This window comes from Manis javanica, chromosome 5 (genome assembly GCF_040802235.1).
Source record: "Manis javanica isolate MJ-LG chromosome 5, MJ_LKY, whole genome shotgun sequence".
Classification (NCBI taxonomy): domain Eukaryota; kingdom Metazoa; phylum Chordata; class Mammalia; order Pholidota; family Manidae; genus Manis; species Manis javanica.
Window position 1 is genome coordinate 156,164,240 of NC_133160.1, and position 144,179 is coordinate 156,308,418.

Consider the following 144,179-nt stretch of genomic DNA (forward strand, 5'->3'; position numbering starts at 1 on the left):
CGATAATATGGGTGAATGTAATAACCACATTGTTTTTCATGTGAAACCTTCATGAGAAAGTATATCAATGATACCTTAATAATAAAATAGAAAAAAAGAAAAAAGTAAACATATATAACAAAAATTTAGATTACGGTACCTTTTAAGTAGTGGAATATAGTGTGATTGAGAAACATGTGTAGAGGATGCTTGAACCAAAGATATAAGTGAGCTGAGATTTGGCAAATTGAATACATAGCCTATTTAGTTGAACATCAGGTATGCTTCTCATACCACAAGCGGGCACATCAAGGAAATCTTGAGCAGCATCTCAAACTTAACTCCATTTTTCTAGTCCTTCTAGGCCACCTTGCCTTGGGAAGTGTGTCTCCATGGAACCAGGGGAAACTGCAGTTGATGAGCCAGGGACATTTCTTTCATCCTCATTTGCTACTGTGGCCCAAGCTAAGTGATGTGGAAAATTATGCTGAGTGTGGCTCTGTGAGCTCAGTGTCTATAAAACTGTGATGTGTGAGTATAGTTTTCCATTAGCATACAAGTCAGAGAGCCAGACTAGCCCAGGCCTTTTATTTCATTTGGGAAAAAGGTGAGATACAGCTACGTAGTAACCATTTTGCTGGATCATACAGCTCCTCTATTCTGCTCTAACGATCCCAGTATGGATTACTAAGAAGAGCCAGGAGGAATCTCTTCTGTGTTCACAGATAACTCTTGCAGAAACTACAGATTAACATGTTCACGGGGCAGTGCTGACATTTTTATTGATTGTATTCACTCCCAACACACACTAATGATGAACCATCAGGGGTACACAGTGGCAGTCCCACTGTGTGCTACCAGCTTTCAGTGTACTCTGCCACATACCACAGGGCATGGTCCTTCCATATCAGGCATCACTGTCTTTTCTATTGTGCCTCATCTTTCACATCCCTTTGCTCATGCATCACGGTTTGGAAGGGTCAGCACAGTGTTGTGTTTTGCTCATCCAGGTGATCACCATTTAGATAGCCTTCCAGTGGGTGACAAGGATTCAATGGTTAACTCAATTAGATAGTCCTCGTTCTTATGGTCTTTCAGTAGGGGCATACCAGCATTCGAGGAGAGGGCCTTGATTCATCTGTAAGGGGGAAAAGGTAGGGTGGAGGTGGACTGTGCAAAGCTGTGCTCTGAAAGCATTGGGAAGTCATTAAAGTATTATGGGGAATATATGGTCACATTTACTTGTGTAAAAGGTCTGTCTGGTGGCAGTAAGGAAGAAATATAAACATATAGGAGGTAGTTGTATGGCTCATATAAGGCAAAGAGAAGTGCATCAATCTGAGCATTTCAGAGGGAAACAAAATCAGAAAGACTGGTGATAGATGGCATTTGGGTAATAAAGGATTGCAACGTGTTTGGGGTAACCCCCAGGTTTCCCACTTCCTCTGACAAAGGAAAGGAGAAGCATTTGGGTTGTCACAGCTCTTACAGGGTCCCAGAGCAGTGCTCTCGAGCCATAAATACAAAGTTTTTTAAAAAGAAACTACTATTGTTGATTTCTTCCTAAATGTTAACATAGCCTTACATTTCTTAACATGCAATATTTTCTCTAAATGATTCTCTGAGCTAGGTACTTATCATCCTTCTAACCTAACAAGAAAAAGTGAAGACTGAACAGTATGTTGATGTGTCCAAGGCTATTTAGCTGGGACAGGGCACTGCTGGGGTGGGTGGCTTGACAGCCTAATTCCCGAGGCCTCATTCTTAAAAGTGCTAAACTGAACTAGTGTGACTGTTTTCTTGGTCTGTATTTGTTATCTGTTTACAAAATGCAGATATACATTCATGACAGGGCTGTGTCTGTGTGTGTGTTTCCTTTGTGCCTGGAGTTGTGAGGTACATACATGTCACATGTGTATTATTATGCACATATGTTTAAATACATGTGTGTGTGTTCTTGTGTACAGATGCATATTTGTGTGAGACACTAAGGGACCTCTATGAGGTACATACGTTACGTGTTAGTGTGTGTGTGTATGTTGGTGTACATGTTATATCAGTGTGTATATATGTGTATATGTTTATGTTAGTGTGTATATATGTTTGTATATATGTTATGTATGTGTGTGTATGTATGCACCTGCTAGGCTAAGAGATAAATCATTTTACTCTGACAAGGAAGCTTTGTTTCCCAAGTAGATTTGTTGCCCTGATCCTTTTTTCATTAACATGGTCTTTTTCCATCTGGAATAAAGTGGAAATTATTTTAAAGGAGATAATTTCTCAGGTCTCTAGCATGACACTAAGTTATTTTTGTTATACTTGTCTTGGATATTTATATGTTTAAAGATTTTATAAATGAAAGCAAAAATAAGTTTATAAACTAAATGTAAACAGAAAAAAATATCTAAAAGTAACAGTATTAATGTAGTATGATGATAATCTCTTCATGAAACTAATTTCCAATATATGAATATGGCATGGACACGCTATGGCACAGTTTTGTCTTTTCTTTTAAAGCAGCATTTATAAAATCCCCCCACTGTTTCCATTCTTCACAATATCTTGATCTCTTTTCTTATTTGATGAGGCTTGATATAATTTGGCCTATGCTTTGTGTCAAAGCAACACTTATATATTAAATCATTTTCTCCCTTTTTCTTTTTGTTAGCACACAATAATTAAAATAGTATTATATAAAATCTAATACTGGAACTAAAAATTATTTTATTAACTATATATAAGTTGTGTTCCTAAAACATATTATACTTATTTATATTATCAAGGTGAAATATAAAACCTGAAAAAATATGCTCTTAGACTTTTGAAGCCCTGTTTGAGAAATACTGTCACAGGATTTTGTGACCCCATAGAGGTCCCTTAGTGTCTCACACAAGTAAGCTTCTCTTTGACAGTCCCACCACTCTGCAAATATACTCAGATCCTTGAGAATCTCAGGAATACAGCTTGGCCTTACCCTACCTATTGCCCCCACCCCCACTACTACTAATTTATAGATGCCCAAATTATTCCTTCTTTATACAGGTGTAGCAGCTATGATCACTGTCTGTATAATCTTCCATTGAATGGGAAAAATGTTCGTTCATGCATTACTTCCACAAGCATATGCACTTTAGGCCTTTGCTTGGCCCTGGGAACACAAAGGTGGGTGGAATAAAGTTTCTGTTTCAAGGAGCTTAGACCATCACCTGGTGTAAGAGGTACCGACACCAAATACAGTCTCATGGTCCAGGGAGAGTTTCCTGGAAGACATAATCTGTGAGCTAAATTCTGAAAGAAAAGCAGAAATCAGAGAAACAGGGTTGGGTTAGCATTAAAACTTATAAAAGCTATAGTAATAGAGGCACAGCATTTTTCATTAGGTACATTCAAATTAAAACCATGAGATAGAGGGGAATTTCCAGGAGCAGAAGCTGCATGTGAGAAGGGAACTCAGAGTAGCTGAGCCCATCTGGGGAAGGGGGTAAGGAGGAGGGGATGGAAAGGCCATGTCATGAAGTGCCTGGCTCACCAAGTTGAGAAGTTTGAACTTTTGTCCTGAAATCCATGGAAAGAAAGCCTCTGCTGAGTATCAATCATATCAGCAGCATATATAATAGTACTTTGAAAGTTCAAGAAGAAAAGTTATGAAAGATAAATGGAGGTGGGGGTGCAGCATGGACAGGATTAGGAAGGCCAATTAGAAGGATAAAATAGAAATATGACAGTAGCCTCAACTACGTAGAGGTAACGAAGGCTAGAATTTATGAGACTGAAGATTTGCCACAGGATGAAGTTTTGTTTAACTTGCTGAAGGGGTTGAAATGTCTTTTTTTTTTTTTAAGTCGAAGATGAGGCCCTCTTTTCTAGCTTGGGCATCCGTGTGCGATGGAGAGTGATGAACATTCAGTGATTAATATATGCCAGATAGTAGAATGAGAATTTTACACTTATCATCTCATTTCATTTTCACACTCCTTTAAGGCTGATGCTGTTCCTCCCCTTTTTTTTTTTTTAGGTTAAAGATCCTGATGACTCAAAGTGTTTTCACAACCGCCAGTTTTGAATCTCATTCACTGAGCTAGAAAACACAAGAGGAGCAGTGGTCGTTTGGGTAATGGAAGATGAGTTTGATTTGGACAAGTTGATTTTGAATCATACATTAAGAAAGACAGAGAGCTCCACCTCCAGGGAGCACCATTCACATAGGCTATGACTAGTGCCCCCTGGAGGTGTGCTGTGTCACATGCCTGCAAGTGCGTACATTTAGTATGCAGCTGTGTATGTACATCTGAAGTTCAGCATAAAGCACTAGGGTGTAGACTTAACATTTGGAACATCGGGTTATAGTCTCTGGAAGACAAAACACACTCAATAAATATTTATTGGATGGATGTCAAAGAGCATGAGTGAGATCATTCCAGAAGCATGTATAGAGAAGAGGGTTATATTACATAAAAATTTCAGGGCTGGGAAATAGAAGAAATGCCATGAAGGAGATTGTGAAGAATTAGCTAGAGCAGTAGAATGAACTCCAGGAAGGTTGTGTTTCAGAAATTGAAGTGGGGAAGTTTCTATATGGAGAATATGGTCACTAGGATCAAATGCTGTTAGAAGAAAAAAGAAAAAAGGGAAGATGAAGCTGAAGCCTGGAAAGTGGACATAGGATTCAGAGGCAAGTCCTGAAAACAGTTTGATGCATGAAAAGGAGCCTCGACTAAGGAGCAGCTGGAAGCCTACATGTTAGGGACTTGTTAAAATTTAGCATTTTTTTCACTTGTTTCAGATCATAAGTGATTCTAGGGAGACTTAACTACCTGGAAACTTTCTGTCAAGTCAGGCCCTTGGGGGTTCCATCACTGTAGAAATTTGTCTAAGACAACCTCACTTTTTGAGAAAAAAATTGAACTAAGTTTATAATGATACAGTTTCAGACTCTACCATAGTCACATATTTGAAAAATGAGTAAATAAATAAAGAGATGTGAAAATCCCAGGAATTCCACTAGTCTGATGTCATTATCTTCAAAAGAAATTTCAGCTCAAAGAGTTCCATCCCAAGTATTGCACCTAGCCTGGTGCCGTTTTCTCTACACCATACTCTTTACTGGGTTCAAATATTTGTTGTATTTAAACATTGTTCAAGGCAACTTCTGTCTTTCTGGAAATAATCTGAGAATATATAATGTTTTAGTAACTGATAAACATATTCAGAAGCCCAAAATAAAGGGAAGACCAACATTTTTGAAAATCACCACCTAGACAGACTTCAGGGATCACAGTAACAACTCTAGCCCAGTTTTTGCAAAATGTCTTGCTCAGATATACTTTCCCTTCCCCAGCCAGTTGTCAGCAAGAACTGGAGCCTTAAAGGTCTTCTGCTCACATAATAAATGAATGAATCAAAGTTCATTTTTATAATCAAAGAAATTTTAAATTGATAAAAAGATACAAAATTGTTGGATGGTTGTACTCGTAACTTATATGGCAAATTATCACCTTATTCATCTTCCCATTTGAGACAGATAGATAGCTGGAGATCTAAGAACTTTGCCCGAACACTCAGACCCAGATATGACCAAGGCCTCAACCCTGAAGCTGAAGTTTGGCCTCCAGACTGAATGACCTACACCTTGGCCCCAGGATTTCCATCAGACTCAGTCTAAAGAATCCAGCAACTCAAGGCAGCTAATACTAACTTTCCCAAATTAGTCTTGGAAAGCCTAGTAACTAGCTTCTTGCCTACATTTTGCTAAGAGTGATATTTGGCAGCTGTGTAGGATTTCTACATTTTTATCACCTTTTCCTCCCATTACCCAATTTCTCAACAACTCAATGACATGAATAAAAGAGACATTATTTTTCTCTGTGATAGATGAGGAAACAAGATGAGGGAGATTAAGAGATATGTTCAAAGTTACACAGTTAATATGTGGCAGAGCCAAGTTTATAACCCATCTCTGCTCTTTTTAAAGTGGATCAGGCAGCTACACATTGCAGGGAAGCATAGCTAAGACAGCAGAATTCGTCCTGATGATTTTCAGAGGTCTAGAGAATTAAGACAGAGATCTTTTTTCACTTATGGGGAAGACAGAAGGTGGATGCTGATTCTCTGTAACTCAAATCATTGAGAGGTGAAGTCTGTTTTTCCTTTCTGTGAATGTGGGATGCCCTTAGTAGCTGGCTTGAATGAGAGAATGTGGTAAAAGTGAACATTCTAGACATTTGACTGGGTCATAAGAACCCATGCATCTTCTATCTATGCCTCTTGGAATGTGCACCCCAGGAGAAGCCAGTTGCCATGTGAGAAGTCCTGTGAGTATCATCCTTCAGGAGAGCCCAAGCTAGCTACACGGAGAGGCTGCATGGAGAGAAAGGGATAAAGAGCCAGCCCCACTTCTATCAGCCACTCCAACCTAGGCACCTGACTTCTGGATTAAAATGACTTCTTGGGTATGCTAGCCCCAGGAGACAAAATATGGGGAAGAATAAAATAATTCACCTGATAAAAAAAGAATTCCCTAACATATGCTCACCCTGCCCCCCACTGATCTGTCCCAGCTAAATCCAGCCACTTGATCCATGCCTGTTAACTCTCAGTCTTCAGGAAGCATGAGTAAGACATTCTTGTTCTAAACTGTCTGAATTGTAAGCATAATAAAATGGATGTTTTATACAATGGAATTTTGAGTTTCTTTTTTTAATGAACAACAGATAAGGAGAACATTTAGGTAAAGCTTTGATATGCTTCATGATTGAGTCCCCTTCAAAATCAGAATTGTTAGTCATGGAACAACAGAGTAAAATCCAGTTATCCTAAACTCTTCGGGAATGGAATGATGGTACTTCGCAAGATATAAGAGATCAATCTTTTAGATACTAATGATATTGTGTTTTAACTCTTTAATATGAATAGTTATACATACAATCAGTTATACATTAAAAATATATATATTGAACACATACTATGAGCCAGACTCTACACTAAACATTTGGTAAGAGTCTTGTACTGAAAAGACACAGCCTTTTTTCTCCACAAATTTACAGATTAGTGGGGGAGGCTGAGATATCAAGTAATTTACCTGAAGTTACAAAGAAGGTAAATTTATAGAGCCAGGTTTCCAACATAGGTGGGTCTGACTCCCAAGTTCATGGGAATAGATTTTGCAAGATGGAACGGCTGAGGCCAGTGGGCCAGTCTCATGCTTTTGCCTTTATCCCTTCTTTTATCATCATTTTAAGTATTATCTCTCTGAAAAATAGTTGCACTGAAAAATTTAATATTTATTTCTGTGTACCATCTTCTAAATAAGACAAGCTGAGCTACATTGTAGGAATGAATTTTGCATGTGTTTCTTCATGGTCATAGCTGGGAGTTAATCAGATGACCCAAGTGAAGCACACTTTGCAATCATTTAAGATGGCATCAGTAATAATAATGGTTCCTTAAACTTTTATGGTACCTTCATTTGAGCATTGCAAAAGGATTTACAAACATTTATTAAGCCTTACAGGATTTCAATGAAGTCATGAAACAGTTTAATTACTGTAATATATTCAGATTTTAAATAAAGAAAAAGCAACTTCAGAATCACATTTTGAAGCACTCCCTTTTGCTTGTGGTGGCATTGGACCCAGGAGTTTGGGAATGACTTTTGTGTTCCTTCATTTGTTTCCCAGGTTTTTAAGAAATTGTGATACCATAGCATGTCCCTTTCCCATATTAGAAGACATAGGAAATGACGTTTTACATCTCATGGGAATTAATTGATTAACCAACATACATTTCACACTCAGTAAGTACCAGACACTGTCCTATCTACTCAAGAGAGCAGAGAATATAATACCTATCCTCAAAGAGCTCTCAACTCAGTGGGAAGATATACAAATAAAACACAAAGACTGGAGCAAGTGATAGAACTATGCAAGATGTATTATTCACATGTGAAAGTGTATCTAAATCTGAAAGATAATTGTTAATACCAAATAGATCTTATGACATTCCACCCTTCCAAGACTTCATATATGTTAACTGCCTAATACGTAGCCACTATTATTTTCCTATCTTTATAGACAAGGAAACTGAGTCTCAGAGAGCATGAATACCTTGACCAAATTTACTAGGATGTGTACTAGAAAGTTCAATGACATTAAATATTGCTAAAGTGGGAGTTCAGGATAAAATGAACTGAAAGGAAAGGAGGTATATTTTATATAGAGAAATACTGACAGAGTGAGAAAGAAAGGTAGACAGTTACTGGTATAAACCTCTGAATATGACCATACCAGAAGCTGAAGTGATGTGGAAGAAGATATTTTTGGTGAGGGACATAGAAGATATGGGAATCCAGCATGTGGGTTGAATCTGCTCTGTTCATGCTGAATTCCAAAAATGATGACCAGAGCGGTAGTAAGGAGAAATGTCCATCTATAAATGCGAAGGAACCACTGAATAATCAAAGGCAACGCCAAAAAGCCAAAGAAGATGATGTCTGATAATATGAACTTCAAAGAAGTTAGGATCTTTGAAGGAAGAAAAGGGTTTAAAAGAAGTAATGGGGAGTTAGTTAAAACAGGTATCATTTAAGAGTCATAAATTATGTAGAATAGAGAGAAGTCTAGCCTGTGATTGAGGGATGAGGAGAAGCAGAGTTTTCAAAGAACATCTATATTTCAATTAGAGACAAAAAATGAAGGGAGCAGGCGTAGAAAAGTTGAGGATGTAAGTAGGGGATTTTTTTGATGGTGGATTGCCATTGCCCAGGGACAGTGTGACAGGGCTTGGGAGGGCATGGAGATGACTTGGTTTTAGGGATGGAGGGAATGTCTCAAAGGATGAGAATGAGATTCCGGGTGAGGGACTCTGGAGTTCCTCAGGCAGGATGAAGAGTGATTCATGATGAGATTCCAGGATTATCAGCACCTGAAGACTTCAGAGCTGCTGAATTTGACTCGGAGAGCTTGAGCAGAGACCTCTACAGTTCCCATCCACCTCCAGTGTACTTGTGGCAGGCAGGACACGCCAAGTGGGAAGAATTGTTTGGCTCACTGTCTATATTTTCACACTGAGTTGTCATCATAAAAAAATAGCTCCACCTCTTGTTCCTCCTCTATATATTTAACCTTTTCCCCATAGAATGACAAGAGTCATTGAGCTACAATTCTCTTTCAAGTAAGACAATCCATCCAATGACTGAAATACTTTGGAGTCATTCTCCTTTCCTCCCTGTTGCCCTAAAACATTGGGAGGCATCAGTCCCAGCAAGTATATGTACTTTGAAGGCACTATCCCTCAACTAGGCTGACCCAATATCTCTACAAATCATGGTATATGAGAAGATGAGCCTCGGACAGAAGAGCTATAGAAACCTATTTGTTTGCAAATCCCATCAGAGTCCTGCAATCTGGTTTTTCCCTCAATAATGAAGCTCACAATTTGATGCCCATCTTTCTGTGTCTATTGGTTCCAAATCTTGGTAAGAAATAGGCCTTCTATGTTTTGATTCTATCAAATCTCACAGCCATAATAGAAGATGTGGGCCCATGTCAAAGAACAGGAGTGTCATGATCATCTAGAATGTGTAATTTAGGGCAGCTGTTTATACTGTCCAGAGTAAGGGCTAAGAAATATATTCAAGTTAACTAGCATGTACTTGACACAGAATAGGTGTTTAATATATGTAAGCCTTTTCTCTCTTTAAAAAAGAGAGGCCTTTGAGTTGATTGTTGATGATAACCAGTTCTGTAAGTGATGTGTAGGTATTAAGAATACCAAAGACTTCTGAATCATCATGTGAATTTAGCAGCCCAAGTTTGGTAGAATTGTGACTTCCAGAAACATACCAAAGATTATCATGGAGTCATCTTTCATGGCAGTAGAAATGGGACTGGAGCTTCTGTGCCAATATCTAGCTAGCATTGCCTTATCCTAACCAGTTTATATGGGATGGTCAGTTTGTCTCTACTCAGAAAGGAATTTGCAGGACATTTGAAGAATACATTTCCAAATAAAAGCAATGAGTCAGCAGGATGATGTATTCCTTTCTTGGGAGGTCGCTGATAAGCTTTGGCACCCGACTCAGCTTGGAATCTCCTGTTGTTAAATCTTTCCACTCCCAAGTCATGATGTATGAAAAAATATAACTGACCCACTTAGACGAGCAAATATGAAAACAGGGAGAAAACTCTTGACATAGTCAATCATTAGATCAAGTCATTCCTGACAACAGCTTCATTTTTGCCTTGGCTGAAATTTGATAATGAGTCAATAAATCTCTTTCTTAACTAAATTCATTCAAATTGGGCACCTTCTGGTTTGCAATGGCATGTTCTTAGGAATATGAGAAGTTTCTATTTCTTCTTTTCCTTTCCTTCTCCATTTGGTTTATCATTTCTTTATAAATTTTTAATAAGGGACAGGTATTCTTTCATAAACAGGAATATTAGAAATATATGGTATAATTGAAAAGAAGGTAGAAGAAAAGGAAGTTCTGACACCAGCAAATCCTGAAAATCAATTTGGCTAGGGAATACTAAATGCAAGAAATGTGTCAGGGACCAAAATGATTTTCTGGTCTGCTAGAGAAGATCTACAGATGTGCTGGAGGCTCAGCATTAGCTTGTTGTCTTTATTTGTATAGATTGAACAGTCTGGATATAAAAAAAATTAAAATTTGACTTGGATTATCTAATAATGTTTATTATAATCTATGCTTGAAAATTTACACAGAAGAGAAATTTGTAGGATTATGGAGAAGTTCAAAAGAGTATGTTTAGAATAGGATGAGAACCAGAACCACTTCAGGGATATAGAGAACATTGGCTAATAATTTCACAATGACAGACAGGATGAATCAGCTCTCACTTTTTTTGGTAATTATTGTACTTTACACTTCCTTACAGAATAGTGGCTTGAATACAACCAGACTGCTAACCAATACAGTTTTTCAGGACTTCAAAGGTGAGTGTCCCAAGAGAACCAGGTATAGCCTGCTTCCTTTGTGACCTAGACTCAAAGTCATGTAGCATCATTTTTACCAGTCAGAAGCTCATGGGAGGTGGGAAACTGAGAAACTCCACCTCTTAAAGAGAAGAGCGTCAAAATCACATTGAAAGAAGAGCATGTGTGTTGGGAGATATTGTTGGAAAATACAATCTGCCACTTTGGGAAAATACAATCTGCCACAAATATGGACCCAAAACAGACTAAACTCGGGATGAGAAGCCTGGTGATGCCTGGAAGTCATCATATTGCTTCCCTCCTCTGTTACCTGCCCCTCTACCCCATGTTGAGGGCCTGGAGCAGGCAGGATAAATCCTAGTACAACTCACTGCCTGGTATTCTTAATACACATTTCACAGAACAAGGGTGAAGTTCAAAATGAAGTAAAATCAATTCCAACAAATTAATTACTTTTTCATAATAGTTATATGAATATGAAGAATATTATTTTCACAGGGCTAGCTTGAACACCTCAATCATAAAAGAAGTCAGTTCTTTTTTTAGGAAATGTTAAAAGACTTTCGTGTTTTTGGCAGAGAATTTTTCATAATTCAAAGGATATTTATGTGCAGCCAATGTGCCAAGCATTATTCTTGGTGATGAGGATGTAGCAGACAAAACAAACAAAAATCCCTGCTGCCATGGAGGTTACCTGAATACAGTATTCACTTGGGAAAAGGGCACTGTCTATGTATCTAATGCATATATATTTAATATCTTCCACCACTATTGGATAAGCACCCCCAGGGTAGAAACTGTGTCATTCTCCCCACTGCATTCCCAGCCTAACAGAGTGCCTGGAGAAGATTAAGAATTCAATAAATATTTATTGAGTTAATGTACAGATGTGAAAGAATTCAGGCCAAATGCTGAAAAGAAAGGGCTTTTCCTGAGTAAGGAGTCAGCATGCCATCCTCTTAAAGGACTGACTCAAGACTAGCTTGAGGAGAGAGCTGAACTCTATCCTTAGCAATAAAGGTTGCACAGAAAATGGGGCAGGAGCAGGTACTGGCTCTCTGTTACATTCTCAGTAAGAGAATAAGAAATCTGTAAGATTTCTTAAGCTTTGTAATTCCCTGGTGTTTGTTATTCTTGCTTTTCTCTGTTTTCCTGTGACAATTAATAGTAATTTTTTTTTTTTTAGATGTCATGTATACTTGTCTTTGGGGACTGGAAGGAAGGAGGAAGCCAGAGAGATGATTACTCTCTGCAAGGAAGCTTGAGGGGAGAGGATCCTCAAGGGATAGAGCTGGTGTTGGCAACCCTGGAGGACAGGGAGTAGGTGGAGTCCCTGGGGCCTGCTCTGAGGAAAGACGGGAGCAGCAAGCCTGAGCTGCACAGGGTCCTGAAACTCAAGAGAGCAAGGGCCTTGCGGTTACTTGTCCAATCCTTGCCCAATCTTTCCTTGTCTAGAATTTAAAACAAATGAATGCTGTTCTAATGCTTCAATTTTTATGTTCTCTGTGTCAGTTAAACATGCCATCCACATGAGGAATCTTTCTGAGGCTCTTCCCTGCTTTTCTCATGCTTCATTTATAATCCCTCACTTGGGCCTATCATTTCTGCCTGCAAATGTGTTTCAAATCAGTCCCCTTATTTCCATCCTTGCTGATTCTGTCTGTGCTAAGACCTGGATCATGATAGCTGCCCACATCTGGTCTCTCATAGGAGAGCCCTTTACCCCATTTCACAACACCAACTTTTTCTTAAAAGCAAATGTGTTTATTTCCTTCTCTATTTAACTCTCGGTTATGATGGCCTACCACCCCTAAGAAAAAGCCCCAAACCATAGCAAATGCGGCCTCTGCTCTTCATCTAACTTTTAGTCTTATTTTCTGTGCCCAAACATATCCTACATTCCAGGCATATGGGTTTGCTCACTGGAGTCCACATGTGCCATGTTATTCCAATTGACTGATTCATCTATTTTGCATATAATGTTCACTTATCTAGATTTTACTTCCTTATCTCTACAATAGGGAGATTCCTCACCAACTTTCAAGACCTAGATGAAGTATCATTTCCACTCAGTCAAGTCTTTTTTGTTTTTTACCCCCCTTAGGGCACTAAAGGCATCCATAGTCTATGTACATGTTCTTGTTCTAGGTGAGTTTCCTCACCAGATGGTGACTTCCTTGACACGGGGGGTTTGTGTTAATCAACACAGTATCACAAGCACCTAGAATAGTGCACATTGTAAAACTGGTAAATAACACATATGAGGTAAATGAATGTGAGAAGGTATGGATAGTTATGGCTCTCAGAGGCCAAAAATGTGGCAGTACAAGTCCAGGTAGATATGGCGGTGGCTTCCCTGTTACATCACTGAGTGTACTTGAAAAATTGCCTTTTTATTACCAGGAGTATAAAGAAATTAAGTCAGGAAACTCAAATATAGCCAGTCAGTCTCTGGACAGATAGAAAACCTTAATTCTTTGAAGGATATGAAATTATGTTCTTGGATGAAGGAAAAACACCACCTTTGAACAAAGAAGGTTCATAAATAGTATGCACAGCTGCATCTGAAGGGATGTCTACGGTGTTCACTACTTTTGTGGCAAATATTGTCTACTTTCAGACGTCCTGTGTGTGGCTAGCTAATCTCTTCTACAAGTAATGATTTTAGCCAGGTATTAGATTCCAAAGAGACAAGTAATTCTTTTTTGCGTATTAGTACATAAAGAGAATTTGTAGGGATCCTTAAAGAGCCAGTATCTTTGTCTGCTCAGGTTACTATAACAAAATACCACATCCTAGGTATTAGACAACAAAGAATTATTTCATATAGTTCAGTGCTGAGAAGTCCAAGATCAAGGTGTCTCTAGATTCAGTGTTTGGGAAAAGCGGGCTTCCTGGATTGCAGACAGTTGCCTTCTTTTGGTGATGGCTTATGGAGAGAGACAGAGATCCAAAGACAGAATGAGAAAGGGACACAGAGGGAAAGGGAAAGGGAGAGGGAAAATGACAAAGAGGGAGATAGTTCCTGTGTCTTCCTCTTCTTATAAGGTCACAAATCCCATTATGAGGGCACTACCCTCATAACCTCATCTAAACTTAGGCCCCTCTCCAAATATGACCAAATTTGGGTTAGAGCTCTAACAGTTAGAATTCTGGAAAAAAACAAACATTCTGGAAATCTGGAACATTCCAGAATTCTGGGGGAAAAAAAACATTCTGCAATTCTAGAATAAACACTCAGTCCATAAAAGCTGCAGGTTTTCTTTTAAGGGTCATGTGGAGAAGATGAGAAAAGGTCTTGGACCCATACAAGGTACAGCATCATGACTTTCACACTTAAGTCTGGGGTTTGTGAAAGGGATACTCCCTCAGATAAAGAGGGAATTAGAAAAAAAGATGCCATTTGAAGGGAAAGCAAAAGGAACCTGTCACTCCCAGTCTTTAGTTTTAGGTAAGATAAAATTTAAAAAGCTGTCTCAAAGTTCTTAACTACACATTAGTCATCATGTAAGTTGATAATTAGGATCTACAGTAGCTAAAAATCCTGAATCAAGAAATTATGTAAATATTTCTGGGCTAACGTCCCTCAAAGGTCTACCAGAAACAAATGCCAGTTTTCTCTCCAGGAATGTATTCTCAGCCAAGATGTTATAGAATTCTATAGATAAAACTCCAAAGGGATATAAACTTAGAGAAAAATTAAAAATAAACTCATGAAGAAATAAAGCATATGGTTTCTGGTCCAAAATATAAAGAGCTAGGAAGTCATCACTCTCTTTTCACAGGAAAAAAGCTGAACAAACTGAAAAGCACCAGTACGCTTTAGAGCCAGCAGAGAATTGAGGTCATAGGGCAAATCGAGGACCCCAAAACTGGAGAGAGAAGTAGATACCAAAAATTGCATTACGTTTTGCTCGCCTGGAGCAGAAACCCAAAGCAGAAGATTGCCACTGGAGCTACTCTCTCCTCACAAGGCCAAGTTAAAGGTGATGGCTGAATTACCAGAGGCCAGGTGTGAACTAGCTTGAGAGTTAAAAGCTCCAGGGCCGTGGCCTTTTGGGGAAACCCACACTTTTGTGAATTTTACCTCCAGAGACCCTACAAGGTTTCAGAGTGGATATTAGGGAAAACTCCCCTTATACTTCTGGCAGGGTATTTTGAAACACTCCCAAAGCATTCTCTTTTCCTCAACTAAGGGTTGTCCTCAATCCTCCAAAGAAACTATCTGACCATGACCTAACCAACTTGGGTTTTACCAGAGCCTAATTGACCCGGAGAAGGGGAGAGAGTGCTTAACTCTGGCCACATCTAACTTTTTTGTCTCACCTAAGAGAGAGGGAAAAACAGTTAAAAAGTACTTTTGAGGGTCACAGCCAAGGATCACAGACTCACTAAAAGGCACAGATCTAGTAATAGGATTATAGAATGAAGGCTTGCTCTCCTCCCACACCTTACCATCAGTCAAGCTTCTGTATAATAACAGTGGATTTCAACTAAAGCATTAGATCCTCTCAAGAAAGAGCCTCTAGACAACCCCATGACGTCAGAGGAGATAGAGGAAATTTTAGATTCTGATACTTAGAGCTACAGCCTAACTCCTAGACAAATAAACGTAAGACCTCTCAGTGAAGGCCTATTTTCTTAGCTCCTCTTATGTGATCCTTTCTGGCTTTCGACAAAAATAACAAGGCATGATAGACAGCCAAAACGCAGTTTTTAAAAAAACAAAGTGAGCATCAAAATCAAACTAGATATGACAAATATTTTGGAATTACCAGACCAGAAATTTAAGCTATCTTTTATTAGAATGCTAAGGACTATAATGGATACATGCACAGCATGTAAGAACAGATAGTAATACAGAGAGAAATAGAAACTCTGAGAAAGCATCCATAGGAAATGCTGGAAATCAAGAATACTGTAACAGAAATGAAGAATGTTTTTGATGGGCCCATCAATGGACTGGACATGGCTGAGAAAATAATCAGTGAGTTTACAGATTTGTCTATGGTAACTCCTAAAACTAATGCAAAAAAGGAAAAAATAATTTTTTAAAATGGAGCAGGATATCTAAGAACTGTGGGACTATTACAGGAAGTGGAACATTTGTGTATTGGAATACTAGGAGAAGAAAGAAAGATCAGAAGAAATGTTTGAATAATAACTAAGAATTTTCCCAAATCGACAGATACCAAATCATAAGATCCAAGAAGCTCAGAGAATACCATGTAGGATATATACCAAAAAAAAAAATTACAATTAAAAAAAATCTACACCTAGGCATATCATATTCAAACTGAAGCAATAAAAGACAAAGAGAAAAATCTTGAAAGGAGCAACAGAAAAAAGGAAATGAGGCAAAAGGAAGGTCAAGACAAAAATGCTATAGATTCAGATAAGCAAAGACTTCATTCAGAACTGGGAATTACAGCATAATAAATGCTGACCATTTAAAAAATATTTAAAAATACACAACATTAAATACATTTAAGAATATTCATTATACATATATTTTTAGTTATATGTATTATGTATTTAAAGAGAAAACAGAATCAAACTGATTAAGCAGATTTTGAAAAATAATCTGATATAATTCTATAAATAAGAAGAAAGGAACAGAAAAAAATTAAAACTCTTGTAATAGGGTTCTTCAGAGATATGTAGAAACAGTAGGATAGGATACATATGTGTATGTAAGAGAAGAGAATTTATTTGAAGATGTCAACTCACATAATTAGGGAGTCCAAAATCTGTGGAATAAGCCAGCAGGCTGGAGACAAGGGAAAAGCTGATGTGGCAATCCAAGTCCTAACACCACCTGCTAGCAGAATGCCTTCCTACTCAGGAAAGTCAGCCTTTTTCTATTCAGGTCTTTGACTGATTGGATAAGGCCCACCTCCATTATAGAGGTGTGTATGTCTTAGTCAAAGCCCATAGATTTCATTGTGAATCTCATCTAAAACACCCTCACAGAAGTATCCAGAATAGTGTTTGACCAAGTATCTGGGCACCAGGGATCAGCCAAAATTGACCATAAAATGGACCATCACACAGGGAACTTAGTATAGCTTCTATTCTAAGGTGGAAGTAAGGAGGGCCACATCTAAATTCAGGCCTTAAGAATTTTTTTGTGTTTCCATTGGCCCCCGATATTCCTGCCATAATTATTTATAAAATATGTCAGGAATGAGAACCACATGGAGCATAGTCATACCAACTGAATTTACCCAGTCAAGCTAACCCTGGATCTCCCAACCCCCAGTGAATCTACATGTCATCTGGGATCAGCAGAGTTTTGAGTTGACTTCAGCCCACGTTGTCCCATCCCTATATAATCCATGGACTTGTGAGTGACAATAAGTGAACACTGGTTTAAAGTAATTGAGTTTTGGATTGTTTTTTTGTAGTAATAGTTAACAAATATAAAGAGTTAAACATAAGTGAAAAGAGAATTAATGAATTAAAGAATGATTTGGAGTAAAACGCTTGAAATGTAGGGCAGATGAAGAGCAAAAATATAAAAGGAGGGTCCAAACTATGAATGATGGTAGAGATGGTCTAAAATGAGAATTTGAATTTGCAAGTGAGAATCAATAGAACAGATATATACATTTTGGTCTTTGTTGATACAAGAATGGTAATGAATAGAAACTGCTCATAATATATATAAGAATATATATTATGAAACTACATAAATTTTTGGAATGTATAAAACTAAGAGTATATATATTTAAAGGTATAAACAGGTTTTTAAAACTCTAAAGACAAACATTTGTATACAGTAATTCAGAGAAGACTATCGTTTACTCCTTTAATGTGGAGAAAAGATCTTTGATATGAATCTGCTATTGTTTTGTTAATTTTCCATTTTAGGAGTGCTTGATACATTATTCTATGTATCTGAGCAACAGTTTAAAGCAACTTGCCTTGACCAGTTCCACCTGTTGACAGTTAAAGATGTTAAGGACCAGAGAGGTAAGTGCCAAGTAGCTTACTGTTAACAGAGATGAGTCCAGGTCACCTGGCTTTCCATGCTACTTCCAACCTAGCCTAGGAAGTCATGTAAAGTGGGGTGTAGTAAAAATATGGCTGGGGATCTTGAACCCATTCATGATATAGCCATAGGGTAGGATAGGGAGAAGGAGCCATGGCAGTAACAGGTGTGATTAAGAATGTGAGTGTGGGAGAGATTCAGTATCCTCCCCACAGGCCATACAACAAAGCACCCCGCTGGGGCATCTTTACTTGACAAAATCTCAGCCATTAGGAAGCGGCACAGTGGACGCTACCAGGATCTCAATCCAAACACGGGGATATTATTGGAATTCTCTGTAATGTCTTTAAGTAACATAGGGGAATGCTTTTAATGAGACATTTTGGAAATTTGGAATGTTGCCATTTGCTTTTGCTCATCATGCTCAATGGCTGAGAATTTTTAAATAGTATTTTTTTTTCTTTGTCAGCCTTGTAGGCTCAACAGTAGAAATATGTTTCTAGTTTCCTTGATACATATTCACACTAGAAGAAATGTGATGCCAGTAAAAGCTAGCCAGCATTCAATACTGAGAATTATCTTATATAGTGTAATATTAATGTTGGGACTTAATAGACATAAAACGTTAAGATTTAGGAAAAGAGAGTGAGTATTTGAAGAAGATATATAGAAGAGGTAAGATTAATTAAGTGTGAGGTGTTCTCACACCCTTTGGGATGATGGGAAAGATTTTAAAGGTTTGTTTTTTTTTCCAAAGTTAGAAAAGGATGATATTAAATCTTGGCGAGTATAAAGATAAAGGTGACAGATGATTATTTTTATATATTGGTACCTAAATGTGGTTCTATGACCAGCTTTATCAGAATATCCTATTTCTTTTTACTGAAATATCATTGATACACAATCTTATATTGGTTTCAAATGTACAGCACAATCGTTCAGCAGTTACTCATATTATTAAATCCCCACCCCACTCTAGTGCAGTTACTATCTATCAAGAATATCCTATTTTTAAATAAATACAGGTTCATGAAAATTTTCCAAGGAGTATCATTTATTTGGGCTGAAGATGGGGCTCAGAGATTTACATTAATAATTTTTAAAAAAGGACTTCCCAGATGGTTTTGATGGGAAGTTAATACTGAAAATTACTCTTATTGGTAATTTTAAAATCATGAAAATATTTAATCACTAGGAATGGAGTTGGGTGTGGTACCTTAATATCTTGGTAGAGAAATGGGATTGCTCTGCCTGCAGGAGATGGTAAAAGAGACCTTACACCCCTTAGGCTCCCTGAATCAGGACTGGGAGAGTGAGAACTGGTAATTTATGTACACTGCGCTTTGTGTCTACCTCCTCTCTGACCATACTCTTGACGCTAGCATGGATACAAAGCCCCCAGGGTGCTGGTCAATGCTCTCAAGTTTGGATGAAAGCAAAAACCACAATTAGTGAAGCCAACGGGTATTTTTCAGTGATTCTAATGATAGATCATATTTCTGAAGACTTGAAAGATTTATAATACTCACAGTACACCTAGTGCATTACAGATGAGAGGACTTCGTGTGCTCAGAAGTGAGAGGGAAGATGTGCTGCATTGAATTTTATTGATTTTCCTCTTCGCTTGTATAGTTTTATGATGTTCCATTTTCTCTTTCTCTTGGTTTGGAAATTGTGGCCTCAGTTATTTATTTTCTCCCTTCGTTTTACATTTAAAATGTGTAAGTAACACTGCATCAATTTTCATGCCCACAGGTGAAAGGCTGGGTGAATTGTCTGGCCAAGAAAAGATGGTCCTAGTGATAGAGGAGTTAATCATTTTCCTTCTTAAGAATGTTCCTCTTAAGTTCTCTTCCATTTTCGTTTTCTCACATTTTTGGAATGCATTTATAATTTGCTTTTTCATCTCATCACTTCCTCATTTTAGCACTGAGATCTCACTTTCAGAGATTACATATTGATAGCTCTGAATTTTTTCCATTTGAATTCTAGAGAAGTACCCTTGGTTGTGAACAATTTCCTCATAAAACTTCATGATATAATTCATCCAGCAATAAGACTAAACATCTGAATTATAACAGAAATAAGGCTTTTGTTTATTGAAGCTTAGTAGTTGAGGAGGATCAACTTTGCTAACAAATTTGTTTTTTTCTCTTGTCTTCATTCAGTTCACCCTGTGGTTTAACTGGAATATTATTCCTTTTGTTTTATAAAGTAACTTTCTCTCAATAATCTCAAAGTGTTGTGTATGCCAGCCAATTATATATTGAAGTTATTTTAGGGCTCATGGCACATGGCACAGAGTTCAACCTCTAATTTTGCTAGTTCTCAATATCTAGTGAATTAATATGCTAGATTAGAGCATGGGAGCATATGGGTCACTGCTGGCTCCAAGGCTAGAATCAAAGTGATCATCTCTATCCTTGTTAAAAAAATTATTTGAACACACATAAAAAAGGCTTAAATAAGTGGTTCTCCTTATCAACTGTTAACCAAATGAGCTCCTGTCAAAGGTATTTATTATTATGTTGGTATTCCCAAATTTCAGACATTCTACTAACATCATCACAGATTTTCTCCTATCACATACTACTTATATGTCATCATTAAGTTGAACCGCATAATATTGCCGTTTCTATACATCAAAAAAGGTGTGCAGAGAACTTCATATAATTTAACCCAAGAATATTTTCTATTAATTCAGTTTTTAACTGACATATTGTTTTTAAAATTAAAAAAAAATCACTGCCACAGAAGGAAAACTTTTTCCCCTTGTGATAATTAGAATATAACATTACAAAAATGCAATAAGGACAAAACAATAGAAAAGGGCAATGCTGTTAAATTGGAGCTAGATACTGCAGCCTGCCAAATGCTCAGAGCTGGAAGTCTGCATGTTGTTAAGGATAGGGATTAGCAAGTAAAAAGGTGTCTCAAAAAAAAAAAACTCTTAACAAAAATTAAGCTATGATTTTCTTTTAAGATAATGAGTTTTGAAAGAAACTCTTAAAAGAGAATACACGTTTGGTCTGTGGTTCAATATTATTTAATTCCATACACTGGAATCACATTCCTACAATTTCGGAAAATACAATTTATGTCATTTATTTTGCCCAGTTTTCCCTTTTGCATTCAGAGATCACTTCTAGGAATGCAAGAAATGGCACAGTTATTCATGTGCCAAAGTCTAGGGCTGAATTAATTTCATAAATTATGTCAAGTGAAGATTATATCTTGCAGAGAGTCCACAATTTTCTTGACATCATTTATCATAGCATATGGTTTAATTTAAAAAAATTTTTTCATTTATATTCTGTTTCTCTTTTCTAGTGTCTGTGAATTCAGAATCTTCTTTCCTTCTTGGGTTAGTGCTAAAATAACCAAATAAATTAGGCAGGAGTAAATATCTGAACCAATGACTACAAGAAAAGATATGATAAAAAGTGATAATTACAAAGGAAACATTTAGTCTAATCCATTATCATTTCTACAGTCTTCACCTTCTGAATGATTGAACTGGTATGTAACACATTGAGGTGAATGCACCTGTTGCTCACTTAACCCCTCAGTTGGATTACTGATTTCTGAAAATGGGATATTTTGGTGCTTAGAGGTATGTTTTGGTGTGCTGGTGAGTATGGGGAACCACAAGATTAAATGGAAGCAACTTTCTAGTCACTGATTTCACTATATGAAGAGTATTTAAAACTTTGTAGATAGTATTTGCTAGGAGCACAAAATCACATTAATTTGAAAAGAAAAAGAAAAAAAATACTTCACACAAAAGTTTATATACATTTTCCTTCCACAAAGGAGGAAAAACTGTTTGTTCAGGATCAACTCCCCTGATGATAGCAATAGATAAAACTGGACAAATTACATATGTTAAAAAAAAATGACCTGAAAGTGCAACAAGCTTATCAAGGCAGTGAGAATCTTCAGGACCAAGATTTTGAAAATAAAGGAAGTCCAGAGAGGTAAATCCAGAATTTGGAGCATATTTCTCTTTGACTTATCACCAATTCTGAGAGCTAAAATGATGGCTGAAGGCTGAGAAGCATGCCTACATCCTAGTGGTAACATGAAACAGAGTAAAATAGGCAGCAAGACTGAAGCCAGATTTCCTGCCACTTCAATTATTAATTGAGTTAAGGTGATTTTCCCTTAATATAGCAGCTAGACAGAAGAAAGCATAAATTTTACTGGGAAGAATGTAAAGTCATTCAAAATAGTATTTTTACTATAACTTTTTAATGTGTTATCTGATAATCTGATATATAAAAAGACAATAATTCACTGAGAACTGAAGAGAATAAATGAGAAATGGAAATAGACCCATGGGAGATGCGCAAATTCAAGTTATTAGACACAGACTTTAAAATATCTATGATTATGAGGTTTAAGTAAATATACAAGACAGAGAACTATGGCAGGAAAAATAAAAGTATAATTACGAATAAAGTAAAAATTATAGAAATGAAGTGAGAGTAATTGAAATTAAGAATTCTGGATGCTTTGAAAAGATTAAAGACACCTGAAGAGAAAATCTGTGAACTTGAATACAAGTCAGAAGAAAATATACAAACTGAAGTGTGGAGACAAATGGATGGAAAATAGAAAAAAGATGCTAAAGACAAGTGTGATACTATGAAAAGTTCTAATATACATGTAATTGGGATATCAGAAGAAAAGGAAAACTGAAGTAGAAGCAATACTTAAAGACTAAGAACCTTGAAAAGATACGATCCACAGATGGAAGAATTACAAACCTCAAACAGGATGAATGCAAAAAGTCAAAACCACAACAACACACAGTGAGGCATATCATGGTGAAATTGTTGAAGACCAAAGGCAAAACTTTAAAAGAAGCCAGAGAAAAATGAATATAATAGTAGACCTATAAATTCAAAATTCAGGAATTTTGCTTAAAAATTGAGATATTTCAAGCAAAATCCAAAATAATTGACTGCCATTATCACCCAATAAAGGAAATGCTAAAGTCAGACAGATGAAAATTTCCCAATAATAAATAAAAGTGAGTAAAATGCTCTAAAACTTGATAAATTCAAATATATGTATACTATGTTAAATGACAGTAATTATTGCTGGCTCACACAGATAGAATTAAAACATATGACAACATTAGCCCATAAATCAGGAGGGGGAGAAAATATAATTAAAATATTTTAAAGCATTTGTATTGTCTTGGAAGTGGTAAAAGTACTAATTTATATTAGACTGTATTAAGACAATCTATAATTTGGCTATTAAGACAGTCTATAATAAGACAGTCATGTTAAAATCTCTAGGGGAACCACAAAAATAGTAGCAAAATTATGTATAAATGTGTGTGTATGTATAAAATACATTTGAAAAAAACATTTGATATCTATTAGTAAACTAAAAATTCTGGGAAGAAAAGCCATGTGATGATCATGGTAAATAAAGACGGTTAATGTTTATTTAGCACTGAGCATTTCCTTGGCATAAACAAGCATTATCTCATTTATTCTTTAAAAAAAAATGTAGTAGGAGCATTATTACCTACATTTTTCAGATGAGAAATACAATGTTTAGATTAGTGAAACGATTTGCTTAGACTAATGCTGCCTGGGAGTGGGGAGATGGGTGCCAGAATACAAGATGCATGACTGTAGATTCCACACTCAAGCATCTGCTTTTACTATATGTCTAAAAATTGGCTTCAAAAATTAAAAATTCACTTCTGATTTTTAAAAATAAAAAAACCCATTTAAAATTAAATATAGAAATATTAAGCAAGATATAGTCTATCCTAAACTAAAACAAACGTTATGTTTAAAGGTGAGCCAAGAGAGTAGTCACATCTCAAAGTCAATGTAGGGGGATTTTATGATCCCACCCCTACACCTACACCGCGACATCGACCATTCTTCTAAGAGGTGCTTTTTAATATAATAAGCTCAAACAGAAAATTTGTTATATATACTGAACATTTAAGCAAAATAATCATTATTTGTAGACATGATTGTGTATCTTTAAGACAAAAGGAAATCAAATAATTATTTGAATTAATAAGTTTACATCTATAATATGAACAATTAGAAAATATTAAAAGAACAAGTGCTTTTCTAGATACTAATATTGCAACGTAGAAAATATTCTGAGGACAAAATATCCTATTCAAATAGTGAAAGAAAGCATAAGTCTCTAGAGATTAAAGTAGAGATATATGGTACCCTTCTGAGATTATTATAAAATTAATGAAGATCATAAAGTAGATGATTAAATGAATACATAATTCTCAATTAACTTACATACTTAGTGTCAATCAGAAGCTTAGTAGTATTACTTTTTTGAGAAAACTATATATAAATTTCATCTGGAAGAGAAAATATTCACAACTAGTGAAAACAAAGTTTAAAAATGGAGGAATAAGAAAAGGTTTTCTTTACCAGATATTAAAATAGATGCTAAAGCTGGGATAATTATTTTCCAATTGCAGGGGTTAGCAGTGTGTTACTATGAAATTCTAATACATTAGAAATGTCAGAAAAAAAACAAACACATTTACTAAGTATGATAAATCTGATAACAGCAATGAATGATGCCGAATAACTGCCTGATTCTTTGGAATAAATTTTATCCCTAACACACACCTTACATTAAAAAAAAAAATCCTAGTAGCATGAAAGATATAAAGTATACAAACAAACAGTGCTTTTTCTATTTAAAGACTTTGAAATGTTGTCATATCAAGTGGGGCAGTAAAGACAGAAATAATTAAACTTAAAATAAGATGCATACAATACTCATTCAAGTTGACTACAGAAATTAAACTTTTTGGAAGCAATATTTGAATTGAAGTCAAAATAGAATGGTAAATTTTCATTTTTCAAATCTTTATCCATTAAACACAGTTAACTATTTATAATATACTAATATATTGTGAAAAAAATATAGCCATACTAAAACACTAAATATCCTTTCAAAAGGACCTATAGTGACTCAGGACTAACTTTGTGGATGTGCCGACCTCAGAGTACGGGAGAAAGCAGAAATGACAATTAGACTTCCCTTTGTGTTGGAGAGTATCTCAAGTCCCACTGCTTGAAATTGGTGGCTTGGAGTTTAGCTCCTCTAATAAAGAACTGAAACTAAAAAATTAGTGGGACTTACTAATCTAGCTACCACTTACATAAGCACCATGTCTGGAGCAGAGACAGGCAGCACAGAAACCAAGATCCTTTCAATCTTTCTGATGTCCCAGTGACTCAACCCGTTATATCTCTCATTATCATTGGAGAGCATCTCAGAGTGATGGATATATGACACCTCATTTTTGCATGGCGCTGCTGCAACACCAGTATATGCACCTGTGGAACTACTATAAAGAGAAGGTTAAGCAAAGACAGAAGAAGAATTTTTAAAAGAGTCTCACATAAGTTTGGAAATTTAAATTTGGAAGTTCTGGGAGAATTTTGTTTGAAGCAGAGAAAAACATCAAGAATTAAAACCACTCTCAAAAGGAAAATAAAGAGCAACCTTAAAATGCCTTAAAAATAACTGGGGTAAGCTCTTCAGAGAAATAAAATAAAAATATCACTAAAGAAAAAATATTATATAACCAAGCTGCCATAAATGAATTGTGAATAGATATGTGAAAAAATATTAAAATGGAAATATGGTCACTGAAATTTTTTAATCTCAAAACATGGCATCCATTCTGGTTTGACACTGTTAAAGAGAAATTCAATCAAATGAAATGTGATTGAAATGAAATTCATTTAAAATTCAAATCAGAAAGGTAAAGAAATGAAAATGTGAATGAGTAGTTTAAAAAATGAGGAAAAAGCAATGAAATTTACTTGTAATAAAAATAAAAGTAACTTATGCAAATTACTACATTCAGATATTACTATAGGTTATTTTTATCAGAATTTAAGTAAAAGATAATCCTCTTTTTAAATAAAATATTTCAGAGAGTAGGCAAAAGGGATAACTTTGTATAAGTTAGTATAACTCATAGATACCAAAACTAGGCAAGGAGAGTAAATGGAAATATAGAGAGAGAACAATCACATTCATGAATATAGTTTCAGGAATCCTACATACATTGTTAATCAATCATATACAGAAGTGTACACAACCCATTAAACACTTATATATAGAGATGCAAGCTAATGAAGTGTATCTCTAAAAGAATATAACAAATATACTTATTGATCATAGTCAGGAATTAAACAAAAGTTGGGAATAAGACAAAAATGTCTTTTCTGATCACTAATAAATTGTATAATGGTTGAAATGAAAAGACAGTATATATACACATATATATGTGTGTATATATATGTATATTTATGTAGATATATGATTGCAAGATATGATTCAATTAAGGTATGACTGCAAACATTAAAAATCTAGGAAAATCTTCAAACTATCATAATTGTTTTTAATTATTTTTATTGCTTTCTTGGATTTTTAGGCATAAAACATTATTTACAAATTGTGATACCTTTACTTCTTATTTTGCAACTTCTATACCTCTAAATTTTTTTCTTGTGTTAGAGTTGGCTAAAACTTCAAGATTAATGCTATGTAGCAGCAGTGTAAGGGGACACCCATATCTGCAATCACTTCTAGCATTTCTTCACTCAGCATGTTACTGTATTTGGATTGAAGTTGGTAAATTTTTATTGTATTATGGTATTCCTCTCATTACCGTATCCAATCACCTTTCCTTAGTCTTAGTCTCAGTTTTTCAGGCAATGTTTGAAATGTTTTGCCATCTACTTTTTTGTATTAATTGGGCTCATCAAAAAGCCAACACATCACAGCTCACTTCCTCGTCTAGTATTTAAAAAATGAAAAATCAGAAAATAATGGGAGATTGATACAAATATATTATCTTAACTATTGATAAAAGCTAGTTGTGAGAGCCCAAGGGACCTGTACACTGAGGTCCAGAAATCCAAGGCTCACCCCCCCCACGTGGCCAGGGGAGACTTACCAAAGAGTCACCTGTGAGGGCACAAGCCCAAGAAAAAAAATAGCAGAGCTAAGCCAAACACTCTGCTTGTACTTCTTAAATACATAAAGGGAGCAAGGAATTTCTCTCCCAGGAAGTGTGAGCAAGGGTTGAAAGAGGCCACGGACAGTTAGGGAAAACCTTCCCTATTCGTTTTTGTATTGCTGCTGTAACAAATTACCGCACAGGAGCTTAAACAGCATAAATCTATTACTGTACATATCTGGAAGTTAAACGTCCATTTCAGAATAGCATGGGATTAAATCAAGGTGTCAGCAGGGCTGCAGTCCTCCTAGCAGCCCGAGGGGAGAGTCTGTTTTCTTGACTTTCTCATTTAGAAGATCCTGGCATTTCTTGACTGTGGCCCCCTCTTAGCAATCACCTCCCTCCAACCTGGCTTCCATTAGCTCATCTATTTCTCTGACTGACACTGGCTTTCCTGCCTCCCTCTTTCACTGTAAGGACTCCTGTGATTATATTGGACTCACCCAAATAATCCAGGATAATCTTCCCATTTCACAATTCTTCACTAAATGACCAGTCCTTTTTGCCATGTAAGGTAATGTACTCACATGCTCTGAGGACTAACAGGAGGACCTCTTTGGGGATGAGGGGGTCAGTATTCTACTTACCACAACTCATTTTATGGAAACCAGGAGTGGGAGAGTGGACAAGATGGGCTCTTCCCTAAAATTCCCCAGCGTTTTCTTCTGTTTGCCCACTGTGTTTAGCCTTCCAGCCTATGGCCATTTAAAGGTGTGGCCATCTACTCCACAGGAGTCTGGCCTTTACCAAGATTATTCTGCTCTCGTGCCCGTGAAGTCGCTCCTTCAGAAACAACCAGAACTCTTTGGAGTTTTATCCTTGGAACAGCTGTGAATAAGTTCAAACTATCTTCATAAAAGTATGAAATGGCTCAGAATTTTATGTCATCCAAGCAATTCAAGGTCAATCTTTAACCAGAGTTGAAAATTTACTTCCTACTCTTATCTGAATTTTCAGCCACATTGTTCAACAGAGCATATCATAAATTTATCAATCAAATTAGTTGACAATAAGATACCCCAGAAAGAAATTATACAAGGAGAGTACAATAGAACAACTCCAAAGCCAGAATTGCCTAAATTTGAATTTAAACCCCACCCCATCAATAGATTTATGAAAGGATATAAAGCTACAAATAGAGCAATCTTTTGAAGTTAAAGACCAAAAATAATTAAGCCAAAAATCAAATTCTCTTTCTCTGTGTGTCCAAAGTTCAGAGAATTTTGTTTCCCGCAGTTTCATATTCTGCATGGTCTGAGAGATATTTCCAATGGCTGGTGGCATTGAGGTTTTAGCAGCAGCTGTAACCTGGATTGTCTTTCAAAAAGATCTGTGTACTTTCTCCAGAGTCTCAGAAGAAGTGTTAACTTATTTCCAAGCCTCTGATATTTCTAACCTTTAAAGATTACAGAGAATTAATAGGACACATGAGATTTCCACAGCTCTGGCCTCACAGCCATCATGTTGGAGAACGAGCCAATGCCTTTCCTCAAGGGCAGTTAGCCTGGGCAAAATCACATTGCAGAACCCAAATCTCTGTTGCCAGAGACTGTAGTAGACTTGGTGGCATTGGGGTAAATCAATGCTGGTTAGTTGTCTTTTTTTCTCTGTAAACTTGTACACTCAGATTGGAGACATAGCTAAACAAAATATTAATTTTGGCACAGCCAATTTATCCTATCTCTGATGGGGGTAGACCTAAAGTGTACATAATGAATCTTCTCCCAGAGAATGTCATTTTCCTCTTTTATTTCTCTTTCCAATTTTTTTTTCGAAATTTCAGCAATTCACAATATTGATGGCCTCAGTCTCTGGGACTTGTCTAAAGTGTCTTTCTTCTTCATCCAGCCTATTCAAAACCTCTCAATTTCCATTTTATATTTTCATTGCCCTGCAAGGGTCTTTCCAGTGATGATTGGACCACTCTCTCTGAGAGCAGACAGTTTTCATCTTGTTTCCATCAATTCTTGTTAAAGAATTATTAAGTGTAGAACACCTGCCTCTTCAAGAAGGTTTCTCTTAAAGTATTAACCAGTTCAGAGCCAATATAAGATCCTTCGGTGGAGTCTGACTTAGGTCTGTGGACAGGCACATCTCCCTCTTTGGTTCTTCTTTCTTGCTGACTCCAGAGAGCATTGTCTAAGAATTTCTCCTTCACCATTTAATCTTTTTGCTGTTGATAACCCATATAACTCTATGGCTTCAACCATTACCTTTTTGCAAATTTATCTTTCTTTGCTCAGACCACCCATTTATGCACCAATAGTGTAATTTCAGTTTTAGTGAACATAGTCTCTGGCTTCTTACCATCATCTTAAATTCAACACGTCCAAAGTGAAATTAATCTTTGCTCCCTTTCCTACCAACAAGTTGGTGTCCAAATTGTTTCCTCAGCTTTTTCAAATGATGCCGCTATACTTCTGTCACTCAGACTTGGAATTTCAGCATCAGTTTTGACTATTATTGATCTATGCAAAGCTTATCCATCCTCTTAAGCCTGTTTTAGCTTATACATATTTCATGAAGAGTTTTCTTCCAATTAATGTGTGTGCACACATATTCATATGCATATATACACACATATATATATATACATATGTGCAAATACATATACATTGCATTATATATGTACCTCCACACACACAGAAGAGAGAAGTTAATCATGAGTGAACTCTCTTAACTTTCATTCCCTTTCCATATCCTAGTTTGTCCAAGTTCTCATCAACCATTACATCCTTTTCTCCTTTATAGATCAATTGTCCCTCATCCATTGCCAAAGCTCATAGTTATGCCTGGGCTCTTGCGCCTGTATTCTCTTACCTTTTTTTAGGTGTTTAGTCCATTGGGTATCTCCTCTATTTCACATATTGTATTTTCTATTTAATCTATAAATATATTTAGTCTGAAACTTGATCCTGCATTTTATGTTGGGTAATGATATCACCATTGACCAAATTCTTCAAACCACAAGCAAAGAAATTATCCTTGATGGCCTTCAGTTTTACAACTATATCCAAAGAGTTGTGAAGCCCTACCATCTATAGAATTCTCCAACTTATTTCTCTACTGTCACTGCCATAGTTTATCTCTTTTTGCTCATATAGATTATTTCAGGTTACCCAGCTGGTAGTCCTGACCTCAAATACTCCCCTGTACTTCAATTAATTCCTCACACTACTGACAGATTTGTTATTCCAAAATAAAACTATGATCATGTTGCATCACTTCCTTGCTTAAAATATTTCAGTGGCTCCCTAGCCTACTGGCTGAAGTCCAAATTCTGTAAGGTGACACGCAGGGACTTGGAAGACCTGATGCTAACTTCACCTCGTGCCACTTCCTCCCATACTCCAACTAGATAAGCTCTTTTTCAATATACCATGATGTTTCCCTCTCCCCCAGTTGTATACATATTGTTACCCCAGCACATATGTGTTGCTTCAATCTGATTCGCCTTTTCTCTCTTCTCAGGCAAACACTTCAAAATCAAAAAACAGTTTTACTTTCTTTGGCATCCTAAGAAATTTTAGGCATTTCTTCTTTTGGGTTCTTATTTTTTTCAAAGGGCTCTTGTTTATTTTATTGGAACATAATTATTGTACTATTTTAGTAGTAAGTGGCTTTCCTTTGCTCTTACTTCTTTGTGCTTCCCACATTTAGAATAAAATTCAAATGTCTTTTAATGGTCTGTAAGCCACGATCTCACCTTTGGCTTCTTCCCTGACCTCATTTCCTTCCGCTTTCTCGCCAGCTGACTTTGCTCCAGCAACACTGGCCTCCTTTCTATTTCCATGCACATCCCCATATTTGGTCTTTTGTGCTTTCTGTGTCTTCTGCTTCTTGATCTTCTCCCCAGATATTTGTATGGCTGGTGCTCTCATTCCACACAGGTTTCCACTGAAGCATTGCTTCCCTCTGAAGGTTATTTTTCCTGAGTGTGAAATTTAGGATGACCTGTGCCTGATAGCCCGGGCATCTTGAATTACATTCACCATAATAATACACTCCCACCCTTTGACTTGTCCGTAAGGGTATATGTACAGCTCGTTCATGTTGTAAACATTCTGGCCCTGGTAAAGTATGGCTGATATTGGTGTTTTCTTTTGAAAATAATACTACAGTCAAATTTTTGTTTGAAGGTCATGATTAAGGATTAACTTAAACTTGAAAAGCCTTTTGGAATACTTGGCTTCTGTTAATAAGGATGACGTGTTTATCTGGGCTTATTGCATAAGTGAACATACCTTAAGGCTATTCAGAACCTATGCACACTATTTTTTAAACAAATCCCACAATGTGCATAGCTTTCTATGCTACATAATTTATAATATGATAGTCATAACTAAGTTGAGTTTTGCATTAAATGGTGGATTAATACTGTTGTACTCTATAAATTTTATCCAAAAATGAGGTTTAGCATCAGGAGTAGCTTATAGTTTGGATTAACAACTATCTGCCTTGAATTTAAGAACACCAGACAAACCTTATTCTCAAACTGAATGTTGGCTTGTCCTGACCAGCATACCAAGTGTGTAACCAGGGATTATCCCAACATCTGTTTAAAACAGACAGATGTTGTCATTTCAACCCTTCACCCATGTGCTCCTTCATAGTTAAAAAGAATGATTCTCAGGTACTGAGCTCATAAAAACAAGCAAAAGTGGATGTCTGCAGAATGTTTTGAATAGGAGATTTCAAGACCAGAAGAGGAAAGAAGAAAACAGAATGGGGATGTAGCATGTGTGGCAGTGGAGTAGGGAGGGTGGTGGTGAAAGAAAGTATTGTAGAAGTCGTAAGCTACATAAAAAGCCTTTTGTATAGTTTGTCTTATGTGGAATTTTATAACCATATAAACTCCAGTGTGCCTGTTTCATTGCAAGCAGGAGGATGCTATATAAAAAAAAGAGCTAGGGAACCAGCATGCAACTCATAAAAGACATGCAGTTTGAATTTATGCATGCATCCATCAAGGGGTAGTGTGCACCAAGAGGCAGACCAAGATATTTAATAGGAATAGAAGGTGGTGCTTCCTTCTCTGTCGCAAAGGCTTTTCAGTCTTAGGCAAGCAGCTGACACACATAGGCGTCTCCAAGGAGACTGACTTTTCAGGACAATAAAGAATAGCAGTTGATGTTATGATTCAACAAACGGACAAAGCAGGCAGCTGTAGTCTCACCATGGACAAGCAAAGTACGGTCTGTATATAAGGGAAAATCTTTTTATGCAGGTGACACTTAGTCTTTTCCCACATCTTGCCTCTTTGTCTGTGCCTTGAGAGTAACAGGTGGCCAAAGTTTTATGCCAAGTTCATTCTTGACCAGAGCTGTATCTGGTGAGTTTTGTGATTCAGGGTCCTTGGAAGAAGTAAAGGGGATAGCTATCAACTGGTCACTGACATTAAAAATAAACATCAGCATGTGAATCACCGGGCTTTCCCTTGGAGGTTGGCTTTGACCCAAAACCACTTCTATCTACTGATAACAGATTGTGATATTTGTGCTCCAGTTCCATTGATCAAGGCTGCCAGCAAGGTTCATCTTACTTAGATTTTATCCATGTGACAAAGAGAGGGGCAGATGGACTTGACACTGTGATTTGTTGAGGTCCTTGACCCTGCCTAGGTATGGTGCCTTCTAGCAGTTCAATATTTTGTGCTCTTAGGTTAATAACCAGGTCCTAATCCTGCAGCTATATTAAGGGAAACGTCCTTAATGCAGCTTCTGTCAAGCCAACCTCACAGCTGAATGCTCTTAAACTGGAGACCAGAAAGGACATACCAAACCATTTATTCACACAGTCCTCCTTTTTTCAGAAAGACTGCTATAAACACACTTCCTAAAGACAGACTAATTACACAGATTAAGATTGTGGTTTGGTGATTTTCAGGGAAATCTAAAAGCTACAGAAAATCCAAATGTCTTTGTAAGTCTTTAGAATGCACACTTACACCAGCATAAATGAGGGCTTCTCTCCCATTAGGGAACTGGAGTCTGTTACATTATCCCCATTGACTTTCCTAATGGCCCTGGCTCAGCACCATATGCAACAGATGCAAAGGGTCACTGGTGAAGGGCAAAATATTTTGTGAAGATAATAGAGCTGTGATATCTACATTGCCAGGTTTTCCCACTCCGCACTTTGAGTGCTATCACCTTGTTTTCATAGAGTGATTTTCTTTTTATTTGCTGGAGTTTATTTTGTTGAATATGGCAGAAAGACAAAAAAGAAAGGGGAAAAGAAAGACAAGGTCTTTGTTTTTTCTCCAAGTATTAACCAAGCACTAGCCAGAGCCTGCTTCACATGGGCTTTGTCATCCTAAAGCCTTGTGTTTGTTTTACCTGTTCCTGAACCTGAGTGATTCGCTTAGCTAATCAATCTTCAATAATACGTAACTGGCAGGAAAAAAAAAACAGGCACTAAAAAATAGAAATGGCTGCAGCTGTTTTCTGCATTATAGGAGAACAGCTGAAGTCATCTCTGGAGTAGATGTGCTTCTGTTTAAGAAAACTTACTGGTGGGAGAGGAGCAAGAAGAATTTTGCTTTTGTGCTCTGCTGGTTTGGAGATGGGGGAGCGGGATAGCAGTATATTCTAAAACTAGGAGCAAATAGAAATACAGACACATATTATATACACACACTCACACGCACACATAGATATTAGGAAATTACGACCATCTGGATTCTGAGAGAAAGATGTGTGAGAAATTTCTTCGAGTGGAGATGGCTTAAAAATTCTGAGAGTCATGTATGTATCAATCTTAGGTTGTTTCCCATTATGGTATGATACTCCCTTTCAAGTACCTCTGTATAGTTCCTCAAATCTTCAGTTAAAATATGTTTTATTTTATACTACCTTGAATGAGTGGTTCTTCCAGGAGTGAAGTGGTTGGGGCTGTGTCTACACATGGGGCTAGGTAGTACCTGGAGAGTTCAGGAAATACAGAAGTAAATGCAAATTGAAAAAGCAAAAATATGCAAAGAAATCCAGAAGCAAGGAAAAGGTGAGAATGCCAGACTTAGGAGGTGTGCCGTGGAATGTCAGCACTCCCACCTCTGCAAACCTCAGGAAATGAAGATGGGGGTAGGCTTCCTCACAGCTGAGATGGGTCACTTTTATTTTTAGATACAAAAAGGAAGTATAGCCATAGCAGGTTGCTATCCTTCCATAAATAGAACTAGTCAAAGTATCTTTTGCTGCCCCATATCTGAACCCCATGATTTAAGCCAGTGTCTGCTGTCCTTTTTCTACTCTCTCCAAATGCTATCTATAACCATTCCATTTTCTGAATTTCTGCGAAGCCATTTTCCCCTAACAGAAAAGTCCCTGGATTCTGTCCTTTGCTTATTTACATTCTACCCATTCTTTAAGCTGACTTAAAATTCCACCATTTTTGTGAAGTTAAACCTAACTCATGGAGCCTAGAAATGTCCCTTTTCTGAAATCCTATAGCTCTTCTCTCAGAAAAGGCATGAGACAGCAACGGCATAGTAACTTATATTCTGTTTCTTCTATCTTAATTTTGTTTTCCCCAAGCAATAATAGATATTCCTAGGGTAAAGGAAAGGTGTCAGTTATTTCTTCTAAATTTCTCAACTCCATCTAGCCTATTTCTGGATACCTACTAACTTCTCAATTATCATTTGGTTAATGGGCAAGGAGTTGACTCAGTCTTTAAAATAAGCATTTATTATTCACTAGTGGGAAGCATTACTGATGCCTTAGTGAATCCAGTCAAACATTGTATCCCTAGCTGATGATGCTTATGTGGGCAACTATACAGTAAATTAAATTCTCAGAATGAAAAATTGTAAGATCTTCTGATTTCTACCTTTCTTTATGTGATATTCAATCCATTGTAATATTTTCACCTGTTTCTACTTATAAATGGCATGTTGTTTCTAATATAAGATCATTAAGAGAAGCCAAAATCAAATAAAACCGAACAAGTTCCTTTAGTCAAACAGTGATTCAACTTGGGAGAACTTAAAGAACCATTTAATAATTATTTAAATGTTCAGAATACAATTAGCTTAATGAGAGACTAATACTTCAAACCTCAGATCAACTTGAGTACTGCAAGTTAAGACATTAATGCACAACCACAGACACAAATAAAGTGCATACTTTAAACAATTCTATTTGCTACGTGAGTCAAGGGTTCCAGAAGGCTCACCAATTTCATTTTGCATGCCCATTTTCATTGTTGGTTCCCTTTTAATGTTTTTCACTCATTGTGTTTTTTTTCTCTTGTACTCTTTTTCTTTGTTCCAAGCTTTTTCCTTTCTAGATATTGTTTTGCATCTGATGTTCTTGATGGCTTCTTACAACTCTCTGTCATTTATGATCTGTGTTGGGCTATGATCAGCAAAAAAAACCCTCCATCCATGAGCACATTAGGAAGCAAAATGAAGGTGTTGTTCATATGAGGGTGAGAGTCTGGGGTCAGAGCATCAATAAGAAGAAAACTGCATATTATTGAATTATCCTTGAAATGACCTCTGGTAGGTGATAGATAGGAGATCTTCTCTAAATCAAGAAAGTTAGTTTTTCTCCCACATTGGAATCATTCACTCTTTATTCAGTGGAACCACAGACAATGTAGTTGGCTTCCTTATACAGGCCATGTTGATCCCAAAACGAGATTCTTAAATGCTTTGGCTCTGAGAGATACATGGAAACCAAGACAACAGAAGGCAAATCCTCAGCTCCCAATTTGAACTATTTGCCTATTGAATGGCTATATAGGTTGCATATTCAGAATCCATTAAACGAATATTTTTCTTCTTCTCTTATTTCTTTTCCTCTTTTTTCCTCCTTTTCTCACATCCAAATACATATGTTGAAATACCTTTGAGCTGAATTTGTGTGTGATGTGACTCTACCCTTGTATCAGGATGAAAGTTCCCACAGCCCTGGAAACAAAGTCGCATTTCTGTAGTGCTCTTGGTCATTCACTTGAGAATAATTAAGGCCATACACAAAGCTTGTGGACATCAAATGTTGCAACCTACAGGATCTGACAGACGGGTTCTTGGCATTAACTCTGACTATCTCTTCTGTTCAAAACATGCTAATAGATCTGGTTAAGCAGAAAAATTGGGGTAAATATTTGGCACCATTGAAATATCTTTATCTTGCACTGACATTACATGAGGAGCCTTCTGGCCTGTTGTTCCCCCTCAGTCAAGATGCAAGAACTAAGAGGACAGTGAACCTCATCATGACACTGTAGATGGAAATCATGTGGTTTCATCTCACCTTGTAGCTCTCTGTAAAAACTTTGTTTTTCATAACAGCTTTATTGAAATACAATTAATGTACTATATAATTCATCCATTTAAAGTGTAAAATGCAAAGATTTTTCATATATTCACAGAATTATGCAGCCATGACAGAAATCAAATTTAGAACATTCTCATCACCCCAGAAAGAAACCCCATGCCGTTTAGCTATCATATCCCAGATCTCCCAGCCCTATTCCTCCCTAGCCTTAGGTGACCACTGCTGTACTCTCTATGTCTACAGATTTGTCTATTCTGGATATTTATACAAATGGACTGTGAGTGAGGGGTCAAGGGACACAGTATTGAGAGTCTGGCAGGGCTTACCTAAGACAGAAGAAAACACTATGTCTATCTGTGTATTTCAAATCAGTTTAGATGACTCCGTGGATTGGTTTTCAGGGGTAAAAATCATGTCTCAGCATTCAATTGTGTTATACATCATGGGCATCAATGCAGCCTATCTGGAGCAGGCACTGAAAATAAACCAGGAAGCTCCTAAAATATACCCTTTGGTAGTAGATCAACATCAGGTGTGTATCAATATCATCTCAATGACAGTATTAAATTTACTGACACATCAAAGTATACCAGACAGTTCTTTTCACTTGTCACCTATTTGGCAGATTTGGGGAAAATTTTGTGATCCTTATTTAATTCATTTTTTTCAAGTGATGGCTTTACTAAGTTCATTGAAAAAAAAAGATTACTCAATGGAGATAAGGTTTTCCCCAAATGTAAAAATGAAACTTGTGAGTAAAATGTTGCCTTGCCAATCATTTTCCTAATTGTATCTCAAAGAAATTTCATCTATTTTAAAATTGAAAATGATAAATAACTTTAACTGATTTACCTTAAGTTTTATTTGTTAATTCATACATAGGTTAGCAGGATATAGGTTTAGTCGCAGTGGTAGCAGTGTAAGATGTAATTACTGGCCTGAGGAGCAAACAATACATACACTTTATACCTTTAAGCATATCTCAATTTGTACTTGTAGTAATTGGAAACTCTCAAAACCCATGTCCATAGAAGAGATAAGAAAGAGGTGCTCCTTTTAAGTAATCGTTTAATCATGACGATGGCGCCATTTGCCAAGTGCCTCTTATAGGGAAGATGATAAAATATTATCACATTGATCTTCACAACATCCCTGTGAGGTTAAGGGAGTTACCCTGCACTTTTTACCAAAGCTCTGTGTATCAGGAAAGCAGTTCCAACTTACTCAGCCTGCTGGTGGCAAATCCAATTATCATAATTGGTTTGAATTTCTTTCCATACTTTCTGCTCCCTCTTGAGCTTGGAGTTAACTCTTCAATCTCTCAAATCTGAAACAATAAAACACTCCCCATGTCAGGCATGGTGCTAATTTAGACCAGGCATCTAAGTCAGAGCGAAATGAACTGCTCTTTGGTAAAGCGTTGGTACCGGTCCAAATAGGCTGGTTACTATCACCCACATGCAAGACTGGAAAAACTTGCCAACTAGGAAGATTCTGGCATTGATACACTTTTCTATTGTCACATCTCTAGGGAAATGTAGTGTTCTTTGTTGTTGTTTTTTCACTAAAATTATTAAAGAATCCTGATTTGGCCACTCTTTGTAATGGGTCTTTACATGACCTTTAGATGCATTTCCCCCCTTCTTTGGATGTGTTTTCTTAATACAACTTTTATTTTCCAGTGGTTTTCTAGAAAGAGACTGTGTCACAGGGATATGAAGCATTTAGACTCTGAAACACGAGGCAGTAAGTGATTAGTGATTAGCCACTATGGGGATGTTACAGAGTACTGAAAAAAAATCATGCAAAATTCATCTTACTCTTAAAGAACCTTCCAACCAGCTGAGGAGGCATGCATATTCATGAAATGAACAACACTGAAACACTGTATAGCTAATGGAAAATGACTAGTACAGAAAGTAAGGACAACCCTAAATCTTGTGAAATTTCCAATTAAGAAACCTAGTTAACATGAAGTTTTCTCCACAATATAAGAAGCAATTAGTGTCAGGAAGATATTTATAAAATTTTCAGGCATCATAACATTAAATACACAGTCACTGGACTCAGACAGCCTGAATTCAAATCTGCCACTGATCTGCCTTTGTCAGTTGTGTGATTTTTAGAAAAGCACTTAAACTCTCTGTGTATCACTTCCTCATATGTAAACTGGGGGTCTGTTTTTCGTAGCTTAGACTATTTATGTGGTATGAGAGCTACTCATATTTGCTATGCTGTCCTAAGGTTAAATATGCTAAGAGTTGATTCAGACAGTTGCTGTCAGTTAAACAGTTAGCAGGTGCCATTAGATATTCATAGTCTTTGACTAAATAATTCTACTCATATGTACTTATTATAAACAGGACAACAGGGGGTAGGGTCGATGCACATTAGTTCAGATTACTGGATGAAGTCCACAGCATGTTTTTAAAATCTAATCCCAATGAAAACTGTGATGCCGACCTTCTGCAGCCCACAGAGATAAAATTAATTTGCTGATAAATAAGGAGTGAAGTTAGCTTTCAACTCACACCTGTGTGACACAACACCAGTCATGCCATAGTAGAAACACATTTCTAGCTACACAAATAAGTATATGATATGTAATCTATTACAGTAAAAATATATGGAAATAATTTAAATAGCCAATATCAAAGAACTAGATTAAAGATGCTAAACAGTAAAATGAAGTTATTAAAATTATAATTTATTATAATTATGTATCTATAAAGAACATAATAAAATAATATGTAATTAGTAAAATTACATAGAATATGTAAATATGGATGGTATATGCTAACACAAAATTAATGGCATGCATTATATATAATTTAAATTTAGACTATATTGCTTTTTTACATGAAACTTCTGAAGACAGAAATTTAAAGATAATTTATTAATATATGCATTATTGAAGGTCATTAATTTCTTTATAAAATTAGCTTAAAAATATATAAAATTACTACTCCTTGCTAGTCACTGGGGTTATTTTCATGTATAAAATGAAAAGATAAAGTCATTTCCCAGAAAAAGCTTGCAGTCAACTGAATTCAGTAAAGGCATTTATACTTTCAAAATATATTTTCCATTTAGAAAAATAATCTGGATATGTATAAACTTATTTCCTTCCTCCAAATAGAAATCTAACTGATTCAAATATATAAGTACAAAATGAGATAAATTTTAAAAATAGGGGAACATTTGTCATATAAATGTGGAGTATATAATACATTTTAAGATAAATAATCCTAACACCATAAAAGAAATTACTGACAGATTCAACTATATGAAAATATTTTTTTTGTGGCAAAACTTCCCGTAAATTTTTGAATTACCATTAAAAAAAATTTAATAAACAGGACCAGAGAATAACATCTGTTATATACAGGTCCTATTGGTTTATTAATAAGATTGGACAAATTTTAAGGGATTGTCAGAGAATTAGAAAACAGGGCCAATGCATTACAGCAGAGAAACATAGAGGTGTATATATACATATAGTTTTTTAATTAGCTCTATTTAGAATATCAGAAGGAAAATGGAGAAAATGGGGCAAAGCCTCTTCTAATCAAAGAGACAATGCTGAAAATTTTCTTGAATTGGGGGCGGTGGGAAAGTTGGGGTTCTTATGGCCAGAATCTTCACAGAACTTAAACCACCTGATGATGTAACTGTCCTATTGCTAGGCTACTGCTTCCACACCTTTAGGCAATAAGCTATTATTGCACTATATAGAGATCTCGGCCCAGTTCTCTGGGTGGAGGCAGAGATGCTAGTGTTTGACTTAACACTGGGAGAACAAGCCAGGCAATAAAACCTTTCACCTTAAAGAACATATACTGTAATTTTCTTTGGTCACATTGAATCCATAGCAAACTTGCCTGGGGCTGAAACCCATTGGCAAGACAAATGGCATAGTCAGCAGGATTCATTGTTGACCAAGGAAAAAGACAGGGTGCCCTTATGGGAGGGGTGCTTCAGCAGGCTGCCCCTGTGAATAGGGAGACAGTGGATTATCCCCCAGTGGGTATGTGGCCTGAGATGGCTTGCCTCCTAGAGGACTGGGCCCCACCCCAGAACTGGAGGCAAGTGGAGGTGATAACTAAGGCAGTATGGATAGCCATTGGTATAGTAAGTAGGTCTTTTGAGAGACAGAGTATCCATGAGGCAGCAGGGACTGTGGGTTGGCTGCTTCTCACAGTATTAAAAAAGTCTACAGAAGAGAAGGACATGCTCCTGAAAAATACCCAAGAAATGGTGCCATGAGAATGTGAGCTGCAAACTTCTGTGGATTCACGGAAGAAGGAAATGGCATTAATGTGAGAGGAGGCAGCATGAGAATGCTGGCAGCAAGGTGCTGTTGAAGAGGTAAAAGATTCTTTACAGAAAAAGACGGCAGTGCTGCCAAGTGCTCTGAAGGAGGAAAAGGCCATCAAGGAAAAAGACAAACTTCTGAGGGAAGCACAGGTGAAGGTGGCATGAGAATGCCACCTGCGAAGCACTGAGATGAAGGTAAGAGAGCTGAAGATTGAGCTGGCATTGCTGTGAGGCATGGTAGAAAAGTAAAGGTTGTAGCAGAAGAGACACTCAGGGGAGGAGAGAGAAAAGTGCCATCAACTCTGGAAATGGAGGTGCTGGGGAAGGATGAAGGGATGGTGCTCAAGGCACTGACCCCTCCTGTATTGAAAGCATGCCCAGTGGTTGTAAAGAAAATAAAGACCCAGCAGCTGAAAGTTCCCCAAGGAGAGGAGAAGCTCCCTCCCCAGATGGTGGAGCACTCTACGATACACCCCTATACTCAGGCTGAGCTGGTGGATTTAGGCTCCTAGTTTAGGCAGAAGCCCTCAGAGTCAATATCAGCTTGGCTCCCGTATCTGTGGGAGTTGGGTGGATGGAATTGTTCTGCCAGGATCAGAGATGGGAAAGCTGGCTTCCCTGACAGTGCAGCCCACCTTGAGGCAGCGATTACAAAATACATATCAGACCCCAGGGAGTCACTCCATCCTCGATTGGCTTATGGCTACACTTCATGCTATGGGGCCCAATAAGGGTGACCTACCATCCTCTCCTGTTAGATGACAGGTGTATTCTGAGCTCTAAGAAGTGTTATGAGAGCTGGCACAAGAAATGCCATCTATAGTCCAGAGAATTATGGCCAAGAGGAAGATATTTTCACTACTGGGATGAGAAATATTGTGCTTCAAACAGCTTCCACAACTCTCTTTGGGTCTTGAGTGGCCATTCTTTGCCCTCACTTAGGGCAGCCTGTAAGTGAGGTGACATGTACAGCAGCAGACTTAGGAGAGGCTGAAGCAATGAGAACCCAGAAAGAAATAAGATCTGCTACTCACAAGAATAATTTAAAGGGACCCATGAAGATTATGAGGACCCAGATGTGGTTTGATTTAATACAGGCAGGAGCAGATGGAAAGAAATTAGATGAAAATAGGATCTTACTGGAGCTATGGCAAAAACTGAAACCAGAGCAGCAGTTCCAGCCATTAAGACAAAAGAGGCAGAGGACAGAGACAGAGCCAAAGTCTGGGCTGTTTGTTTTCAAGAATTCCTGCTGAAGAGAGAGCCAACCTCACTTGAGCACACACAGGAAGATGACTGAAGGGGAAGGTCAAGGTATCTTCCCTGAGGGACCGGGGGGGGAGTGGAGCCACATGTTGAAATAGCTATCCATTGGTTTCCAGTGAACATACAACATGTCCTGGCTCTAGTGGACACAGGGGCTGAATGTTCACTGATTCATGGTAACCCTGAGTAGCTCCCCGGGACCCCACTATCATAGATGGATATAGGGTAAGGCTATCAGAGTTAAACAAGCCCAAATCCCTTTGGGAATAGGGTGTCTATGCCCAGAAAAGTATACTGTATATATATCTCCTATCCCTGAGTATATTTTGGGATTGAGATCTTGCAGGGTCTATGGTTGCAGTCCATTGCAGGTGAGTTCAGACTGAGGGTACATGTGTGTGGTGAAGGCAGTTCTGAGGGGACATGCTAGGCACCTGCTCATGGCTTTACCTGTACCCTGGCAGGTGACTAATACCAAACAATACAAACTGCCTGGAGGGCATAAAGAGATTGGAGAAACTATCCAGGAGCTGGAAAAGGTGGGTATTATAAAGCCCACCCATAGTCCTTTCAACTCCCCAGTGTGGCCAATAAAAAAGCCAGATGGCTCCTGGTGTATGACTGTGGATTACAGAGAATTGAATAAAGTCATACCCCCTATGCATGCTGCTGTCCCCTCTATTGCAGTCTTGATGGATACCTTCAGCCATGAACTAGGAACATATCATTATGTGGCAGATCTTGCTAATGCCTTCTTTTCCATTGACATTGAGCAGGAAAGTCAGGAACAGTTTGCCTTCATGTGGGAAGGACGGCAATGGACTTTCACCATCCTTCCGCAGGGATACCTCAACAGACCCATCATCTGCCACAGATTTGCAGCCCGGGACTTGACGTGAGAGGAAGTGCCAATGGTGTGGCTGTACCATTATATTGATGATGTCATGCTCACGTATGATTCTCTTTCAGATCTAGAAGGTACAACACCTAGACTGCTGCAACATCTACAGGAGAAAGGATGGGCTGTGAATAGTACCAAGGTTCAAGGACCTGGTTTGTCTGTCAAATTCTTGGGAGTCGTCTGGTCAGGTAAGATCAAAGTGATACCAGAAGTAGTTACAAATAAAGTTCAGGCCTTTCCTACCCCTACAACTGTAGCATTGCTACAGGAATTTTTGGGTCTTCTATGTACTGGAGAGTGTTTATCCCACACTTGGCACAAATTCTGAAGCCCTTATACTGGTTGGTATGAAAGGGTGTCAGGTGGGACTGGTATGAGACATGTGCATCTGCCTTTAGTACAGCAAAATGGGCAGTCAAGGCTGTGCAGACTTTGAGTGTGATAGACCCATTAAAACCTTGTGAGCTGGATGTTCATGTGATTGAAGACAGTTATGACTGGGGCTCTGGCAGAGGCTTGAACAAACTCACCAACCTATTGGATTCTGGTCACAACTCTGGAAAAGAGCAGAGGTACAATACACTTTGGTAGAAAAACAACTGGCTGCTGTGTATCATGCCTTGCTGACTCCAGAACCAATCACTGGAATGGCCCTGATAAAGGTAATAACCACCTATCCCATCTTGGGGTGGGTATGAGGCTGGAACCAAAAGCCAAGGAATGGTGTGGCACAAGCACTTACACTGGCCAAGTGGGGTGCTTACCTACAGTAGCATAGTGCCCTCTCTAGTAGCCCCTTGAGTGAAGAGCTCCAATGCTATTTGGGGCCAGTAACATATACTAGTGAAAAGCAGGAAGAACTTGCTTTTGAACCATTAGTATCAGAAAGTCCCTATTGGGAAGGAAGAGCCCCTATACCCAAAGATGCATGGTACACAGATGGCTCCAACAGTGGGCAGCCCCCAAAATGGAGGACCATAGCTTTTCATCCTAAGACTGAGACAATATGGATGGAAGATGGTTGGGGGAAGAGCAGCCAATGGGCAGAGTTGCAGGCTGTGTGGCATGTGGTCAGCCAGGAGCCCTCCCCTATAGTTGTCTTCACTGACAGCTGGGCTGTCTATCAGGGCTTGACCCTGCGGCTACCAACCTGGTACCATGCCAACTGGCTGGTTAGTCACTGACGCCTTTGGGGATAAGAATTGTGGGAAGACTTATGGGCCTGTAGTCAGACTAAAATAATTACAGTATACCATGTGACAGGTCATTTGCCACTGGCATCCCAGGAAATGATGAAACAGATAAATTGGCGCTGATATGTTTGTTAGAAGGAAAGCCTGCCTCTGATGTAGCCCAATGGTTACATCAGCGTTTGTTGCATGCAGGGCAAAAGATAATGTGGGCTGTAGCCCCTTGGTGGGGCTTGCCTTTGACCTTTGAAGAAGTTAGTAGAGCCTGGCAGGAGTGTGTGTGCTCCAAAAGGTCTTACACCAAGTCCCACAGAAACATGGGACAATAGCTAAGGGGCCTATACCCTTCTTTAGGTGACAGACAGACTACATTGGGCCTCTGCCTGTGTCAGAAGGATATTGGTATGCCATGACTTGTGTGAACATGGATACTGGACCTCTGGTTGCTTTTCCTACCCATTGTACAGACCAGCAGATGACCAAAAGAGGCCTGGAGCGTCTCTTTGCTGCCTATGACTGACCACAGGTAATTGAGAGTGATTAGGGCACCCATTTTACTGGACATACACTGCAATAATGGGTGCGACAACTGGTAATCAAATGGAAGTTTCATGTGCCATACAATCATACTGCAGCAGGCATGACAGAGAGGCACAATGGCTTGTTAAAATCCAGACTAGAAAGTCAGATACTAATAGTTTGCAGGAGTGGTCAGTCTGTTTATGGACCATGCTACGGCATTTGAATGAGAGACCTTGAAAGGGAGCCCTGAGCCCCATAGACATGTTAACACATATGGCTCCCTCCCTTTATACAACTGCAAGTACAAACCAAGGGAGAATCACTGAAGCCAAGGTTCGGCCACCAGAATAACATCTTGCTGCCAGCACCAAACTGTACTAAACCCCAGAGACTCCATTGAGTGGACGCGGCCTTGAACCTTTCGACACATGGATCAACGATGGCTGGCTCTCCTGGTACCTTGGGGACAAGGCCTGGAAGCTGGCCTCCTGTGTAGTCCTGGAATAATAGCAGAGTGGCCCCCCAAAGATCACAGTAGTATATCCTGAATGGCCAGAAGGTAGGAGCATCTTACCAGGTAGTTTTGTTTTATCATTATGGCCAGTGCATGTACCTCCAGTAGCACTATATATAGACCCTTCAGTAACCCCCATGGGGAAAGGAGTAAAAGTATGGTATACTAGACCTGGGAGGGACCCCGTTCCTGCCACTGTCCTATCACAGGACCACTCTCTTGCATGTGTCCTACCTGATGGACAGGATTTGCCTACGCTGGTGTCATTAAAACATGTGTCTTATCACCCCTAAGGTCTTTGTGGATTGGGAACTTTCTCTGGCTTGAGGATTATTATAATTTTGTTGCAAAATCTTGTTGTACCTTAATTTTTGTTATTATCTCTAAGTTGTTATTATCGTCTGTTGCTGTTATGGAATCTGGTTACAGTGCCCCACCTTTCTCGCACAGGGACCATTGCAGAAGATTGAGAGCATGTAGATTGTAAGGCAAGAATCCTGGAGGGGTGGAGTGTGGGGAAGTTGGGGTTCCTGTGGCCTGGATCCTCACAGACCTTAAACCACTTGATGATGTAATTGGCCTGTTGCTAGGCTACCACTTCCACACCTTTAGGCCATAAGCTATTATTGCACTACATAGAGAGCTCGGCCCAGTGCTCTGTGCGGAGGCAGAGATGCTACTGCTGCACCTACGGCTGGGAGAACAAGCCGGATAATAAACCTTTTCATCCCAAAGAACATTTGCTGTCATTTTCTTTGGTCACATTGACTCCATAGTGAAGTTGCCCAGGGCTGAAACCCATTGGCAAGACAGGGCCACACAGCAATGTTCAGTTTCAGGGGGAAAAACTCTCAGTCAAGATAAGTAAAACGTAATCCATGCACTGAGAGATTTTTTTCAAACTGCAGTAGACCAAAGACAAACTGAAGGTCTTTAAAACATCCTGAAAAAACACAAATCACCAAAAAGGAACAGATAATTAAGCAGTCACCTAATTTTTCAGGGTCTATTATGTAAGTCAGAACATAGTGAAATGGTGACTTTAGATTTCTGGGATAGGAAATACTAACAGTTACTCTAGTTTCAATCCTCCATACAATTCTATCTTTAGGAAGTGGTGGTCAAAGAAAAGATATTTCCAGAAACACACAAAAAAGATATTTCCAGAATGGATTACTGTTTAGGAATAAAAGACATACATCTGGGAAGAAAGAAAATCGTTTTAGAAGGAAATTCAGATATTCAAGAGGATCACAAAAACAAAAAACCAAATATGTAAGTAAATTAAGCAAATGCTGGTTGTTAAAAAGAATAAGAATACTGTCCCATGAGTGTGGTTTAAAAAGTGAATCCAAATGATATGAAAATCCTAGCTAAAAACATGTCAGCTGACAAGCAGTGATTACAGTTGACACATTCTGAGTTGTTTTAAATTATTTGTGTCATTAAAATTTCCAAAAGCTGATCAAAAATAAGTATATAAAGTATATAACCTTAAAGGGGAAAAAAAATCTTGGGGGGATATCCCACCAAAAATTAATCAATAAAAAAAAACTGGGTAGAAAATAAATTTAAAAATGAATCAGAACAATTTAAAATACAAAAGAATCTCACAGAAAAAGAATCTCCCAGATATAGGAAAATGAAGTGTATGGGTTATCATAATCAAGGTTTGTAGACCCATGGGTCAATAAAAGTCAAAGATTTTCTTACTAGATTACAAGAAGTTTTCTGATAACTGTTAAACACAGTAAAAAGTTCATAAGGATGCAATATAATTATAAGTGATAGAAAAATTATAAACCCAAATCTAATCATAGACTGTAGAGATATATTAATATAAGGTAAAATAATTTTAAGTCAAGAAGCTTTGGTAGACAAGTAGAATCAAAATATAACAATTTTCACTAAATGAAAAATATATAACAATTCTAAATTTACAATTCCTAGAAATGCAGTTTAAAACAAAGAAATATTTACCAAAAATCCTCAAACATTTTGGGTAAAAAGCAAGGTCTGAGAAATTTTTAAAAATTTGATTCATTTGAAACATAATCTTTGATCAAATACATTTAAGCTAGAAATAAAAACCAAAGACATTTCTCAACACTTATCTATTGTTAGAAATTCAAAAAGATATTTTTAAAAATATGCTTTTGAAAAAATCAAAGAGAAATCATAACAGACATTTAAAAATACTTAAAATGATACCTGAAAATACTTTGTACCAAACTTTGTGAAAGCAGCTAAATTCCACAGTAATTAGAGGGCAATAAATAGTTGTAAATACTTAAAAAAAGAAGAAAACTTGAAAATTAACACATTAAACATATATCCTAGTTTAGGAAAAGAGGAAGAGTAAACTCAAAGAAAGAATAATAAAACAAATAATAAAAATTACAGCAGAAATGATGAAATAGGAAAAAAGCATTATTATAAAACCATAAAGATAGTTTATTTGAAAAGGTTAATATACATAAATATATATATAATGACAACCTAATTCAAGATTCAGTTGAGACTGAAAAGATAATGAAACAATATCAACTAAAAAAATGGAGAAATGCACAATTAAAACGGCTGCAGAAAAAACAAGGAACTTGAGTCATCCTATTAAAGAATGAAGTAAATAGTTAAAATATGTTCTCATAAAGAAAACAAGTCCAAATATTTTTCTAAGTGAATTATGTCCAAAATTCAAGAAGTAAATACTTCCAATATCATATAAGAACTGAAGATAATATACACAAGGTATTTCAGAAAATAAAATAATAAGAAAAACATCCAACTCATTTTATGAGCTTAGTGTAATATCTAGAGAAAGCATTTGAAAAGAAAATTACAGGCCTATTTATGAATATAAATGGAAAAACACTACACAACATATTAGCAATCCCAAATCTGGCAATATGTAAGGAAGATTCTACATAATAAATAATCCACTTGCAAGGATGCAAATTGATTCAACACTAGAAAATTTACAATGTAATTATCTACATTAGCAGATATAGGAAAATCAAAATCATTTCAATAAAAGCTTAAGTAAGTCTGTGATAGAATTCAACAATTTATATATGAATATATAAAAAAATTTTCTAACAAACTAGGAATAAAAATAAACCTTAATGTGATAAAGCATATCAAAGATATTCAAACAAATTTTTGGAATAAATAAAATTTAGCAGTGTTTCCTGATACAATTCAATTTTTTGTATATACAGTACCATTTTCCAGAAATACTATTGATACACAGATATAATATCAATACAAAAACTCAATTAAATACATAAAATTTGATTTTATTTTTATGTATAAGTACCTTTTTCAATAAAAACAAATACATACACTGAAAGGTATCTAGGAGGAAAAGAATGTTTAAGAATTTAAAGGAAAAAATTACAAAAGTTTACAGAAAAAATGGGACAAATTAAACATAAAAGTAGTGGACATAAATACCGTGTTTGTGAATTAAAACGGTCAGTATCTTAGAAGTAACTTCCCAAAGTGATCCAGAGATTAATAGATAATTAAAAAACTTATCTAATAGAATTATTGACAAGCTGAGTTTACAATGTAAGTGGCAATGGGCCAAAAACAGCAAAGGACATTTCCTCACAGATTTAGCACCTGTTTCAGACACCCTGAACTAGTGAGCTGCTTGAGAGCAAGAACTATGTCTTTTCTTCTTCAAATCCTTTAACTGTGAGTACAGACTAGGTTTCAAGTGTGCTCAATAAAAGATCAATTAATGATTCATTATCATTGGAAATGTTAGGATCGACATTTGGGGCCTATGTATTCACTGTGAGGCATAATGGCCAGAACAAGAAAGGAACATTTTAAATTACTCTATTTGATTATCTTACATACAGTAAATTGAGGCTTGAAATATTTAATTGGCATGTCCATGTCACTACATCCACAGAATTAAGTGGAAAATCCATCTTTGCATCTTTCTTCTCCAGGTCTTCTCATTCAACCATCTCCTCTCGTAGATTTGCCACTTCTTCTATGTGGAATTGGATGGAATCCAGTTGAAGAGTTTAATACTGATCTGTTGTCCAATCCATTCCCTGACTTAGGTGTTTTCCTTAGTGAACAGGGCTGAGGACATTTTCATTAATTTACTATGTCCCTTCAATTAGGGGACCCAATTAATAACTGAAATGGGTTTTTAATTGGGTTATATCCTCTAGGGTATCATATTAATAGCATAAATAAACTAACAGGTTTGCATTAAATTAGGATTCATCTATATGCATATTTGTTGACTCCCAATACATTATCTATTCTTAACCTCAAAAATTGAATGCAGCTTTTTAAACAAAGGCGTTCTGATGCACTAGCTTTTTGTTGTTATTGTTCCACTTTGAGGCAAGGTCATAGTATTTTCCAGTTGAGATAAAAATGTTGTTATTTCTGGTTTTGTCACTGGATTCCTGCTTCTCCTAGTTCTAGAGTCTGGTAATGTTGGAATCACCTTTGAATTGTCTCTCTTCTCCAGCTTTCTGTCTTATTACAGTCTTATGTACTATCACAGATAGGCAGATCGTCAGCAATCATTTGTTTTCAGCCAATGAAATTAAAAACCAGAAATGCTATAGAGGCTGCTCAAGTCCACACTACAGGTAATGAGGACAGTGATCTCTACTTAGACATCTTTACATTTTTCTCTCAAATGTCATTTATTTTGGGTCTTCATTCCCCTGTGGGATGTTACCACATAAGGCCACATTTGGATTGGTCTTCCCTTCTCTTGAGAACAACCAAATGATTTATCTTACTGAGAAAAAAATCAAATTTCCTTCTGTTTTTCCCAGCACTTAGCAAAATATCCAGGACATAGTGTCTCTGATACAAGTTATTTGGAGTAAACTGCCCAAAGGTGCCTAGCATTTTCTCCTGTCAATAGCATTAACTCCATGCACCCTCAGAAGAGGATTCTAGTATAAACCACTCTGAACACTTGATCTAAACATACTTATTTGACCTTGTTGCTGATGTTTCCCTTACCCAAGTCCTCTTCTGTATGTAGCTACCTTCTTTTCCATTGAATCCCCCTGGCTTACCATTTCTTCCTTGCTTGCTCTAGTCCTGGTTTTCCAACTCAGTGGTTTTAAAATGTAGTCCTCAGACTATGATTTGGGAACCTGCTTCAAGTGCTAACTTTCTCCCTTCTGCCCACTGTCTCTGGGTGTGGATCTAGCAGTCTGTTTTGACAGATGCTCCAGGTGACCCTTATGCAAACTGAAGCTTGAGGACCACTGCTCTGCCTTCTTGGATGAAGGAAGGATTCATAACCAAATCTCACATATTTTTGAAGGTTCCGTTTTTCCTAAATGAAATGAAATGAAACACAATTTGACACCCACGCCTACATCAAACTCTTCCTTTAACAGAACCAGATTTTGTATATTTGGGGTGTATGCCTTATTTTTCTCGACTGAAAGCTGAGAGCAAGCATTCTGGCCCTTATTCCTAATTCTTCCACATAATGTCCATACTCATTAGCACATCAGTACATGCTTTTTGAGTCACTAGAGGCAGTAATAATAATGCTGACAATAATAATTGTCATAGTGGATATTTGTTCTGTTTGTAGTCCTATGGCATCTTTTCCACATTCTTTCTAATTTTAGAAGTGTCTTGTATTATAGAATATATTTTCCCAAAATAAAAGGCCAAACACACCTAGTTTCTCTTACGGTTAGTGAACAGCTTTACCAATCAGAGACCTTAAAGACCTAATGATACAGAAAGAAAGGGATGGAAAATTCCTTTTCTTTCTAATAGTGGTGGTGGTAGCAATGGCCATCTGTTGAATTACTAACGAAGAGGCATTGGTGTTAGAGTCACTCAGAATAAATTCAAGTTCCTCAGAAAGGGCAAGTTTGAAGAGGGCAGCTGCCAGCTGTTTCCTTGCTTTATTCATCAGATCAGTTCCTCCAAGGTTAGCATTTTCTCTGGATTGCCAGGATGCCCAATGATTCTGTGGGCTACTGAGTATCTTCTCAATAGATTTGTTTTCTTAATAAGCCAGAGCCAGCTTTTTTTGCTTGCACCAGAGCACCCCTACTGATGCAATATTGATAATCATTGCTGCATTTGATTGAGTGGTTGATACATCTACTAAGCAGCCTCAGGGTCCCAAATATAACATAATTGACTAGTCTGAAAAGACAAAATTGAAAAGACAGAATTGCAAAGTAAATCATATCTCTTCATCTTCTATCAGGCCTCCATATACAAATACGAGTACCTGACATTATCTGACACTTCCATTGTGCAGAGGAACCACATGAGCTAACAACTAACACATTCTTTTGTGTTGCAAACTACAGCATCATTTCTCATTGGGGCAGCGGGCATTGCCACCCACCACATGTACTTGGGTGTGGTAAAGGTCATTCATTTGTCAGCTCACATTTCTAATCTTTAAGGTCAAGGTTCTCTGCTCTTGGCACATCTTCGATGGGTAAAAAGAAACATTCACATACCAAGATTCAGACAGCATGACTGGAAAATCATCTATCTGACCCAGAGGGACTATCTCCCTGGAAAATTACTGAATTATACCTAACTCAATAAAATCTTTCTTTTGATTGTCTACCATGAATCTCATTTAATGTTCCCAAGTCTCTGAGGAGGGCATGGAGAGCATCCTCACTTTATATATGAGACTCAGAAAGGTGAAACCAAGGTCCTGATTACACAGGCCAGTGTTAGCAGAACTAAGATATAATTTCATGTTGATGTAATTCAACAGCCTTTATTCTTCCTGCTGGAAATGCTGTCTTGCAATGAAGACTTCCTCTCGGAGTTTTCTGAATACTCCTCTTTTCCTCCTCCTCAGATCCTATTGAATATATTCTCCTTTAAGTCTTATGTATACTTCAGTTACAATACACAGAATAGTCTACCACTCATTTGTGTACAGGCATATCTCTCTATCTGAACTAGAAGCTCCTGAGAGCACAGATTATGCTTTATTCATCTTTGTTTTCCATGTTCCTAGCAAAGTGCATGGATCATAGTAGTTGCTCAATAAATATTTATTACATGAATGGATGGATGAGCAAAAGCAGAGGAATAAAATCCAACTTCCTATAAGAAACCATGAAATATTCACTTAGCGTTTCCCCAAATCACACAACCCAAAGGGAGAAGAGTGCTCTGGCACTTCCCTTAAACCAGGTTGAACACACTATGGTCCACTTCAGAAAAAATAGCTATGCTCTCCAAGATCGTTACTCATAAACCCCAACTATTGAAAACATTCCAACACAGCTGGCACGCCTGACAACTACCTGGATCCCTCCACGGTACCTCACACATGGCCATTTGATTACTGACAAGGGGGCCATGGAGCCACACAAATAAAGCTTTGTGTGGAGGCTGAAGTGGTAATAGCTTCTCCATTGCCATTGAGGAGTTCTCCCTCATCTGGGGCAGAACTTCTTGACAGTGAACCATGACTGACAGTCCTGATCAGGAGTAAAGGCACTTTTCAGAGCCTGCGAGTTACTCATTTGCCTTAGATGGTGTCTGGGCTCTGGGGTCTGGCACAGAACCAGCGATGTATGCTGTGGCTATTCAGTGGATTGAAAGCTGTTGCCATTCCACTTATTTTCTCACTGCATTCCACTTGATGGAATCTCATTTGTAATTTGAGGGCAAGAAAAATGTTGTCTTTTCTTTCTACTTACTTATGTGTTGTTTCCTTTAAAGGAGGAAAGAATTGTCAGCTCACATTTCTCTGTGTGGAGGAGAAAGTACATTAGCTTTGGATTCTGAGAGACTAGGGTCTAATGTTGGCTTTCTGTCTGATTCATTGTTGACCTTTGGAAAGTTACTTCTGGTCCCTGAGACTCCAATTCCCCTTCTGCAAGATAAGTATTATAGTATCTCCCTCTTTGTTAGTAAAGATTAAATGAGATAATATGCATGAAGTGTCTGCTGCTTTATAGGAACTCACTCCACTTTGGGTTTTATGCTTTATTTCTTTCTTATTTACCACCAGTTTCTCAGCATCTTCCTTCCCACTTTACCTCAGCACAGATGTGCATGGCACTGTACTGGGGGAGGCCTGCAGGCTCTCTGACAGACAGCACAGAAACCAAAGGAAAATGAGAAATTACCAGGTGTACAACTGCACCTTTCCTCCAAGGATAAACATTCCACAGGCAGGGGAAAGGAATCCATGTAGACCTAAGCTGACTGAAACAGCTGTACACTAAGATTCGTGCTTGGGAGGAGACATTTCCTTTAAAATGTTTCTGCATCTTCAAAGCGCCACACTGCAGAAGGCCAAATAATGTTGCCTTGGCTGAGTGATGCTGAGACACTGCATTAACCTCACACACATGGGAAAAGGGTTCTGATGAGTTGAGAGTGGCTTTGTAGGCAGTGACTTTCCCTTTGGTCCTGAGCCATCAGCACTTTGTGCAAAACAAATGAAACCCACTATTTTATTTCTAATTTTCCTCTGTGTGGACTCCCTCTGGTACTAGTTGGTAAAGTAGTCTTGAAGTGAGGAAATTTACTTGAAGTGAGGAATTCAGGGACGATTCCATTTTTTCCCTCATGTACAGAAGGAATATCATGATATCAGACCTTGAGGAAGGAGAGGAGGGGGCTTAGAAACCCCTTTTTATCTAAATCTCAAATAATTATCCAGGTGAATTTGAACTTTGATCTGTCAGCCATGCGCATCTCTAATAGGCACCTTTGGGGCTTCACCTGGGCAAGCAACCCAATGAGCTGCCTCCTTGCTGAGCTTCCATTGGTGTTGGCAGCAAGAATTCTGGGGACAGCAAGCTCCCCAGGGGCAGAGCTGAGCTCTGAAATGCCATGGGAGGTGTCCTCATGCATACGGAGGCACAAGTGAGGCAGAGATCTGTGCGGCGCCTCCTCTGAAATGCCACTGCCAATCCTGGGGACAATCCAAGAGTGGATCAGATTCCCAAGGCCCCAGCTGGCGGGTCTGTAGGAAAATCAGATTCCTGTGAGTCCTTAGAGGTCATGAGAGGGTGTATGGCTGCTCCCTGTCAGGCAGGGTGGCTCAGGCAGACACAGGGAGGAAGAGAATAGGGTGAAGAGAGAATGAAATGTGACCAGAAGAAATTGACTTGTCACTGTTTTTCCCATTTGGCGGTCCTAGAAGGTGCATGTTTCTGAGTAACACACCGAGAGGTGATCTTTAACACACACACCCCTCATGCAAATGACTCAGTTGCCAATGTGTGAACCTTATCAAAAGTAGCAGCAGTAACTAATGACGGAGTGCGCACAGAAATGCCCCCCACACTCATGTATTTGCAGTACATTGGCTAGGCAGAACCTCAAATTCTAACCAATTACTAACCTTTTTTGTATTCACAGCCTCGGGGCCAAGAACTATAGTTGACACATGTTTATATTTCTCTAAGCACAATCATGGCATCGTGTAGCAAATGTCAGTAGAATAAATTAGCAGAAGTAGAAGAAACTATTGGGTATACTACTTCTTAGGATTGAATGGTAGATGTGATAAAAAAAATCCTCCAAAAAATCACATATGTCATAAATGGTAGCCAGATAGAAATGCTCAACGTATTTCTAAATGAAGAACCCGAGGCATCTATGAGAGTTGAGAGCACTTAGCTAAAGGCAAGTGAACTTACTAAAATCCAGGAAATCATTAATTCCAGGACAGACACTGCAAGATTAAAAAACTATACAGTCATCTGTGTTATTTAGCATAACAATGATAACATTCTACTATTATTGGAGAAAAGTCTGCCTCTTCTACTAAAGAGTGACTATTTGAAGGTAATAGGTCTTTATCGCTCACGGCCGTAGCCCTGTTGCCTAGTAGGCTGAGTCAGATACACCATAAGGGATCCTTAGGCTTTGATTAAAGTACACAGAATTGTAAATATTGATAAAAATCTATATGAAATGTATGTTTACTCCAACATCACATATGTGCCTCTTCCAATTGACCTTGTAAATGGAATGTTTTGCATTTGAAGGGGACAAGAATGTGTACAGAGTTTTTCCAGTGTTTATTTTTACATTGAACTTCAACTAGGCCCCAAGGCTAATGCTATTGACCTGTAACCTGCATAGGGATATGGCAGAGCAACTGGTCACTTGGTCAGTGAGCTGAAAGGCCAAGAGGATCCTGTCCTTAATGGGACACTGCCATCTGGTGTATGCCCCAGGGTTGACAGCCAGGGAAGGGATATAGTCCAGGGTCAGGAAAGGTGGGGAGGCGGGACTAGTACTTGAATACACATATGGCAAAAATGCTCTGAAGACCAGAATGCTCACCTACTGGGTTGGGATCTTGGAGCTGAAAGCTTAAACTATCTAGAGATGGGATGGAAAGGATGCTAAGTAGGAAGGAAAAAACATTCCTCAGTGTTTGCTATAGGTTGAACATTTCACATTGGTCATTGCACTTAATCCTCAGAGTCAATATTAAGAATAAACATAATATTGAAGGTAAATATTAAAATGGTCATGTCACAGGTAAGGAAATGGAGCACCATAAAAGTGTAGTAACTTGCCTGAGATTGCACAGGTAGAACTAATGGTCAAACTACTGCTCTTTTCCCTATACTTTGCTGACTCTAAGAGTTTTTCATTTCAATAAATGCCTCTTTAGAAGAGAGATGTTTTCTCTTTGTCCAAATATAGTTTTAAATAGGGTTGAGTCTTCAGTGATCAATAACCTATTGTAAAACAGAAGTACAACCAGAGTTCTTGACTTCTCATAGCTTGCCATCTAGGTGGGCAAAGAGAATCACATATTAGATTAACAATTAAAAATTAGTGCAACACCAAGGCACAAAATATTGTGGAAATAATATAAGTATATGTTCACCATTGAAGTACAAATACATGTAGGAATTGAGGAAAAATCAATAATACTAATCCTGTCCTTACTTAAAATTTTGATGTTTTGTTCATTATGTATGTTTGTATTAATTTTTATTAAATTTTGCTTTGCAAATACATTTTTCCAGTCTTACTGAGGTATAACTGACATGGAACATTTTGTAAGTTTAAGATGTACAATGAATTGATTTGATACATTTACTTATTGCAAAATGAATATCACCATAGTGTTAGCTACCACCTCCATTAGGTTGTATATTAGCTTTCCTTCTTTTGTGGTAAAAAAATTTCAGTATTCTCTTAGCAACTTTCAAGTATGTATTACAGAATTACTCACTATAATCACTGTGCTTTATATTAGAGTCCCAAAACTTCTTTACCTTAAAACTGAAAGTTAATACTCTTTGACTAACATCTCCCTGTTTCTCCCATTCCCCGACCCCATGACGATTTTAGTCTCCGTATCTATGAATTCAGCATTGTAAGATAATACATATAAATGATATCATACAGTATTTGTCTCTATCCATATTGTCACAAATGGCATGGGTTTCCCTCTTTCTCATGACTAAATGATATTCTATTCTCTCTCTCTCTCTCTGTATACATATATACACATCTTCTTTGTCTATTCAGCCATTAATGGACACCTGAGTTGTTCCCCTATCTTGAATAATGCTGCAATGAACATGGCAGTGCAGATATCTTTATAACATCCTCATTTCAGTTCCTTTGGATATACACCCAGAAGTGTGATTTGCTGAATCATGGTTCTATTTTTAATTTTTGAGAAACCACCATACTTTTTCCACAGTATCTGCACCAAAATTTTGATTTTTTAAATGTTATTTACCCTGATTACTGAATAGCGTGGGGTTTATCAGGGGTTGTTTGTAGCCTCCTTAATTTAAGCATTGTGCCTGGCAGGAGAGCCTGGCTAGTTCTGGTCCTGAGGGACTTACAGTTGAAAGTAGGGCAACAGTCTAGAGAAAACTCTTAATCCATGCTGACTGCCAAAGAGATTAGGTTTGCTTATTATTATTACACCCCATTTTCACATGTGGAAAAATTTATATTATTATAACAATTTTATTAATGGTAAGATATTGGTAGAAACATAATATGATCATTAATATAAACCCTATATATCTCAGTGTTTATTTGTTTTATATGAATAACAAATGTTTTCTCTCTACTCAGGTTAACTGGAAAATTAGATGAGCTATTAGATGTAACATTTCCATTTCAAAGCAGGCTACTTGTGTGTTAAAGTGGTTAATCATAGCAGTACAGATATTTGCTATGATGGGCACCTCAAGAGAGATTTTCTTGTGTGTGTACATAGTGTTAATGCAGATATGCTTTTGTATCTGATCTTCACATTAAGCCATAAATATCACAAGGGGAATGATTTTTTTCTATCAACATGCTTCAAATTTAGAGTAAGTAAAGTATTGGCCTGAAGGTTTGCACTAAAAACAGGCTGATGGCGAAAAGTCACATTAAGTAGGACAAAGTCCTCTCTAAGAAGAGATGTGTGGGACACCTTTCATGCAACAATAAGTCAAGAATATCCTTAAGCTATCAGCCATCCCAAATAGGACCTTGCAAAGTCTCAGATGCAGATTGAAAATATTTCCAAACAATATCATATCCCCAGAAAAATTCCCTATTGATGTTTGGGGATTTTGACCAGAGGGCACAAATCATACAACACGAAAGAGATACTGTCAAGGTTTCTGTTTAAGTTAAGGTTTAGTACTGCTCAACTCAAGTTTTATTAATTGTGTTTTAACTCATAGCAAGCAGAAATTAAGAAGGATGTATTATAGTAAGTAATTCACCCCCATTCCCTAATACAATGTCACAGTTTAGATCTTTCTTCTGAGATGATTTAGTTGAAACTTCCATCCCACACCTCCTGGTAAGAATACCATTTAATGTTCCATTAGCAAAGTAGAGCATTTGAAACACATAATGAAGAAAACTCTCAGAAGAATTCAAAGAAGACTTGAGGGAGGGCCCTGTTTTTGTATTAATCTTGTGGCTACGTCAGAGTAGGGCTAAAGTTGTACAAATCCCTTTGTAATTTATCTGGCAAAATAAGTTCAGCCCAACAAGGTACTAACAATTGAGAATGCAGCTTCTCCCCAGCCATAAAGCATGCTAATTGGAAAGCTCTGGGCAGAATTTCTGCCAAAAAGCAGGGAATCTTCTCAAATATTAATGATGCCCTCCTGCCAAACTTTTGGATGCTGTCCTGAATCTGGTGGCTTACAGTTCGATGTCACTTCCATCTTCCTGTTGTTGCAACCTGAAGAAACAATACTGTCCTGTGGTGGAGCTATGAGACACAGTGTAGAAGTTTCCGTGTGTGTGTGTGTGTGTGTGTGTGTGTGTGTGTGTGTGTTAGAGTGTGAGAGAGAGAGAGAGAGAGAGTGTGTGTGTGTGTGTGTGTGTGTGTGTGTGTGTGTGTGTGTGAGAGAGAGAGAGAGAGAGAGAGAGAGAGAGAGAGAGAGAGAGAGAGAGAGAGAGAGTGTGTGTGTGTGTGTGTGTGTGAGAGAGAGAGAGAGAGAGAGAGAGACTCCGGTGGGGTATTCCCAGGGCAAAATACCTTTGAGACTGAAATCAGTCAAAGGGAGAAATAAAGTGGGAGAAACCCATTTTCTTACAAGCAGTCCCCTTCTGCTCTCCTGTGTCTCTCATGACCCAGCTGCAGAAGGGAGCCCACCCAAACTCTCCCATCCAGATATGTCCTCCTTGGCCCTTGCAATTACCTATTGATATGTAGATAGACTACTTCTCTCCACCCCTGGAAACACCTGTTGGAGATGCACTAAAGCCAGGCAAGAGATTCTGGGAATATTGTAATTTTACCCACAGTATGCATGTAATGTGGCCCAATGTCTTTGCAAGTGGATAATACAAAACTGAACCAGGTATCGAAGAATAAGTTTAGGAGTCATTCCAAGCTTCACAGGGAATTTAAATTGTTCTAAACTGAGAGAATGTGGCTGACATTGATAACAAACAGACCAGAGAATCGAGTAATTCACTTGAAGATTATAACATAGCAAATTATCACGTAGGAGAATCAAGAAGTCTTCCAACTATCTTGGGGATGATTCTTCAGGGGAGGGTAACATTAGCTGTAAGATGTAGCTGACTGATCATATGAGCAGCGTATAGGAGGCTGAAGTGTTCCTAACTTATTCTTGAGCAGCTTCACAAAATTAATGCTGCTTCATCAGATGCCTAATGTACTCCGCAGAAGTGGTTTCCACCTTGAATCTCAACCAGAAGTTGATTTGGCAGCTGGCATGCCCCCTTGGCAACCGAGAACAGCAGCAATGAGGAAAGAGCCTGCAACCTTCCCTTCTGCAGAGGAAGAGGTCAGAACCTTGGCACAGCATTTTGGGAAGATTGCCAGCCTTTGGGTTTAAAAAGTCCATTTAAATGCTTTATCTGAACGGCCTATTACTTCACAGCTAAGGGCCTCTCCATTTAGCCAAAGTGGTCAGACAGACACTTGTTGAGTATTTGGGTTGTTATGCCAAAGTCATTTTTAGGCTCTGTTTTTGAACACTTGTGAGAGCAAATGTCAAATCAATTCTTTGAGTAATTCACTGCAAAGGGGGTTTCTGTAGATGAGAACTTGAAGTTCTTATAAAGGTATTCCAGAGAAGAAATTTCCATGTGGAATAATGGTATAAGAAGAGGTATAATAAATCCTCACATTTACGTAGCACTTTATAGTTTAACATAATGGTTAAGAGCACAGGTGTTCAAGTTAGACTGAATTAGGTTTTTGAGTTATGTTAACTCCTATGAAAATCAATTGCTGAGATTCAGATTCCATAATTTCTTAAAGGCTTTGCCACATCCTATCTGTATGGCTTCAGGCAAATATTCTAACCTCTCCACTGACCTTGTTGGTGAAATAGGAATAATGATGCCTATGTAATAAGGCTGGTTTGAGGATTCAAAAATATGCTATATGCAATACAATGCGTGTAAATATAATTTTATATTGTAGCTCCTTGTGAGTGAGTAATCAGTAGTAGATAACAGGTCTATTTTATATATCATGAAGAGCTTCACATCAACTTTTAGAGTCAAGAATGGAGTTTTATCAGGATCGCCCAGGCAAACTGGTCAAATTAGCCACACTATTTAAGCTATCCTAACATGAAACAAACAAACATAAAAGTGAACTCTGGTGTCCATTGATAAAGGATGCCATTATACCCCAGCTGTTGGAGCATATATTAGTCATCCACTCCACAGCATAATTCTAGATCGAGAGTGCAATTAAGTATTCCTTATTCCACTTGAAGTATGGTGTCATGGCAAAGTGTGGGTTTATGGTATCAGGTAAACCTAATTTGCATTATGGTTTGACTGTTTACTGACTGTGTGAGCTTGGCAAAATAATCTAGCTTTTCTTATCCTCATCTATAAACTGGGAGTAGTAATAGTTCCTAACTCACAGGATTGAGACAATTCACTGAAACAATGCTTATAAAATGCTTAGCACTGAGCCTAGGATATGGTAGCAACACAATAAATATTAATCATTAATACATCAAAAGAATAAAAGAGGACAGGAAGCAAAACAAAAATGTATTGAGTGCTGACTTTATGTAGGACACTCTTCCAGATTCTTCATGTATATTACCCTTTTTTATCCTGGCAGCTCCTCTGGAAGATGGGTAGTGAGGTTCTAATATTCAAAATAAGGGATCTGAGGCTCAGAGGCTATGGAATAGAGGAGTTAAACACAACAACTGTTCTGCATTGCTTTGAAAAACATGTACTGATGCCTACTCTTTGTCAGGAGCTGTTTTAGGTACTGTGGACACCCCTATTTTCTGTCTTCATAGAGTTTATCTGTAATGAGTGGAGAGAGAGCTGAGTTCAAAGAAGTATTGCGAGGCTAGAGAAGGGAGGTGCACATCAATGGTGAGAATCTTGTAGGTCATTGTAAGGATCTTCACTTTGACTCTTAGGAGAATGGGACCTGCAGAACTTTTGAAGTTCATTTAATGCTATGTGAGTATTTTCTATATATTTTTCAAAGAATAATCTTACTGGTTTTAATGTTAAAATCCTGGTTCATGGTCTGTAACCTGGAACCATGAAGGGGTATTAGAAGACCATAGCAGGCAGCCACTGTGCTGGAAGCCCTGGCATGTATTCTGGGCAGGCAACAGTCCTACACTGGGTACTTCTCCACAATGAAAGTTGTCTCAAGACACCCAAGAGTCTCCTCCACCAGTTTGGTTATCCCAGTGAAACAGGCAGTGGTCATGATAAACCACAGGAAGTATGGCATAGGACCTGACTTTGACTCTTTGACTGATGTGATTTTTCTTTTCATGACTTTCAACCTTCCTTCCTCTAACTTGAATTCCTCTGTGCTTCGTGCACTGGGATGCCTCATACAGAGCCCCTGCCTCCACCAAACCTAAGATTAGCAATTAGCATCTCTTCCAGACATTCAACTTCCACAGTGGAAAATTAATAAATCACGTTCAATAAGTGAGTGGTTGAATAACTGCATCCTTCCTATTATCAATCAAAACTTACCTGCTATGTGCAATTTCCATTAAGTGGACTACTTAGATTCTCCAGTTTACTCAATAATGTCCACAAAGACACAACTCTTAATGCCTTGACTTTATAGGAGACACATACCACTAGGCATTGTAAAAAAAAAAAATTGCTACACCCTAAAGGCATGATGATGCTCAAGATGGAAATTATAGGCATCATGGAAGGCTAGTCAGAAAAATGGATATTATGAACATAAATAAATCTTTAAGTCATTTTTGGAATTTTACCATAAAATTTTCTTTAACAGGTGCTTTCAAAAATGTTCTTTAATACAAGAGGGTCTCCTATATTCTCTGAGTCTCTAAAATGAAAATACTTTGAACAGGAAATTAATAGCTTGTCATTTGGTCCAGCTTCGTTGCCAATTCAGAGCACTGCAGACTAAATGTATAAAAATTAATGGGAAGAACAATCAGACGGGCACATAAAATGGGGGTCCTGGCAATACATCCAGATGCAGCCTTATTCTCAATCCTTCCTCCCTAAAAGGGAGGAAAAGACGACTTGAAGCATCAGTCAGTCATCGTGGTATGATAGTGTTGCTCTCCTAGCTTTATAAATTAAACATGAGTGGCAGTAAAAGTACCTAAAATATACATGTGTATTCAACACACACACACACACACACAGGCACATGCACTCACACTCACATACCCCATATGCACACTGAGGATTCTATTTGCAGCCATGAAAATAACTGATTTCTCCATGTGAATAAGTGACCTTCACTGAACCCCACAGGTGCCTTCCTTTCCCAAACATCTGAACCTTCTTTCCTCTCCTGAAAACCTCCAGCATTAATGCAATGCTTCTCATTAAGTATGGCGAATGTTCCTTTGGACATAGTAAAAGTAAAGCTAGTATAATCTGCATGGCAATGGGGAGTTTTCCTTGCTAACGGGTTTTTCCCTGCTGCCTATGGAAAGTGTTTAACCTGCATCCCCTTTCCAAGAGATGATGATCCCGCACTGTGCATAAACACAAAAACAATTTTATGGAGTGTGACACTCCCTGTGGATCTCTGGAGATATTAACCAGAGTCCTCTGTTATCTAGACTTAAAGCTTCCAGGAATTGAGGCACATGTAACAACCTTTTCAACATAACCATTGAGTCTGACATCTGCTGCGACTGCAGAAATGAAGCAGAATCCATACAATTTCCTTTTAAAGGTTACTGAGCAATACCACTAACATTACAAAGAATGACTGTGATTTCTATACCTCTATCATCTATCTCTCTTCTATCTGTCTATGTATCTATGCATCTACCTGTCTACCTACCTACCTAATGCTAGACATTCAGAAAAGTTTTTATGCAATGTGAAATCTGCCTTCCCAAGAACCTCAGATTCATTGCAAACTTGGGCATTTGTAGCAATTTTAATGTGTGTCTAAAAGAGTCCCTAACCTGCTCAGCCTCAATTTTTCTATCAGAAAAAAAGAGAGGGGAGAGATAACTGCTTTCACCATGTCTTTCAAACCAGATTATGGAATAAAACCAACAGTGTGAAAGTACTTGGAGACATGAAACAACACATCTCACCTAGACAGGGGTTGGAGGATTAGAATGTAAGAATGTAAGCATATTTGCATGAGCTTCAATTTAGTAGTACCTTTAAAGAGAAATGTGTGCATCTCCACCCATAATTCTTAAAATTACTTTACATTCTGCAGCTTGGTATTTGGTGCATTATACATGAGGTAGGACTATTGCACAGCTGGACTTTATAGCATGGCAGTACTTAGAATATTTTTGTGGCTAATGTAGTCCTTTTAAAGATTCCTCTCTTTAAATTTTGAAAAATAAATGATCAAAGTATGATTTCTCCATTCCCAACAAATACTAAGTTGGTTTAGGACATATTTGAAGTAATGCTAAAAGTCCCATATTCCCTTTCACATTTATACTGAGACCTGCACAGAGATTAAAACACCAGTTCACACAGGTACTAATTTAAGGAGTCCCAAAGGAAAATCTTGAAGAATAATGCAAGAAAATAATCTAGTTTTACTTTCAGAAGAAGATGCTAAAAGATTTAGAAAAGTTAGAAATATTTATGTAAGTAAACCCTGATTTAGCAAAATGTCAACTTGAGATTCACAACTCAGTGAGAGTGGAGAGACCAGGTAATAACCCTGTCATGTTTCTTGGGAAAAGGGCTTTCCCCAAATAATCTTCTCAAATATCTGTTTGTAGGTGATATCATTCCTACTTTTCAAGTAAGAAAATCAAGGATCAAACAGTTATGTGATCATCAACCTATATATTAATTTTAATTTATATCTGCCTTTATACCAGAAATAATTTAAGAAAGCCAAGTACATATGAATATGAATGTCTCAATCACTTTACAAACAAAAGAGCTTCTTGCTTGTCAGTGTTTCTGCTTCTACTTTCTTAATCCCAAGGCAGAATAGCAAGCTACTTTGTGGCCATTTTAAATGGCCAGATTGTAAATTATTGCAGGTTTGCAGGATACACCAACTCTGTTGCAACTATCCAATTCTGCCATTGTATCATGACTGTGATCCCATAAAACTCTATGTACAAAAATAGCCAACAAGCCAGATCTGGTCTAGCTGACTGATCCTTGGTCTCAGGTATCTTCCAAACGTCAGGAATTCTCTTCTTCCACATTCCATCTGAAGCTCACCTCTACCAAGCGGAAAGAAGCTTATTTCTGAGTACCTTTAACCAATAATCAGTCCAATATATCAATAAATGCCACATTCCCACATGTTTTATAAACATTTTGGGTGATTTTGTGTACATGTTCTGTGTTTTATTGTCTGTTTTACAAAATATTTTAGATATTTTCTTTCCCTTTTTAGGCTGCATTTTCTTTAAAGACAAAGGACCTGTCAGAGGACAGAAGAATGGGTGCATTTGTACTGAGATTGCTCATATAATAGATCAGTTATGATGATTGGTGTTCAATAAATGTGCTTGGATACTGAAAGGGAATAAAGGGAGTTCAATTGTTGAATTAAATTTAAATAAAAATAGGAATATAAACTTGCATGGGAAGAATAACAGGAAATCTTCTTTAGATATCTGAAAATAATGTAATGTATGTATTGTCATTTTCTTAAAACTCCTTGATCTGGGCAAAGGTCCACAAATGTTATTTTATTTTGGAGAGAATTGTTCTTTGTCCAGTAAAGCAGTCATTGTGTCATTTCATTGCCACCTCCAAGGCACACACCTTGGAGAATGCAGTTCATACTGCATTCTTTGTACAACTCTATAGTAGACGCTGCTGGTCGATGTGCTTTTCTGTTCTAGATTGTTTCTCTGTTTTGGCCTTCATCAATTGCCAATGTAATACACCATGCTGAATCCTATAAATAAAAATGTACTTGGGTCAGTTTGATTATAGCTCTTGGGGTCTGTCAATTTGATTCAACTTCAATTTCAATAACTTTATTGTCATGACAAGGTAAACATGAGCTCAAGAGTTGCCAAAGTTAGTAAGTCAACACTTGGGCCTAGAGATAATGTCTGTGCTGTTTTTCTCACTATTTTGAGTGAGAGATAGACCAACTGGCACATGTTTAGAAAGGCTCTTTTGGCCTTGTATAAAAATAACCTACAAGTACTAATGCTCTCCTTCAGGCCAGTGTAGAAGAATGCCCTTATTTGTCAGGCTTGCTTTTACGGGTCAATCAGCTAAGGATTTTGTTGCCATTGACAACTCTCTGTGACAGAACTAAGAAGAATAGTTTTTCCTGTGCATTATACTTGAAAGTTATGAGTATTACCATGGTTGTTACTTGCTATTGTACAGACCAGAAGTTGGCAAACTTTTTATTAAAGGACCAGATAGTAACTATTTTAGGCTTGCAAATCTTAGCAGTTTCTATCACAACTATTCAACTCTGCCATTGCAGGAGGAAGGTATACATAGATAGAACTTAAAAGAATGGACAGAGATGTCTTCCAATAACAATTATTTACAAAAACATGAAGCTTCCCACAACTTTAGTTTGCCAGCCCCTGGGACAGACTTTTCACCGTAAGTTGTTCTAAGCAGTTTATACATTTATTACTCTTTACTGTCCGAACCACATTTTGGACTCCCGTAAGGCTTTTTACATTCACTTTGGTAACACAAGCCACACTTATAATTACTTGGTTCATGTTGGGATTGCTGGTGTCAGTAACCTTACTGTCTACCACCATCTCTAGTACGTAATAGGTACACCACAAACATGTATGGAAAAAAGCAGTTACCTGGTATATATAGTATATAATATAACGTACATCACTAAAGAATAAAAGGATATCTTAGGATTCTGGGAATCCTAGAATAAATGAATAAATATTGATCCTAGAATAAATAAATAAATAAATATCCTGCCATGCTTGATACCTGGTAGAATTTCATCATGTGGAAAGGATCAAATTAATTATTAAGTGATAAACATTATTACTCCTCATCAACTATTTCAGTCTCTCTTCCAGGCACGTGGTCAGAGTTAGGCATGACCATGTGACTTGCTTTAACCCAGGAAATAGGAGCCTATGTCACTTTTTGACAGAAACCCTAACATACAGTGTGCAATTTATGTAATTCACCACATTATCTTGGTGAATATGCATGTCAAGGGAAAGCCTCTCTTGTACCCAGTCCCCGAGTGACTATAGGAGAAAAAGCTTTCCTGCTCATGGTGGACATGTAGTGTGAGCAAGAAATAAACTCCTTTTAGCCACTGAGATTTGGGTTATTTCATTATGGCACGATAACCTGACTAATACAGAATCATTTTTGTTATTTCTTCACCTATAGATCATCTTCCCTATCCATTATCCCAATAATCCCATATGATATTTTGACCAGCCTTAAAAGGTTTGTATATTCCTCAGTAAACAGAAATAGGTAAACCCTCACACAGTTTCCCTAAATCAATTGGACAAAGAGAATATTACACATAGAAGTTGGTGAACACTATAGACTCTAAAGTGCTATCATCCTTGTGCTCATCAATCCTGCTAGGAAGGTTGACAGTTATATCAGGCAGAACTGTGTAGAAGTCTTAGCTGTATTGGGGGGCCTTTTGTGAGTGAAATGAACATGCATGGAGATAATGGAGGGTGTTTCTGTTCCCTGAAGATCAGAGTGTATAATTAATATTAATATGAATTCCAAAAATAATTACTCTATAGTACAATTAGAGCTTTAAAATAGCTCTTGTCATATGGCATGCTATTTAACAAAGCTTTATTAATAATTGCTATCCCCATTTTAAAGAGAAGATGTAGTATGAGTAACCAGCATTACACAGCTACTAAATATCATAAACTAGACTCCATTACAAGGTGTTTTACCAGTAATATTTTGTTCTCATATTCACTTACACCATATAAACTTATTGCATACTCACTATGCTTTAAGCATTGGACAATTTATAATTTAAGTCTTTGGACCCTTTCGTACATCCACAGAAGGATTCATTCCAAAGAGAGCAGGTAGAATAGACTGCCTTGCAAGAATTTCAATATCCAGAAACCTCAGTTAATAAGAAGCTCTGCACATTGATGGGGTCTTATGATCCTACAACTCCTTACAGAGGGTTTGACTATTCGATCAATAATCCTTGTGGACAATGATGACCCTGGAGCTTTCCATGGTTCTGAACTGTTGTTCAGTGGTGTAACAAGCACAGAATCATTTTGGTGCAAAGTTGGTGGTAAGGCCTGAGTTATGTCTCCCTCTAATGTGTACAGTGAAGTCCTAACCCTCAGGATTTCATAATGTGATCATATTGGGAGATAGAGTCTTTAAAGGGTCAATTAAGTCAAAATGAGTTCATTAGAGTCACCCTAATCCAATATAAGCAGTATCATTAATAAGAAGAGGAGAAAGGATACAGACACACTCACAGGGAAAATGATGTGAAGACGCACAGAGAAGGGGATCATCTCCAAGCTAAGGAAAAAGATCTCAAAAGAAACCAACTCCACTGACACCTTTACCTCAGACTTCTAGTTCATAGCTGTGAGAAAAGGAACTTGTGTCTAAGCCACCATGCTGTGGGACTTTGTCATGGCAGCCTCAGCAAACTGACATGGTTGAATTCAAAGGTAGGTGCTTAATTCATAATGAAATTGCTTATTTACCTGACAAAGTACTTAAAGTGACACAGGTTCTGAAGAGGCTGGGATATAACCAGATGATACCAAAAGGGTACCACAAATATTCTTTGGCTGTAAGTGCAATCCTTTTACTAACAGGTAATGATGCAACCCTCTTTTTCCTTACATGTGTGATCTTTACAAATCTCTGTCACAATTTTAGATGTTAAAGAAATGTAACTTTATTCTTAAATTGAAATGAATCTCTTCACCCCATTTGGTTGTAGTGGAATAAATTGAATTTCAGCCCAGTTGGGGCTCCTGTATCCTTTCCCTAGAATTGTATCAAGTTCTTAGGGACTTAGAGGTATTTGACAATAGGAGGGCTTACATAGTATCACATATCAGGGAAGATCCTTTCTCAACATGCTTATTTTCATCTGTCATGAGGGTTTGTGCTATGATGTACCTCACTCTTGTCTTGGTGTCATCTGGGTCTGAATATCTATTAGTTATCCTATGGCATTCAGGAATCCCCCCAGTATTATTAGGTAAAGGTGATACTTGGGAACTGTGAGCCACTTCACCTCTTCTGCTACTCTTGGGCCACTAGATTCCTTCAATTACTGGTTCTGTGCATTGCTACTATATGAGACTACTGACTGAAACTACTTGTATGAAACCAGTTCACATACAATATCTGTTCTCTCCCTATAAAAGAAATGTTATTCTGTTTAGGAGTAGCAATATGCCTAATAAAAGACTATGCTTCTTGCAACAAAATGTAAGTGTCACTAAATGTGGTGACATCCTTGCAATGAAATGTGGCAATGTCACTGTATGTGGTGACATCTTTGCAATGAAGTGTGGCAATGTCACTAAATTTTGGCCACCCCAATTGAGATAAAAATGGAAGTTGCCAGATGGGACTTTGAAAGGGGACATGTTTTTTTGCTTTTATTTTTTTTACCTCTTTCCTCTTTTAAAATATGAATGTGATGGCTCATGCAGCCATTTCAGAGTATAAGAGGAATGGTAAGGATGGTAAAAAAGAAACCTGTTATAAAACTCTCAGAAAAAAACATAGGCAAAAATCTCTTGGACATAAACATGAGGGACTTATTCATGAACATATCTCCCTGGGCAAGGGAAACAAAAGCAAAAATGAATAAGTGGGACTATATCAAGCTCAAAAGCTTCTGTACAGCAAAGGAACAAAAAGGCATCCTACAGTATGGGAGAATATATTCATAAATGGCAGATCCGATAAAGGGTCGACATCCAAAATATATGAAGAGCTCACACACCTCAACAAACAAAAAGCAAATAATCCAATTACAAAACGGGCAGAGGAGCTGAACAGACAGTTCTCTAAAGAAGAAATCCAGATGGCCAACAGGCACATGAAAAGATGCTCCACATCGCTAGTCATCAGAGGAATGCAAATTAAAACCACAATGAGGTATCACCTCACACCAGTAAGGATAGCTGCCATCCAAAAGACAAACAACAACAAATGTTGGCGAGGTTGTGGAGAAAGAGGAACCCTCCTACACTGCTGGTGGAAATGTAAATTAGTTCAACCATTGTGGAAAGCAGTATGGAGGTTCCTCAAAAAAGCTCAAAATAGAAATACCATTTGACCCAGGAATTCCACTACTAGGAATTTACCCCAAGAATACAGCAGCCCAGTTTGAAAAAGACAGATGCACCCTATGTTTATCACAGCACTATTTACAATAGCCAAGAAACGGAAGCAACCTAAGTGTCCATCAGTAGATGAATGGATAAAGGAGACGTGGTACATATACACAATGGAAAATTATTCATCAATAAGAAGAAAACAAATCCTACCATTTGCAACAACATGGATGGAGCTAGAGGGTATTATGCTCAGTGAAATAAGCCAGGCAGAGAAAGACAAGTACCAAATGATTTCACTTATATGTGGAGTATAAGAACAAAGAAAAAACTAAAGGAACAAAATAGCAGCAGAAGCACAGAACCCAAGAATGAACTAACAGTTACCAAAGGGAAAGGGACTGGGGAGGATGGGTGGGAAGGGAGGGATAAGGGGGGTGGGGAAGAAAGGGGGCATTCCGATTAGCATGTAGAATGTGTGAGGGGCACGGGGAGGGCTGTGCAACACAGAGAAGACAAGTAGTGATTCTACAGCATCTTACTATGCTGATGGACAGTGACTGTAATGGGGTTTGTGGGGGGGACTTGGTGAAGGGGGGAGTCTAGTAAATATAATGTTCCTTATGTAATTGTAGATTAATGATACCAAAAAAAAAGAAAGAAACCTGTAACCTGATGATCTTGGAGTTTTTGGAATTATACTCAAGCAAAAACAAGACAAAACAAAACAAAAAGGAAAAAAGAGAAAAAATAATCCTCTTATTTGTCTGTGCCTCCATTATTTTGGGGTGTTTTTATGTACAGGTGAACCAAATCTGAGCTGATCCCTACTGTCTCAAATATGAATTCTTAGACTAACCTTAGGCGACTTCTACTCTGGGATCTTGCCTATCTTGAGTCTACTTGAGAAAGGAGCACAAATCCACTCTTCTTTCAGATTTCCTCTAAACATGTCTTGATTTTCTTATCTGTCTTCGCCAAGGCCAACCCTTGAAAGACTGACTGAGTAGTTACTGAGCCTCTTATGGAACTACAGGCATCCAATTCCTCATTCTTTCCCCTTGAAGGACCTTCTTTGTCTACAACCCACACTATGCATTCTACTCAGCAGGGCACAGTGCTTAGGACACAGGGTCTGGATCGAGAGCCAGGGTCTGAGGTTGAATACTGGATCTGCCACTTACTATATGCATGAACTTGGAAACTTTACTCAGTCAATCTGTACCTTAGTTTCCTCATTTGTAAGATAACATGTACACAATTCATAGAGGAATTGTAAGGCAATGCTTGTAAAACACTTAGAAAGTGTCTGCAATATAACAAGTGCCCAGCATATTTTAACCATCAGCGTCATCACTGTCATCATTGTCAGGGGTGTAAATTCTTCTTTACACATCATCATGTCACCAATTTTATTGTTGTTATTAAAGGATGTAAATTCTTATTTACACATCATCATTTATGTCACCAATTTTATTGTTGTTATTAAAGACTGCCATTTCTTAGAGGAATTAAACTTGAAATAGACAAAAAAAAACCCTTCTTTATTCTTGTTGAATACTCTGTCTTGGAAAAAATGAGCATAGAATGACCTTGCTGATGGACTACAAGAAAGACAACTCTATATAAGCAGAAAGAGGGGAGAAAAACTTGGGTTAACTTTTTAAAGAGTATACACTTCTTACTAATATTTTCTTTTAAAATATCTGACCTAGAAAATGTATAGACAAAGCCATAGGAGGGAGGCAGTAATGTGGTCCTGTGAAAATCTCCTAGGATCTGGTCAAGGGACCAACTGGCCCAGTTTTCTCAGGATTAACAGGATGTAAGCCATTCAGTGCCAAAAAGGAAAGCCCTAGATTTATGTCACACAGATCTGGAATCAAAGCCTGGTTATCTCCATTTCTAATGGAGGAAGCCAGTACAGATCTTCATGCCGTTTATACCCAAGCTAATATGCTTCACCTATTTGTCCTCAATTTGTTCATCTGGAAAATAGGAATAATATTATAAGATACCTTTTGAAAAGGACTGAAGAAATAGAGAAATCATAATTATTACTAATAAATATTTCCATCACTCTATTTGATATTGGAAGACTAAATTTCTCTAGTAATAAACTCAGGGAATTCAAGGCAGGATTCTATCCAGGCATCTTCACTCATGTATGACTGGAATGAAACTTTTAACAGAAACAAATGGCATACTGCACCTTCAGCAGTGATATGCAGAAACCGTCCATAAAAGACCCTATTTTAAAACCAATGAAAAGAAACTCCATCACTCTACTTGAATGAATATAGTCATCAGCAACTGAAAATGGAAATTAGTTAGCAGAAGGTCCCTGGAAACCTGTGGAGAAATGACTTAATAATCATGGTGACTGAGACAGAGGTTTCCTTTTGTACCACAGCGAATAAAAAGAAATGTGAAAAATATACTTCCTCAGGCTTTTAGAAATAGCTTATTTAAAACTAACTTATTTATAATAGATACTTACATTTGAAATGTGACTAGGGAAAAAATAATCTGAATTCAGAAGAGGCCGTTGAACCGCATCTTGTAGATGCAAGTACAACTATTTTAATAAGCATAAATACTTGGTTATCCATTGCTGTCATGAGGCAAAGTTTCCCTTTTAATCAACTATTCTTCTTACTGAAAAAATACTTTCTTGATCTGCCACCAATTTTCCTAAGGAGGAGGGTTTACTATATCATTCATTCTCAGGTCCTTTCTTTGATGTGTTGTAGAAGCCCAAAGTGGAGGAAAATTCCTTTTGGATGGTAGCCTCTTTCCTCACTCTGAACTCCTAACCACCCAATACAAACACAGAAATGAGGTCTTTCTCTGAAAATTGAACTATATGACTGATATACAATGTATTTGAATGGAGACATGCCAAGTTACCTTAGCATTTTTTACAGAGGGTCTCTGTTCAGTAAAACCAAATCATAATTACATCGATATATTTAAAAATCTAAAGAAAGAATAAATCTGCCAGAGGGAGAACTGGTCAAGCATGGAAACAAAGAAGTCACAGAGTCAGTCCTTGGAAATGCCCATATGAGAATCTTCAAAGTCAGAGAACTTGGTTTGGCCAACGTGAACAGCCCTTTTCTCAAAGTGTGATTAATTTAAACAGTGGCTCCTTATAATGAAGGAATCCAGATTCCAGTGGAAATATTTTCATCATGCTAAAACCATTGGTTCACTTCATCTTCCCCTTGCCAACTCTTGAAAAATAATAATTACCAAAGGGAAAGGGACTGGGAGGGATGGGTGGGAAGGGAGGGATAAGGGGAAAAAAGGGGCATTACTATTAGCAGACATAATGTAGGGGAGGCACGGGGAGAGCTGTACAACACAGAGAAGACAAGTAGTGATTCTATAGCATCTTACTACGCTGATGGACAGTGACTGTAATGGGGTATCTTGTGGGGGGGACTTGATGATGGGGAGAGTCTAGTAACCATAATGTTGCTCATGTAATTGTAGATTAGTGATATCAAAATACAATAAAATAAATAACCTGTTACATTAGTCTGCTCAGGTTGCCATACAGAACGCCACAGTCCGGATGGCTTAAACAACAGAAATTTAGTTTCTCAGAGTTCTAGAGGCTGGAAGTCCAAGATCAAGGTGCCAGGAGGGTTGGTTTTGGTGCGACCGACCTCTCCTCCCGGCTTGAGGAGGGCCACCGTCTCACCCTGTCCTCTCGTGGTCTTTCCTTGGTACACGTGCACTCCAGGTGTCTCTTCCTGTGTTTATAAGGACACTTCATTTAACCTTAATTACCTCCTTAAAGGTTTTATCTCCAAACACAGTCACATTGGGAGTTAAGCCTTAAACTTATAAATTTTGGAGGCACAATTCAGTACAAACACCTGTGGTGGCTGTGTGGGTTGGCCAAAATCTACCTATTAAAGTCAACTCGTTTCTATGAACCAAATAACTGAGAGGACTTCCAAGAATCTGATATTAGATCTTTTGATTATGAGTTGATATTTTCAAAGTATTGTCCTTGGACAATATTCATCAGAAACAACTGCGAAGTCTGCTAAAATTTCAGATTTCTGGTTCTCACACAATATCTGCTGAATCATAACCTCTGTGACTGAGGGAAAAGAATCATCTTAATTACCTTCCCAGGAATTTTTAAAAATATATTTTAAAATATGGAAGACCAGCTATAGACAATATATGTTAGATTAAGAAGACTTGAGCAAAATATTAGTAAAGAAAAACCCAACTTTTCTGGGACCTAAAATAGAAATATGAGTCATAGCCTATAGCCTGGGAGATATTAAATCTACATTAAGAATTCCCAGAATGCATCCCCTAAAAAACAAGCTCTTTAACATAGTATAATATATCCTTTAACATCTTATAATCTGGCCCTGGTTACCTCTGAGTTCTAGAGAGATCTTTTCATGACTCAAAAGGAGGAGGAGTATAAACCCATCAAAAACAAAACCTATTTATTGATCCTCTCAAAATTGCAATCTCTGTCAACTTTTCAACACTCCGATGTTGTCAAGGAGGATAAGTCATGTCACAGACATTGTGACCACTCTAGAGTATCAGGACAGAACTTTTACCCTTTTTATTTCTATTGAGAGATAACCATACATTTCCCAGTGAATTTAAGCAGCTATGCAACAAACCAGACTTACCCTAGGCATTTGTAGAGCACGGAGAACTACATACCATATGCCTGAAAGGAGAAATTACATATTAAACTTACAAACCATTAAATAAAGTATATTTAATGCAGTGGCATGAGAATATGTGTTTAAAACTTGGGTCTCTGAAGAGGGGATGGTGGAGATGCTGATTTGTAGCATTTAGTGATTTCTACCATCTATTCCCACGACCAATTTCAGCCATCAACATGATGCCACGGAATAGGGGGTTAGGAAGGGAGAAGGATCAGCTCTCCAGGACTTCATGAGCTCGCGTTAGCACACCACTGAGTCTATCTTCCTTCCTTGATGGATATACCTTCTTAATAACTTTAAAGGCCAAGTTTAAATTATAGGTTATGGGTTCCTGAGAATTCTACACCAGAAATGGCCCTTTCCACCACTGGCCTCTGTTAACAGTGTTCAGTTCCAGACACAACCTATATTCCTCTTCCCAGCTGTCTCCAGCGGAGGACCCCACATGTTTGCATGCTGACAATGCAGACACACCTGTAAGCTTATTCACCTGAACCTATCCAGCCCCTCTGTTGCAAGCAGCTGCTACTTGGACACCTCTTGGGAGCAGCAGACATGTACCCTGGAACGATGATTTGGGACCACTTGATAATGAAATACAAGGATTTGACGTAGCTATGATTTTTTTTTTGAAGTTGGGGTGGTGGAATGAGAGCTCTCATGTGGTTGTGTTCCCTAGAACTTATGGATGACCCCCTCCATGGAAAGAAGTATGACCAAAGGATAGCCAGAGAAGAGCTCCCTCAAGGTTGGAGCCCAAGGCAGTGATCCCCTTGCCTGAATCTGAGACTGAGACTAAGGCTCTGAGAGCTATAAACTTCAGGTGCTATTCCATTAATCTCCAGATAAAATATGGCCTCTGCAATATTGATCATAAGCCTGAACATCTGATTACCCAGTTATAAGACTCTGAGTCACTGTGCAGGCACGAGAGCAGCAGCGGCAGCAGGTAGCCTGTAAGCCCCGGGTGTGGGCAGCAGGGCTTGGATGCTTCAGAGGAGCCCCGCCTAGCCTTGCAGATGATCTCTAACACCCTCTCTACCTTCATCCCACCAGTTGTTTAACGTTCACTTTGCCTCAGCTGTCCAGGGTATAAATAATCTCTGAAGATGCCAGGCTATTTCTCAGTACTGTCCCTTTGCTGGAACCAAGGTTCCACCTGAACGTCCCCTTCCTCGCTTGGCCCTCGTCCAAGCCACACTGCTGCCTGGGAGATGCCTGCTCAGCTTTTCAGACATCATGCGGGTCCCTTCCAAAAGAGTTTCTCAAAATGTTCCACCGAATTCCTTCAAGCCAGAGCACACTGACCACAGTTCTATAGGTTTAGGATATAGGCTGACAAAGGGGAAATTCATTTTCCTTTTTTTAAGATTTTATGATTTATCTTTTCAAAAATCAACACTGTCAACATTAAAACTAACACCGTCATCATGTTACTACTTTTCTCTCTCTCTGTTTCTACCTTTTCTGTTCCTCAAATTAATTCCTTGAAGAAACATTTTTTGTCATGTTCATTTTCCTGTTATCAACATTTAGAAATGTCTGGTATATTGTAGGGCTCAATAACTATTTATCAAAGGAAAGTAAACAATGAGTGATGGAACACAATAAAGACGGAAAGAAAGAAGGAAGCAGTGAAAGAAAGAAGGGGTAAAAAAATGGATGGAAGGAAGGAAGAACATATAAGCAAATAAATGGAAGGCACCTCTGAAAATGGTTTGTTATACTATAAGGGATAATTACCATGAGGACTTTTGCAAAGTGTCAGGAATATTTAAATCTGTACTTTAAATCATTACAATATACAGTACTCTAATACTTTTAGTGCAATTTGATAATGTCAGAAAAGCATAGTTAATAATTTCATGGGCTTCTGGCCAAAAGTCAAAACACACACTGATTACAGTCTTTGGTGTCCCCATTTTGTGAAAATCCATTGATAAAAATATAAGATGTCAAAGTAAAGAAATATAAATGTGTTTCTCACTTCCTAACATTAAATATTATTAGAGAGTCTTAACAGAGGATGTTTTGTTAGTACTTCTGTTTTTAAAGCATGCTCTTGAGGGCATTGATATAAGCTGACAAATTATTCACTACTTGGCACACATATGGAAGTTAGACACTTTGTCTAGATTGACAGAGAACTGATGCCTAGATATTTAAAAATTTGCACACATAGTTTAAACAGAGGCACAGGTAGTGAAGGTATAATATAGGTGCTAATATCCACCCCTCCCACCCATGGAAATACATTTATTGTTGATATTTTTGAATGATAAATATAACATGTATTCATAAAAAAGTCAATATGAAATAGGTTTATGTATCTTCTTCTACATTGTTCTGTATACAGGCTGCATGTATGGATATATTCAATGTTCTTTTTTAGTTTTAACAGAAATATACTGTTAATCTAATTTTTCACCAAAGAATATGCTGCCAACATACTTTGCTTCAATAAATATAAACTCAGACCAGCAGTAAAAATAATTGCATAATATTTTACCCGTAACTTATCTAAGTAATTGCATCTTGATGGACATATAGAAATTCACCATTTTTCCAATTTTTGTTTAACCCTGAAGTGCCATGTATCGTTGCTCATACATACATCTCTTTGTACTAGACCAATTTAGGTAAATTTATAAAAATTAGACCCTTATTTATCATATGTAAAATTTGACTCAACATAAAAGATTTTCAAAATTACTTTAGATAATGTGAAGTTGCCAGGAATTCCTGTAATTCTACCTCTAGACCATATCCTGAATATGAGTCCTTATCACCAATTCTACCAAGTTCACCCCAGTCCAAGCCTCTATTATCCTTTACTTGAGCCTTTGCAATTGACATCTTCTACATCTGCCCCATGTCACGTATTCTTGCCATAGAAGCCAGAGTGATTCCTTAATATTATGTCAGATTAGTAATTTCTCAGTGCAAAAATCTCCAATGGCTTCTCCTCTCACTTAAGGTATAATTCCATTTCCTTACTCTGTGATTAACAAAGTCCTGAATGAATCCCTGTTTAAATTCCTGGCTGATTCCTTAACTCTCTCTGATGCCATTCGTCACCTTCTCTCATAAGACTATTTTCTTTTCTACAGGAAGCCGAAGGATGGAAATAAGCATAAACGGATGCCTTCAAGCGGGAAAGAGAGACAAGGACTCACATCTCACCGTTTAATAGACACTAGGATGAGTTACTCCGAGGGCTGGAGCCGTGCCCAAGCTCAAGGCTTCTGACAAACCAAAGAGAAACAGCTTTTTGAGACATCATACTGGGCTGGCGTTCTCTACGAAATTTAGATCATTTACGTGGGGGCTGAAAGTAAGAGGGTAGTCACACATCAGTGAGCATTCACCCCCCTCCTTTAGGGCTTTGCACTTGCTCCTCTCTTTTCCTTAAATTCTCTATCCTTCTTTGAAGCTGGTCCAATCCACCTGGTAACTCAGAACTTGATGTCAACTTTGTAGATCAGCCTTCTTTGGCCATTCACACAAACAGCCCTCTGGTCATTCTCCCACGTCATGTCTTCTATTTTTTGGTTGAGCACTTATCACTGTGTAAAGTTCTTCATGTTTATTTGCATATTTATTGGTTTAAAACCTGACTCCCTTTCACAATAGCACCACTTCCACAAGAGCAGAGGCCTTGCCTCCGGGTTCCTTACAGTACCTGGCAGGCAATAGATGCCCAATGTTTTTTAATTGAATTCTTGTCACTCCTAGAGTGTTTTCTCTTACACTGAGCACACTGAGGTGAATATGTAAAGGCTGAAATATAAATGCTCATTAAAAACAAATCAGATGTATAATTGAATATAATTATCTTCATGAAAACATTTGTCCAGGATGGATAAATATAAAGTGGGTATGTATATATTAATTATTATACTTTGTGACTATGGGTCAGTCTTTATAGTTGACTCTAGATTTTTAAGACTCGCCTTCAAATTACAGAGCATTAAAGGACATGAACAGGAACCTGTAATCCAAACTTGAGCACGCCATCATGGTTCATTTTATGATGGTCCCATGCCAGGTTTGTCGACTTTGAATTTAAGACTGTATGTCAGAACTATTCCATTAGGTTCAAATGAATAGGGCAGCTTGCTCTATTCCAGCAGTATTCTTGGTTTGGAGAAATACTTTGGAGGCATCCCTCCGAAATATCAAGGATCTGTTTGTTAAGAAGATTAAGAAGATTGTTAAGATTTTTCACATCTGCATTTTTCTTTTCGAAAAGATTGTATGGTTTTTCAAGGCTAGAATCATGTCATATATTTCTGGTAACAGAAAAAAAATTATTGAATTAAGTACATTGCAATCCTTTATTCTTTGCCATTCACAGTCTAATGATCAACCAGGCCTGTTGTTTTCTATATCATGTGTTATTATCAATCATTACTCTATCAGGTCATCAATAACATAGTCTAAGAATTGCTCTGCAGATCGATCTGGAGTATTTGGTCACTAACGAATGACTACCCTCTTTCTTTTAGCCCCCACATGAATGATCTAAATTCCACAGAGAACGCCAGTCCAGTATGATGTCTCAAAAGGCTGTTTCTCTTTGGTTTGTCAGAGGCCCTGAGCTTAGGCACGGCTCCAATCCTGGGAGTAACTCATTCTAGTATCTATTAAGCTATGAGATGTGAGTCCTTGTCTCTCTTTCCCGCTTGAAGGCATCCGTTTATGCTTATTTCCATCCTTCAATTGATGGATTGATACAGAAACTTAAATACGTCACTTGTTTTTCCCTCCATTCCCTTTTTTAGCAGTTGTGGATTCACTTCTGGTGCCGGATGGAGTCCAGGATAATTTTAAAGTCTAATAAAGCAAAGAGAATCTTTTTTTCCCAGTGGGATTATTTTTTTTTTACATGTTTGTTAATATGCAGCAATCGGGGGAGAGATGAAGTCCGTGGTTCATTTTCAAGGGAGGAATCCAATTTGGACTTTATAGATGCTGCTGTCACTGGTCCGACATTGCTTTATTCTTTCACCAAGGATGAAGCACCGGGACTTCCCGCTGTTGCTGTTAATGCAGATCTCTCTGGCAGTATGGGTTGAGAGCATTTCCGTTTTTATGTATTGGAGTAATTAGCCTTCCTGACCATATCTCAGGAAGTGTCTGGATTGGAGGATTAGGATAAACATCTTCAGTCAGGCTCTCTGAGTGTGATCAATGTGGGGCGTTAGCATCTCATTTGATGCGTTTTTATCAAGGCAATGGGCTTTCCTAGCTCTCCTTTTGAAGGGGCTCTCTTTCATTTCTTGAATCACCAGGGCTGGGCTTAGATCACTGGGACAAAGTTAAAGATATGTTTTCAAGAAATGTATCTGTCTGAGGCCTGCCTTAATCATGGCCTCTGCCTGGGTTATTTTCTGAGCTCCCAAAGGTGGGGGTGAACTCTGTCTCCCCTTTGCTTCCATAGAACTCCAATTCTTAGAGACTCTCAAAAACACCATTTACCAAATACAGCGTGTGTGCATATATGAGAACTGGCGAGGCTGCCAATTTGTTGAGGGTAGGCACCATGTCCTTTGTTCCAAATATTCTTTCTTTCAACATCATCAGGCTGTTCCTAGATATTGTTCCAGCTGCTGAGGATACAGTAATAAACACAACAGATAAAGTCCATGCCTTTATAGAGGTTACATTTTAGTTGAGCCAATATTCAATAAACAAATTAGGGGGAAAATAACAGCATTAGTGATAAGTACTTTGAAGAAAATAAGCCAGAGTCTTATAATAAAAAGTCTCTACTATAGTGAACAGCAACATTTGATGTGAGACCTAAAAGGTAAGGCAAACTGGATGGAGAGAATTCCAAGCACTCCACCATTTTACTACCTGTGTAACCTTAAGAGAATGATTTGTTCTGCCTCGGTGTTGATTTCTAGATAATAATAGATTAAGTAGGTAAATAAGTTAATGTATTTAAACATAATGCCTTACACACTGTTGCTGCATCATCATCACTAGTGATATTATTAATGCCCCTCTTAAGACACAGACTTTATTCTAATTTCAAAGTAAAATCATAGGCATGTTTTCAGCCTGGGAACACTTGTATCCGTAGCAATGTTTAGCACAGTGCCTACTAAGTAGCTCATTTCATATCCCATAATTTTCTTTCTGAAATTTCTAAGTAATTTAGACCAGCTACCCCCTGGCTACCTGGATAGTAGTTCCCACTGTGGATAATACAAAATACAAGGGCCTGGACCTTGATTTCAGATGTATTGCCATTAGTTGAGGATTTCTGAAGTTTGCAGTCCTGTTTGTAGAATGCATTTAATTGGCAGTAGTTATTTATTGTACTGTTCTTATATATTGATAGAAGTGTTGGTGAAGAAATAATTTTTTTAAAGTAATAGTCAACAATAAAGAATTGGTTTAATAATTATAAGCATGAATACTACCAATAAAAATCAGGTTGTGTAACAAACAAGTCATGACATGATAGATTTTATGAAAATAAAGCAGGTTATAAAAATTCTGGAAGAAAATGTTTCAAGATGATTACACCTAGGTAGGTAGGTATGATGGTAGAATTATAGAGTACTTTTCTTCTTTGAACTTTCACTTTCTGAACTTCTCAAGAAAAACTATGCATTTGTTTTGAATGCAATAAAGTAAATTATTTACAAACAAGGTTAAAGAAAATGAGATTCACAATCACGACAAATTCAAAGAAAATGACAAGAGATTATGTAATTTAACAAGATATATTTCTAGACTAAAATATGGCCTACATCTTTAGTTAAATCCTCATATCTTCTATGGTCTTAGGACAATAGACTATTTTGAAGAAACATAGAAAAATCTCCGTTATTTTCTAACAATTTCCCAACACAAGATCATACAGACAGGAAATGATATGACTAGACAGACACTGGTTCCAGAGTCCCTACTTATTTTTCTACACTGCACTGTGTCTTTATTTATGTCATCAAAATAGACTTGAATATAATGAGACCTGAGGAGAACATTCTATTCCCTTTGTTTTGTCCTACTCTGAACTGTCCTTCAATCCATTCCAACTATACTGAGACTGTACTTCTGTTACAATCACTAATGCATAAATTGTTCTCACCAGCAGCTGGGCTCCACGAAACCTGAGATATTGTTTAACTCAATCTCATATCCCTGGTGCCTATACAGGACCTCGCCTCTTAGTACTATATAAATATTTGTAGAATTCATTGACTTGCTGCTATTTTCTCCCAAATTCCCTCCAGATGTCATAAGTGTGGGTGCTATATAATTCTTAAGCTGTGGATTCTTAAAGAGCCTAAGAGCCAAGTTGCTCATTTCCTTAAAGGCACCTTTATTTTATATCAACATTTCAAGGATTGCCTTGCTTTCTAGCTTTCTTTTTCTGTTTAGGACGTCCTGGCAATAGTAATACAATATTTTAAAAAGTAGTCTTATGTCTGACAAATGTTTTTTTTCTGACCTGGAACAGAAATTAAACTCTCAACAAAAGAGTAATTCTCTACCTGCAGATCAGAGCACAGAACTTTAATGTAAATGACAATTTCAGGATCCCTTAAGAAAGAAACTGGGGAGGCTGAGGTCATGTGACAAGATTTCTCCCTCTTTTTGGCATTTGGAAGAGCTGAATGACAGAGAAAGCATAGGGCTTGAGCTGTCAGGGGAAAAAAATTGGGGTAATTGTAAACATTTGCTCAAGTCTTTAAATATCCTGCATAGCTTTCAGGCACAAACCAATCTTCTTATAAAGAAACTCAGGATGTGGTTACAAGGTAGGTTCTACCCCTTTGTGTGAAAGTGCCTTAATGATCTGGAAAAAAAACAGATTTGCATGAATGCTACTTATGGAAAGCACTTAACACCATAGTTACTCAAGACAAACTTCAGCACAAGTGGATGTAACTTATATGATGAGTCATCCTATGTGGTTTAAAGTCACCACAAGTGAACATCTTTTAATTCAGCCTTCATGAGCCCAGAACATCTTTTATAAAACTTTGAGAGTATCCATGGTCTTGAAGAAATGCATTTAGCCATCTAGATATTAGATTGAGTAATAAGAACTGAAAGATAGTACGATTTAAAAATATTAAGGTGCGTAGCAGATGATGCCAAAGTTTCTATCGAAATCAGCCTCTTTTCTTTTTCTCTCCCAATCTCATGTCATAAGATATACACACAAATGCACACACACACACACACACAGTGACATCAGCTCAAGGTCTGAGTAATATAGTGAGGATAGAAATATAATTGGCAGCTATATACTCATGTAAGCACATTAGTGATGCTTACATAATCTTTTGGCATGAAGTCATTCTCTGGCGAAAGAGGTAGGGTTTTCTATTTCAGTTTCATGGCTCTAGTTTGGAAAAACCTTTGAGCTTTGAAGAAGGGTACAATGTAAGATGTTTATTACTACACTGACTGTATCTTTGATGCATTTCTTAAAACTATTTGGAGATACTCTGGAATATGCAAACCATGTGCAAGAAAACCTGGTCTGATATTCACTATTACGTCCCGGTGTTCATTACTATAGTCATGGTATTTTTTTCTGTTAACATCATATGGGATCCAAATTCTTATCAGTAAAGTGCTCTAAGAAAATATGGCACATCAACTAGAAGGACTGAGACATAACATCTACTTTCCATTCACAGTTTATATGAGACTACCTAAAAATCAAGGTTGTGATTTTCAGGTATCTATCCTCATCTGAATGACCGTAATACCAACACTGGGTCTCATTCTAAATTTCTTGTTACTTTATTTTCTAGTACTTTAGTGCATTGTCTCCATATCATAAATTCCTTTTATTCTACCTTCCTGGTAGAGCCCAGCACAATATGGAGTCCATTGTAATGGAAGCAATAAAAATTGGTTAATCAATCAATTCATTTGATACATGGTCTAAAAGCTCTATTGGTGTGAAAGAAAGAATTTTGTATCAAGAGTCAAAACATTTTTTAGTTCTAGTCCCCTTTATGCCTGCAAATAGCTATGGTCTGCAGCAAGTGCTTCAAGTTCTCTGGACCTTGAGTTCAGGTCTATGAATAGGGGGTGATGAATCAAATATTTGCTAAAACTTCTTCCACTGGCAAATACTTTAATTCTTCTGAGACAGATGCATGAAGAGGTGACTGTTCAAGCACTTTTAAAGGAAAAGGTGCAGGAAATATGTCTTTTCAAAAATATAACTATTTTCTTTGTCTTTCCAGTTTTATTTTCCCCATCTACCACATTTGTTTTCTCAATTTTACCTTGACTACACAGTCCCAATTTTCAGGTAGAATCTGCCTCTGTAAAAACATCCCTCTCTTACACACACTCCATGAAACACATATATACCCAAAAAACACTCTAAGAACCAAGAAAGAAATTCCCTTCAGTCCCTGATGCCTCAAAATTTTGACTTCATTTTCTTTATCATCAAAAGGAACTATTAGAGACCCACTAATACCACTAGACACATCAAGAGAAAACCTCACCACTACCTAAATATTGCCTACCATTTTTACACATGGTGTTCATGTTCCCAGAAAACCCTTTACCAGGAAAATTCCTGTACCTCCTTTAAGACCAGCTCCTCAATAAAGACTGTGCCATTCCACTAGGCAGCTGCACGCTCACTCTGCAGTACTTTCTTAGTATTTTAATAGTGCCTCTGTGGCAGTTACACATTGTAATTGTTAAAATATCTGATCATATGTCTGTTTCTCTCCAAAATTTGAAAGCAGTCAAATTTAACACAGGGATGTTATAGAAGTGCTCCTAGAAGATTCTGGAGCTCACCTAATCTCCTGTTTCAAAGTAAGTCCCAGAATGCTCTTCAGTGGCATTCCTGACCTCTTTCTATTACTATAAAAACTAGTATCTGATTCTTACATATTTCAATTCTAGAATCTCCCTCAAAGATTTCCCTACAATTTTCAGCCTTTTTAAAAATGAAGCTTGTCAAAAGAAGAGGGTGAACCAGAAAGTTTTAGGTCCTATGATATTAATTGTTTTTAAAGAAGAATAGATTATCATATTTTAAAACTAAAATCCCATTTTTCCTTCATGTAATTGTCTGATTATCTGCATTACTAATGAGCCCATGGTCTAAATTCTTAGAGCCTTGGTCCTGTTTTTCCAATCTTCACAAGAACACTGACTTATAGAAGTAACTGACTGGCATTTGACAATTCCCAAAGGAGCTACTTTCAAACTATGGCATTTTGCATTAATTTTCTCATCTCTAAATTTACCTCAGATGTCTATCTCCACATGGGTATGAGTCTGTGTCTACAAATTTCATATTTTACAGTACATTGGATCACAGGTTTAAAGCATCAATTAACAACTAGCTTAAAATGGCAAATGTACTTGCCAAATTGTTGGAAAATAACTTCTTTCATTTCTACCTCTGCCAATACCCCTTCCAAGAGAAATCACCCTATTGGCAATCTTTGACAACAGACTTATCTATGTCAGATTCTGTCATTGACTTGGTAGACATGTTGACTACAGCAAACAATCCCCCTATCATCAAGTTTTCCAGATGTTTGCACAGCGGGTTTGGTGTTTTTAAACTATCTAAATGACGGTCCCAAATGACAAATGTTCATTTTCAAAATTAAAGCTTATTACGAATTACCTGCCAAGTACAATGTGTCAGGAGAGACTGAATGAATTAGAAATTTTGTCCATTGAGAATGAATGAATAAGAACAAAAAACATAAATGAGGTAAGCTATTACACATCCTGGAGGTACATAGAAAGAATTTTAAATAACAGTAATTTACTAAAAGCTATTGCATTAATAGTTATGACTTACTTTAAAAAGGCCCAACTTTACCTTTGCATGAGTCAGGCTTCAATTTTGTTAATGAAAAAAATAGTGGTTGGAAAGACGAGGATGATCTCTAACATGAACTTGTTTTTCTCTCTTTAATCATCGTCATAGTTCATTATATTGGGGCTATATCATACACATATACTTATTTGATATACATGGCCTGATGTAGCCACCAAATAACTGAACTCAGTTCCCTCTTTTCCGGCTTCTAGCTGTGTGGTCTACTGCTGGTCACCATTCCTTGACTCCAGTCTTCTCATCTACAGTACAGGGATAATAGTACCTAAGCAGGTCGTGGTGAAAATTGAACAAATGAAAATAATTTTTGAATGTGCTTTGTAAACTATCAAGTACCGTGAATACATACTGACGTCAAAATAACATTAATCACCATTTATTAACTACTTCCTAAGTGCCAGATGCTATGTCAGGCTTCTCATATATTATCTTCTTCAACCTTCCCAATTGTTTCAGGTAGGTAATATCATCTCCATGTTCCAGATAAGGAAACTGAGTCTTGCCTAGAGGATAAGTAACTGGCTTAAGGAACTCCTAGCTTGGGTTGGACAGGATTGGAACCAACATTTCTGATTCTTAAAACCTCCTACAACCCACCTACACTGTGGGTTGACTTTTAATCATGAAAGCCTAGTGCTCAGTGAGGCTCCTTTGGCTTCAGTTTGGAGCTGACATTTAAAGCTGCCTTCGGATCCCAATTGATGGAGGCACACAAAGCAAGCAGCCTGCTAACTCTAGAGACAACTGGGGCTTTTTTTTTTTTGGCCCCGAAGAGCACCACCCAGTCTGCTCATGCTCCATTCTAGGTAGGAAGGCCGTGGATATTCCATAGCTAAGAGTTCTATCTTTTACAAGACTCTTGAGGATCAAAGTTCCTCTTCAAGGTGGACGCAGATCTCTTTCTTCACATCCCCACAGTGCTGGGTGTAACGTCAAATGTAACTCTAACCACATGGTATTTTAACTCCGTACTCACACACCCAACTTCCAACTAGCCAGAATTTTTTCATTATTGCATCCCAGAACCAAGAATAGCAGTTGCCCACTAATATCTGAAGGAATAAAGGATGCAAGTGTTCTTGTTCCTGCCTAGAAAACATTTTGGTCCCAGACAGAGAAATATGAAACCCAGTTGACCACAGAGTCAGGGATTTTCATAAGAGAAAATAGAACATCGAGATTTTCCATCTTTAAAATCATAATCAGCAGCAGGAAGCAAAGCAATACCACTGCCCCTGCTAACAGCTTTTTACAGAATGCACAGCAGCAAATGTTATCGCTATGCTTGAAAAAAACATTTTCATTATCAGTTGCCTTTTTTTTTCCCAATTGATTATGACTTTTCCTTTAAAAAAATGTGTTTAGGAAAAAATTTCTATGCTTGATTTAGCCCAAGGGAAAATTTTTTGTAAGGGTAGAAGGCTGAACAGAATTCCTTCTGCTGCCCTTAAGCTATGCACACATGGACAAAATAGCACATTCCACTGAAATTTTTTTTTAACTCCTACTACTTAGAAAAAGCTTAACAATGAAAAGTCCAGCCTTACGGTGTTGCAATCCTTATTGTGTAAGCCAGTAAACAGAGAAGGGTAAGTTTTGTTTTGTTGTTTTGTTATTTTAAGTTATGAAAGTCCGAGGGGCAGGAGAAAATGTACTCTTAAAGTATTTTTTTTTATTGGTTTAAAGGGGTTGGCATTGGATTAAAGCCTCTGAAGAACTCTGAGGATACACCAATTAATGTTAGAAACCTCCACGGTAAAAAACATTGAATTCATGGCTAGCATTTAGTTAAGACAAACCAAATGAATGGGGCTCACACAAGGTAGACTAGGAATGTACCTGGTTTAATTTAAGGCTTCTCTTATCACAGAGGGAAGCCTAGAGAAAGGGATTTTTTAAGCTGATCCAAGCTCTTTAAGATTCTTCAGAAAAAAATTACGTAGATGGGAAATCTGAGGTTATACCCATTATGCTGAACAAAGAGGTATTAGTATTTGCTTTGGAGCAAATACTAAGTAAGACTTGTTTGAGCAAAGCAGGTGATTTAGAAGTCTAGGACCAAACAGCCTTTCCATTTCATAGAAAAGAAAAGACAAATAATTTTAGAAAACATTTTGACTTAGCAGCTGTAAGGGACCTCTGAATTTAAATTTTGATATATAAATCCCAATTTTGCCATGTAAAATTAATAATGGATTTCTCTAAAGCCAAACCCTCTTCAACCTCTGCTGTAATTCTCTCAAGAAAGCATTAAATGAAAGCAATTCACTTTAGTTGAAAATCAATGGCACTTCAGTGAAGCATGCATCTCCCAAGTATTATGGAGTCAAGAATCATACAGTTCCGCTAGTAAGACATGGGGCTCTGGATTTGGTAGTAATAACTTCATACAACTTGGCAGTCTTTGAAAAAATTATTGTAAAATGAAAGGATTAAAAATCTAACATGAGCATGCTCGATCTCTCTTTGCAATGCCAACCCAGATACATTACAATATAATTAATCATGATGACATGGTAATAATAGGAATAAAGATAATAATGAGTAGAAATAATATTTAATTACTGCTTACTATAGACAAAACATTTGCTAAATACTTTCTATGCATCATCTCAGTTGATTCAAGAACTGTGTGACTTTGTATTATTAGCTGTATATTTAGAGTAGACTTGAAGAAAGATCTACATGAGGAGACATACAATAAATTTTAAATGGATTAAAATATTTTGTTATATATTAATCTGTGGCCATTTGGACAAAGAGTCAAAGGGTATAATAAATCCCATCTATTTGGAAAGTTCATTCTCCCTTCGCATATAGATAAAACCGTATTCATCTTCTGCTGCGGTGATTATAACAATGAATAAAATACGGCCCCTGCCCTCCAGGAACTCACAGCCTGCAAAGGAGATGAAACATGCCTTGAAAATCCAAATACAATTTATGGTGGTTTGTGCTAAATTGGAAGACAAATGTGTTGAAAGCTATGGGTAGTTAAGAGGGAAAAAACAGTTTTTAGAGCCAGGGGTTGAGTTAGGCGAAAGAAGGATCTCCATACCGAATGAAGCAATTCGGTTGGGATTGGAAAGTAGGAGAGTTTGAACAGACAGATATAAGGCCCTGGGGTAATACAGACGTGTAATGTCTTCATGCATAGGGTACATTCAGAATGTCAATGTTGATGGAGTTTTTACATGTAAATGACCAGTAATGTGGACTAGATTACAGAAGACTTTCACTGTCATTCAAGGTACTTTAAATCTTATTTGGAATTCAGTAGATAGTTTTGTACTACAGGTATAACATGGTCAGAGCTCTCCATAGGAAAGATTAGTCTAGCAGTGCCTTAAACTCATTTATCCATTTATTTGTTACTCCATAGATGAATAATTATTGTCTTATTATCATGTGCTGGTACCTCTACTAGGCCACTGGGGTGTAAGGGTGAAGATGACTCCCTATACTTTCACAGAAATTATTATTAAGAAAGTTAAACATTAAACAGAAGAGTGTTATCAATACTGTAAGAGACAAGTTTCAGCATAGCACCTAAAAGGAGTCCCTTCTCTAACACTGGAGTAAGAAATACTTTCTGTAGAAGATGGCTTCAAATAGTGTGAGGGCATGTGTGTGTATATGTGTGCAGATTTATTGGGTAGGAGGGTCATATATGAGAAAGCTCAGAGGGGAAAACATGTTTTGGGTTATTTGCTTTCCAAATACATAGATTCTTAATAACCTCAGTTATGTGAACAGAATTCCTGGCTATTTCACCCTGCAGAGAGGGTCTGACCATTAGTCAGCTTCCAGGAGAACCAATGAAGCATTATGAACAAGGACCTTATGAAAGCAAATTCTGTTGGATTGAATTGGTTCTCTTCATAGACCTGGAAATCATCTTGTCTGACTTAAAAAAAAATACCAAATATGAATGATTCAGCCAAGCCTGAAACCATCTCCTTGACTGAGTGTGGCATTTAGTGTTTATTCATTCACTCAATTATTCAGTATTTGTTTTTTTATCAGCACCATGGAACCCACTGTACTAAGGACTTGCCTTGCATAATCCTTTAGTCATAATCATCACTTCCTCTAAACATGTAAACTAATTTTTCTGTACCTCCTTATAACACTTTTTATAGTTGAATTCTGGGCATTGCGTACACCAGTGTCCTCAAGGAAACTAGAATTTTGAAGGGAGGAATCATGTCCTTATTCCTGTGTTCCATTTAGTCAGTGGCACAGATACAATAAGGATTCTATATATGTTGAATGGAGGGATGGGTGGTTGGATGGATGGATAGACAGATGGATGGGTACACACATGAATAAGAAATACTTCTGGATGGATGGACAGATGGATGGATGAATGGATGGAGACAGACATGAATAAGAAATACTTCTTGTCCTTATGAATCTCATAGTCTAATGCAAACCGAGACCAACCATGCATAGTTAATTAGAAATATTTTCCAATATTGGAACCATGATGTTTTATCTTTTCAGTTAACATTTACATTTGCATTGCAGCACCACAATTTTATCATGATCCTAAAGATTTCATGAAAAAGCTGACAGAATATTTAGAGTTTAACAGAATTCTCCATTCTGTTAGCTAAGGCTTGATTTTTAAGTCTCCAGAAGTATTGATACCTGAGTTTTCTATTTAAACTTACAAAAACAGCAGCCCCAGATCCCGCATTAAACCATTTTAATATGATCTTCCTTCCCCACAGGTCAGATGGAATTGGTGAACTGAATACAAATTTAGACAATGTCTGCAGTCATCATTAATCCATGATCAAAACAAAAGTATGTCTTTGCCTTTGCACATTAAATAATTGACATAATTTCCAACTCCTCTGTTCAATGGTCCCATTTTATTGCCTTTGCCCCAGATACTGCCATGTTTTCTTCCTTCCATTCAGCACATTTAGCACATCCATTTTCACTTCTCCATGCCATGGACATTAGTGTAGTTGACCAGGCATAAGAGATTCAGAAACTTCAACAAAACTGCCTATATAGGAACCCTTGGTTGTTCAATAACTTATTTTGAGAAAATAAGATCTGTCTTACTCTTGCTTGCAGTATTGGATAGATCAATCTTCATATTTTGTTAGAATAAAATGATTCAATAATACAAGGGTGTTTTCCTCCTTCAAATCAGGGGATGCTAATTATGTAATACACCCTAGAAGTTAGGAAATCACATAGTGTAAAATGAAGGATGGAAACTATAGTCAGAGGAACTGAAGTCTGAATCCCTGATAGCCTACTAATCTGTTTGGTCTGGGGAAAATTCCTTAATCTTTGTGCCTTCAGATTCCTTTTGTTTAAAATAAAAGCAACTCTGCAATATCCTTAGGACATCACCATGAGAATTTCAGAAGATAATAGATATCAAAATGCCAGACATTATTTAGTGGGTGATAAACTAACATTTATGGATGATTATTATGTGGAGATTGTGGGGTAAGTGCTCTCCCTGCATTTTCTCACTGAGCAGTCCCCCAAACCCTATGAGGGAGATTCTGGTCTTATTGATGTTTTTAAATGAGGGAACTGTTACATAAAGAGGGTAAAATTTGACATAGATCTCAGAGTTAATATGTGGTAGACTCAGGAATCTAACCCCAGTTTTTGATAACATGTGACTAAAAGGTAATATTGAAATTTCTGGGTCATCTGTTTTGTGTCTTCTGCCAAATAAAAACAAATTTGGGCCTAGTAAGGAGAAACACCATTTGAAAGGCGGTGGGGTGGGGTGAATATTGCAATAGGGAGAATGCTCTGACCATAAAGTCAGCAAGTGTTTCAGAGGTAAGGCAAAAAAAAGAGTTTTTCTTTTATACAGAGGCAGAAACAAGGCCAAAAGGAACCAAGTGAAGAATACAAGGGTTGTGTGATTTGACAGTAGACTGGAGAATGTTTTACTCTGAGGCCAGTCTATTCTCAGGAGGGTAGGTCAAAACTCAGGGTCTGGGTGAAGAAATGAACTCATCCAAAGCTTGATTTGCAAATATAATTTGTTCCAACTGACTCTTCTAATTATTTATAAGACAAAGAACAAGAATTTAGAGTCTGTATCTAGCTATGTCATAGGTAAACAAAGCGGTATCCATGAGTTTTTTTCCAAGTCATAATGGATAGGGTGACTTTGGCAGTAAGCCATTTCCCTGAAAGAGTAGGGATTTCTTAACTGTCACTGTTTTTCAGAATCACAGGGCACAGGTAAGTTTCACCACTGTTACTTCCCACTGGTTAGACATCGTAAAGATGAGATAAACTTTGAGAGCCATACGTTCAGGGTGGCAGGATCCCTGGATGACCTTATGATCTCTCTGTTCTGGACTGAGTATATGCTTTGGAGATTCTTTGTTACAACAACTTAGCCTGTAACCTAAAAAGTAAAATGCTCCGTTTTAAAACCCACATTCACTGTGACTTGAGTCAAGCCACTTCTCCACATGAAACTCCATTTCCTTATCTGTTTAAATGATGGAGTTGGACTAGACAAATCTTTAGTATCTTCCATCTCTGACCTTCAAAATTTAGGAGGGCATAAAGATGTGTCCAAGTGTCCTGTGGTTTGATGTGTGGAATTAGAGGACGAAACACTCTTCATCTTCCTCCCAGTATTTAAGCAGCATCAGTCTAGGAGCCACTTAGGAATGCTCTGGCTAGATGCATAGATGTCAGTGACTGCATAGAGCTCCTTCATTAGCAATTCAGAATAATGCTATCAAGGTTGCTTTTGTCTTCCATTCTGTCAATCAATCATTTGTTCTTCCTAAACCTATATAGTACCCTCTCTTCATAGCCTTGCATAAATGGGGTGATTCTTTGATTCTTTCTTTTGTAGCCCTTCTGATTTTCTACATTTTTCTTCCACAGTCCCTCTGAAATTTTTTCCGTGTCATGCAAATTAAGTTTTGGGTGTTGTTTCAGGCCTTCCCAAAGGCCATAGTCATTTTCCTACTTAATACTCAAGAACCATTCTTGAAGATCATCCTTAAAAAAAAAAAAGCCCACACAACTCACCAGTGCTCAGCTGGTGACTTCACTTCAGGCTTTGCTGTTTCTCTGCATTTGGATTCTTAGGGTAAGCTAATTGGAACAGGAATCGGTTCTTATTTATCACCCAGTGCCTTGAGCATGGCATGGAAATAGATGTAAAAATTACCCAGCTACCACATTTATAAATATTTAGGTATAAAAAAATTTTAATATTGCTAATAAGTGGGCTTTGTTTTTAAATATTATAGGGATAATGGAAGTTCCATGACCATGATCCTCACCTGACACCCCTTGTGTACTTGCAGTGAGTTAATACTTAGCCTACTGAGCAGGCACGTGCTTGCATGCCCATGGACAATAAGGCATTACTGCCAGTATTGCTATAAAAGAGTTCCCTGGGTGTTAAAAGTGGAGCCTAGAGAAGAGAACAAGAGAGCAGGAGAGGGGGAGCAGCGGCTGGAAGCGAGGGTAGAGCCTGGGACAGAGACTGAGCCAGAGGCAGAGATGGATGTGGATGGGATTCTAGTGCTCCACCTACCATAGTGAGAATAAACCTTGGTATGAGCCCCTTTTTACCCCCAACAGTCCGTTGCCATTACTCAGTCTCACTGAATCCGGTGAACTTGGCCGGGGCTGAAACCTCGGGTGAGACAAATATGACAGGCTAAAGTGAACTTCTCATGAAATAAAGGAAAATTATAATTATAATTAAGTAGAGACCCAAACTTTATTATTATTTTTTGTGCACATTAGAAAGCATTGGGTATAAACTTGGTGGATGATGGACATATGAAAAGAAGAACAGAGGAGGCACAGAAGCCATCTTAAAGCATTTAGGTGGAGTGAAATGGAAAAGACCTAAATCTAAAGACTTAGGGTCAAAAACAAAGTTTGACTCACTGCTTTACAATCTTCAAAAACTTTATCTCTTTCATCTTAGTTTCCTTGACTGTAAGATAGGGACAACAATAATTACAATTACCTTAAAGGACTGCAGAAGGAAATGAATAAAAGAATGTGTCTAAAATACCTCTAGCTCTGTGGACATATGGTACACACCCATTAATGTGAGAGTTGTTAATATTACACAGTTAATCAACATTGAGTAATGCAACTGGACTTATATATTCACTGGTGTTGGGGAGGAAAATTTTTCTTCCATCTTTCAAGGCTCTTCTGGCTGGTCTAAGAATCAAACTGACATGAGACAGATGAAAATTAAATTTAATTACTTACCTCCTGGAAATTCACACAGATAGGGGAGTCCAAAAGTAGCCAGGAACAATGAGGTACACTTGCCATCCTGAACAAAAGAGATCAGAGTAGATATCTGGGACTTCAAAGAAAAATAAATTGATCCACAAGAGATGAAAAAGAATAAATTCTTGGTAAACAAGTGTTTTCTGGGCCACCCAGAAACAATGGAACATAGGGATTTTAACTTTGCTAAATTCTTCCCTGTCTACCACTCATAGTTCATATCATAATGTAGTTATCTATGGTGATAGCTCTCTTCCTTGGAGCTGGTCTTCTATCTAAATTCCTTTTAAGCACTCAAGGGGAAGGTCAAAGTTTCTTCCAAAGATTTTTGAGCCTTGATTGTTTTTATCTGCAAAATAATCTGCATGCCAAAGTAGCACATTTGGGAGCAGCCTGCCCTTGGCCCCTACACACATCAGAATTGCTGTTTATAAACCCAGAAGGTAGGAGATGGAATCTCTGAGCTCTGAGTGTGGACTGTTCTGTGAATTTATGAGAGAAATGTTCCCTGTGGAAAAAGAAACATTACAGAAATCTGAAGAGTAATGTTTACAGACAGCTTTTGTGTGAGCCTGGCTAAAATAGCCCCTCATCTTTTCATCACACTCAATATAAACCTTTTCTTTCCTTTTCTTTTCTCAGTACCTGTCCTACTCATATCACCAAATTTTTCCCCTATGTACCACTTACTAGACTCTCTGAAGGCTGCCACATTTGGGTCATGTTTTCAGATATAAATTCTCCTCCTTTATCTTGCTAGAGCTCTATGAAGGACCAACCGGGTGAAAAAAAAAAACAAGGAAATCGAAGTCCAAAGGACAGGAAAATATATGAAAATGTAGAAATAGATACAAAGAGGTTAGGGAAAAATTTGCACAGATGGGCTAGTTTTAGTGTGACAAAGAGAAGGAGACTCTTTGGCTGGTTCATTTGGTCGAAGAAGATGATTTGGATGATTGAGTTACATGGTTTGGAGTTATACAGAGCACATATTTATTGGATAATTTAAATCTCTCCCACTTACTTTGAGCTAATAGATTCAGTCCTTAAAGCTCAATGCTGTCAAATACTGGAGTTATATAATCAAAATGAGAAACAGTAATCTTAGGAAAAAAATGATTCATTAAACAAAGTCACAACTTTGTCCTTAGGAAGTTTCTAAGTATATTTGGCTGACCATTACTATATGGGAACTTTCTGAATGTTGGTGGCAGTAATAGGACAGAAATTAATCAGTTGGGGCTAGTTTTAAGGAATGGCTTCAACCCCTAAGTGGTTTGCCAAGTTTCTGTTAAACATTTCATATTATTGAGGATACAGTCAAAATCACTTATCAGCAGTTCTTCTAAATAGGAAGGAACATGTATTAAAGAGGCCAAGAAGGAATTTCTAATGAGAAAAAAATGCTCTACCTTTTTGAGAAATTAACTGCTCCAATAAATTGCAAAGATAAAGTAGGAAAAGTTATCACAATAATGTCTGTTGTAATAAAACTAAACTGTACAGCTGATAACAGTTAAAATGCCAGAAGGTGAGTTAATGAAATACCATTCTCCTAAAAGCCCCTTTGGTCCTTACCCTGAAATATAATTCTGACACTCACATATAAAGGATATAGTTGAAGGTACAAAGAAATACTGTACATGCACATGTTCTACAGATTCATTGCCAATGGACTTGTGAATATTTATAAAGTTTAAAAAGCAGGGTATGTTAAAAGAAACTTTCAGGAAGGTGAAATAAAATAGTCCTAGGACCTAAAATTGATTCTTAAAGTGTAAAAGAGATGAAAGTCTGTGGAGAGAGAAATCAGTCAGAATTGCTAGCTGGCATGGGAAAATTTCTGTCAGATTACAAGAACAGGCAAAGATGGAGTCACTGAAGTATCCCTAACACCTTCTGTGCACACAGGCAGATAGGAGAGACCCGAAGGTTCTGTTACAATTTTTGCAGTCAAATTCCTAGGCAAGCAAAAGATTGGAGCAATGTGGAGGAATTCATATGGATAATGAGAGAGCAGAAAAGGAAACAAACAGAAATGGCACAAGTAGAAATTGGAAGGTAATCTTAAGTAGGAGGGCTTGGGGCTAATAGTTCTACTCTTCATAATGGAACTTCTCCCATACATAGTAATGACCAAAAGGACCCCGAATGGTGAAAACGAGGGAGGGAGGGAGAGAGAGCTGGAGGAGAGCAGGGGGAAGAGATGCCCAAAGACCGAAGTCGAGAAAACCTCAGAAAGCCAAAAGTGCTACAGGCACACATGCTCAGACACCAGGCTGAAAAACTCAGAACTCAGAGCCAACGTCCTCCTGTATGGTGAAAACCACACGGTCCAGGGCAGCTTTCAAACAGCAGAAGGGAAATAAACAGAGCCGTCTCCAGTTACCATGAATTCAGTAGGAGCCAGGCAAATACCCTATGCAGATAGCCACATCCTGACTAATTAAGTAACAACAGCAACAATAACAGTGGAACAATTATCTGAGAAATAAAGGAAATTGAAATCCACCAAAACTCTCTGAAAAAAGGCATGAAGAAATAGTGCAGACCCTGACAGAAACAAACCTCTCTGCTCTCAGCCATCTGTGCCACAACATCAGCTGGTGATAATGTGACTCTGACTAGCAATAGAAATAATCAAAGAAAGAGCTTTAAGAAGGCATGGCAACACTAATAGATTCTTTTCTGGGTTTCTGGTCTTTGTTTATAGATAATTATAATTTGGCAAAGTATTCAGAAGCTCATCATATGAATGCGTCTCCTGTGTTTTAGTTAAGCAACAGCTCACACAGGACTTGCTTGAGTTTAACACCATGCCAACTAAATGCTTGTAGAAGAAGAAAACCTTCAAGTGATGTGTGAATTTAAAATGATGAGTTCACTTAATGTGTTATCGTAACTTCGCCACCCAGATTTCTAGATTATTGTATTAAATTTGTTTACCTGTCCAGTGAGGGCAATTCTGGTTATCATATGTATTTGAAACAAATCTTGCTTTCACGTTATGGACATCTAAATCTTACTCTATTTTAGAGTTTTCTTTCATATAGTCCCAAATACCTCTTTATGTATCTTTGTATTTGTTGAAATCTCAAAGTCTTGAGATTTCATGTCTTTGAAAGTGAGTAAACCTGGCTTTAATGTACATAAGAACAGTCTATTCTGAGAATAAGGAGGTATTTTATGGAAGGGGTTTGGAAAACTTTAAGTTAAACCATCTTCATTTATATCAGGTCAGGTCTACCTTCAAAAGTGGCTTATGTTTTTGTTAGAAATGAAATCTCAGAATATCAATGTATCAACTGGTATTCTTTCAATGTATGTAACAGGAACAAACTCTGATTAATTTGAGCAAAAACAGAAGTTTATTAAGAAGAAGACAGAATTGCTCAGTGATTCAAATGAAAAAATGAAAAAACATCATCAAGAGCAGATACGGCAGCTCCATGAATCTAAGCAATGAGAATTAATGGGCAATTTCTTCAAAATGCTATCCTCAGGGTGAGTGAGATGTGACCATTTTTACTCTGTGCTACTCAGCTTAGTATGCACATTCCTGGAAGAGAACTTAGTTAAGGTCTAACTTGAATCATTTATTTATCCCTCGCCAATGAGAAGGCTGAGCCACCTGGTTGGTCAGTTTACCAAGACTGTAGCCAATGAGGGAAATTGAGCCTCTGTTACCCGAAGAAAAGGAAATAGATGGTGGCAAGACAAAAATCAGTCCTATCCTGAAGTACATTTATGATGACAGATTAGTATATAAAATATTATGAAAAACTCAACATGATGAATAGTTCAGGGATAGTTATGCTTTTTAATATTTAATGTATAACTGTTCCATTGAATAATGAGAGAAATTATATTAAGTGCGTTCATACTGAGACAATATTTATCTGGGATAGCCTATGTATTAGGCACTGTATTGTTTACATGTTATTATCTCATTAAGTTATCACCTAAAATTCCTATTAAAACCAATATTTCTATTTTGTCCTTATGGAAACTGAGGACCAGAAAATTACCTCAACTTGCATATCATCACCCTCTAAGTAAATTTGGTACATTTTTTGGCTATACTATATTTCTAATTATTTGTGCAATGACTTTATTGAACTAATGATTTCAAAGCACTAACCTTGTTATTGCTAAAGTTAAGAAGTAAAACGGATAATAATTAAAGAAAGACACAACACTGTCTTTAGGCAGCCATCAGTGTTGAAACTGCATCTAAAACTTGGAAACTTGTATATAGTATGAAAAGTTCACCTCTACTTAATAGATTGAACACATGCTTACTACCACTCCTTCTGGTAACTTTACTAAAATTAGACTAAAAGAAAGGTATAAAAACTCCCAAGGAACTACCAGTAAACCAGAAAGGACAACAAACTTTTAGATCACAGGTAGCAGAAGAAAAGTTAACAAGAGAAAGTAGAACACTAATAAAGTTTTTGAATCTAAGATGCCGTTTCTTTATAAATATACCATAAATTCATTTTACTGAGGAAGACATATCACTGCCAAATATAATTGTAAATGTCCAGTTATCTGTTGCTATATAACAAACAGTCACAAACTTAGTAGCTTAAAGCAACAATAACAATTTCAATATTATCTTTCACAGTGTGGGGATTCACTAGGCCTAGCTGGATCAGTATCTCTAATGGACTTGTGGTCAGATACTGCTGGGGCTGGAGTCATCTTAAAAGATGATGCTTAGGGCTTTCTGTCATCTGGAACGTCAACTGGGCCTATTGGCCAAGACACTTAATGCAGCTATATGTGTAGCCTGGGCCTCCTCACAACATGGTAGCTGAGTTACAAGAGAAAAATATCCCAAAAGAGATAGTGGGGCAGGAACATATTGCTCTTTAGGATCTATCTTCTAGTCACACAGCTCACTTTCTCCCCACACAATTGGTTGAGGTAGTCACAAAGGTTCAACCAGGTCAATGAAAAAAGAGATATATTCCATATCTTCATGGATGATTGACAAGGTCACAGTGAAAAAAAGAGTATGGAAGGTATCATTATAGCCATCTTTGCAAAATACAATCTTCCATAATGCAATTGACTATAATGTGGTTCCCCACATTCAAAAATGTTAAAATAAGAAAAAAAATCATCTTACTATTTATTAACATGCTAATTATTTTCCATTGAAGGCATATCAAATGAGAAGCAAGTAAGTCCATGTTGCAGAACTTTGGAAAGCTGGGGAAAGTGAGGCATCAGCTACCTTAGAATGTTTCTTTAAAGCCTGACTGGTTGAAGGTTTGAATAAGAAACAGTTAGATTCATGGGACTCTCCTCATCCTGTGCAACTGGATAACTGTCCCTTCCACTCCTGCAGGAGAAAACTTTCTATGTGAAGAAATCAAGCCAAGATTCTTAAGATCTTCCAGATGAGAAACACATTGGAAATACAGATATTAAGAAAAGTCTACATATTGAACCTTAAGATCCTCATCCTTCATCTTGTTAACTCCAAGAACTTTGGCATGGAGGGTTTTTTCATCCTTTCCCCTCTATTACCTTTTATAGGCAACTAATTGAAACAGTTTACTCTGGAAATATGAGGAAGACTACTAAGCAAGTTAAGGGTTTAGAGAATGCACAGCAATACATACACATTTAGGTATGTTGGGGCAAACAGTGTTATATATCAACCTGATCATTCGACAGTAAAGCTTTATCACAGAGCTTCCAGTTGAGGCAGGTGACAGTAGGATGGAGGCAGATAAAGTTCAGGATCCTTGTGAGTTTCGAAAAGCCCCAATCTAACTCAGCCACTTAGCTAGATAGACCACAGCTGCTCTGACTGGTTGTGCCCTATGCAAATGAGGCATTGTACTTTCAGCCAATCTGGAGTGAGTTGTGATATCACCAGTTCAATTCTCTATTAGGTCTGGGGTGGCAGAGGGTAGAGGGGGCTGGGGGAGTAGTGAGGGGCGTAAAGACTTCCTCCTCTCAGGAGGCAATATAAACCCCAAACAGCAAGCCCTTATGGCATTCTGCCTTGGAGCCCTTCCTGATTAGCAGAATCTTTATCTCTTTTCACTCATTAAAAGAGTTTTGCTGGTTACTCCGTACTCTCATCCATTGGCTTCATTCTTCATTACCTCTAAGACACTATCCTAGGAAAAAAATAGCATTCCAACCAGTAACACATCATCTTTTTAGTGATTTAAGTTTATATGAGTTGGTAATCAGGAATCATCAAGCCTGTTTGGAAAACCTCACCATGAAAAGCGATTTAGGCAAATAATTGAGCAAACTTGCAGTAAACAGAGGCAAAAAAGGGAGCAGAATGGATCTTAAAACAAATAAATTGACCCAAAATTGTATCCTTGGAGAGATAAAAGAAGATATTGTGTTCTTGAAATATTATATTCCTGAAGTAATTAGAGAACAATATATGTGAAAGAAGAGTTTCATTTAAAAATTCAACAATAATAAATAAAAATTAAAAAAAGTCTTTATTATTATTATTATCATTAAGGTAGGGATGCTTAACATGAAATCTACCCTGTTAACAGATGTTTAAGTGTACAAGAGAGCATTGTAATCTATAGGCACAATGTTGTACAATAGGTCTCTAGAACTTATTCATATTTTATAACTGAAATTTTATACAAGTGAATGAGCAGCTTCCAATTTCTCTCTTCCCTGGACCTGGCAACCACCATTCTATGCTTTAATTCTATGAGTTTGACTATTTGAGATACTTCATATAAGTGGAATCATGAACATCTGTGACTGGTTTATTTCACTTAGCATCATGTCCATCAACATTGTCACATAACTGCAGTACTTCCTTCTTTTTTAAGGGCAAAATTCTTTGTCATTGTGTGCATATACCACATTTTCTTTGTGTATCCATCCATTAACAGACGTTTAGTTTTTTTCTACATCTTGGTTATTGTGAATACTGTTGCAATGAACATAGGAAGCCTAATACCTCTTCAATGTCTTGATTTCAAATCTTTTGGAAAAATGCATAGAAATGGAATATTTCTGGACCATATGGTAATTCTAATTTTAGTTTTTGGCAGACCCTCCATACTGGTTTCCATAGTAGCTGCACCATTTTGCATTACCAATAGCAGTGGGCAAGGTTTCCAATTTTTCCAATACTTGTTGACTTTTTTAATAATAACCATACCAACAGGAGTAAGGTAATATGTCACTGTGGTTTTGATTTGTGTTTCCCTGATAATTAGTGTCACTGAACATCTTTTCATGTACCTTTTGGCCACAACAGATATCTTTAAGAAAATAGAATCAAAAGGCCAAGATTTTGAAAAAAGAAAGGAGAGTTTTTAAATAATAAGTGATAATTCAGGAGGTCCATCATCTGACTAATATAAATACCAGAAAAAATAAAAGCAGGGAAAAATTGAAAAGAGGGAATTACCAAAGAAGTAATGCAAGGAAATTTCTCAGAATTAAAGACCCACTGGTGTGCAGAATAATGAGGGGTCGTGGGTGGGGATAGAAAATGAAAAAAATGTCCACACTAAGCATATTATCACAAAATTTCTGAAACTAGAATAAATTAAGATCCAAATACTCCCATGGAAGAAATAAAAACAGGTCATATATACAAGATAGAGAACCAGAATGGCAATTGACATCTTAAGCAAAACTAGGAATTCAACAACTTTCAAAATCCTGAGAGTAATGGGTTTTTCAACAGAGAAATCTATATCCAGCTATCAATCAAACATGAGGGTAGGAGACAGTTTTTGGACAGGCAAGTTTTCAAACTATTAATCGCCATTCCCCCTTTTTTTTAGGCAACTATGATAGCGTTTCAGATTATGTTCCTTCAAAACAACAAGGCAACCAAGAAAAAAGAAGCCCCAGAATCCAGGAAATACTGGATCCACCGTGAAGGGAGGAGAAAGGCAGCCCTGAGGAGAGCCGCACAGCAGGCCTGAGATGCAAGCAGAGAAAGGACCACCTTCGATGATGACGTCTCCACGGGGGATGGAGAAACAGGTGATCCAGGGTTTTTGACCTCATAAAAAAAGAGGATTTGAAAGTGGTTTGATGTTTTTATAAGAGTTTCTGAAACATTAGTGATAAGGACATAGAAAGTTAAGCAAAAATTAATTCAAGAAAATTATTTACATCTGGAGGGAAAAAAAAATATTGCCCTAGAAAGGTAATTGAAATACAGTGCTTGACTTGGCTCAGTAGTGAAAAATAATTACTTAGCAATCATAATGTAGACAGTGAAAATTGCTTTATCTGAACAATTTTGATATGACCACAATATAGTTGTAAGGGAAAGAGTGCCAAATAGGTGGTGGGAACATTTGGGTGCTAAGTCTCCATATTTCATATTGGGAAAGCAATAAACAATGTCTAAAACTAATAAGTCAAGAATAGAAATATTAGCATGTTACCAGATTAGGAATTAAGAGACAAAGGAAAAGGGTTGCTGTCTTTTGCATTTGTTTTAAGTCTCACAGTATTAACTTTTAAAAGTGATACATAAGTATTATGTTGATAAAAGTAATTTTTAACAGTCAGGACTTTCAGTTTGGAGAAGTAGGGTTGAAATCTCTACCCCCTCTACTTATTACTTATTTGCCCAAAGGCACAGCATTTCTCTTCTATAGCTTCAGTTTGAGGTAAGATGAAGAAAATAACAGCACGTAGCATTTTTAACACTTTGCCAGAAGAAACACTTGAATACATTACTTCATTTAATCATCACAAAGCTCCCATGACTTTTCATGCCCTTGTTATTCCCATTTTATACATGGGACAAGTGGAGTACTGAAAGGAGAAGTAATTTGTCCACATTAATGTAGCAAATAAGTGATGAAAATGAAATTTGAACTCAGGTACCCAAATACCAGAAATATGCCAACCTCTTGCCAGTGCCAAGTTAATATGGAATTTAAAGGACAACACCTCACACTATGTGTGCTGGAGTAAATGCTCAGTAAATATTTGTAAATGAATGAATGAGTATTCATTTAACAACTCCATATAATGATCCATTTTATAATGCTGATGTATTGAACTCACACAGTAGTTAACCAGACATTACCAGAGTTTTACTGTATGATTTGGACACTTGGATTGAAATATATAGCCATACAACCACCAAAGTATCTACACTTTAATAAATTTTACTCTAACAGCAGTTTACTATTAACTTATACTACTTCCCTCATTAGAAAACATTTGCAAGTTATGAGGGATGTATTTTATTATGAAAGCCCAGGCAGGTAAGAAATTTCTGCTGTTAAATATTAGCCAGAAACTATGGTTTTCAAATCTGTCTCAAGAAGGAAATCCTTCCTGCCAGTTCATCCTTCTCATGTTTGTACTGGATCAATTTCCCTATCAATTATAGTAATATGCATCACATCAGACTTGCCACCCAGAAGTAGAAATATCTAGAAACTCTGCTAAGAGGTATGACTGGAATTCTTATCACCCTGGTTAGGTTAGCATTCCTGCAACATTTTCAACAATCTCTGAAGGAGAATTGTTATCAAAGCCAGTTCAGATTTCATTTCAGTCAACAGTTAATTATTATATGTCAAAAAATTTCTGCCATTAGGTGTTTAAAATTCTAAATGCCTCAAAGAGATTTTAAAGAGTGGCAAAAAAAAAAGCAGGCTTTTAAAGATGCAAAAGCATATATAGAATGTTTTGTTAGCCATACATAGAATTACAGCTCAAGAAATTTTTTTTTAATTTAAAAAGAATAATGAGAAGGGTTTGCTCAATGCTAAACAGTATATGATAGACCAATTTTGTACCATCTTTTCTGCTGGAACACAGAACGCTTGATTCTAAGCCCCCAATTTTTCTATTATGCCATATTTTAAACTGTTAAAAAAGAGTTTCAGTGAATATTATGAAATGTACTCTCAAATTATTAAGGATTACTATATTTGAATATTAAATCATGAATACTATCATTGGCTACTCACATATGACCCCATTATACCTTGTTCAAAAATCCCAGGAGTTTAAAACAGCAATATGACTTTTGACAAGATTCCCATTACTAGACATGGCAAACCAATTTCTCATTACTGTTCATGACTACTAAAGTCTAAGAATTGATTTTGTTTTCATCTGAGCTTTAGAAGAATTAGTTTTGAATGAAGAAAACAGAACTAAGAAACAACCTTGATTTTCAAAGCATGGGTATCAAGAAAACTAATTTTATTTATTTTTTATGGTAATATCTATAGTGCCTGAAGTGTCTCTGGAACACATCTTGACATTTTTTAAATAAGATGCACATTTTGGTGTATACTCATTCTTACTTCTCTTTGGCAAAAGATATAAGATCCTGGAATTTCAGCATAACACATTAGGAACATTAAACTTGAAATACTTTTTCATTTATTTCTTGCTGTATATCGGTGGCTACTAGATGCTAATAAAAATCTGATTTATTTGCAACTTTCAGAAATATATCATTGGTCACTTTTTGAACATGCCAAATCTCTTTGCCATTTTTAGTAATGCAAACATTACCAATTATTATAAGCCATTTTTAGCAATTGTTTTGGTAATCAAAATTTAGTAGGAGGTAATCAAAATTTTAAATTCTATATTTAAAAGTGTGTGTAGTTAATTTGGATCATTTAGGTTAAAGTCACTCTCAACATCTTCATGTAACTGTGACTGTACTTAATACAATGAGAGAAACAAATGTCTTCAAGATGTGTCTGCTTTGGGAGAACATGATATAAAAAGTATATGAAGGCTGACTACCTAATAGGGATCTTATAATTGAACATGGTTGATCACCTTGAATGGTTTCAGAGAAATAAACACCAATAAAACTTTAAACACATAATTCCTTGGGTCAAATGATTATAGAAAAGAAGAAATAGGATCTGGAAAATGTCCAAAAAGATGGTATTTAATTTTTAGTTCTGAGCCCATTCAAATGTTACCATCGCTACTGTTTCAGAACCTCTCCTAAGGGGAGAATTGATTGATCTAAGCAGGATAGGTTTAAGGTACTCTCCTAACATTGAGAAGATTGCTTGAGGATTCAGACTGTAGACTGGCTTGTAGCTAGATAAGGCGGTGCGAGTGCTCCTTGGAGAGAGATGCAGGCACAGATCAGAGAAGCAGGAAGACGGCCTCATGGTGCTCCACAGCGCATGCCTTTATAATATGTCTACAAGTTGGTGGAACAGCAGTGAATCAAGAAAACTTAATTTTGACAGTTCTGATATATAGTCTATTTTGGTTAACCAAAAGGAACACATACATTTACTACATTAGAAAAATCTCCATTATATTTCTCTCAGCCATGAAAATCCATTTTGATGTGATTACACTCAGAGGCTGCTTGATATGCCTCTGACAGGACAAAATGGATAGGACAGTGGGTGGTGCAGAATGAGAGAAACTGGCTGAACTGGACTCTGTGACAGACTGAAAGTAGTAGGAGTCAAATACCAATTAGGATAATTTGTGTGAAATAGGATCTAAGATAAAATACTGATGGCTATGCTGTATTTAAATAGTAAGGAAAAAATATTTCAATATGTAAAGTAAGGGTTTTTATTATTTCACTTTTACTGTAAGCTTTGTTTAGAGAAATACAAGGCTATCACTAATTGTAGTTAGTGAATATTTTATGTATCTTTTGAACAGTATTGAGACTCTATTATATGCAAGGTATTTATTTACAAAATCTTTACTGAAGTTTAGCTTTGAAAAGGAAAAAAGTAAGAATTAGAGACACTGTGGTAGTGGCTGGAAATTTCATTTCTGCTTCTTTTCAGAGCTCCTTTCATACTATTTATAAAACTATCTTTACTTTCATTCAATAAATATTTATTGAGCACTTGACTAAGTGTCTGGGACACAAGAACAAACAAAGAAGACGGTACTTGTGCTCATGGAGTGTATAGTCTTGTTAGAAATGCAAACAAGTAAAGGGAAATTACAATAAAGTACAGCAAGTGCTGTAATAAAAAGCTACATTCAGCCATGGGAGCTGAATAGTCTGTTCAGAGGATAGTCAGCAATAGAGAATTGAGATGAGGATGGGGTGGGTGAAGACAAGATATCAGAAAGAAGAAGTTGTACACTAAAAGGGTAGAGAGTACGTGATACAGGAAAATACGATTAAGTGTTTCTATAGCCTGACGTGCAAAACATGAAGGGTGGAGTTGGGGATAATAATAAGAGTTAAGATCAGAGGGTAAGCAATGGTCATTTCATCAGGGACCATAGGAGAAAAACACAATGAAAAACTTGTGCCTGAAAGAAAGAAACTCTATTGTTTTAAGTAGCAAATACACACACACTACATATATACACACACATTTACACTTTGGTAAGATAACTCTAATTACATGGAAGAAAATGGACTGGGAATACGAAGAAAGTAAGGAATGTTCAAGCAATTCAGGCAGGAGATGATGGTCATTTTAATAGGAATACTGACAATGGGTATGGGGAGAAATAGTAAATTTTAAAAGTTTTTGGCTTTTGATGTTCTGTTTGTTCATTTGTTTAGAAAATGAATTGACATGTAGTTGACTGGATTTGGGGGTTAAGGAAAAGTCAAAATGACTGCAGCAAAACAGCTGAAGCCTGCAATGAATATACTATGTGAGACATCACTGGTTTTATACCAGGCAGAGATAATTCCTGAGTTCCACTTTTCTTCTTATTAAAAAGAAAGACAAGAAAGGATACAAGTAAAGAAGGAAGGAAGACTTAAAGAAACAAAGAGCATATGTACCCTGGCACTTTAGCCCCAGAGCATTTGTTGAAAAGTCAGTGATTCTGGTCCCTGGGGAATCAGCATTAGCAGCAATGCCATCAGGAAATCATAAGACATTGGGAAGGGGCTCGAGTGTCCAATGCAGAGCCTCGATTCTCAGGAAATGCTGAAATGCTCCCAGGTTTCTGGAGGCCATTTATTGGCTATTAGCACAAAAAACTTCCCAATGTTTGAACTTGATTAAGTTCAAACAAGAAACGTAGCTCAACAGAAGAAAGCAATTCCTCATGCTGAGTATCAGCAGACAGGAAAAACAGAATTAAACTAAAAGTCCTGACAGCTGATGGAAATGTCAGACCCTGAATATAAAACTGCATGTACATGAGATATAGTGTGATTGAAACTTCAGCTTAAAGGTCCTAAATTAATAGTTCCTTAGAAATGGACAGGTACATTTTAAACTATATAACTTCTAAAACTAAATATAAGGTTGTTGAAATAAAAACTTCAATTGACTGTATTAAACAGAATAGTTACTGCTGAAGAGAGAATTAGTGAACTAGAATACATATCCAAAAGTAGTGAGAAGAAATCAGAGAGACAAAATTGAATAAGAGGCTGTAAAATATAGAGGATAATATGAGTAATTTTAGTACACATGTACCTCAGTCCCAGATGGAGAAAATAGAAGAAAATCAATATTTAAAGAGATAATAGATTTTCCAGAATTGATGAAAATATAGATCCACAAATCCAGGAAACATGGTGTTCCTCAAGAAAGACAAATACAAAGAAATTGAAACTGAAACCTACTGTAGCTAAATTGCAGAAGAATAAAGACAAAGAGAAACCTTTCCAAACAATCTAGGGGAAATAGTAAATGTTCAACAGTGTTAGCTATTTGAGGATTGATTGATTTAATGTTATCACACCGCTTCCCTGGACCTTGGCGGCTCCAGCAGCTCATGCACAGTCCACACTGACAATTCAAGTTAGAGGCTAAGTAAGTGTACTTTTCTTGACTTGGCATAATCTCTTTGGAACTCCTCTGAGCTAGGCACTGAGCTCACTGTTTCTACACCCTGTCTCAGTCCTCTAGAAACCTTTTGAGACTGATCTAATTATTCTCAGTTGAAGGAGGGAGATGCTGAGGTGTAAGGAGGTTTTGTAATTTGCTCTATTTCATGAAGCTAAGAAGTGACATAGCAGGAACCCACATCCTGGACTTCTGACTCCAGATCCATTTCCTCTGAACATTGCCCATTGCAGTGACTAGCCTTTGATTCCCTATTCTAGTGAGTCTTATTAAAATATGTTCAACATAGAATGTAGAATATAATTCTTTTGCAATTCTAAAATAAAAATTATATAAATAATTAAGAAGCAGTCAGAAAGAGAAAGAACAGATTCAACCAACAAATGAATGATCATGGCATCTTTGGAAGTCAGAAGGCAGTTGTAAGATATTTTCAAAGTGCTGAGGGAAATAACTGCTAACTTAGAATGGTGTAACCAGCAAAATTTATCCCTGAAGAAAAGTGTAAAGTAAAGCCATGTGAAGATGAATAAAACTGAGAAGCTGTCACAAAGAAACTGAACTAAAGAAAATTCCATAGAATGTTTTGAAGGAAGGGAGTCAAACTAAAACATGGCACACGTGCATATTATGCAAGTCAGGAGGAAAATGATCAAATTTAAGGGTTCCATAGTTCTTAAATTGTCCAAAATTAAATAATACGTTACTTTTGCATAACAATTGATGATATAATGTCAAGGGTCTACAAAAAGAAAAATAGAATGAGGAAAACATATGAACTCAAATTTTAAAATAGTAAGAAGCTTCGTATAAGGAAGACAAATATAAATTAAAAAGTAGGGTTGTATAAACAGGCTTAATATATCATCACCAAATGAACATACGCATTATACTTATCAAGATACAAATATTATCAAATTGGATACTAAAAGGAAGATACATGCTGTTTAAAAAGACATGGCTGAAAATTAATTACATGGAAAGCCTTTAAGTAAATAGATAAAAAATATATACAAAACAATACTAACCTAAATAAACTTGAAATAACTATTTTAATAGGGGAAAAATATATATTAAAATCAAGGAATATAAATTACCACACAATATAAAATGATAAGAATCCTAGGAGTCTCAAATAATTCTACATTTGTATACTCCTAATAAAGTCATCTCAAAATAAAAAAAATATTGGTAAAGCTACTAAGAAAACTTGATAAATCCATCTTCCTTGTGGCAAATTTAACATACTTCTCTCAGTTCTTGACAGATTAAACTGGAAAAATAGAATATGAATTACTTTTAAGTACCTGAAATATTTACAAAAATTATGTACTGGTTCAAAATTAAGTTTCAACAAATTTCAAAATAAAGTCAATACAAAGAAGCCACTAAGCAAAAAGACATTACACATACATGCATACACACTTCTAAATAACTTGCATATTTTTCTTGTTATAATTAACTGATAAGAAAACTACTGCATATAAAAACTTTTACCTAGAAAGGAATCTACTTATTTCTTATACCAAAAAAAGAAAGAAAAGAAAATCAAAACCTGAATATTGAGTTAAGCATAAAACTAAAGAAGATAGGACAAAAATGTTAACATAAAAAAGAAAGGACATAATAAACTTAAAAGCAGGATCAATAAATGCAAAATAATTATAAAATTATACACACAAGAGTTGGTTCTTTGAAGATGCCAATAAATACACAAATCTTTGGGAGGATTGATCAAAGAAAAATAGAGCAGCAAAATTAAACAATATTAGAAATGGAAAGAATAACATAACTACAAATGCACAGAAATTAAAAATATAGTAAATAAGAGGATAGTGTTTGAAATGAAGTTATTATTGGGTAACTATGCCACTGAATAACTTAGGAACCAGGAAGAGAAGGAGACTTGGAAAAATATTTTCAGAGAACAGCATTTGAGGACTTCATGGGACAATCATATGGAACCATCAAACAGATAGTTGTCATATAGGTTTATAGAAAGATCTAATCTATAGGTAGAAGCCATCAGCAATAGATAAAGTAAACTAAGTACTTTCTACATGTCACCATTTCTTTTAAGCAATACAGACACATTTTTTAAACTAGAGTATAAACCAAATTATTCTAAGAATTATTTTGCAAATAACTGATCTGAAGCTGAGACAATTTCTCCACCACGCACCTAGTAACTGGAGAGTAAGAATACAAACCTTGAACATAGAACTACTATGTCCAGAATTCATGTTCTTAAACACTGTCCCACACTCCCTCATCTGAGCTGGAGGTTTATAGATGGGTTTCCATCATGTTACAGATGGAAATTGATGCCCAGGAAGCAGAAAATATTAGCCAGGGGGATTATTTAAAACAAGAAGGTAAAAGAGCTTAGGACAGAATTCTGAAGATTGCCAATAATTAAAGGGTATGCCAAGGAGAAAGAAAAGCTCACAAAAGAGACAAAAATGAAACGGTCAGAGAAGGATAAGGCAAACAAGGAGAGAGCAGTAACAGATAAGTCATAGGGAGAGGGCACTTCCAGAAAGAAGGAGCAGTCAATAGTGTCAAAGTCTGCCAAGTGTTCAGGTAGATAAGGCCTGAAAATTATTTATTGGATTTAACTACAAGGCCATCATCACTGACATTGACAAGAGCAAGTTCAGCAGAGTGGAGGAAGTCGAATCCCCATTTCAGAAGGTTGTGGAGTGAAAAAGAGAAACAGAAGTGGAGACATAATTCAGAATTTTCTGATATGTTTGGCTGTAAATGGGAAGAGAAAAATATGTTGGTTACTGAAGGAGAACATAGAGATGGTATTTTTTATTCCAAAAAGTCTGTGTGTGTAAATGCTGATTAAAAGTGAATACAGTGGTAGAAACAATATATATATATATAGGAATAAGGGGGTCAACTACTTTTATCATGCTTACTTTTCTAAGGTCTTTATAAATATTGGTGTATTCAATTCTAATCACTACTCTATGCAATAGGAAAATTTCTATCCCCCATTTTACAGTTAAAATATGAGTATGTAAAGAGATCATGTCAAATGGTCTGGTCACTCAGTCAATTAGTGAGGCACAGTAGTTCAAATTCAGGCTGTGACTTCTCCCTTAGGCCAATTATCTGTGGTTAAGTAACAAAGCAAAGCCTTTGAGAAGGGTTCAGCAAACAGGTTGAGAGGTGAGCTCTGGACAGGAAGAGGGGCATTTCTTTGTCACCGAAGGAAAGAGGTAATCTTGTGCAGAAGCATGAGTGTGTAAGGCTGCAGAAGTTCAGGGAGTTGCCATGAAAAGGATTCTGTTCTTACCCTGAAGTTGTCATTTAATGACACATGTGAGAAAGGGGTGAGATGGTAAGGTTAGAAATTTGAAGCAAATGGAGATAGTTTAACATAAGGATCATAAAGAAAAGGAAAAATGAGCTTATTACAGACACAGCAGGACTGCAGAGCAGCTGTATATTTATGACTGCAAATGAGTGACAGTACCAGTGTAGTGGGCAAGATTGTGTGTTTTTCCTCAAGCAGTGTTTTAAAAGTTCAGGGTTTGAGTTTTCAATGGAAGCTTAAACTTTGCCAGGTGGAAACAATGAAAGGGGGCACAGAAGAAGGGAGCTGAGACTGTTGACAAAAGAGCAATTTGAAGTGGTCATACTTGGAATCCAATCTGGATAAGGAAGGCAGTGAAGAGAGGAATATCAGTAGAGACTAAGTACTCCAAGGACAGCAGTTCTTAACCTGCCCGCACAGCACTTGGGTTGCCTTTATAAAATACCAGAGCCTAAATCCACAGCCCAGAGATTCTGAAACAACTGGTCCTTAATGGGAGAAAAGACACCCACATTTGCTTAAAATTCCCAGGGTGATCTGGTTCTGCAGCCAGTCACAGTCACAGCCTCGGGTGTTCCAATTTAATGGAAGAATGGTGCAGAAAGAGTTGAGTTCAGGAGCTGGAGGAATGGGGGGATGGGAAGAGAGAGTAAAATCACTGACTTAGTTTTGTCAGAGATTAGGCTTTTCCTGATGAGGACCAAGTCCAAGGGGCAGCCTCATTGTGGCTCTTGGCCGGTATTGGATGCATTCTTTATCTGGCCTACAAGTCACCCTGGATCATGGTAGGATTTTGAATAGAAAGGAAAAGAATGAAATAAGGGCCTAAATCTTCAGCTGAAAAGAGGATTAACCCAGATGTCTGTGCTTGACCGCAATGAAGAGGAGTGCAGAGAGAGTTAGCCCATGGCATGTGCTTCAAAGTAGGTTTTGTTTTGTTTCATTTTTCGTTTTGGAGATTGAATGCATAAGGGTCTGAAGAAGCATGTTAGAGGCGGTTTGACTCTGAATCCATACCCTGAAATGTTTTGTAGGGATGTGAAAACAAGAGCTATCACTGAAGAAAATGGGCCAAGTTGTAGTTAAGATCAAGGGCAAAGAATAAGATCAGGCCAAAAGGTTGAGGCTGTAACAGCTTTCTAACAAAGATGGAGAATGAATATGAAAAGGGAGCTAATGTAGACTGGTCACTAAAGTAGAATACAAAAATTTGAAGGACTGAGATTATTTTGGAATGTAGATAATTAGATTTAAATGTTGAGTTTGAAGCATTCACACTGACGTCACAAATAAGAGAGGAATGTGCCTTACCACTTAATTATTCTGAAATTCTAAAAGCATTTCAATTTGTTGTAATTGTTTTTCACTTGATTCTGTTACATTGTCCAGGGAACTACCCTATCATCTATGCATAATAATTATTTTGTTTCCTCTTTGCCCGTATTTGTGCCTGTTTCTCTTTACATTGATTCACTATCAAATAAAATGCTTTTAACATAGATTATCTTTAATGTATAAAGAAGTAATCTCTTTTCAAAATGTTTGTGTGAACACTTGATTTTATCAAATGAGTTTTGGGTAGCTTTCAAGATTTTTATATGGCTTTTCTCTTTTGAACAATTGATTATATATGCATATGATATGTTAACATAATAAAAACAATTTCCCTTAAAGTTTTTGGACCCAGTCCATTTTGTCATCTTATTTTGCTTCTTTCACATAAAACTAGGCACAAATCGGTAGTGTTTTCTTGAGGCTCTTCCAATCTATAAACTTAAACACAGTTGCAGTATGGTGTACCTTTGTATGTTATTTTGAAGGTTTTGGGGTCAATCTTTTATCTGTCTCATAAATTATTTTCTATGTCCAGAAACAGTTTAAATAGCAAAAGAATGATTTTGACATAATTTTCCCACAAAATCAACTGAGTCATCTTTCGCTGGCACCATTTTTAGGAGACAAGTTTGTGTGTTCATTTAAGCTTTATAATTTGTCTTCATCTGACTTTCAGGTTTTAATTTTGATAATTTTTTTATGTTCTATGGTTTTTATATTTTGTAATTTTTGGATCATAGTGATTTTTACATTAAAAATAACAATGTATATGATTTAAATCTAATGCTTTTTTATTCTTAATGCTTCTGAGTTGTGACTTCCTTTATTTTTATTTCATCTTTCTGAATTAACATTACCAGGTTTTATTATTCTATTTTTTAAATCATCTTTTATATTTATTTTTCTATTCTGCTACTTTTTGGTCTTACAGCTCATTCCTTTCTGTTCATATTTCTTATTTATTAATTCCCTTATCCTGCTTTACTCATTTAATTTTTGTTTTACTTTGTCATGAATTCTTGAGCTAAGCGTTCAGTTCTGTCACTTCCAGTATTTACTGCATAAAATACGTTCATTTGGGTTTATAAATTTCCATACAGGTGGATATTTGTCTGCATTCCATTAATGTACTATGTGTACTTTCATTACATTGTATTCTAGATAGTTTTTATGACAAATTTGATTTCTATTTTGACCTCCGAGTTATTTATGTTATTTATTTTTATTTTCCAAGCATTTTTAAACATAAAGTTTTCTTATTAATATCTAGTTTAATTGCTTTATTATCAGATGATATGGCCTATTAACTAGTTCCTTTTGAAATTTTTTGAGGTTTCATTTTTGCCCTACTAAATGTTCAGTTTTTGTAAACGATCTTTGATGCTTAGCAAAGTATATTTTCTCTTTGAGAGTAGAATGTGTAGTATATATATATACATATATACATATACACATATATATATACATATATATGTGTATATGTATATAAATGCATTGTATTTAATAAAGTAGCACATAATAAAATTATGTATTATTTGTAAGACAATGTTTTATGTGTGTATATATATACTATATATGATACACTATAATAAAATAACACATAGTAATATATAATGAATTACATAAATGTAACACTAGTTAGCATATGAAAAAATGTATGGTATATAGTATATAAGTTCATGTCTTTCATATCCTAATTAACTTTCACTGAGCTTGTCAAAGATACAGCTAAGTGTGCTATTAGCTCCCATTAATATAATATTTCAACTTCCATAAATTTTGAGACAATTTTGCTTACTATAAGATATTTACATTATTGTGAATTTATATTATTTGAACTCATTAGTCTATAAATTAATTATTTTTGTCTTGGAAATGCTTTTTGCCTTGAATTTTGTTTGATTAAATATTAATATGGTGAACTCTGCTTAACTGCTATTTACACTTGAAAATACATTTGTTCATTCTCTGTTTTTAACCATTTAGTTTAATTTATCTTTAAGTGTCTTATTTTAAATTCAAATCATGGGGCAGGCATTGCCATTCTGCCAGGGTCCATCCATGTAGTACCACGTCTCTAAGCCTTTGCCCTAGTGTCTCTTTAGCCTAGTGTCTTCTTGGGATTCCTCCACAGTGTGACCTTTCCTTACAAGGTTTAATTTTGTCTACTCTACCCTCAACTATATTCTCTGTACTTTATTCACATTTTTCTCAAAGCAACTACATTATTGCAGTCATATTTTTACTTATGCTTTCCCACAGTAGCCCTTTTTTCCTTGAAGACAGTAATAGTGACTTGTTTTTGTTTTTTTAGTCAAAGTACCCAATCGTGGATGCCAACAAATGTTTATGAAATAAACAAATGAATAGATGGGTAGATGGGAATGTCAGTGTGATGAACAACATTGGAAAATGAAGAGTTTTTCGCCTTTGGAGGAGGTATTCCAACAATGACTGAGGGACTGGCTTCCACATATTAAAAATGAGATACCTACATATACATATTTTATTTATTTATATATGTATCTCATTTTTATATATACTATATATATATATATACACCTATACATGATATGGAGTACACATATATAGTGTGTATATATATGTATGCATATCTATATAGTGTGTGTGTGCATATGTGTGTGTGTGTATACGGAGAAAGAGAATGTATGCATATATATATATATATATATATATATATATATATACACACACACACACACACATATATATGAATTTATGTATATATTCTAAGGTATTTTTCAACCACAAGAACTTTACATAAAGGTAGAAATAGTTGTGTAGTGAAAAGTTTCATGTCTTAGAGAACAAATTATCAGGGAATCTCTTTTTGTTTCTTAAAATTTTCCCCTTAATCCTTTTGTTCTTACTTTCTAGAGAAACTGATTTTCTTTCCTTTTCTCAAATATCAAGCCATGAACACTTACTACTTTATTTTTTCTAAGCCATTTATGAAACCAGGGAGAAGGAAAACATATCCTTATTGCCAACTCATTAAATTTAACTTATTACCCTAAGTCTTACACAGAGTTTGTTAGATGTACTTCCTAAATAAGCTACTATAGTTTATAGTTACCTATTCAGATCTTCAAATAAAGTAAATGAAGAAAAATACCAGCCAAATCCTGTAAATGTCAAACCTGAGTGATACACTTTAATAACCAATAGATATTGGTTTTATATTGTGTAACTCTACTCTTCTAAATTAAAAATACTGTTTGGTTCTCCCTAAGATGCCCATGGGTGTATTTTCCCTAGACAAGTACATATTAAAATTAATGGGAGTTATGTTTGGTATTAAAGGGAAAAAGGAAATCACCAACTTAAGATCATGTTTTTCATACTGTGTGTAAATCACTTTATGGTTGAATAGGAATCTGACCATCCAATTGTCATGCATACCCTGCAAATGTATCCTTTGATATGAAGAGTTATCGCATAGTATGTCCTTTCAGACAATTTTCGTCTTAATTGACTGTTTAGGGTTGTTTGCATCTACTTTGTTCTGTATGCTTGGGAAGATATAAATATAAGCAGACAGCGCTATAATGTTTACTTCCGGTTTGATAGTAACTATAATCTAATGGAGTCCCACTAACATTTCCTGTTTCTTTTGCCAACCCAGGTAGACATGATCTGGCTCAGGTGATGGATAATATTCAGTATTTCATATCTTGGAGCAAAGGATGCTACAAGTCACAGACTTCGTAATGCTATGGAAAGAATACTCCCTTTGTGTTCTATTCCAAGGGTTAGTTATCAGCGTGTGAACTTGCATCATCTCTTTACCTCTGAGTCTCAACTTCTTCAACAGATAAAATGAGGAATTTGTGATGGAGAAATGGAAATTTAATGGGGTCCTGAGAAATGGATAAAATGAGAAAACTAGTGATAAACAAGGGGAAGTGTTCTAGGTAGAGACGTGGACAGAAGCAAGCACTGGAAGGTAGAAATTCACTGGGAATATTAGCTGACAAGCTTGAAGAACTTGGTTACGTTGGGCCAAATTGTGCAAATGTGTAATGTCACATGTTTTTTTAATCTGGCTTATTTATGTACTGATGTTTGTCTGACTCATTTTTTTTTTTTGGACTGTGGTTCAATTTGCCTCCCAGTGTCACCTATATCTTTTCTTACTCATTTTCACTTTCTTCTGCCATATTTTTTAGTTTCTGTTTCTGTTTTTAGTTTATTTTGCTTTTCTACCTTCTCAGTATTTCATTTCCAAAGCTCTGATTTATGCCTTTTCTGTAGATACAAAATAATTATAAAGAGTAGCAGATGTACTTGATGTTCATAATATGTTGTTACTAGATATTTTCAAGTATTTTGCCAACAATATCCCATGGATTTATCCAGTACCTCTATGTAATGGACATGTAAATAAGTTTGTAACTTACTGTGTTATCTTTGCTGAAGGCAAATCTTTCAAATGAGAAGTTCTGGAGAGAGTAATAATGTTTTTATTAATCCATAAATTTACCAATCCATTTAATCATTAAACTAATATTTATTGAGTCCTTTTCATGTGATTGTCACTGTGCTAGGGATTGGAGACATAGTCCCTATTCTCTAGATACTTAAGGTCTAGTATGGAAAACACACAGTAGATAAGACAACACAAACTTACTTAGGTAAATATAAACTGTGATAGATACTATGAAAGAAAGAATATACTTCTATAATAGTCTACCAGAAATGAACTTAATTTGTATTGGATAGTCAGCACAGGCTGTGTTGAAGAGTGTGCTCTTAATTACAGGCCATGGCTTTAACTTCAAAACAAGTAATTCTCTGGGAAATACTGATCTTTCTTTGGAAAACGTAGTGACTATTGTCTTTCAGTTCAATCACTAGCACCTTTTAAAAAAATTTTCTGGTGATTCTTGAACTACTCGTGTCATTAATGGGTTTGATTCAATTCAACTTGCTGTAAAATTGTATCAGGATACATCTTAATATGGAGTTCTGAACCTGAAATACAAAAACACATCTGTTTTTTGGTTGTAACTTAAGTGAGATTTTTGATTCGGTACTCCCATTTTTTCCTAAGGATGGACAACTTGCCATACCTTTCTACTTAGTATTGCAATTAGTTTTTGAGTGCCAAAAATATTTCTAAGAACAATTGAAAAGACATTTGATCTTCTATGTACTCCCATTTTATTTACATCATTTCTGTCTTTTCAACAGTTCTGCAAAATAGGTGATATGCCATTTTATGGATGAAAAACTGAATCTATTCATTGTAGCAACTTTCCTAACATCAACAATACAACAAATGGTATGGCCAAAGATTAAATAGTTAGCTGTCTAAACTCCTGGTGCAGACTCTTTCTACTCTGACTCCGAAGTATTTCAATTTTTGTGTGAGCTCTAGAAATGACTATTGTAGGTTGAATTATGTCCCTGCATAATACATGTTGAAGCCCTAACCCCTAACCTCTGAATGTGAATTCATTTGGAAACAGGGTCATGGCCAATGTAGTTACTTAACATAATGTTATACTATATAGGACAGGCCCTTAATTCAATATGATTACCATCCTTATAAGAAGACAATGTGAAGCACAGAGAAGGAGGGGAAGAACATCATGTGAAAACAGTAAAAATTGAAGTGCTATAGCTTCATGCCAAAGACAGCTGGCATGCCAATCACTTAATCTAGAAGAGGCCAGAAAGTACTCTTCTTTATAGATTTCAGACAGAACATGGCCCTCACCTTCTGATGGGAAACTGACATTTTGGAGCAAAGGTAGCTAGGAATAAGGGGCAATGAAATAATAGTACCACAGAACCTTTGAGCGTAGCTGAAAAGAGAGAGACAGTCAAGTCATGCTTCTTGGGAGCCTGCCCATTTCCTCTCCAGGAGCACCTTTCTATCTAGACTGAGATGGGGGCAGCCAGTACCTCAACTTTGACAGACATGACTCTGCAGTGGGTGTCTGTGATGTCCCCCCAGGGGGGATGGCAGACATAGAGAGCTCCTTCTTTCTGCTCTAAGGCAGAACAGTTGATCCTTGCATCTGAACAGGATCATGATTTGTTCAAACAAATTTGGTTTTTGTAAGCAATTTGTTATTTTTCAGGGTTTGTATATTAACTTCTCTGTTCAAATGTCATTTCTTGAATCCTTTCCTGTCTACTATCTCACTATCAGCTCCTATCACTTTTTATGCCATCATTATGCCTTATTTAACATTATATTTCCTTCCTTTCTCTTTTTTTCCACTTTCCCTTCCTTCCTTTCTTCTTCTTTGCTCTATTTTCTGACTCTTATTTTCTCTAACTATCTTATTCAGAACTGAATCCTTAGCATATGAAGAGTATCTGGGTCCACGATAATGTGCTTAAGAAACATGGATCAAATTAATTAATTAACTAAATGTGCACTTACTTGGAGGAAGACATGAAAACAATTGTTTTATGTAAATTGTAAGCTATCAGCAACATTACTTGTAGGATCAAGGCCACAAAGAAATCCCGAGTTGTTTATTTACACCAGCCGTGAGAAATTCACAACTAACATCATGTTTGTGATATTTTATGAGCAGCATTAATGAAGTAAAATTTGATAAGGTAAAGTAAGAAATTAATAAAATAATGTTATTCTCATTGAAAAAAAATGCCTGCAAACTTGTGAATATTTAAGCAAAATTAAAAAAGTGGGAACACTATAAAAAATACAATATGTTCTAATATGCTTCTTACCTTGGGTTTTTAAGTATTTAAAATTATTATTCTGAGAAGATATCAAAAGTCTGCCAAAATGGTCCACACAGAACAGGTTAAAAACTCTCACCTAAAGTGACCTCTGATGATGGTGGCGGGCAGTCCTAATAATTTATAGCTATGATTATAGTTAACACAAGCACTGCAAAGTGTTTTGATAATTTTAAATGAAAAATGTAAAGCAAATGGATAATATGCTATTATTGTCAGTTTGAAGGGTATGCTGTTGGAAATTACAGCATTTTTCCCAAGTACTCTTGGCTGAGATGGAGGTCCTTTCTGTCCTCTTGTGTCAAGTTAGACTTGATAGATATTTCCAACTGTTCATTAAATAATATCTAAATCATAAAGCAATAACTATCATATGACTCTCACATAACTATCTGTTTCTAAAAGAATTATAGCACTGATGGCTTTTAATGGCCATTTACAATGCCAGAATACTCTTAGGTGATCTCCAGTGGAATCAGTCCAAATTGGCTACCCTGTGGAATTGATCTTTAGTTAAAGGTCAAATTCAATTTTACCTTCAAAATTGAGAAGACTTGGATATGAAGGTTGCCTCTTAATAATAATCCTTAGTATAAAATTCACTCTATACCACTTTTTAAAATCTTTAGGTTGAAGAAGAATAATGCCATTCTTCTCCCATCCCCTAAATTTCAAAGGGATTGGCAGATTGGCATGGGGACTATCATATGGAAATTCAAATGATCATTTTCATTCTATATAAAGCTCTTCAGAGAAAGTAGCTATGTTACTGCATTGAACAAGACTTACTATCACTTCACTAAAGGTTTACGTTTACTCACCTATCAAACACAATTGCTTAACAGACATAGACACCTGGGACGTGAAGCTTTAAAACTTACATTACAGAGAGTTAGAGAATGCATTTTTTTTCCTGCAAGTAAAGGGGTTCCCAAAATAAGAGAATAAAAGAGCTGGCTAAGCTGAAGATGCCCACTTGTTTTTTCCAGACTTACTTGTTAAATAACTTACCTCTGAGGGATGATAGAGACAGACCATTACACTGGCCTCTTCGTGGGTCATGCAGAGCCAAGCTACCTTTGACTTGGGCCACTTACATTTGCTCTTCTCTCTGCCTGGTATATTATTCTACCAAAAATCTTCCTGTCTCTGTTTAAACGTACTCTCTCAGTTGAATCTTCCCTGAAAGCCCCATTTTAAATTTCAGTCCCCTCCAACATTGTTACCCACCTTCCCTGCTTTATTTTTCTTCATAATACTTATTGTTGTGTCTCATATAACTTTACAGATTTATTTTATTCATTGTCATCCCCAACGAAGCTTCATAAGGGCAATGGTTTTTATCTACTTTGTTCCCTGCAATGTCCCCATGGTCTGTAAAAGTGCTTGGCATGTGGTAGGCACTCAATTAATAATCATGAGGGGAAAATGAAGTATGTACTCTTGGCACTCAGAAATGCTCAAAGGAAATACATATATATTAGTCAGTGTCCCAGCAAGAAACAAATGGCACATTCAAACTAATTTGAGCAGAATTTAATAAAAGGACTATTCACAAAGGTGAGGTCAGAGTGCAGAGAAACCACATAGGAGAGTGTTCTGTCCCCATGTAGGAATCATCGCCAATCTTTTCCTCTCTCCCAAATGGAACACAAAAGAGCCCTTTCTTGTGGTCAGCATTCCAGGCATCAAGCAATTGGGAGAAAGATGAAGAGTAGAACTGAAGTATCAAATACACGATTTTCGGAATAACAGTGTTGTTGACTTTTAATAGTATGACTGAAAAAGAATCAGCAACATCCCATCTGCCCTCCATATTCTCAATATACATATTTAAATTCTTTAGAAATGTTCACACAAATCACCATGATTTACCGAACCCTTTACTCATCTTCTAGAACTGACCTTAGGTGCCATTCTATATAAGACTTCCTGGATTCCTGGAGTCATGGTGCCCCAAAGGAAGGATTCCTTTAATAGGTAATTTTGGTGTAGTTGATGACTTGTGAGTGATTATAAATGACCTTACAAACAAATAATATGAAGTAGTTGAAATAATTTAGAAGAAAATAGTTAAAGCAAACGGAGTATAAGGATGGGTTACTTTAGATAATGGGGTGGGGACGTACCTAAAGAAGTGATCTGTGACTTTAAGCCTGACTGATGAATAGGAACCATACCAAGGAAAAGCCAGAACAAGAGCATTTTAGGCAGAGAGAAGAGAGAGTGTACAGACAAATTTTGGGGGAAAAAAATCTCAACAGGCTCGGAACATAATGAGTGGGAAGTTGGGAGAGGAGGAGAAAATGTATAAATTTAGGGACCAAACAGATTTGTGGCTTTGTAGATGATTGAAAGAGTTGATCTTTCACTCAAAATGCAGCAAGAAGCCACTGGAGATCTGAACCTGGGAATGGCATGATTTCATACACATTAAAAAAAATATTCTCTGGCCAAGCTATGAAGAATTTTGCAACTCTTCATTTTTGTTAAAATGTGACGACTCTAACTCTTTCCATCTCTTTCCAAAATATCTCCTGCATTTGTATGTCATTTGTTTTGTTGTTTTCTTGAGTGATATGTTGTAGGAATTTAAGTTAAAATATTTTTTGTTCTTCAAATTTCTGTATTTTACATGAACTGACATCAACCATCTTATTTTAATTTCTTCTCCTTGCTATCTCTTTTTTTAGAGATGTCTTTCTGAATTTGTCCCCATTTGTAGAATTGATGAAGTGCTATTTGTTGCAGTTTAACTTCTAGTTATTTGGATATGATACATTCTACTTCTCTTCTTATATATAATTAATTTGTGGCATTTAAATTTAACGAACACAGTGCTTAATAGCACAAACTCTGGAGCCAGACTCCAAGATTCTAACTCTTGCTCTACCACTTACTCCCACTGCCAGACTCCAAGATTCTAACCCTTGCTCTACCACTTACTCCCACTGTGATCTTGGGCAGATTAGTTAAAGTTAGTGCCTCTTTTTCCTTATCAGTAAAGTGGAAATAATAGCACATAGTTCACAGAGTTTTTGGAAGGTCACATCAGTTAATACACATAAAGCTAGCAATGCTTGAGGTAAGTATTATAAGAATTTACTTTTGTTTTTTAATAAATGTTGAGGCAGTGTATTGGGTTGAATTGTGATCTTCCAAAAACATATCTACGTGTGAATAGGAACTTACTTGGAAAATGGGTCTTTGTAGATGTGATATATGTAAGAATATTAAGATAATATCATTCTGGATTAGGGTGGGCTCTATATCTAAATATGGAGATCTTTATTAGAAACACAAGAGACCTTCAGAAGGAAGGACTTTCAAGGGTAGAAGTAGAGATTGAAGGGCTGCATCTACAAGCCAGAGAACACTTAAAATTGCTGGCTTCTACAAAAAAACTACTAGGGAGGCATGGGAAAGATGTCTCCCTCAGAGCCTCTAAAAGGAACTAACCCTGCCAACATCTTGATTTTGGACTTCTGGTTTCCAAAACCATGAGAGAATAAATTTCTGTTGTTTGAAGTCGTCCAGTTTGTGGCAATTTATTTTGGCAGCCCTGGGAAATGAATACACACATCCACAGTGTTTAAAAAGATTTAACCAAGATAAATTCTTAGCTTGCTGTTATTTCTCTACTGTGTCCAATGTCATTCTCTGTTGTTGAAGTTATTTGGACTTTTACTTTCATTTTGTTGTAGTTTTGTGCTGTGTCTCCACATTTTTACAAATTATACCTTCTATTTGTCTTAAGATTCACCATTGTATTAATAATTATTTAGATGGTCATACAATTAACACGTCTTGTTCCATAATATTCCTTGAAGACCACATCTTTTCGCTTGGATTTATTTTTACTTTGGTAACAATATATTCTCAAAAAATTATTTAAGAAAAAGTTTGTGGGTAGAAAATATTCCTTCCTTACATATATTAAAAAATATCCTCATATATATTGTCCTCACACTTGAATACTGCTTTGTTTGGGTACATAAAACAAGATTCAAAGCATTCTTTCCCCAAAACACTGGGACACTGATTCCTTGGCTCAAACCCCCTTTGCTACTAATGCTGATCAGATCCTCACTACTTTTTTAGACAATCTGTGTTTATCTCCTTTTGGTTTTAGATTGTCTTTTTCTTTTCCTCCAGTAGCTTATGGGCTATTTCAGTCTGAAATCCTTTGTTAGCTCCCAAAACAAAGTGTTTCGTTTCCTCAAATAGGGTGGTTAAACGTCCAGGCAGAGTGTATGGGTGGCTGCTTCTGTCTGCCCTAATCATTTGCTTGCTTTTCAGGTCTCTGCAAACTACTTCACATTCTTTCCTGTGAGAGAAAACTGGGGAACCGATGCAGAGGTTGTTTTGAAATAATTCCCTGTTGGATTTTGTCCACGTCCAGATTCTTCTCCCAGATTCTGTTCCCTCAGATCTTTGGACACTATCCCCACATTCTTCCAGGTAGACACTTTTGTTTTCTAAGCCCTCCCAAATACCCTGCGATGTATCAGAGGCATTGTATCTACTGGACTTCACTGTCAATCTCCAGAAATCCCCCGAATTCTGGCATGCTAGTGAGTGGCATTCCCCCAACTTTCCAAGGTTACTATGAATTTAGTCTATTTCTCCAATAATTCTGGTAAAATCTGGAAGAAAATAAAGTTAAGAAAGGTTTTTGATCAATCATCTTAAATAAGAATAGAAATAGACTTTTGTGAGAAGTTAATGACTTATGTTTAACATACCTGCAGTGTTCTAGGTAGAATCGGCTCATTGGCTTGAAACTGGGAGGGAGGGTCTAAATTATTGACACAGATTGGGGAGTCATCAACCAACAAAGGGTAGTTGGGGTAATGAAAGCACATGAGATTATCAAGGGAGAGCGGAGAGAAGGTACTCAAGGATATACCCCCAAATACACATGGCCCCTGTAGTTTTAAAGTAAAAAGGCATTTTTACTGTTTTAATACATACTAGAAGTTCATAATATGTAAGGCAACATGTAACAAATAGGCAATTTATAAAGGATAATGTGTCCAGATTTTTTGTTGCTGCTGTTAGGAGGTTTTAAATTAGAAAACATATGGCAGGTGGAGCCCTGGCTATTGGGCTTACAAGGGGTGGTAAACCTCCCTTAATCTATTTTACTTTTCCTGTAAAATGGGTATGCAATACCTAGTACAAATGGATAAGTGTGAGATGTAACTTATATAGTCTAACGTTGCTATGATCATCATCTGTTTTATTCTTACCATCATTGTATATAGTTTCAAACATTTACATTGCAGAAATAACAGGAAAAAAGTAAAGATTATGGAGGGATCATGTGTGTGTGCATATGTGTATGTGTATAATTACTTTTTTGCTTTTCACTTTTTAGTCCTTTTCCCACTTATCTCTCCCTTTCCTTAAAGACTTAGTTCGAGTTTCAATGATTCAGACATGATTTAAAAGTGGACAGAAATCCTCCATCAAGTTTATGATTTCCATAAAGCCTAAGATCATTAGAGGAAATGCAGCCATCTTTTCTCTTCTGCTCAATTATTTACACATTTTTGGAGAAAGGTGACAGACATATCAATACCTTTCAAAATGTACATTCACTAATTTCCAAATAAAATTGCTTCAACTGCTCAGAAGAAGAATTTTTGGGATCTTCCATTGGCAGTGTGATTCAATGATACCGCCAAGTCTCTCACATTTCATGAAATTATTTAAAGTGAGTTCCTGGCCCCATTCATCTCTCCCCAAGCCATTCCTTTATTCAACAAAGATCTCTGAGCACCTGAGCTGTGATGGGTCCTTCTACTGGCACAGGCATTCCGGAGGGAGAAGAAAACAGACAAAGCTTTAGCTCTCACAAATCTTCCATTCTAGAAGGATTTTCAAAGACCAAAAACAAGCAAATGGAAGATCCTGGTTGAGATACTGTTAAATCTCACAGAAGCTAGCACTTAGAGAAAGTGTGAAGCTGTGCGGTTGTGGCAGGACTTGATAATACTCTGTGAAAGTCTTTGTTTTCCAGTTGGTGTTTCATTTGCTGGCTCGTTTTTCCATTTACTTTTAGGTCCACCTGACAGGAACATAGCAGTAAACATCAAGGAAGGATGCTGAAGACAAGAGGAAGGGAAGGGTCTCACGGAGTCAAAGTAAAGGCTCTCACAAGCAGTGAACATGGCCAATGACACAAACTGCTCAAAGGAAGGGGCATGGTGAGAACAACTCAGCCTAGGACAACCCGGCAAGGGTAAAACAAAGCTTCTGCCTAGAATGTAACTGAGCGAGACAAAGAAATTTCAGATATAATTCCAGAAATGGAGAAGATGAAAAACAGAGCTAGTGGTTGTTAGCTGAGGCTGTTTTAGCTTGATCATCTATTACCAATGACTGTTTCATCAGTTAAAAATACATAATGTTTTTCATTTTTCTATAACCTGTTTATTTTTCCTATTAACAGGGTTTATCAGAAAAAAAGCTATGATTTTTAAAATTAGTATGGTAGATGTCCTAAATTATTTCATTTCTTTGGAGAAGTTTCATTTGGATTTAAGCTTTCTGAATGACCTATTGCTTTAGTGCAACCTCATAGTCACAGCTTAAATTGAGAACCAGATATTAAATGAAAGTACAAGGGAGAATGAGGGAAGGTGGGGCACATCGGTAAGCACAGTTTCAACGATGAGGAAGCAACATTAGGCCCTGTCGGGATCCAGTGACCTAAAAAATGCAACGGCCCCAACAGAAGGTGGTAAAGACTATTAGCTTTCTTGGACATTTTTCCTCAAGTTATCAAGCCATCCTTCTTCTGGAGAGGGTCACCATATTTCTTCTACGTTTTAGTCATCCATGTCTTATACCCTAATGTTCATCAAGTCACTTTTAAAATGGGCCTGGAGGTTTCGATGGTATTCTAAATAATACTGACTTTAATTTTGCTATTTAAAATGTGTGCTAAGCAGATCTGACCGTATGGTATGCATGAAATAGCCAGTCTCCTGAGGTGTAAAAGATGCTTTTTGTGTCTCATGCCAAACAAATTTTCTCACAACTGCAGTGCGTCTTGATATGTGTCATCTTATGCACACCCCATTCAGGACAGAGCTCCTAAATAAAAACTCTCAGCATTTGCTCTTTTGCTCATCTTATTGGCATTACTGTAAAACATGGCTCATTCTCATTCCACATAAGCAGCAGAATTTTTGCCCTCATCTTTTTATATTGATTTTGATGAGTATAAAATGCAGGTAAATCTTGATATCTATGTTGTTGTTTCATTGTGATGGAAAGCTATTGATACTGAGGAAGCAGGTATCCAAATGCCTTTTAAAGTGGCTCAATCCCTTGCAACACACGTTTTCTTCCAGTTCCCAAATATCCTGTCAGGTATGCCTCCTCAAAATGGAATTGACTTCCCCCTTCAAACTTGCAGACAAGATTTGCTAACATCCATGGGGCTAACACCCCCTATTGAGATTTTTGGGTCCTGGTAAGATGGTGCAGAAATACAGTAAATCTGTAACATTCACAGAGGAAGATGGATGGTCCCACACTTAAAAAAGGGACATTTTCCAAATGTCTCTTTCTAATATGAATTTTAGGAATTTGGGAGAATTTTCCTATGGATCTATTGTTCTACTTTAGCATCTCTGTTATTTTCCTTCAATAGTATGTGGGATGGTGGTGGTAAGTGAGTGGAATTTGAGGCCTCCTAGACTCATGACAACCAGAATAAATTTATCTTATTTGTTTATACTTTATGCTACAATGTCACAGCCAAAGAACAAGCTGCAACCTATGGTTCCAGCTTCCTTGTTCAGCATTATGAAATTCCAGGTATTCTCAAATCCTCCAGCTACAAACTCCTAAGTATGTTCATAGATTTCTGTTTAAAAATCCTTTTTAGTATGTAGCTAATGTTACTAGAATATAGGAGAAATCCTTAAAAGTCAAGACCCAAAACAGAAACAAATACAAGATGGTAAGTTGGGCAAAGATGCTAAGGGCTCCCTTAGTACATTAGGCAAGCCTAGTAATCTAAAGCTTTAGCCTTTAATCATCACACAGGTAGAATAAAAATACTACTTGGATCTGCTCAAAATAGGAACTGGAATAGAAACCTCTGTGAAAGCCACAACTCCAAGAGCCTACATGTCCAGGGAAAGAATAGAAATAAAAACATCTGTGAAAGGAGGTGATAAATCATATTGTCTATTCACCATGGTTATGATGAAAGGGAGAAAGAGTTCAACGAATAGGTGTAAACATAAAACTTTCTAAATTTTTTACCAGGTTTAAATTCTTATTTTCTAATTTGCCAAAAACACCTAAGTTGCAAACATAGTATAAAAGGGTCTCAGTTTGATAATTCTCCCAGAAACCTGGCAAAACCACAAGCAAATAATTTCTTAGGAATCTTCCCTAAAACTAGACATCATAAGATTCCCCAAATAAAGAACCATGATATATGAGATAATTATTTAAAAAGGAATAACCAGGACATATAAGAATAACAAAATATCATATATAAATGTTGAGGCATCCTTTTTGAAGAACAAAATAAGTTTTCCATAAATCAATTTATGTTTGAAATTTAAACTCCAAAAATGTATTAAATAATAGACCTGATATAGCTAATGAGAGAATTAGTGAGCCAGAAAATGGATCTAATAAAATTACCCAGAATGAAACACAGAGATGTGGAGAGAGATTAAAAGATGAAACAGAAAACAAATGACAATGAATACCATAGATCTACTCAGATTTCTGGAAGGAAAAAAATACACAGGATAGAGTTGCAGTGTTTGAAATAATGGCTCAGAACTTCCCTGAAATGATGACGTCAAAGTACAGATTAGGAAATATAGTGAAGCCGAATAAGAATTTTAAAAAAAGACATCCACACCCATTTACACTCAAGTGAGACTTTAAAATGTAAGATAAGACCGTAAGTATAGCCAGAAAAAAGACTTCCTCAAATAAATGAAAATTATACTGACTTCCAAGAATAGAAATGTTATTTAGAAGATAGTATAATAAGGTTACAAAAATAACTGTAAAGTACTGAGAGAAAACAAATTGTTAACTTAAAATTGTAAACCCAACTAAACTGTCAAAAATGCAGAGAGAAATAACATTTTCAAACAAGCCAAAAAGTGAGAGAATTTATCACCAACAGACCATCACTAAAGGAATTTCTAAAGCCTATTTCAAGAAGAAAATTATTCCAAATGGAAAGTAAAATGTGGAGAAATTACGGAGCAAAAAAATAAGGGAAAGAATAAGTCTAAATAAACCCCAATGACATACTAACAATAATAATGTATAACATATTGAGATAGAAAATAGACATATCTTAATGGGGTAATTTTCTCAAAAATTCCCTGGTTCTTAGTTATTCAAAATTAAATGTCTGTTAAAATATTTAGAATAATTGCTAATATAATTAAAATAGATGACATAACTTCCAAATATACAATAGGATAAATGGATTAATTTTTTAAAACCCTGAATCCTAAAGATGACAAGAAAGTATAAAATAGTATCTAAAAGTAGAACAAAGCAAACACACAGAATAAGATGCTAGAAAAACTGCAATAATCACTCTAAATATGGACTAGTCTTGATAATTAAAAGATAAAAGCTGACATGATAAATAAAGCAGTATCTGGTTATGTATGACATATAAAAGACATACCTAAATCAAAGTAAGACAGAAAGGTTAAGTGGAAGATTATTGAAAAGTTCCCAGGAACTTACTAACCAAGATACAGAAAGTCTAATAATATTGATATAGAAGTAAGTAAACACTTAGCCAGGAGGCATTGCTAGAAATCATGTCTTTTCCTTAGTATAAAAGTTTCAATTTAAAAGAACTATACAACAATTCCAGACATCAAGACCTTATAAGAATGTTATGATATACAAGTGAAAATTTACAGTTTTAATATGGCAAATTAAGAAAGCACCATCATAGTAAGAGAGTTTACACATCATTCAGTAATTGCTAAATCAAGTGAACAAATCAGTAAAGTTCAATGGGTATTAAGTTAGAGTTACAAGATGAATAAGTTCTGGAGAACTGCACAATATAGTGCTTATAGTTAACAAAATAGTGTGTACACGATCTCCTGTCATGTTCCTAATGCACAAATGTGCACGCGCGCACACACATACACACACACACACACAAAAAAAGGAAGGGGATATAAGAATAAGAAAACAACCCAATTAAAAAGTGGGCCAAATACCTTAACAGTCACTTCACCAAAGAAAATATACAGATGACAAATAAGCATATGAAAAGACGTTTTACATCATATGTCATCAGCTAAATCAAATTAAAACCAAAATGAAATATTCTTACACACTATTAGGATGGCCGAAATCTAGAACACTGACAATCAATGCTGGTGAGGATGCAGAGCAAGAGGAACCCTCATTTGTCACTGAGGAGAATGCAAAATGTTACAGCCACTTTGGAATACAGCTGGGCAGTTTCTTACAAATCTAAACATACTCACCATACAACTTAGCATCTTAGTATTTACCCAAGGGAGTGGAAAACTTAGGTCCACACAAAAATCTGAGTGTGGATGTTTATAACAACTTTATTCATAATCACCAAAGCTTGGAAGCAACCAAGATGTTCTTCAGTAGGTGAATGGGTAAATAAAGTGTGGTAGATCCAGACAATAGAATATCATTCAGTGCTAAAAAGAAATCTATCAAACCATGAAAAGAGGTGGAAGGACCTCAAATGCATATTACTAAATGAAAGAGGACAATATGAAAAGGTTATATTTTGTGTCATTTCATTTGCCATCAGTATGTGATATTCTGGAAAAGGAAAAAATATGGAGAAAGTAAACAGATCAATGATTTCCCAAGGCTGGAGTTGAGGAGAGGTGAATAATTACACCACAGAGGATTTTTAGAGCAGCAATGATACCTGAACAATACTATATGATGATGGATACATGCCATTATAAAATTTTCTAAATTCTTAGAAGGTACAACACCAAGAGTGAACCATTATGTAAACCATGGACTTGGAGCAATTTTGACAGGTCAGTGTAGGTTCATCAGTTGCAACAAAGTTACCACTCTGGTGGGGGATGTTGATAATGGGAGAAGCTATGCAGGTATGGAGGCAGGGAACATATGGGAAATTGCTGTACCTTCTTCTCAGTTTTGCTATGAACCTATAACTGCTATAAAGAAAAATAGTCTTGAAAAATAAAAATGCAACAGCTATCAGAATTAAAAATGGTGGAGTGAGAGGTGAGACAGAAACCTCCTCCAAAAATCACATATAATACAAAACTATAGCAAATATATAAAATCCTGACAGAGCAACAGGAAAGAAGGCTGTGACAGACTGTCTACATCTAGAGAAACTGGCAGACCTCAAGGAAAAGGGTAAAGTACCAAAGCCATGAAATGGAGGGACAGAAGCCCTTCCCCCACTCCAGCTCACTGGAAGGAGGAAGATAAATGGATCAGGGAAGGGGTGGAGGGCCAGGGCTGTTGAATACCTAGCCCTGGAGATCTGCTCTGGGAGTACAAACTTACATTACATGGTGCTCTGGAGATTAGTGGGGATGGAAAGCTAAAACAGGCAGAATACTTGGAGAAACTGAGATTCCAGCCACTTGTAGAAAACAAGTATCCACATCCAGCCGCTCTGGGACAAAAGGAAGGTGGGCAGTCTGAGAGACTTCCTAATAGCGAGAGGGCTGCTAAAGGGGCAAGGATTGCACAGAGCTTGCTGCTCAGTAGAAAGGATATGTGGACAAAATTGTCAGGGTGCACTCTGCCCAGCAGGTTGGGAACTTTCAGGAGTTTAAGGCATCCATCCTCCTGGCTGGCTATGCAGCTCTGAGGCCCCCCACCATGATACACAGCTTGCTTGCCTTTCTCCCAGTCAGTACCAGCTCTCAAACTGGCTGCTCCCACCATTGCACCAGACCAGCCAGATGGAGGCCACACCTACAGCAGCTACAAGTGCAATACATAGAGCTTCGTACCTGCATGCTTGGCCCACTGGCCCTGGCAATGGAGACAGGCACTGTAGCTGGGAAGCAGGAAAGACCTCTTTCCTCCTGACAGGCATCAGCACCACACACCTGCGACCTCCACCATAGCTCCAGGGGCTGAGCAGCTCCAGAGAGTAAAACTTTGGGAACTAGAGGGTGCCACCTACAAATATGAAACATCGAAGGAACCTGGTTAAACTCAAAATCCCACAAACACCAGAAAGAGGACCAAGTGAAACTGAACTAATCAATCTTCCTGAAAGAGATTTCAAAATAAAAATCATTAACATGCTTATGGAGCTACAGAAAAATATTCAAGAACTAAGCAAGGAATTCAGGAATGAGATAGAATCATTGAAGAATGTAGTACCTGAAATGAAACAAACAATGGAGAAATTTAAAAGCATATTAGATGAGGTAGAGGAGACAGTAAATGAAATAGAAATTAGAAAACAAGAATACAAAGAAGCTGTGGCACAGAGAGAATAAAGGATCTGTAGGAATGAAAGAATATTGAGAGAACTATGTGAACCATCCAAATGGATCAATATTTGCATATGGGGTACCAGAAGAAAAAGAGAGAAAAAAGGGATAGAAAGTGTCTTTGAGGAGGTAATTGCTGAAAAATTTCCCATTCTGGGGAAGGAGATAGTCTTTCAGGCCATGGAGGTGAACAGATCTCCAAACACAAGGACCCAAGGAGGACAACACCAAACATATAATAATTAAAATGGCAAATATCAAGGATAAAGACAGAGTATTAGAAGCAACCAGAGAGAGGAAAAGGTCACATACAAAGGAAAATCCAATAGGCTATCATCCGACTTCTCAACAGAAATGTTACAGTCCAGAAGAGAGTGACATGATGTATTTAATGCAATGAAGCAGAAGGGCCTCAAATCAAGAATACTCTACCTGGCAAGACTATCATTTAAATTTGAAGGAGGAATTAAACAATTTCCAGATAAGCAAAAGCTGAGAGAATTTACCTCCCACAAACCATCTCTGCAGTGTATTCTGGAGGGACTGTGATAGATAGAAGTGTTCATAAGGCTAAATAGCTATCACCAGAAGAAATAAAACCACAGTAAAGTAGAACAATTAATTACAAAGCAGATGCAAAATCAAATTGACCACCCCCAAAGTCACTCAAGGGATAGAAAAATAATTCTGAATATGACATCTAATATATAAGGAATGGAGGAGGAAGAAAAGGAGGGAAAAAAGAGAACCTTTAGATGGTGCTTATAATAGCATACTAAGTTAGTTAAATCAGACTGTTAGATAGTAAGGAAGTTACCCTTGAACATTTGGTAACCATGAATCTAAAGCCTGCAATGGCAATAAGCACATACCTATCGATAATCACCCTAAATGTAAATGGTCTGAATGCTCCAATTAAAAGACATGAAGTAGATAAAAAAAAAAAACAAGACCTATCCATACGCTGCCTACAAGGACTCACTTCAAACCCAAAGACATACACAGACTGAAAGTGAAGGAATGGAAAAAGATATTTCATGCACTAATAGGGAGAAAAAAGCAGGAGTTGTAGTACTTGTGTCAGACAAAATAGACACCAAAATAAAAAAAGTCTCAAGAGACAAAGAAGGACATTACACAACGATAAAACGGTCAGTCCAACAAGAGAATGTAACCATTATAAAAATCTATGCACCCAACACAGGAGCACCTACATATGTGGAACAAATACTAACACAATTAAAGGGGGAAATAGAATGTAATGCACTCATTTCAGGAGACTTCAACACACCACTCATTTCAAGGGACAGATCAACCAGACAGAAAATAAGTAAGGAGACAGAGGCACTAAACAACACATTAGAACAGATGAACCTAACAGACATCTACAGAATACTCCACCAAAAAGCGGCAAGATACACATTCTTCTCAAGTGCACATGGAACATTTTCAAGAATAGATCATATACTAGGCTGCAAAAAGAGCCTCAGTAAATTCAAAAAGACTGAAATTGTAGCAACCAGCTTGTCAGACCACAAAGGTATGAAACTAGAAATAAATTAGACAAAGAAAAAAAAAAAGCCCACAAACACATGGAGGATTAACAACATGATCCTAAATAATCAATGGATCAATGACAAAATAAAAACAAACAATATATGGAGACAAATGACAATAATAACTCAACACTGCAAAATATGTGGAACACAGCAAAGGCTGGCTAAGAGAGAAGTATATTGCAATACAGGCCTACCTCAGGAAAGAAGAACAATCCCATATGAATGGTCTAAATTCACAATTAATGGAACTAGAAAAAATGAGGCCCAAAGTCAGTAGAAGGAGAAACATAATAAAGATTAGAGCATAAATAAATAAAATCAAGAAGAATAAAACAATAGAAAGAATCAATGAATGCAGGAGCTGGTTCTTTGAGAAAATAAACAAAACAGATAAACTCCTAGCCAGACTTAGCAAGAAAAAAAGAGAGTCTATACCCATAAACAGAATCAGAAAGGAGAAATCACTACAGACACCACAGAAATACAAAGAATTATCAGAGAATACTATGAAAAACTCTACGCTAACAAACTAGATAATCTAGAAGAAATAGACAATTTTCTAGAAAAATACCTTCCAAGGAGGAAGAAACAGAAAATCTAAACAGACCAATAACCAGTAATGAAATTGAATTGGTAATCAAAACCTACATAAGGACAAAATTCCTGGACCAGATGGCTTCACCACTGAATTTTATCAAACATTTAGTGAAGATCTAATACTCATCCTCCTTAAAATTTTCCAAAAGTAGAAGAGGAAGGGAATACATCCAAACTCATTCTATGAGGCCAGTATCACTCTAATGCCAAAACCAAAGACACCACAAGAAAAGAATATTACGGACTGATATCCCTGATGAACAAAGATGCAAAAATATTCAACAAAATATTAGCAAACTGAATTGAAAAGTACATCAAAAAGATCATCCATCATAATCAAGCAGGATTTATTCCAGGGATGCAAGAATGATACAATATTCAAAAATCCAGCAACATAATCTACTACATTGATAAAAAAAGGACAAAAACCACATAATCATCTCCATAGATGGTGAATAGGCATTCAACAAAATTCAAACCCATTCATGATAAAAACTCAATAAAATGGATGTAGAGGGCAAGCACTTCAACATAATAAAGGTCACATATGACAGACCCACAGCCAACATCACACTTAACATGAAAAGCTGAAAGCTATTCCTCTAAGATAGGAAACAAGACAAGGATGCCCACTCTCCCCACTGTTATTCAACATAGTACTGGAGGTTCTAGCCATGGCAATCAGACAACACAAAGAAATAAAAGCATCCAGATTGGTAAGGAAGAAGACAAACTGTCACTGTTTGCTGATGCCATGATACAGTACATAAAAAACCCCAAAGAATACACTCCAAAACTTCTAGAACTAATAATTGAATTCTGTAAAGTTGCAGGATATGAAATTAATACACAGAAATCTATTGCATTCCAATATACTAATGATGAACTAGCAGAAAGAGAAATCCAGAAAACAACTCCATTCACAATTGCATCAAAAAGAATAAAAAACCTAGGAATAAACATAACCAAGGAAGTGAAAGACACATACCCTGAAAATGAGACACTCTTGAGAGAAATTAGAGAGGACACTAATAAATGGAAATACATCTCATGCTCTTGGGTAGGAAGAAGTAATATTGTCAAATGGACATCCTGCCTAAAGCAATCTACAGATTCAGTGCAATTCCATCAAAATACTGACAGCATTCATCAACAAACTAGAACAAATAGTTCTAAAATTCATATGGACCCACAAAAGATCCCAAATAGCCAAAGCAATCCTGAGAAGGAAGAATAAAGCAGGGGGGGATTATGATCCCCAAATTCAAGCTCTACTAGAAAGCCACAGTAATCAAGACAATTTGGTACTGGCACAAGAACAGATCTATAGATCCGTGAAATAGAATAGAGAGCCCAGATATAAACCCAGAAATACATGGCCAATTAATATCTGATAAATGAGCATGGATGTACAATGGGGAAATGACAGCCTCTTCAACAACTGGTGTTGGCAAAAGTGGACAGCTACATGTAAGAGAATGAAACTGGATTACTGTCTAACTCCATACACAAAAGTAAACTCAAAATGGAGCAAAGACCTGAACATAAGTCTTGAAACCATAAAACTCTTAGAAGAAAACATAGGCAAAACTCTCTTGAACATAAATATGAGCAACTTTTCATGAACATGTCTCCTTGGGCAAGAGAAACAAAAGCAAAAATGAATAAGTTGATCTACATCAAACTAAAAAGCTTATGTACAGCAAAGGACACCATCAGTAGAACAAAAAGGCATCCTACAGTGTGGGAGAATATAATATAACATACCTGATAAGGGGTTGACATCCAAAATATATAAAGAGCTCACATGCCTCAACACCCAAAAAGCAAATAATCTGATTAAAAAATGGGCAGAGGATCTGAACAGACACTTCTCCAAAGAAGAAATTCAAATAGCCAACAGGCACATGAAAAGATGCTTGACATCGCTAATCATCAGGGAAATGCAAATTAAAACCACAATGAGATATCACCTCACACCAGTTAGGATGGCCAACATCGAAAAGACAAGCAACAACAAATGCTGGTGAGGATGTGGAGAAAGGGGAACCCTCCTACACTGCTGGTGGGAGTGTAAATTGGTTCAACCATTGTGGAAAGCAATATGGAGGTCCCTCAAAAAACTAAAAATAGAAATACCATTTGACCTAGGAATTTCACTCCTAGGAATTTACCCTAAGAATGCAGGAGCCCAGTTTGAAAAAGACATATGCGCCCCTATGTTTATCGCAGCACTGTTTACAATAGCGAAGACATGGAAGCAACCTAAGTGTCTATCAGTAGATGAATGGATAAAGAAGACATGGTATATATACACAATGGAATATTATTCAGCCGTAAGAAGAAAACAAATCCTACCCTTTGCAACAACATGGATGGAGCTAGAGGGTATTATGCTCAGTGAAATAAGCCAGGCTGAGAAAGACAAGTACCAAATTATTTCCCTTATTTGTAGAGTGTAACAATTAAGCAAAACTGATGGAACAAAACAGCAGCAGACATACAGACTCCAAGAAGGGAATGGCAGTTACCAAAGGGGAGAGTCAGAGGAGAATGGGTAGAGAGGGAGGGAGAAGAGGATTGAGGGGTATTATGATTGGCACACATGGTGTGGGAGGGATCATGGGAAGAAAATGTAGCATGGAGAAGACAAGTAGTGACTCTGTGACATCTTACTACACTGATGGACAGTGACTTCAATGGGGTACGGGGGGGATTTGATAATATAGGTGAATGTAGTAACTACAATGTTTTGCATGTGAAGCCTTCTTCATAAGAGTGTGTATCAATGATAACTTAATTAAAAATAAAAATTAAAATAAAGAAAAAAAGAAAAATAAGGGGACACAGCAAAGATTTTGGAAATGAGGGATATGATCATTATCTTGATTATGGTGATGGTATCATTGTGATGGTATATGTATATGTCCAATTCATCAAAATGTATATATTACATGTGTGCAGTTTTTTGTATAAGTATACCTTAAGAAAGGTGAAAGAAAAGACATAAAGGATTTGTATAATTTGATCTATATTTGTAGAACCCTGAATCCAGCAATTGAAAGCATATATTTCCATGATGTATTTGGCAATTTACAAGACCATGTATGCCTCAACAAATTTCAGTAAGTCATTATGATTCAGGGCATATTCTAAGACTATAATGCAATTAAGAAGAAATGAATAATAAAATTTAAATTTAAACAAAAATAAAATATAAGACAACTATAAAATGCTAATAAAATTGGAAATTGAAAACCATGCATTTCCAAATAATTCATGGGTCAAATAAAATACAAAAATGGAAATGTACACATTCTAAAAACTAAATGATAATCAAATTACTATTCATCAATAATTGAAGGTTACAATTGAAGAGGTAATTCAAGAGAAATGTATTAACTTGAATGTTTATATTAGAAAATAAAAAAAGCTAAATGTTTGTTAGAAAATAGATGAAGAGCAACAGAATAGTCACCAAAAATTAAAATAAATGAATTTAATACATATAAGGGACACAGGGAGAGTTGACTAAGTCAATTTCCATTTTTTGAAAAGGCTGATAAAGTAGGCAAACTTTCATAACACCTAAGCAGGAAAGGAAGAGAGAGAACATGAATGAACAATTGTTGGTATGTAAAAAGGAATATAGCTAAAAAAAAAAACACATTCTGGATATAAGAGACCAAAAGAACATAGAATAAACAACCAAGTCAATAAATTTGAAAAAGTTAAATTAAATTTACAATTTTCTAGTAAAGTAGAACTTACCAAAACTCTCTCAGCAAGGTAGAAAGAACTAATTACTGTTATCACTTTTAAAAATGCATCACTAGTTTATAATCTCCTGATGCAGAATAAACCATCTAAAAATTTTATAAGCAAGTTCAATCAAACATTTCAAAAGTGGATTATTCTATCATCATTTATGCCTTTAAGGGAAAAAAAAGAACACATGGGAATTTATCCATCCAATTTTACAAGGTTGGCATAACACTGACACTAAAGCCAGATAAACAAGGGGTACTATGGGAGAAGAATGTTATAGGCTGATCTTACTCACAGTTATACCTGAAAAACCATAAATAATATACAGTAACAAACAAATAATATACCAAGATCCATCAGTATTCATCTCAGGAATTCAAGTCTCATCCAGTTTTAGGAAAACTGTTTATTAATGTAATTTACCATACCAACACATTGAAGAAGAAAGTCTATATGAACATAGAAATAGGGACATAAATTACATTAGGTAAAATCCAACCCCCATTAATGACAAAAACTCTTAACAAGCCAAGTAAAGAAAGGAGTATCTTAAATTGATAGACTGTCTAACCAAAATCTACAAGGAGATCATATATAATGATGACATTACATTTATGCCCTTTGAACTCATAAATGAGAATAATTGTTCATGTTTCTTTACATTAGTTACTCTGCTTTTTTATCATTTAACTGAAATCTCAGTGTTAAGATGTTGAAAAAGTGGTATAATGGTTTAAAAAGAATAAACAAGATTGTCATTATTCATAGTTAATAAGATTATCTACATAGAAAACACATTTGAACAAAATAACAAATTCTTAAAATTAAAAATATGTTTTACTATATTTGGATGCAAGACCAATATATCAAAAAAATCTGCATTTTTATGACAAAACAGATAGAAAATGTCATTTTAAGATAGGATAAAATATATGTATGTAAGAAAATTAATGAAAGAGGCAATGATCTTTATGAGAAAAAAATTCAAATTTTACTAGTAGATATAAAAGCAGACCCAAATAATGGAGAGATATGCCATGTTCATGAACAGAAAGTCTCAATGTTTTAAATTGTCAACTCTTTCCAAATTAATGTATAAATACAACCTAATTCCAATAAAAATTTTAACAGTTTTCCATGTGATTTAAACAAGTTGATAATAAAATGAATATGGACAAAAAATGGGCCAACATTAGAAAACAATTCTGAAGAAGAGTCACTGGGGGACTTGTTATATATATATTCATATTTTTTATTAAGGTATACTAAATAAGATAGCTTTACTGGCACAAACTGGGGCAAAGAGCCTAATGTAACAGAACAGAAAATTCAAAAAATAGACCCACACCTTTATGCAAGCTTTTATGTGCTAGGGGTGACATTTCTGGGCAGTGAGAAAGAGTGGACTTCTCAGCAAATGCTGCTGAGACAATTGGTTATCTGTATGGAAGAATATACGGCTGTATCTTTACCTCAAACATTTTCTACGGTTTAGGAGATACATTTGAAAGGTAAACTTTTACAGTTTTAGAATGAAATATGGAAAATTATCTTCATGACTTGGTATAGAGAAGGATTTCTAAATATACATAATCCATAAAAATAGAATAAATAAATATAAATGTGTTAACAACTTTTAAATTTCTTGTTATTGAAAGGTACCAGAAGAAGAATAAAAAGATAAGCCTTAAGTGGAAAGAAGATTTATCAGCCAGAAAAGACTAAAAACCAGTATATGTAATGAAAACCCTACAAATCAATAATAGACAACCCAACAGAAAAATGGCCAAAACTGCATGAACAGATAATCAACAAGAGATGAAATACACATGATAAATAAATATATTGAAGGATGCATAAGTAGTGAAATGAAAATAAAAATCTTAATGAGGTATCATTTAACACACTGAAGAAAAAATTTAATTTTGAAAATATCCCAGATAGGCAAGAATATTCAGTAATTGGGAATCTCACACACTGTTGGTGAAAGTAACACTGGTACAAACAGTTTTTTGGGGAAAACATTGATATTATTTAGCTTTGTTGAAAATGAAAATATTGTATGGCTCTATAATTCCTTCTCTGGATTTATAGAGGGAAATTCTTCCTCATTTGTACCAGTGGACATGTTAAAGAACATTTATAAAGCCCATTTTAATAGCCCACACCTGGACGCATCCCATAGGTCATCAGCACTAAAATGTTCAAATTTTGGTGTATTCACACAAAGGAACACTAAAATGCATGATAATAAGTTACTTCATACATACTTGATACTTCATACATGATAATTCATACAAGTTACTGCATACATACTTGATACTTCATACATGATACTTCATACATGATAATAATATACTTCATACATAATCCACAACAAAAAAGTAAATTTCTGAGACTAATGGAGTTCTCTAATAATATTCAAAAATAGGCAAATTTAAGATAAACATACATTCAGGTTAGTGTCTATATCTGGGATGTAAAGATGGAGATGGATAGAGTATATAATAATTAAAAAAATATTTTACTAAGCATTAAGGCAAACGTCCTTCATTCAGGAGTTTTCTGGTTGCAAGGAAAATAAAACAACCCAAACTGACCTAAGCAGAAAGTAAATACATTGGTTCAGGGAATGAAATTGCAGGCTGGAAATGGTTTGAATGATGTTAAGGGTTTTCTTTGCAGGTTCTTGCTTTCTCTAAACTACTGGCTTCATTTTCAGTCACCTCGTGGTGGTAAGATAGCTGTAGTAGCTCCAGTTTTATAATCTCTCAGGGTCAAATCCAGCAGAAAAGGAATAACCCCTTTTGTGATCTATAAACACAATCTCTGGGATTGGTTCCAACTGGGTTTGACTCTCCCGGATGGAGCCACAGGCTCACCACCCATAACTCACTGGGATCAGATCAAGGCATGCTCTTGGTAGGCGGGTGTGCGCGGCGTGCACCGTATCTGGAGTCAGCGTATCTGAGTCCCCACATCACATTTGCAGTGCTAACACCAGGAAATTGGTGAAAGGGATAGAGTTGGAAAAGGCTAGACCCACAAAAGCCTATTTAAATTCAAATGAACTATAGTTTAAATAGAATCTAATTATCATTCATTCATTCATTTATGGGAAGAGCATGCGTTAGAATGGTTAAGGATTTGACGGTTTTAATCAGGCAGAACTGGGTCAAGTCCCAGCTTTTCCCTATGCCGCTACCTGTGTGACCTTGTGATTTTCTACAGTATGGAAATTATATTTCTACCACAGCAGAGTGCTGTGAAGATCAAGTAATACATGCAAATTGAGTTCCTACAACATAGCAAATATGCAATAAATGTAAACGATCTTCATTATTATCATCATCATAAACTTCAATTTCATCATCATCATCAACACTATTATCATTAACTGAATATTCAGACATATTTTTCTTTGGGAAATACTCAGTTTTTTTAGGGGCATCAGGAAAAACATCTTTTCCTATGTCTTATACCTTTTCTTCTATTTTTCACATTTTTCTAGTATGGTACTTATCACAGTTATTATAATCATACTGACATGTCTATTGTCTCACCAGACTGAGATCTTGTAGATAATATTTAGCTCATCATTCTATCCTCTAGTATGGCTCCTTGCACACAATGGGAAGTAAGGGGGATTGCGGCATTAAAAATGAATCTGTATTATTAGGAGTTCACTGTGTGTGAAACACTGTGTGACATGTGTTATATACATCATGCTCTGTACAAAAGCTCTGTGTGTAGGCAGTGGTATTCTCATTTTAAAATATAAAGATAATAACTCATCTAATTGGGCTTAAAACAAAAAATCTTATAAATTTCAGAGATGGTATTAAAATTCTGTTCTGTTTGAATCTCAAAACTACCCATTTTCCTTCTACCCTAGTATCTCTCAAACTAAAGAATAAGGTCTTTGGGGTTCTTAAGACACCTTTCGCTAGGTCCACACTATCTCTGTAAATTTTTTTGTTTGAGATGCAATGATGATATTAAAAGTAAATATGAACATATTCTTGATCGCATTATAACTCAGAGCTGGTATAATGTTTCAAAGGCTCACATTTGAGTCTGTTTTCAGCAACATTGGTATCAAGGGAACAACTAAAGCGACAGCCTCTAACTTTTATTGCAGTGCTTCACAAACTGGCATCTGCGGACCCCTGAGGATCACTACACTGCTTGGTAAAGGCAGGATGCATAAGCAAATGACTAAATTCTCCTCCGATAAACGGATCTCCCAGCGGCAGAATGTGGGCCTTCCCTTCCCCCAAGCCCTTCCCGCTGATCAGTCAGTGACACCAGGGAGTCCTCGATTTCATTTCAAGTTCTGGGTTCCATTCCGTGGCCTTGAGGAAGCATGGGCTGTGGTAGAGATGGAGACAGACCTGGGACGCTGGGACCAGATGAGACTAACGGCCTCGCTAATGTACCCACGAAGGTAAGGCCCTGTGGGAGCCTGCGTCTGCGTACCTTTAGTCAATGGAACCTTCAGGAACACCTATCAGTCTGTCTATCTTAGGCCTACTAGATGCTAAAAGAATGGTCCTATAAAAGACATCTGAACTCAGGGCCCCTTCTCTTCCATCACTGTTTTCTTCCTAGTCTCATTGCTTCTGGTGTAAACAAATTCTGAGGCTTTCCAAGAAACAAGCTTACTGCAGTCCATAAATGCCCACGCGGCAGTCTGCATTTAGTCCTCTAACTTCACACTGCAGATCAGTATTTTCTCACACGCTTTTCCTCCTCCTCATCAGAAGGGAAACAGCTAACTCTGATTCCTGAGAACATAACATTCATAAAACAGCCCCTTTCCTGCTGGGACTGGGAGCCGTGCAGCAGATCACTGCTCCTGCTGGACGCAGGCTCCTCCCCTCTTGGAGCAGCTCACACTCCTGGGGAGTAAGCATTCCTTCTCTGCTCTCTGTTTCCCTGAGATAAGTACCCCGAAGGAGCCCCACCATTCTGCCTCTCTCTCCCTCTCTCCCTCTGGTAGCCATGTGTGAGGCCTCAAGTTCTTTCAGCAGGCTGGCTTTGTATCACTGGAGTCTGTTCTGCTGACCCAGCAATCTCTTCAGGCCTTATTTTGAAAAAGAAAATAAAAAGTTTTCATTAGGCTGTAGTTGCAAGCTCCTCTCTCTAACATACTTTACCAGGAGCTCTCTGGTAGGAGGACAACTGGGCCCTTGATTAGCCATTGCAAAGCTAGTATCTATCATATTTAGCTAGTGATCCCTGTGTTTATTCTCTACTTTCATGACATGGAGGGAAAGAGAAATGATGAGTCTTAAACCCTATAATCACCAAAACCAGATTTTAAAGGATCTATCTTTTCTTACGTAGATGCTCTAGATAGGCAGATACAAATGGGTGACATTCTTCTGGTTAATGAAAGTGACCTAGAACCTTGAGGAAGAGGAGGATGAAGCTCCTTTTGACCAAGGATTACTTAAAAACATAAACTACACTGAGACGAAGGGGAAGACATTGGAACAGGAGTTCCAATATCAGTGATTTGCTGGGGAAATTTTCCCTTTACCATCCACTTTGCTATCTCCTCTGATTAACTCCTGGGAGCTGTTTATATGAGGGGCAAATGGAAAGTTAGCAAAAATTCAACAAGAAATGTCTTTCTCACCAAGAGAATAAAAACAGCCACAGTAACATAAACCCAAATCCCTAAATCTTACCTGTTTAACCCAGAACCCACCAAACTGAGTATCAGCATTGCCACTGCTTTTAGAAAATCTAGGAATTTCAGTAATACGGATGATATACTTACAATATCACTAGGTAGAAACAAATCCAGATATGATGATATTCTGTACATTGACCAAAATATTCATGATATGGTTTTCAGAACTAGTAAGTCATTCATGCAAAATTAATGTGGCCACTGAAGTAATCCTGAAGAGAATATAATTGGGAGTTTGATGAAAATGCTGACATCCAAATCTTATAAAGTCACAGTTTACTGCAATTAATGCAAAATGTATATTTTGGGTAAATATTACTAGACATACTCATCAAACTGAGGACTTGCAGTGAATGTAGCTTCACAAATACCCCCAATCCAGAATAGGGAGAAAAGGAGGAAAGAAGGGAGGGAGGAAGAAGAAGAGGTCTGTTATGGTTTACTCAAGCTGTAATTGTTCCTTTCTGCATGTCCCTGAAGGACATAAAATTGTTGTGTGTGTGTGTGTGTGTGTGTGTGTGTGTGAAACATTAAGCAGCAGATTTTGGGCACTGACAGTTTGGGGTTCCAATTATAGCTGAATATTCTTAGGACTTAGCTTTTTTATCCTTAAAAAGGTCTTCATCTTAATTATTTTAGAAGATAGTTTACAGATGAAATGAAATGACGAAGTGCCTGTTACATAATAAGCATATCAGGAAGTTTCATTTCCTCTTTTTCTATCTCATCTTCCTGAAATATTTTACTGGATTACAGAATCTTTAAGAAGTTAACTTGCAAACGAAATTACATGATCTGTATAAGGTAGTTGCTAAAGAAATGTTTATTGAGTGTATTAACATCTAGCATAAGCCTAAGTTGATTCTACTAGTGTAAGACATCTTAGGAATGTGCATGTTTTTCCAAATGGTAAAGTTGCCCAATTATAGAAATTTAGTTGTAGAGGGATTTAAGTGATTTCTACACATACAGAAGAAACAAAGCTAGTCGGGGAATGTACAGGCCATGAAATAAACTTGGTATAGAATCCTTATTTCACTTGAAATTTTGGGGAGGTTGGTCACTTCATACTTTCTCAGGGGAAATCATCCATGCTTATCTAATCAAGAGATATCTAGGTAGAAAAGTACAAAATAATGATCTAAGTCAGAAAGCATACACTGGGTAATTAGGAATCAAATTGAGGTGCATTGTGCTTAGTTAGGACGTAATTTTTGGATTAGTTGGCAAGAATCAAAAATCAAGAGAATTCACATAAATGTCTGAATGTGAGTTTTACCAGAAAAGATAGATGTGGTTATACTTGGCCCACATCCTAACATGACAGCAGTTGGCTCAAGCTGAAGGGTACACCTTTAAATAGAAAATGAAATGTCTTTTTTTGCTAATGTCCCCTCCCAACCTGATTACTAATTTACCCACTCTGTTAACCTTCGTAGGTCCATCCAACTCTTAGCTCATGAAAAGAGAGTTAAGTGGACAAACTTTGCTCAGGAGACTATACTGTTTCAAAGGGAAATGATGGGTGATTGGTGAATTTTTACTTGAATATGTTTTTTTGTTCATCTAATCATGTTCCTCAGAGACTCAGAGAGAGTCAGGGGCTCAAACTAAAAACTAAATGGTTTGGTAACAATTCTGAATGCTTCTGGGAACACAAAGAGCTCTAAAAGGATACCATTGTATCAGAGTGTTACCTTTAAATAAAGGAGAAAGAAAGTTATCTCCCACTAATACCTAGAAGACAGCTTCTTCTTATTAAGGTTTCCAGAAGAATCCAAAAGTTG